General features: G+C 47.6%; 2 protein-coding genes and 1 long non-coding RNA gene across 19 annotated transcripts; all 3 read right to left on the reverse strand.

The window, feature by feature from the left end:
* Positions 1-14,830: 14,830 nt before the first annotated feature.
* On the reverse strand, positions 14,831-16,602 carry LOC137430397 (uncharacterized). The gene is made up of 2 exons (XR_010985049.2): positions 16,550-16,602; positions 14,831-15,530 (listed from the first exon to the last, which is right to left on the reverse strand). It is a non-coding gene; the product is annotated as an uncharacterized LOC137430397 (long non-coding RNA).
* A 2,547-nt stretch (positions 16,603-19,149) lies between these two features.
* Positions 19,150-51,711, reverse strand: LOC137430400 (uncharacterized). Of its 5 annotated transcripts, none has more exons than XR_013623874.1 (5): positions 51,516-51,709; positions 45,187-45,395; positions 41,596-42,028; positions 19,885-22,084; positions 19,150-19,844 (listed from the first exon to the last, which is right to left on the reverse strand). XR_013623874.1 is itself a non-coding variant. In XM_078780640.1 (5 exons), the coding sequence occupies exons 4-5, from the start codon at positions 42,023-42,025 to the stop codon at positions 21,120-21,122; spliced, it is 1,395 nt and encodes a 464-aa protein (XP_078636766.1). In that variant the 5' UTR covers positions 42,026-42,028; positions 42,190-42,335; positions 45,187-45,395; positions 51,516-51,706; the 3' UTR covers positions 19,150-21,119. The 5 variants fall into 5 exon arrangements, 4 of the variants coding, with proteins under 4 accessions (XP_078636766.1, XP_067977348.1, XP_078636765.1 ...); XM_078780640.1 differs by adding an exon at positions 42,190-42,335 and having other exon boundaries at positions 19,150-22,084; positions 51,516-51,706; XM_068121247.2 differs by lacking the exon at positions 45,187-45,395 and adding an exon at positions 42,190-42,335 and having other exon boundaries at positions 19,150-22,084; positions 51,516-51,711.
* A 14,498-nt stretch (positions 51,712-66,209) lies between these two features.
* PIGP (phosphatidylinositol glycan anchor biosynthesis class P) lies at positions 66,210-96,294 on the reverse strand. Of its 13 annotated transcripts, none has more exons than XR_013623881.1 (9): positions 96,217-96,294; positions 84,190-84,257; positions 83,520-83,664; positions 83,278-83,382; positions 78,655-78,745; positions 77,821-77,893; positions 73,091-73,209; positions 72,444-72,995; positions 66,210-66,421 (listed from the first exon to the last, which is right to left on the reverse strand). XR_013623881.1 is itself a non-coding variant. In XM_078780645.1 (8 exons), the coding sequence occupies exons 4-8, from the start codon at positions 83,314-83,316 to the stop codon at positions 72,880-72,882; spliced, it is 438 nt and encodes a 145-aa protein (XP_078636771.1). In that variant the 5' UTR covers positions 83,317-83,382; positions 83,520-83,664; positions 84,190-84,257; positions 96,217-96,294; the 3' UTR covers positions 72,045-72,879. The 13 variants fall into 13 exon arrangements, 5 of the variants coding, with proteins under 5 accessions (XP_078636771.1, XP_067977349.2, XP_078636769.1 ...); XR_013623877.1 differs by lacking the exon at positions 78,655-78,745 and adding an exon at positions 84,434-84,496 and having other exon boundaries at positions 96,217-96,281; XR_013623878.1 differs by lacking the exon at positions 78,655-78,745 and adding an exon at positions 84,434-84,496 and having other exon boundaries at positions 96,210-96,275.
* Between the last annotated feature and the right edge of the window lie 33,740 nt (positions 96,295-130,034).

Consider the following 130,034-nt stretch of genomic DNA (forward strand, 5'->3'; position numbering starts at 1 on the left):
GAAAGGAAATGTCTCGTTGTGTAAATGTTCTGTGGTGCGTCCCTATCTGTCTGTGGTCTGTCGTCCCCACTTGGCTCCAAGCTCCAAAGCACCGCGAAGGCCCGAGCCAACGCCCGCGAGGTGCGTGCACCACTCCAAGCTCCAGAAGCACCGATCACACACGAGGCCCAAAAGCACCACGCGCCCAACGCAGGCTAGCGAAGAACCCAAAAACTCAAGCAAGAGCTGGACGTGCAAGAGGATGTGCTGCGCAAGACGTGCCGGATCTGCCAGAGAGCTGCGCAAGACAGAAGCGCCGGATGTCCAAGAGTGCAAGAGAACTGCTGGATCTGCAAGACCAAGAGGGAAAATGTCCTTCGGCATGCCCCTATATAACCTTGCGGCAGTGACGTCAGCCAATCAGTGCCCTCCACCGAATCACAGGCCTATGGTGTGGTAATAGCTCGTGCTACTCGATGTGGCTAGGCCTGCCGGAGGTGTAGTTGGTGGTGGCCATCATCGGCGGTGTCCTGGCCTGGTTTCCTTGCCTGTTCCTTCTGAAGTCTGTCGGGGAAGGGAATTATTTAATGTTTCACTAAGGGCCTGTCTAAATGTCTGTTGGTGTGCATTGCCAGAAGTGACGAAGGTTTGACTACCAGGTTTGACGCACAGGGGCTATTATCTTAATCCCTACACTATCTAACACTTGAACATCCTGGTATGTTCATAAGCAGACATCTCAACCCGACAAACCGGACTAACTTATTACAAGGAGATTCCTTATCGTGACAGTTGAAGCATGTTACCTATTCAGATCTACCTGGCTCTAGATACTCCTTTACCCGACCAACATAATACTTTATAGTTAGAATTCCCATTCGGTTATACACAGCTATATAATAGACACAAGATGGCGCTATAAGTTTTTGCTAATTGGCATAACTGATGTGCAACTTTTTGCACTGACAAGTTATGAATTCTTTGTGATTTTTCGACTAAATATATGCAAAATTTCAGAGGTGGGTCACGAAAGTAAAAACTACACGTTTTGCTTGTTCGGCCCACGCTATATTGAAGGAAGAAGACCTTCAGCCCTCGCTTGCACATATCTCCCATTGCCCACTACAAAAAAGGGAGGACTATACAAATACCAACGAGAGAGATGAACCCTGGAACCTACATGTAATAGAGCAGAGCCGACCATCGATGCGATTTGACGTTTATTTCCTTAGTTTCCCAAAAGAGAAGGTGCCTCCACTGACCTCACACACAGGTATGTGACCATTGTGGCGCATGCGGTCACGTGCTACAGCTCAGGGTCTGTTGGCCTTGGGAAGTGAACGAAATGTCGCTTCAGACCGGGGCTGCTCTTGCTTGTTTATTACATTAGCAGAGTTGGTTTACTTTTTTTGTTTGATGTGCCTTTTTGTTTAAAAAAAAAAAGGGAATGACCGAACTGTGGTCACAACCTGCAACAAAATCCGGTAATGGGTCGATTGGGAAACATTTAATGCTTTAATATAGACATTTGAAAGACATTTCCATAAATAAATGAACACTTTTTGTTGTGCGCTTTGGGTGAAATTTTATTTTGTAATATTTTACTTGATATTCCTGCAGATCGCACAAGATCTGCCTGCAACTTTCTTGGTTAAACTGCCAAAATCAAGACTTTGCTCACCTTCACTCCTTCATTCCTCTTCTCCTGCCGCTGGAACAAATTCCCTCACTCTTCAATCCCACTCCTCCCTCCAGGTCTTTAAATCAGCTGTTCACCACCATCTCTTATCTTCCCCCATCCAAAACCTTGATCTTTTCTACCCCTGCTAATTTCACCCCAGATCCACTTTTGAAATACCAACCTTTTCCTGGAAGTCCTTGTAGTATCCTTGTTTTTTTGTTTTTTTGTTTTTATATACTTCTCACACCCCCACCCGTTTCCCACGCCTCCCCCTCCCCCCAAGCCCTCTCCCGCCTACAGATCTCCCGATGTCCCTGCTCTCAAATGTTTGTGTGCTTCCCCATCTCTCCCCATCTTGTCTACCGCTCCCCTTATTATATAGCTCCCCTTATTATATACTTTGTGTGTCTGTTTTGATTTTTTGTGATAAATGTTAGCTTTCACGAGCCTTGATCCTGTATACAAAAAAAAAAAAAATTCAGTTAGTGAGATGCAGTGTGCTAATCTTCATCCTGATGGAAGGAAGGAGACGAGAGGAGCCCAAATAGGCCACCTTTCAACAAGACAAATTCCGATTGGATGCTCCTTGCTGACATCGCCTCCCAATGTTCCATGTGGGAGGAGCCTGTTCAGTGTCTAGCGCTCCAAATGGAGCTTGCGGACCATTGCAAGATCCTATTCATTAATGCCTGGAACACACGAGTTAGCGTTCCTCTTTGCACAAATAAGCAAAGGGAACGCACAGACTAATTTTGCTGACACGACATAGGAACTCTCAACCTCTTCTGTGCATGCTTCTCTTGGATTTTTAGAATAGAAGGTTGTGGCTTACTTTAACAACCTTACATACAACAACCTTGCTTGCTTCAGGTTGATTATTGCAAATGCAATAATCAACCTGAAACCTCCGCTAGTTTTCTTGACCGAGGATGGGTTCAGCGCTCAGGTATTCAACAGCGACGCTGACATTGTCATGAAGTATCTGCCATGATCTTTCCTGGGAAAACTACATTTCCAAGCTGGCCTCCAAAGCCAGTCGCCGACTGGGCATCCTCCGTCGTGCGAAGTCCTTCCTTGGCACACCTGAGCTCTTCACCACATACAAGGCTTTCATCCGCAGCTCAATGGAGTACTGCTCTCCCCTCTGGGCTGGTGCTCCTGCCTCACACCTAGCTCGTCTTCACGCTGTTGAAACCAAAGCGTTCAGAATCATTGGAATCTCCCGCGATGACGCTATCTCCGAGGGCCTTTCACTTAATCGCCGCAGGCAAGTTGGTGGTCTTTCCGTCTTCTACCGACTCCTCTCCGGCCTTGCTCCCCCAGCTCTCTGGGCTCTGTCCCCCAAATATTCCTGCAGGTCGCACAAGATCTGCCTGCAACCCTCATGGTTAAACTGCCAAAATCAACTCTGCTCACCTTCACTCCTTCATTCCTCTTTTCTCCTGCCTCTGGAACAAACTCCCTCACTCGCTTCAATCCCACTCCTCCCTCCAGGTCTTTAAAACGGCTGTTCACCACAATCTCTTATCTTCCCCAATCCAAAACCTTGATCTTTTCTACCCCTGCTAATTTCACCCCAAATCCACTTTTTTGAGGCGACTTTTGACTTCTTTCCTGGAAGTCCTTGGTGTCCTTGCGTTTTATACCTATCCTGCCTCCCCCCAGGCCCTCTCCCTCCAAAAACATCTCCCGATGTTCCTGCTCTCAAATGTTGTTTCCTCCCCTTCTCTCCCCATCTTGTTGACCGCTCCCCTTTTTATATACTTTGTTTGCTTCTTTGTTTGATTTGTTTGTTTGATAAATGTTAGCTCTTTCACGAGCCTCGACTCTGTATACAAAAAAAAATAAAAAATAAAAATGAAAACGTCCATTTCGTCTGCATTAAAGTTTTGTTGAAGAAAAGCGACAGTTAAAGATTTTTGAGTTGGGAGGCATCATGGGCCTTTTGTTTCGAGCTATGCTGATAGACAGGCCTCAGCGATCGATGCAGTGGTCTGTTTATAAACCACCTATATGTGCTTTGTTGTGTTGTACTTCCCTCTCTCTCCCCATTTTGTCTCCGGGTTCCTTTGTTACCCTGCGCTCGCGAAGCGAAAAGCGCGGTTAAACATTTATGTGCGTACGTGTGCCGGGTCCATTTTAAAAATTCATTTTCTTGGCAACCGTTGGTCCGATTAACATGACATTTTCACCATAGGAGCGCTGCCTCCTGTAGAATATTTTAATGAATTGTCCTGTTATGCCAATAACTCCTAAACTCCCCCCTTGCCCTTCCCCTCCTAAACTCGCCCCCCCCAACCCCTCCCCTTCAAATCTCCCCCCCAACCATCCCTCCAAAATTCTCCCTCCCACCTCCCCACATCATCTCCCTTCTATCTCATACCTCCACCTCCCCAAACCTTCTACTTTCCTCTGCCCCCCCCCCCCCCTCAAACAACCCCTCACTGTGCCTCATCCCATCACCATCAAACCTTTCGTCCTCATCCTTCCCTTTCTTGTAACTCTTCTGTAATCTCTGACACTATCAACTGCTCTTCCTACCTCCCCCTCATCCTTCATCTGACCCTAACCCTCCCCTGTCCTGCACCCGATACTCCCCCTCTCTCCTCATTAACGGTATGGACCTCAAACATCTGGGGCCTTAGCTCAAACCTGACTGATCTCTCCATTCAGGTTGCATTCTGACAATCCAGACTTGATCTGCTTAACAAACATTCTTCCTTCAAGATGTCTGTTTCCTTAATATCTGTTCCTGGTTACTCCCTCCTCCGGTATGATAGACCTGAGCCTCGTCCTGGTGGTGGGGTGGCCATCTTTATCAAAAAGTCTGTTACGTGGTCCTCCCGGTAACTACCTGGTCTCGGTGACCCCCGGACCGTGGGAGGAACCCCGCCAGAAAGATATATGATTTATACGCTTTCGCAACAATCGATATGAAAGACACAAACAATTTAAGTCCATAGGAAACCCCCACACCAAGGATCTGGATTAATGGATAATATATGCCCAATCAATCAACAATAATCAACCCTCAACAACATTACTAAGATGTCGACTCGTCAACAATAGCTCTAAGATGGCCATCTTATATATTCCTCCCTTAAGCCCCACTCATGACTCCCTCCATGGTCAATGTCTCTCACAGTCTCTGTACTCCTGTAGTTCGATCTCCGCACGCGGGCGGTTGAACGGACCCTTCCTGACGTGCTTCCACCGTGCACGTCCCGTACCTGGAACGGCTGCTGCCGCGGACACCTCCTCGGCAGCCCACCGAGGTCGGTGCTCGTGTTCGGGGCTCGCAAAGCACGTGAGGCCCAAGGCGCCTGCCGTACGCGTCCCTGTAGACGTTGAGGTAAACGGTGCCGGACGCTGGGTTCCGTGCAGGAACCCACGGCAATTTGACGCGTAGCCGGTAACTCCTCTCGCCAGACGGGCTTTTCAAACTCAGCGTTCCCATCGCTGATCAATATCGACACCGCTCGCGTCGGAGCTGGGCGAGGAAGCAGAAGATGGCCGCTTTTCCCGGACGTCGTCTCTTTTTCTTCCGGTTCACGATCCCGTTTCTCGTTTCGTTTTTCCCAGAGGGGTTCCTAACCCTTTTAACCACAACAACCTTTCATAGAATATACATTAATAAGAAATGACCTGAATCGTAATCCCCATAAACCCGGAATTCGTAACACTCCCCCCCCTTCAAGCAAAGTTTGAACCCAGCGAAAACTTTCTGTGCAGGCCAACTTTGATAAACAAACCAGATAACTCACACCCCAAATCATCAGTTCCCCCCGGGCACAATTATCACATCTCAAAAATAAAGCAACAAAATTTCACAAAACCCCCAGAGATTCCAAAGGTAATTCACTCTGGAGCAAGCGTCAACAACTTCTAGTTTCTCTTGAATGACGGTTAAGAGGTGGTGACCAAAGCCCCAAAGTTAAACACTCGATAGCACTTTTTCGGGAGGCCCAGCTGAGTATACACTACATGGACGCCTTAAGGAATGTGGCGTTCACGGTTAGTCCGTGTCGGAGCCCAGGCTCGGCGGCTCCGCCGTCTATAGTGCTTCAACTTCTTCGGACTCCTAACAGTTATGGTGGGACCACTTGCCCCAGTAGTCACCTGACTGGCGGTCTCCGTCTCGGCCAGTGCTCTGACGATCATTCTTTCGGGGGATGCCGTAACTCTGGGAGCCTCCATAGTAATATCGGCTGCTGCTAACACCAAAACTACCGCCGAGTTGTCCTTCTGTAGACCTCTCGACGCCTACGAAATGCCTTCCCTACTGTTATGGTCTGACCCTCCAAATCCTTACCATTCCAATCCTTCTCTGCCTCTCTGGCGTCTTTTGCGCTTGCAAACGTGACAAAGCCTTGTTGACTCTTGACTGTTGCGTTTCCCTGTCTTTTACCAACCGCACTTCCACCAACGGCCCATATCTGTGGAAGACAGAGGTCAGAACTTCTTCCTCTGTTTTGAAGTTCAGTCCCCCTACAAATAACTTGGTACTTTTGTCGCCATCCCGAGCTGGTGTGGTTATTTTCCCTGCTGTGCTCTTTACCAACCCTCGGGTTACCAGAAACTTGCCCCCCGGCCAAATCATTCCCGATAACCACAGATACTCCCTCGACAGAAAGCGTGGCTTGTAAACCGACGGTGACCGGTCCTGACACCAAATCGGATTCCAAATGGATGACATTAAGTGGGGCACTAACACAGCCACCGATCCCTTGTAACCGAACACTATCACCAGTTGCGGTACTCTTTGACAATGGCAAAATGCCTTCAAGCATTAAGGATTGATGGGCTCCTGTGTCCCTCAATACCCTAACAGGTCTTCGGTTAGTCAAGTCTCCCTCTCGTGAGACAAACCCCTCATAAATAAATGGTTGGTAACTCTTCTGTGGGCGATTTCTTACGTTTGCCATCGCATTCGGAGTTGTACTAGGCAGACTCCGCTCTGGGTTTTCCCTTTTCATGAGGTAACAACTGGACATCAAGTGTCCAGGTTTTTTGCAAAAAGCGCAGGTAGGCCCGGAGGAAAAACTCGTGGTCTGCCTCGGGCCCCCCGGAAAATAAGTTTGTCTTGGGCCCATAGCCCCCTGATTTCGAACAGTTGGGGTATCAGAGTTGTCTGCATAATCATCTCGAGGCCGCCGCCATGTATTGTCGTTCTCCGCACCGGGTGTTCCATAACTCCCCTGCTGAAGTCTAGGCGAGGAGTTAGGTTTGTGGACCCCTATCCGGTGTGTTAAGGCATAATCATCTGCCATGGTGGCTGCGTCCCACAACTTTGGTACTTTCTTTTCCTGCAGGTACACTTTGATGTCCTCGTGGACACACTGTTGAAATTCCTCCACCAGGATCAAGTCACGCAATGATTCGAAGTCTTTCCCAACTCCTTTTGACTCACACCACCGATCAAACATGTTTTCTTTCACTCTGGCAAACTCCACATGGGTCTCACTCTCCCTCTTCCTGGCATGCCTGAATTTTTGCTGGTAAGCTTCAGGAACCAACTCATAGGCTTTGAGGATGTGCTTCTTCAATACCTCATAATCTGGACATTGGTCCATTGGTAGCACCGAATAAATCTCTTGAGCTTTACCCACCAGCACACTTTGCACTTGTATGGTCCAGGCCTCCTCTGGCCAGTTTAACTGTCGAGCCACTTTCTCAAAGTGTGGAAAAAATTGAGTGACTTCCTTTTCACTGAAGGGTGGAACCAGCCTCATGTCTGCCCACATCCCAGGTGTTCTGGCTAGGTGTCTACCCCGTCAGCAGGGGTGGTACCTCTCCCCGTTCTCTCATTAAATCCAGCTCCTTGATTTTAATTTCTTGCTGAAGCGCCAGATCACGTTCCTTCAACTCCCTTTCGGCTTTTCTCTCCTCTGCTTCGAGTTCCCTGGCAGCTCTCCTCTCCTCTGCTTTTCTCCCTTCTAACCTTTCCTGGAGTTCTCGTTCCACTCTCCTTTCCTCTGCTTGTTTCTCTTCTCTCCTCTCTTCTGCTTTCCTTTCTTCTTCTGCTCTTTCCTTTTCTGCTTTCCTTTCTTCTGCTCTTTCCTTTTCTGCTTTCCTTTCTTCTTCTGCTCTTTCCTTTTCTGCTTTCCTTTCTTCTTCTGCTCTTTCCTTTTCTGCTTTCCTTTCTTCTTCTTTTAACCTTTCCTGGAGTTCTCGTTCCCCTCTCCTTTCCTCTGCTTGTTTCCCTTCTCTCCTCTCTTCTGCTTTCCTTTCCTCTTCTTTGATCCGTTCCTGGCTCCGTAATTGCAACTCAAGTTTCCGGAGCTCAACGTCTTCTGGTTCTTCGGGTAGCCACTGCCAGGCTAACTCGTCCCATGTTCCTAATCCCACCATAGATTGTATCACCGTGGTCTGCAACTCTGCCTTCCTCAAATTAGTTCGGACCTCCAAGTTAAAATGTTTGGTCAATTTCAAGAGGTCCGCTTTTAGTAACGCTCGGAACTGTGCCTCACTAGGTGTTACCGCAAAGTTCTGTGCAACAAACGCCATGGTGACTATTGTTAACACCTGTTAACCTTCACCCAAGACTTTACCACAATTTCTCAAATTTACCAATTAATAAGTAATTAATTTTAATTAATAAAAATTATTATTTTATTATGTTATACAATTTTAGATCCCGGAATTCAATTGGACGAGCCCCCAATTCTGTTACGTGGTCCTCCCGGTAACTACCTGGTCTCGGTGACCCTCGGACCATGGGAGGAACCCCGCCAGAAAGATAGATGATTTATACGCTTTCGCAACACAATCAATATGAAAGACACAAACAATTCAAGTCCATAGGAAACCCCCACACCAAGGATCCGGATTAATGGATAATATATTCCCAATCAATCAACAATAATCAACCCTCAATCAACAACATTACTAAGATGTCGACTCAACAATAGCTCTAAGATGGCCATCTTACATATTCCTCCCATGAGCCCCACTGACGACTCCCTCCATGGTCAATGTCTCTCACAATGTCTCTGTACTCCTGTAGTTCGATCTCCGCACGCGGGCGGTTGAACGGACCCTTCCTGACGTGCTTCCACCGTGCACGTACCGGGAACGGCTGCTGCCGCGGACACCTCCTCGGCAGCCCACCGAGGTCGGTGCTCGTGATCGTGGCTCGCAAAGCGCGCGAGGCCCAAGGCGTCTGCCGTACGCGTCCTTGTAGACATTGAGGTAAACGGTGCCGGACGCTGGGTTCCGTGTAGGAACCCACGGCAATTTGACGCGTAACCGGTAATTACCCCGCGCCGGTAACTCCTCTTAGTGGGGCGGCTTAGCCCAAATATTCAAAAGAATTGTGCATTTTGTGATACAAGCACCAAATTTGGCACAAATGTACATTAATATGTTGCGAACATTTTCAGATATTGGGCCACTTGAAATTCCGTAATTTTTTTTTTCAAATTTTTTCAAATTTCGTAATTTCAAATTTTTCGGGTGACACCGTCACAATTTCGGTATTCGAGGCCGGCCGATAGGCAAAGTGTGACCGGAAGGGACGAGGTTCTCCTGACCACGTGGCCCTCGATCTGGGAAGCGAGAGGCGTTCCATTAGTGGACGCGCCCCTCACGCCCGACTTTTGGGCGGCCCCGGCAGGCCGTTTGTTTTGACGTTCCGTGACAGGCCCCGCACCCCCACCTCCGGGCCGACCGGAAGCTTGTGCTGAGTACATCATACCTGAACAACTCAGTGAGGCAGAACACAGCAGTGCACACCAGGGTGACCCCTTCAGTGCATAAACCAATTAACCTGTCCACTGCAGGGCATATAGAAATGAAGTTATTTTCTGCATATAATAATAATATAAGTTCAGTTCTATATAACAATTTCTGTTATCACCACTACCACTACAACTACCACTACTACAAGCTTTGTCTGGAATTTTGTGGACTAACAGACAAACAGACATACAGACAAGCTGGGATCAAAACATTACCTCCTTCCACCATTGAGTGTAGAGGTAAACATCATGGAAATTATATCATGCCCTAGATTTAATTCATGCTTACCCGTGTATTTGCTTCACTGGTTCACAAGGTCTTTTGCATACATGTAATTCAGACTCTCGTCTTCATTGCTGACCACACAATGTTCGCAACATATTAATGTACATTTGTGCCAAATTTGGTGCTTGTATCACAAAATGCACAATTCTTTTGAATATTTGGGCTAAGCCGCCCCACTATATCGGCCGGCCTCGAAGACCGAAATTGTGACGGTGTCACCCGAAAAATTTGAAATTACGAAATTTGAAAAAAAAATTACGGAATTTCAAGTGGCCCAATATCTGAAAATGTTCGCAACATATTAATGTACATTTGTGCCAAATTTGGTGCTTGTATCACAAAATGCACAACAGGTTTGCTATGCTGCTACACTATCTTGCCAGACAGGCTTTTCAAACTCAGCGTTCCCAACGCTGATCAATATCGACACCGCTCGCGTCGGAGCTGGGCGACGAAGCAGAAGATGGCCGCTTCTCCCGGACCTCATCTCTTTTTCTTCCGGTTCACGATCCCATTTCTCGTTTCGTTTTTCCCAGAGGGGTTCCTAACCCTTTTAACCACAACAACCTTTCATAGAATATACATTAATAAGAAATGACCTGAATCGTAATCCCCATAAACCCGGAATTCGTAACATCTTCCTCACTCTCCTTGCACTGCCGTCCCTCCACCCCACCCCCAGGAGTACCTCTGGCTACGGCTTCCTCTCCGCTCCCAACTTTTGTTCATATGTGTTCTGTGCCGTCCAAACAGTGATGACTCCATTTACATTTTGCTGTCGGACAACATGGACCAACTTCTATCAACTCATCCAAACTCTCTCTTCCTCATATGTGGTGACTTCAACTGTCATAATGCCAGCTGGCTGGGTGCGGGTTCCTCTCTCACCAGCCACGGCACCTCAGCAAAGGACTTCTGCGACTCATTGGGACTGACACAATCTGTCAATTTCCCGACCCGGATCTCAGTCAATGGAGCATCTTCTCTTCTGGACTTGGTTATGACTAACTTCCCTGCAAATGTCTGCTGCTCTTCTTCTGCTACAATCGGTTCTTCTGATCACGTGCTTGTTAAAGTGGACATCTCTGGCAATTCTCAGAGAACCTCAGCGCCGACGAGTCTGGAATTTCACTCAGGCGGACTGGCACGGTCTGCAAGCAGCCATCAATCATCTGGACTGGTCTCACATCTCTACTGCCTCTGACATAAATTCTTCCAAAGCAAACTGCTCTCATGTACAGATTTATCCCATCTCGTCTTCAGTTGTCTTACCCTTCCTCCCATCCATGGTACACTGAATCCTGTGGTGAGGCAGCTGCCCTGAAACAACTTGCCTTTGCATCTTGGAAGGCAAATCCAACTGAAGGCAATCTCAGTTCCTTCCACCAAGCTCGGAACAAGTGTGTCTACCCTCAGGAGTGCCAGGAAGCACTATCTCTCCACACAAGAATGAACTCTCAAACCTGTCTCCTTCATCCAAATCCTGGTGGCGTCTGGTCAAATCCGTTTCTGGTGTTTGTTCCCCCGCCATCCCCTCCCTTACCTCAAATGGCTACAAAGTTGACACCGCACGTGACAAAGCTGAATGCCTCAACTGTGTTTGCCTCAAAATCTTGTGTCCCAAACCCATCTCTCTCTGTCCCCATAGTCCGGCAGCTAAGCTAAATTTCGCATAACAATTGTGCATTTTGTGAGGAAAGCACCAAATTTGGCACACTAGTAGACTATCATATTATGAAAAGATCTGGATATTGGGCCATCTCAGATTCAGAGATTTGATTTTTGCAAGATTTGCAGATTTGCAAGCTGAGAATGCAACGCCAGGGACGGCCGACTCCTTCCTGCGAGCTGCCCACGTCACCCGCACAAGAAGAGCTCATCAAATCACTGCAGTGGCACTGCACATCCTGCAACACCGTGCGTATGAACGCCACTGTATGACATATGCTGATGATGCAGAAGACCTGCCTGAGTTCGAAGACTGGTGTCACCAGAGGAGAAGACATTCCCAACTTTCAGTACTGGGCAACTGTGCTGGAACTAGAGATGTTGGTACTGGTCGACGTGCGTTCTCTGCGGCAGGCTTCATTCACGATGTACCTTGATGCCCTGACGGAACTGGTCCCATGGTTCCATGCCTTAGACCACACACACACTATGCCAGGTGGGTCCCTGTTCACCTGAGGGACATGGTTGCACTCCCAAAGAAGCACCCAGATGTAGCCAGAGAATTCAGGGCTGGCAACTTCACTGTACAGAAGACGAAGAAGGTGTTCTCTTCGATCCCAATCGGCCAGGCGCATGAACAGAATAACGCCTACATCAAAGGAGATGGTGGAGCAGTCGGCCTCACTGACAACCCAAGTGCCCTGCGGCGTTTGAATGATTGCCAGGCCAGAAGTTGCCAGGGCCATAGAAGAGTTCCAAGATGGCCATCAACACTGGGGGAGGCGAGAGGACACGTCATCACGACCAGACACCAAGTGTGCAGACCTCTTTCGCCAACGATGTCCGCGCCCTTGTCAGCGTCATAGAAGAGCTTGGCAACCCCTTTGAGGAAGAGCACGGATCTGGTTGTCCTTGACACAAAGGAAATTGCAGGTCCTGCTGCAGTTGAGACTCAGGAATGTGAAGAAGATTGGCCAAGAGCAGTTCCAGGCTTTCACCAGAGAATGCCTGGTGGAAAGGACCAAGCCAATTGATGATGCAATTCGTTGGAACAAGCTGAAGGTGTCATTTTGGAAAATGGCTGCCACAGCCATCAGGGGCTGAATTTGAGATGGCCCAATATCCAAATCTGTTCATAATAGGATAGTCTACTAGTGTGCCAAATTTGGTGCTTTCCTCACAAAATGCACAATTGTTATGCTAAGTAGCCCCACTACCACCTTTCCCAGTCGAACCCAACTGCTCCTGGACTCTGTCCTTCTCTCCTGACAAGGTAGATAAGTTTTTGTCAAACCTCGACTCTGATTCTGCAACTGGACCAGACGGCATCAGCCCACGGGTCCTAAAATCCTGTTCTGCAGCTCTGTCTCACCCTCTCTCTGTTCTTTTCACCCTCTTTTGCTCAAGGTCATGTGCCAGCATCTTGGAAATCAGCAAACATTACCGCTTTACACAAAAAATGTGCAAAAACAGATCCTTGCAACTACAGACCAATCAGCCTGCTTCCAATTATCAGCAAAGTCAAGGAATCCATCATTGCTTCAGATATCAAATCCTTCCTCTTCTCCAATGGCTTTATCTCTGATCATCAATTTGGATTCATACCAGGTCGTTCTACTCTGGACATGTTGCTTCTGCTGTCTCAATGGATGGAGGTCCTCAATGCCAAACAGGAAATCAGAGCTGTCTTGACATATCACGTGCCTTCGATACGGTCTGGCACCCAGCTCTGCTCACCAAACTCCTCCTATGGTATCCATGGAAATCTCCACTCATGGCTTGCGGACTTCCTCTCTGGTCGTAGTCAACGTGTGGCCCTGAATGGATTTCTCTCATCTCCCCTTCCTGTTCTGGCTGGAGTTCCCCAAGGTAGTGTTCTGGGCCCTGTGCTATTTGTGGTCTTCATCAATGATCTCTCCGACTCTCTGGAAAATCCTCTCTATCTCTTTGCTGATGACTCCACTCTCTGCTGCTCCATTCCTCATCCCTCAGATCGGCAGTCTGCAGCCTCCTCACTCTCTGCAGACCTGGACAAAATCAGACTGGTGAAACAAGTGGAACATGTCTTTCAATCCTGACAAATCTCACACTCTTACAATGCCTCTCCGAAAGGACCGACTGGAAAACCCTCCCATCTACTTTCTCAACAATCCTCTCCAAGAAGTTCTGTCGCTCAAGCTTTTGGGTCTCGCTATCTGCCATGATCTTTCTTGGGAAAACCACATTTCCAAGCTGGCCTCCAAAGCCAGTCGCCGACTGGGCATCCTCCGTCGTGCCAAGTCCTTCCTTGGCACACCTGAGCTCCTCACCACACAAGGCTTTCATCTGCAGCTCAATGGAATACTGTTCCTCCCTCTGGGCTGGTGCTCATACCTCGCACCTAGCTCGGCTTCACGCTGTTGAAACCAAAGCTTTCAGAATCATTGGAATCTCCTGCGATGAAGTTAACTCCGAGGGCCTTTCACTCACTCACTCACCGCAGGCAGGTTGGTGGTCTATCTTCTACTGACTTCTCCGGCCTTGCTCCCCCAGCTCTCTCTGTGCTCTGCCCCCCCCCACCCCCCCAATATTCCTTCAGGTCGCACAAGATCTGCCTGCAACCCTCTTATGGTTAAACTGCCAAAATCTAGGCTCTCTGCTCACCTTCTCTTTCATTTCCCTTTTCTCCCACCTCTGGAACAAACTCCCCCACTCCCTTCAATCCCACTCCTCCCTCCAGGTTTTTAAAACAGCTGTTAACCACCATCTCTTATCTTCCCCCATCCAAAACCTTGATCTTTTCTACCCCCGCTAAGGTAGATCCACTTTTTTTAAAATTCCATCTTCTTTCCTGGAAGTACTTGCAGTGTTCATATGTTTTATGCCTCTCCCACCTCCCCCCAAGCCCTCCCCCTCCCACATTTCTCCCGATGTCCCTGCTCTCAAATGTTGTTTGTGTCCTTCCCCCTCTCTCCCCATCTTGTCTACCGCTCCCCTTATTTTTTGTTTTATGTGTCGGTTTGACCTTTTGTGTGATTAATGTTAGCTCTTTCATGAGCCTAATCTTGTATGCAAAAAAAAAGAAGAATAAATAGCACCGCAAAGCTCACCCTCAGCCCATGCACGGTGAAAGGAAGCCGTGGCGGCCATATTGAAAATCGCAGTGCGCCCATTTTCGAAAGGAACCTTCCTGTTGTCAACCCCAACACGAAATGCAAACATGGATTTAATCGGATAAGCGGTTCTGCTCGGAATTGATGGAAACCAATTTCAAGATGGCTACCGTGGCGGCCATATTGAAAATCGCAGCGTGCCCATTTTCGAAAGGAACCTTCCTCTACTCAACCCAAACACACACTGCAAAAATGAATATATTTGGACAAGCCGTTCTGCTCGAAATTGACGGAAATCAATTTCAAGATGGCTACCGTGGCGGCCATATTGAAAATCGCAGCGCGCCCATTTTCGAAAGGAACCTTCCTCGACTCAAAACCAACACACTGCAAAAATTGATTTTAATCGGACAAGCCGTTCTCCTTGAAATTGACAGAAACCAAAAGTTGACGGACGCCTGCCCGCCCACCCAGATGACATCCCTGACAATACCCCTTAGCCCATTGGGCTGAGGGGTGAAAAAAGGAGTTTGTCTATCACGAATCCAAACATGTCAGACAACACAAAATTCCATGTTACAAGAAAAAAATTCTTATGGTGGAGCATCAAGGTATTTCTCGACATGCTAGAGTGTATAAAATAATGACGTACCAGACTTGGGTGTTAATCCATCACCCTGAAGTTGGAGGTTGCAGACATCACTGAACCCGATTCCACAGAAACCAGGAACGTTTTCCAGCTGCACATTTTGGAATCCAATAAATTTTTCACAAAAACTGGAAAGTTCCCGAATAACATTCTCCAAGTTTACGAACAGCCCTCCCAACAGAGAAGATCCTGCAAACTGGACAACTTGTGGCTTCAAGAAAGAATTCATAAATTTACAGAAGTCAGCATACATTGCAAATTGAAATTTCTCTTTGGCGAGAGAGAGGAGCTCGGTTCGCAATGTATCTGACTCTGTACAAACTCGAATAACCTTCTGATGCTCAATTCCAAGCTTATCGATCACTGCTTGGGCTGTTTCTGCTCTCAGACCTTGTGATTGGAGCCATTCCAAGAAGCTCTCCATTTCACCCATGACCTGCCAGGGACACAATGCTCATGTTAATCAAGGAAAGGTTATTTCTTTCCACAAAGAAAATACATGTTAGGACACATGTTATTTTACAAAGGACACAAAGAAAATATACAAAGGACACGTTATTTTCTTTACTCTGTTTTCCTTATTATTTTACCCAATCAATGCGGGGTTTTGCATCTAGTTTGTTCTTCATGTGGGGGCTGGCAGTATGGCCTTGAGGTACACACATTCACCTCTGAGCTGTCTAGTTTGGGTTTGTTTGAATCCCAGCGCAGCTATAAACTGTCATCCTGGTGTTTCACAGATAGGGCAAGGTGAGTGTGCTGTCCTTCGGATGGACTTGAAACTGGCCATCCATCTGTCAGCATTAGATGGTACCTGGTGGGCGTTAAAGATTCCATGGCATCTTAATCGAAGAGTAAGTGAGCTATCGCTGGCACGCTGGCCAAATTCCAAATTTCTTCTCATTTAAAGGGGGCACTACATCAGCGGCACAGCCACACTCTAAGCAATGATGCAAACAGCAGCCACTGCAAACATAATGAAAGAACCACTTCTGCCACCCAGACCCACCACGTCATCCGCCCCCTCTACCATCACCACTCCTCCTCCTCCTCATACTGCCCCACCCCTTCACTTACCTGAGGCGAGTGCAACTTTTTTTTAGCGAGTGGACACACTTGTTACACATCGTCATTTGGAGATGGCATTGGTCATTGGATATACAAGTTGATTATAAAATGTATCTGGCATTTTTGCAGTGAAAAGGAAGAATGAGGTTTAACCATCGTTGTGCTTGTGGGAAGTTTAGTGATGACGTCATATTAATGTAATGAATACAACAAAACGAGTGCAAAACACACCATTAAACGAACAACAAAATGCTTCAACATGCATTTAATAAAATCTCGTTTAACTTACCTTCATCCCCGTCATCAACAAACAATTTTTTTATTTTTAAATCAACGTTTTTACAGATCTTTCTCTATTAGTAATAAAATGAGAATCTCCGAACAAACCTTTTCAGATCGGTTCCTTCGTTACATTTACAGTACGACGTTTAAAAGATCACCCGGAAGTTGTACCTCCTTCCTCTTGGCTCACCTTCTTCTTCATCTTAATCGCTTTTATTGTCTGTGGTGTCTCGGCTCATTCTACTACATTACATTGGATAGAAGGGATTAGCTTTTTTTTTTCTTTTTTTTTGGATTTGCTTTGCGGAAACCGCTCATTGGATCGTAGTTTACGGCTCATTAATTGCCCAATTGGTGTCATGAACGACTGAAGCCACAGATCGGCCATTTTACCACTCCCATTCACGGTCCATCAGAACAATGACTTTTCGTCGAGTTGTTTCCCTGCCCTCACGAAGCGAAAAGCAGGGTCCGGTGATCGGGTGTGTACCGGTGTACGAGTCTATTTTTAAAATTTCTTTTCTCGGCAACCGTTGGTCTGATTGTGACGAAACCTTACCAGATGAGTGCCTTCGCCTGTCGAATTCTTTAAATCCATAATTATGACGTCATAGGTGACATGGTACAGACACCATCTTTGAAAACGTTACACCTCTGCAAAACCGCTCAATGGAAAAACTTGAAACATGCCCCATTGTCAAGTCCTCCCCAAGTAAAAATAAGATATGTTAATGATGTCATCGGTGCCTTCGTTATGACGTCATAATTCAACAAGTACAACGCTTGATCTGATCAGTATGAAAAAAAAAAAATTCTCTGGAACTGTTAGTCCGATGGACACGATATTTTGACCAAAGGAGCACCTCCAGTATAATTTTGTAATGGTAATTATGACGTCATAGGTCACATGGTACAGGTGCATCTTGTAACAATCGAAAAACTTCACACCTCTATATCTCTGAAACTGCTCCATGGAAAAAATTGAAGCATTGTGTTGTCAAGTACTCCCCATGGGGAATAAGATATGTTAACGATGATGTCATCACTACTCATCAGTACCTTAATTATGACGTCGTAATTCGACAAACACAACTCTATCTGATCAGTATCAATTTTTTTTCTCTGCAATTGTTGGTCCAATTAACACGAAACTTTCGTCATATGAGTGCCTCCGCCTGTAGACTTTGTGACATCACTGGAGACGTGGTACGGGTGCCATCTCAGAGTAATTTCGCACCTCTATAATCGCTGAAACTGCTCTGTGGAAAAAATTGAAACATGGCTGATTGTCAAGTACTCCCCAAGGGGAATAAGATATGTTAACGATGTCATCGGTGCCCTCGTTATGACGTCATAATTCGACAAGTATAATGTTTCACCCAAACAGTATGAATTTTTTTTTGTCTGCAACTGTTGGTCTGATGGACACATAATTTTCACCAGAGCGCCTCCTCCTGTGGAATATTTTAATGACAATTATGACGTCAAAGGTGACATGGTACAGGCACCATCTTAGAAAAACCCCCAAAAATGCGCTTCTACCTCCAAAACTGCTCACACTCGTTTTTCGATCACCGACTGACACGAAGGTTGGAGTTACACACAACCCCTTCTATTGACCGAGTCATGAACAAGGAACATCAGAACCCTTCACAGCATGCTGGGCCCCTCGGAGTTCCCCGTCGTGCAGAGCACGATATTTCAGAAGTCCACCCTCAATCCCCTCAAAAAAAGTTGCCATGAAGACATCAAATTGTCCATTTCATTAGGATTAAAATAAAGAATCTTTGTCATAGCTCAGGTCAACCTTGTAAGGGAACCTAACTGGGAGAGACATCATCGGGTCAACCCAATAAGGAAACCTAACTGGGAGATTTGTTTTCGTTGGCCAAACCAAAATGGTGGATTAAGACCCCTGAAAGGTGACGCAGGGCTGACCAAAGATGGCCTGATGATGAGCACTCCCGTTAATTATCTTCAAAAGGGGTGTTTAAATTTACCCAAACACAAGTCTTCATCCTTGGTGTTCTCGCATATCGCATCTGCGACTCGCATCGACATGCACGGTTGTCGCCCGCAGACGTCCGCATGGGTCTTTGCCAACAAACTTTAATGCGTGCATTACCTACGAGGCAGTGTCGCATTTACTAAAACTAAAGAATGTACAGAAAACGAAGAAGAACCCAGTAACGGAAACCCATTTCCACCTCCGGTAAAAGTGTAAACATTCCGTTTGAATGTTTTGGTTCTTTGTTTTAGTTCCGTTTTTGGTCTGGACCCAACCCCCAATGCTACCGGATATACCTCCCTGTTAAACCAATCAGCGTTTGTTTGACGCACATGACCACAGCTACGCGCGCAACACGTTGAGATTTTGGAGGTGTGCGCGTCGACCCCTCTGCGAGCCTCTGTGGGCTACGGTTACCCATAAACCCCTTCTCTGCGTAGCTACGCAGAGACGTTTATGTGCATCTTCGCAGAAGCATAACTCCGGCTTTAGTATACATGCAAAGTGTCAGGGCCGCAAGGCTTCATGGTTTTGAAGTTATGGAGAGGACACACAGACAGACACACACACACACACACACACACACGCAAAGGTGGATACGTTGAGACCTGGGAGGGATACGTCGAGACCTGGGAGGGCTCCGTTCCACCTTCTGAAACCTAAATGCAGATAACATCCAAAGAGAGACATGGAGTACTTGTGCTTTGAGGACTTTTTTTTATTCAGAAACCCTTGATAAATTAAAGTTTCACAATAAACATTGTCATTCATAATAAAAAAGAAAAACGGAAAGTTAAAAAGAAAAACAACTCATTGACATACTGATCACAATATAAAAAACTCAACATAGACCTTGGCTGGACATGGAGCAAGGACAGAGACAAGAATTACAAACTGGCAACCCAGGTAAGGTGTGAAATAAGTCAGGCGAGAACAAATAAAAGATTGAGAGATTAATTGGAAACATTTGCTGCAATGCAATGGCCTCAAATTCCATTGAAAGAACAGAATGTACGATGTTGGAAGCTTTTGATGGGAGGTGAACTAAATGAGGTGAACAAAAAGGTCTCTGTCAAATCGACAATATCCATGCTCATGTAAGTTTGAGGTGACAGAGGGCAAAATAAATTAATGAACAGTTGAGTCTCAGGTGGGTGCAATGAATTAACCAATTATTTTTTACAAATTACTCCAGTTGTTGATGCAACTGCTAAAGACTAACAGTCACTGGTTTATTGCTCATAAATGCTCATTTTTAGATATTATTGCATTTTGACATCACTGCTCATTTTTTGATATTGCATTTTGATATCATAACTGCTCATTTTTTGATATTATTGCATTTTGATATCATAACTGTTCATTTTTTGATATTATTGCATTTTGATATCACTGCTCATTTTTTGATATTATTGCATTTTGATATCATCACTGCTCATTTTTTGATATTATTGCATTTTGATATCATCACTGCTCATTTTTTGATATTATTGCATTTTGATATCATAACTGTTCATTTTTTGATATTATTGCATTTTGATATCACTGCTCATTTTTTGATATTATTGCATTTTGATATCATCACTGCTCATTTTTTGATGTTATTGCATTTTGATATCATAACTGCCCATGACATACTCAAAACGCTAACAAAAAAACTCCACTGGCTTTCCATTGAAAATAGAATAGTTTTTAAGATCTTTCCACTCAATTATAAAGCACAAAACAATATGAACCAGGCCTACATCATGGACATGGTCACCACTTATTTACGAGCACACACCTCGAGATCTATAGCCCAATCCCTCCTCATTGTCCCAAAAGTCTTGACTCATTGTTAAGGTGACTGAGCATTTGAAGTAGATGCTCCAACTCTCGGGAATTCACTCCCTCTAAACATCCGTTAAGCAATCAGTTAACACATTTTGGAAACATTTCTCAAAACACAAACACTAGATTAAAATTTCATGCTACTATTCTTGTTTGCCGATTTGAAATAAATGTCTACGTGTGAATATTGTTCATTTAAATTAATTTTATTTGTAAAGCTTGTCAAGGATATAAAGTTATTATAATTGCGCCATAAAACATGGCATCATTATTGACAGAGACAGAAAGAGAAAACAAATATGTACAAGGATTGGGTTGGCTCCGGTTAATGAGTGAATATCGAAAGACTGCGCAGGAATGTCTCATCTCATGGGATTACAAGGGTTAGGGATAACTTGAGATGGTGAAATGCCTGCTCAAAACTCGGGAGGAAAGATTAGGATTGGAGTTCCACTCATCCATTGCCTTTTCCCCTTGGATAAGCTCATCCAATGCTCGAGCGTAATTAATGTGGGGAGCATCTCGTTTACACAGACATTTGGGAAGTCATCCACGTCAGGGCATTTGAATTTCGGCATTTCTCGAAGGTGTTTTCTGTTTGGCCATTATCATTCGAGGGGGAAATATCTTCATGATGTTGTTTTTTTTTTTCTGTTTTTTTTCGAAGTTCTGGATCCATTCCTCATTATTGTTTTTTTTCGTTTTCTCTTTCCAGAATAAGTATCTTTCAAATTTTTTTTCTAGTTCATCGTTTTCTGGGGAGGTTTTGTGACATTCTGTTTCCTTGGTTTTCAAGAGAAGGTTGCCAGTAAATTTTTAAACAGTTGGTCTTTTCTATCATTTCGTTTGAACTTTTTTATGCTCTCCTGTATGGATCCTCATATGTATTTTCAAACCTCCTTTTTGAGAGAAACCTTTATCACATAGCGAGCATTTGTAAGGACGCTCTCCTGTATGGATCCTCATATGTGTATTCAAATTGACTTTTTGAGAGAAATCCTTATCACAGACAGAGCACTTGTGTGGGCGCTCTCCAGTGTGGGTCATCATGTGTGTTTTCAAACAGACCTTTTGAGAGAAACTCTTATTACATCTGGAGCATTTGTAAGGACGCTCTCCTGTATGGATCCTCATATGATTGTTCAAATGGTGTTTTTTTGGGAAACTCTTATTACATCTGGAACATTTGTAAGGACGTTCTCCTGTATGGATCATCATATGCATGTTCAAATTGCTTTTACTAGAGAAGCTCTTATTACATATAGAGCATTTGTAAGGACGTTCTCCTGAATGGATCCTCATATGCTTGTTCAAATTGCTTTTACTAGAGAAGCTCTTATTACATATAGAGCATTTGTAAGGACGTTCTCCTGAATGGATCCTCATATGCTTGTTCAAATTACCTTTCATGGAGAAACCCTTGTTACCTCTGGAGCATTTGTAAGGACGCTCTCCTTTATGGATCCTCATATGTGTGTTCAAATGGCCTTTTTGAGAGAAATTCTTATCACAGACAGAGCAGTTGTGCAGGCACTCTCCAGTGTGGGTCTTCATGTGTATTTTGAAGTTCCTCGAATAAGTAAAATCTACACTGCAAATATTACACTTATAACGCATTTGGGTTTCGAGAACTGTTTTGGGTTTGTTCGATCTCGTATTAATTTTTGCGTTGCAAGGACCAGACCTGCACTTGGATGTTGAAGGTCGTGAGACTCGTTCTCGGGATTGCTTCTTCAAACAAGACATCTTCGCTGCTGCGCTGCACCTGGACCTTATTTGTCCAATTGGACTTCTTGATTGTTCTACAAAACAATGAAAATAAGTCATTTTACATTTTTTAATCAAACGCAAAATGCAAATTTTTTGCAAAGAAATGCAAAAATGCAAACTCAAAAAAAGATTTCGAAAATTTTATATTGTTGTGGTTTTTGGAATAAAGGCAACCCCCCATTAGTTAGTTGCACCACAACATGTAGCCTCGCTTAGTCAGTTATTTCTTATTAAATGTGAAGTATAGTCTCCTTCCCAAGTGTTAGTATGCATTGAGGCAGGTAGAGTAAGGGTAGGCCTCATTGGAGCCTGGAATGCCATGACAAAACTAGGCACCAAAACCACCTAGTTTTGTCATAATTCATCCAAAACTTGCATGAAATATTATGCTGTAAATCGTTTTTGACCCGATCACTCAATGGTGATGAATCGCTTCAAATTTAAACATTCTTGGATTCGGATTCCGATCATCACCAAAATGGAATTAATTAGTCCTCGTCACACAAACAACCTGCCCACCAAGTTTCTTCCGAATCTGTCCGTAACTTTTTGATGAGCGAGATGAGATGAGATGAGATGACTTGGTTTGGTGACGAGAACAAGCCGATTCGATTTTGGTTCAGGTCTAAATCCAGATTTGGCCTATCAGTGTGATACAAAACAAACTGTTCAGCCTGGCACAGGTATGCTCTCCACCGAGTGCTGTTGTAGTTCCAAATTTGGCCAACATTGTCCTGTCCTGATAGGTGGTTCCTGCTTTTTTAACCATAGTATCAAGATTATTTGTTGATGCAACGTGGAATCCATCTTTTCCCCTAGTTCTGCACAAAACACATTTATTTGGTGCACATTTACATTTCCAATGCTGGTTCTTGTCTTAACTGGACTACAACCATCATCAGGACACACTTGAACTGGACTACATGATGATTATGGCTTAATAATTACATTTAAATTATATCTTCGAGAATATGCATTTCATATTACATCACTGCTTTATTTTATAGTGCTGCAATTAAGATAGGTATATCATTTAATAAGGGAGAAATTAAACATACTAAATGATAAAAGTTGCTAATACAGCATCAATATATGGGTTCAAGGTGCAATCTACCAGCTGTGCATGCGCAAACTTCTTGAAGAGGATAATTCAGAAAGTGGATGGAAGGGTTTTCCAGTCGGTCTTTTCAGAGAGACATAGTAAGAGTGTGAGATTTGTCAGGATTGAAAGACATGTTCCACTTGTTTGACCAGTCTGATTTTGTCCAGGTCTGCAGAGAGTGAGGAGGCTGCAGACTGCCGATCTGAGGGATGAGGAATGGAGCGGCAGAGAGTGGAGTCATCAGCAAAGAGATAGAGAGGATTTTCAAGAGAGTCAGAGAGATCATTGATGAAGACCAGAAAAAGCACAGGGCCCAGAACACTGCCTTGGTGCAATGAATGTTGGTTTTGATGAATGTTGGGTCTTGAATATTTGATGAGTTGTGGAAAGGTTGTGGTTGAGATGCTGATTGGTGCTTTGTGGGATTGTTGAAGCATGGCATTGTTGCACTGGTTGAAAATGGCAGGCAAGTGGGTGCCTGTGCCAGAAGCATAACATTTACTTTGTAATCTATGGACAAGTAATGGCATTGATAATGGAAAGGTTTTATGAATCCCAGAGTGTCTTGTGGAGAGAGAGAGAGAGAGATAGAGATAGAGATATAGATAGATAGATAGATAGTTCACAGGAGCCTTTGTAGATATAATATGTCCTCAGATCTCCAAGATCGGGTTCTGGCCACCTTGATTTGTGCAATTTTTGGAGGGGGGGGGGGGGGGGGGGTTGAATATAAAATGAGGCGTGGTGGACGGATCGAAAATGCAGCAAGGGTGAATTGATTCGATTTTGGTCTGGGGCTCTGGATTTGAGAGTGGTTTGGTTTTGATTCTTCATCAATGAAATAGTCCATGAACCAGGCCCCTAAATTTTGGCCACCGTTATCATCTGAGGGGAATAATGCTCATAGTGATTTTTGACAAGGTATACACCCCTATAGCTGGAAAATATGTGATAGCATTGCAGCAGTGGTAGCTTTTTGTGTGATATCACCCTTTTTGTAATGCTACCCTAAAATAAACTTTTCTGAAATGTGCCCATCACAAAATAAGACATCCAACTTCAAACTAATGGTTCTCCCTTATAATAGACCATATATCCTTGAAAATTGTGAGGAATGTAGCTCAGCCCATTTGCACACATTAGGGCTAGGGCAATGTCTATTTGACATTTCAACTAAAAGATGGTGTGGTGGTGCAATATGGAAAATTTCAACATGGCAGGCCCCAGTCCATTTGCTGCAGGTTAAGGTCTTACAACTTCATCTATATTATAAGCGTGAAAGGTTGTCTGTTTGTTTGTTTGTTCTGAAACAGTGTCACCATTTCTCAACGGATCTTCCCCAAATTTGGCACGGGGGTCCCTATGCACCACAGAATCACTGATGGACCAAAAAATTCCACAGGACCCCCCCCCCCCCCCCGGGGACCAAATTTGCCACTTCTCAACGGATCTTCACCAAATTTGGCACGAGGGTCCCCATGCACCACAGAATCACTTATGAACAAAAAAAAGCCCGAGCACCCCCACCCACACCCCCCGGGGACCAAATTTGACATTTCTGCACTGCCTCCAAATCAAAGCTATTTCATCCTAGGATACTCTCTCATGGGATGTTTCAGTAGGCGATTGTTCACAGCCATTTGCAATAATGTTTACAAATACTGGTATTTTCAGTACAAAAGGTAAGATATAGTTATATTGATTTTGGTCCTCGCTACATGCATGAGTACACAAAGGATGCCATGACTTATGTTCACTACTATGGTAGACCTGATCTGTTTATCTCTTTTACCTGCAATCCTACATGGCCCGAGATCATAGCAGAACTTATGTTTGGTCAGACAGCCCAAGACAGGCATGATCTTCTTGCCAGAGTGTTTCGCCAGAAGGTTATTTCACTTATGAATCTCATCATAAAAGGTGCTGTTTTTGGAGATTGCAGATGTAACATGTACTCCATTGAATGGCAAAAGCGTGGATTGCCACACATCCACATTTTGGTCTGGCTTAAGGATAAGATTCGTCCAGCTCAGGTAGATGATATCATCAGTGCAGAGATTCCAAATACTACCGAGGACAAAGTATTGCACGAAGTAGTGGTGAAGCACATGCTCCATGGTCCCTGTGGTCACATCAACACTCATTCTCCTTGCATGAAAGCAGGAAAATGCACAAAACGATACCCCAGACCTCTTCTTACAGAAACTCAGACAAGTCAGGATGGATATCCTTTGTACAGAAGAAGAAAGCTAAGTGATGGGGGCTTCACCACTACTCTCAGAGTGAAACAACAAGAAATTGTCATTGACAACCAGTGGGTGGTGCCCTTCAACCCTCTCCTTTCACACATCTTCAAATCACACATCAATGTTGAAGCATGCTACTCAGTCAAGTCTATCAAGTATGTCTTGAAGTACGTCAACAAAGGTACTGATCATGCAGTCTTTGGTCTGCAGAGAGAGGAAACCAAAAATGATGAGGTATCAGCATATCAGATGGGTCGTTACATCAGCAGTAATGAGGCTGTGTGGCGTATTCTCAACTTTCCCATTCATGAACGCCACCCCAGTGTTATGCATCTTGAGATCCATTTGGAAAATGGGGAGTTTACTTCACAGAAGAAACCGCGCTGCAGCGAGCCCAGCAGCCACCTAGGACCAAACTAACTGCATTCTTTGATTTGTGCAAACAGGATTCCTTTGCTAGAAGTCTTCTCTACTGTAAAGTGCCCAGATATTACACCTGGCAAGAAGGGAAAAAGGCATTTCAGCCAAGAAAGCAAGGTGCAACAATCCCTGGACACCCTCACATCAGATCCAGTCAAGTGTTAGGTCGTGTCTACACTGTTCATCCCAGCAACTTTGAGTGCTTTTATCTCAGACTCCTCCTGCACAACATTCATGGTCCAACCTCATTCCAGGATCTCAAGACAGTTGCTGGATATGTCTGTGCAACATACCGTGAAGCTTGCCTGAGAAGAGGTCTCTTGGAAGATGATGCACACTGGAACAGTACCTTGGAAGAGGCTGCAGTCTCACATTCTCCAAGCAAGATGAGGAGCCTCTTTGCTATCATTATCTGTGCCTGTTCACCATCCAATCCTGAGTAACTTTGGCATAATCACCAGGACAGCATGACAGAAGACATACTGTATCAAGCACAAGTCAAAAAACCCAAACCTGCAGTTCACCTCTGCCATGTACAACCAAGCACTGGTACTCATTGAAAATACTGTGCAGTCCATGGCTGGCAAGGATCTTCAACAGTGTGGACTGCCTGCTCCTGTACGAACTGAACCTGCAACTCTCAGTCGAGAGATGCTTCAGGCAACCACCTATGACATTCAACAGCTGCAACAGTATGTCCACCAATATGAACCACTCTTGGTTCCAGATCAAAAAGAAGCTTGTACAAGGTGGCCTCAAATGGCCACACAGTTGACATCGCACGTGACAAAGCCAAATGCCCCAACTCTGTGTTTGCCTCAAAATCTTTAGTCCCAAACCCATCTCTCTCTGTTCCCACCTTTCCCAGTCGAACCCAACTGCTCCTGGACTCTGTGTCTTTCTCTCCTGACGAGGTGGAGGAGTTTTTGTCTAACCTCGACTCTGATTCTGCAACTGGACCAAACGGCATCAGCCCACGGGTCCTAAAATCCTGCTTTGCCGCTCTATCTCACCCTCTCTCTGTTCTTTTCACCCTCTCTTTTGCTCAAGGTCATCTGCCAGCATCCTGGAAATCAGCAAACATCACTGCTTTACACAAAAAAGGTGCAAAAACAGATCCTTGCAACCACAGACCAATCAGCCTACTCCCAATTATCAGCAAAGTCATGGAATCCATCATTGCTTCAGATATGAAATCTTTCCTCTTCTCCAATGGCTTGATCTCTGATCATCAATTTGGTTTCAGACCAGGTCACTCTACTCTGGACATGCTGCTTCTGCTGTCTCAACAATGGATGGAGGTCCTCAATGCCAAACAGGAAATCAGAGCTGTCTCCCTTGACATATCATGTGCCTTCGATACGGTCTGGCACCCAGCTCTGCTCACCAAACTCTCCTCCTATGGTATCCATGAAAATCTCCATGCATGGCTTGCGGACTTCCTCTCTGGTCGTAGTCAAAGTGTGGCCCTGAATGGATTTCTCTCATCTCCCCTTCCTGTTCAGGCTGGAGTTCCCCAAGGCAGTGTGCTGGGCCCTGTGCTTTTTCTGGTCTTTATCAATCCCTGGTGTTGGGCTAGCGGCTAGGGTGCCGGCTTAGGATCCTAGGATCCTGGATTCGAATCCCGGTCAATCGCTGAATTAACGCCAGGGGGGTTGACTCAGCCTGTCATCCTTCCGAGGTCGGCTAATTGAGTACCAGTTCACTGGTAATTCCCTGCTTGTCGTTAAAGGCGGCAAAAAGGGTTGGCGTCAGGAAGGGCATCCGGCCGTAAAACATTGCTTCAAAAAGGGGACCGAAAAACAACAACAACCACAGTTCCCGAAAAAGGCCAACCCCCGCTTGCGGGGAAAAATGGCCTCTAAAGGTGGTTGTTAAAAAATTTTTTATCAATGATCTCTCCGACTCTCTGGAAAATCCTCTCTATCTCTTTGCTGATGACTCCACTCTCTGCCGCTCCATTCCTCTTCCTTCAGACCGGCAGTCTGCAGCCTCCTCACTCTCTGAAGACCTGGACAAAATCAGACTGGTCAAACAAGTGGAACATGTCTTTCAATCCTGACAAATCTCACACTCTTACTATGTCTCTCCGAAAAGATCGACTGGACAACCCTCCCATCTACTTTCTCAACAAACCTCTCCAAGAAGTTCTGTCGCTCAAGCTTTTGGGTCTCACTATCTGCCATGATCTTTCTTGGGAAAACCACATTTCCAAGCTGGCCTCCAAAGCCAGTCGCCGACTGGGCATCCTCCGTCGTGCGAAGTCCTTCCTAGGCACACCTGAGCTCCTCACCACATACAAGGCTTTCATCCGCAGCTCAATGGAATACTGTTCTCCCCTATGGGCTGGTGCTCCTTCCTCACACCTAGCTCTGCTTCACGCTGTTGAAACCAAAGCTTTCAGAATCATTGGAATCTCCCGCGATGAAGCTATCTCTGAGGGCCTTTCACTCACTCACCACAGGCAGGTAGGTGGTCTTTCTGTCTTCTACCGACTCCTCTCCGGCCTTGCTCCCCCAGCTCTCTGTGCTCTATCCCCCAAATATTCCTACAGGTCACACAAGATCTGCCAGCAACCCTCTGATGGTTAAACTGCCGAAATCTCGGCTCTCTGCTCACCTTCACTCTTTCATTCCTCTTTTCTCCCGCCTCTGGAACAAACTCCCACACTCCCTTCAATCCCACTCCTCCCTCCAGGTCTTTAAAACGGCTGTTCACCACCATCTCTTATCTTCCCCCATCCAAAACCTTGATCTTTTCTACCCCCACTAATTCACCCCAGATCCACCTTGTTTGAAATTCCAACTTCTTTCCTGGAAGTCCTGGCAGTGTCCATATATTTTATACCTCTCCCACCCCCCCTTCTCATGCCTCCCCCCCTTCTCATGCCTCCCCCCCCCCCACAGATCTCTTGATGTCTCCATGTCTCTCGGTCCCTGCTCTCAAATGGTGTGTTTGTGTCCTTCCCCCTCTCTCCCCATCTTGTCTACCGCTCCCCATGTTTTGTTTTATGTGTGTTTGTCTTTGTGTGATTAATGTTCGCTCTTTCACGAGCCTCGATCTTGTATCCCCCCCCCCAAAAAAAGAAAAAAAAAAAGGACCAAACAATTGTTGACATCTGACTCGGGTGGAATTGTTTTCCTTGGTGCCCCTGGTGGAACAGGCAAAACGTTTTTGATCAACTTAATTTTGGCACAGGTTCGTTCACTACAGCAGATTGCTATGGCAGTGGCCTCATCTGGAATTGCTGCAACTTGCTCACAGGTGGCAGGACTGCTCATTCTGCCTTTAAGCTGCCACTCAACCTGGCCCACAATGAGAGTCCTGTGTGCAATATTGGCAAAGGATCTGGACAGGCACAGGTTCTAAAGCAAGCCAAGCTGATAGAATGGGATGAGTGCACAATGTGTCTCAGACCTGCATTTGTGGCTCTCGATTGCACCTTACAGGATCTCAGAGGTAACACTAAAATCATGGGTGGAGTCACACTCTTGCTCTCTGGAGATTTCAGGCAAACTCTACCAGTCATTCCAAAGGGTACACCTGCTGATGAGTTGAGAGCATGCCTCAAAGAATCCTATATTTGGAGACGAGTGGAAAAACTCCATCTTTCTACCAACATGAGAGTTGCACTTAATAGAGATGTCTCAGCAGGCCAGTTTCCAAAGGTTTTGCTTCAACTGGGCAATGGTCAGCTACCAGTAGACACTGAGACTGGAGATGTCACAATACCCCCAAATTGTGGAACAATCATCAACACATCTGAAGAAATGCTATTAAAGGTTTATCCTAGCCTCTCACAGAATTATAAAAACCATGAGTGGCTTTGTGAACGTGCCATCCTGGCTCCCAAAAATGACATTGTGCAGGATATTAATGCCACCATCATTCAACAGCTACCAGACCAATCCACATGGTACAAGTCAGTTGACACTGTAGTTGATCTTGTCGATGCTGTCAACTATCCAACAGAGTTTCTAAACTCTCTTCAGCTCACTGGTGTTCCACCTCACAATCTGCAACTGAAAGTGGGAGCCCCCATTATGTTGCGACGAAATTTGGATGCACCAAAACTCTGTAACGGTACAAGACTCGCTGTCAAAACTCTTATGCCCCATGTGATCGAAGCCACCATTATGACTGGTTGTGCCAAGGGAGAGGATGTTTTTATTCCATGGATTCCCATCATCCCAACAGATATGCCATTTCAGTTCAAGCGCCTTCAGTTTCCAGTGAGACTATCATTTGCTATGACCATCAACAAGTCTCAGGGACAGTCTCTCAAGGTTGCTGGAGTTGAACTGACAAGTCCATGTTTCTCTCATGGTCAACTCTACGTTGCATGCTCACGTGTTGGGGGCAAGCACACATCTTTTCATCAGAGCACCAAACAGCAGAACAAGAAATGTTGTCCAACCCCAGAGCTCTTGCTGACTAAAACACATGTCTGTTAATATTTTACCTAGGCAGCGCTGGTGGCCCAGTGGATCATGTGCTTGCTTGCCACGCAGACGATCCGCGTTGCAATCCCAGCAGCGGCAAAACTTTGTGAAGCCACCAAATGTGGCCCGTTCTGAGATATAGTCCCTAAATGGATTGAACTTGGACCTAAATCACCAACTCACTCACTCTTTTTTAACTTAAATGACAACTTATAGCAAGTTCTTATGTTATGTACATATAATTACATACAACATGAACTACATAACAACTTGCTATAAGTCAAGTCATTTACTTTCTACATATTTGGAACCCGGGCAACGCCGGGTACCTTGGCTAGTCATAAATATACAGCAATGTTTGAGATTTTGATCGGTTGTTCTGAGACCATAAGAGAATGCAACAAGACTAAGAACATGTAAGAGAATATAAATAATCAGATAAGTTAAGTGTATGATGGGTATTTGAGCTGTTTCTGGTGAACTAACATTTTTATACGTTGTTGTGGAAAATTGTGAAAATTTATTACTATTTAGCATGTATAATAAATAATTTCCTAAATTGTCTGCAAATTTTGTTTCTGTGATTGGAAAATAATTGCAAATAATGTCAGAAACATAAATTGATGTTCATTTCTTCTGATAATGGATAAATATATTTAATATAATTAATATGATTAATTTTCTTTTTCAGGTATTGTGATGGTGGGTCAACAGTTCTGCACAATGGACTAGAAGTTAGAAGTAGATTAGCAAAATCCTTTTCCTTCAAAATGGAAAAGCTCACGCACAAGGAATCTCCTAAAGACCAGTGTATCATACACCAGACTATCTAATGAAGATGACGACCATTTAGTTAGTCCTCAAAACTATGACTCCTGGCTAACTTTACTTGAAGTAGCCAAAGTGAGAAACCAATAAACCATACCCCTATTATAGACATTGCCAAACAGCTTGAAGACAAAGAAGTCCCCAAAATCTTCTATCACCGAAAATGCAGAAGCCCCTTCACCATGAAGAGAGATTTGGAGACTCTGAAAAGGAAAGCAGATGTAAGCATTAATGATGAGGCTGGTAGCAGTGGTTGTACATCAGAAAGGCCATATAGGAGATTGTATATAGATTGTATATATGGCCATATAGGCCATATCAGAAGCAAGGGTGTATGATCCAATTTGCATTTTCTGTTCCAAGGTCAAGTTCTAAAAGCACTCCAAGTCACATGAAAAGCTTATACAGTCTGTACAACCGAGAGCAGATCAAACACAAAGACAGTGTGCAATCCAAAAGGTGGATGAAAAGATGTTAGCAGTAATGAGTAGAGACATTGTTGCTGCAGAGGCCCACTATCGTGTTTCATGCTACAATAATTATACACGAGTCAATACTAAGGAACAAAAGTATAAAGATAAGAATGAGAAAGAGAATGAAACAGATGGAGATGAAATGTATCAAAGGATTGAAAGAGAGGCTTATGCAGACCTTTATGAGTATAGTACATCAGAACTGATATCATTCCCAACAAGAAGATTGTACCAATAACTTCTTTGACCACAAAACTGGAATCCTTCATGTTTTCTGGTGGGGTTAAACTCCTGAAGGATTCTACAAGGAAGCACATTCGCACAAGACTGGAATGCGAGATGGGGGATGCAGTTGATATATTTCCAGATGACGAGGGAAAACTGTTGATGGTCCCTGACAGTATCATTAAAGGATGTTGTCTTGGAAAATCAAACTCTACATAAGGAGCTCCACGTTTGGAAGGCCAACTCCACCAATTTCAACAAAATCATAGATCAGACCATCACAGATCAGATCAGCCATCAGACAGGACATGACACCCACTCGCTGGCCATACCATCCATCTGATGTGAATGATAGTGCTCACATCTCCATACCAAATCCACTAGAGTGGTTTCCTGTCGGGCTTCTGACTGGAAATCCAGACACCAAGATTCTAGCACACAAGGTCACGACTCTGGTCCAGTCATTTAGCCAGGACATGATCTATGCTGTGACATGTGGACAAATAAAACCACCAAAACATCTGCTTCCATATGCAGTAAAAACACTGACTGGAAACATCGAGATAATCCAGACACAACAAGTTTGGGCATGGGGTGTCTTACTCGCAGCTGGAAGAGAATGATACTGCTCTGTGTCTCCAAATGTTAGCGACAGGCCTCAACCAGAGTTGTACTTCCATCTTCCATCAAGCATCATGTCTTCACCACTCTTGCATGGGACAATATAGATAGATTGGAGGAGCCTCTCACTGGAAAGGGTACGTCACATCGAGTCAATAGCAGAACAGTACAGACCAAGGTCTATGGAGCACATCTCCCTACAGCTGAACTTCCACGCATTGAGAAACTGAAGCAGAGATCAGTCAACATTGAACACCAAGAGCTGGAAGTCTATGTAGCCTGTGCACGTGTTGGCCCTCAGCCTCTTCCAACCAGAGAGGACCATGTCCAGGAAGCCAAGGAAGCTGCTCAAGTTGCCTGCAAAAATAACCTGGTGTGGATCCTTGCAAGGCAAACAGATTCAGACAGTCAGACTCCCAGGTTTCCCAGCTGGACTGGGTTTAATATCAGAACAAGGGACCAAGTGCCAATATCAGAAGATGTTGTTGGGTATCTGCCCACCATCAATGCACCAGCCACAGAGTTGAACACAGTGTTTGAAATCATCAACCAGTCAGAACTGATCAGGAAGGAACTGCTTCTGGACACAATTGTGGTAGTCATGGATCAAGCGCTCCATGCAAAAGCTGTTGAAATTGCCTGGAAGCACAAAGAGCGCTTCTCCAATATTATCCTAAGGAAGGGAACATTCCACACCATCTGTAATACCTTAGCCATTCTAGGAAAGCGCTTTCGGGACGTTGGTCTGAAGGATATATGCATAGAAGCTGAGATAGTTGCTGAGGGATCCATCAATGGGGTCCTTGATGGCAAGCACTACAATCGTGCTGTCAGGGTCCACAAGTACGTCTATGAAGCCCTGATGAGATTGGCATGTGTAGAGTTCACGTGGTGGGTGGAAGACAACATCCAAGAGAGGAGAGCTGTGATCAAGTCGTTCTTAGACCAGATGTACAACATGGTTGATGATTTGAACCAACAGGAATTTAACAATCTGCTGCAAAGTCCACTGTTAGCTGAGCTGATGACCCTGTGGAGCGACTTCCTGGAACACCTACGTCACAACAATGGAGAGCTATCAGCATACTGGATGTCCTACATAGACATGGTAGAGGATGCAGTATTTGGCTTTCTGCGTGCTTCTCGTGAGGGGAACTGGGACTTGCACCTCAATGTCATAAGAACTATGATCCCATGGTGTTTTGCTTACGATAATATGAACTATGCCAGGTACCTGTCCGCATACTTTGCTCAGATGACAAATCTGCAAGAGAATAATCCTGATGTGTATGGAGCCTTCAAAACTGGCCAATTCTCTGTGCAGATGTCCAGCAACAACCCCTTTGGGCAGATCCCAGTGGACCAGACTATTGAGGTCACAGTAAACAAAGACACTCAGACCCCTGGAGGTACAGCTTGGTTCAGCCTGAAAGCTGGAGCTATCAAACGGTACTACATAACAGCTGAGCACCGCAGTGCATTCCTGGGACAGTTAAGAGACATGGTGAAAGCTAACAAATCAGAACTCCACCATGCAGAGCTACAGGGGCCAAGACTCCAAAAAGATGAGGAAGCAGTATCAGCAGTCGTTAGTCTCATCCAAGGCTGGGTCAACCCATCTGCAGAGAATCAGGACATCATTAGCATCTCTACTGTAAAGGCAGCCCCCAAGGCCATTGCCTCTGACCTGATGAAGGCGTACGAGATTGGTGAGCAATGCTATGCTACCTTCAAGGATGAGAGACTAGAGAAAGACCCACCAGCAAAGAAATTCCATGACCCAATGAAAACTAACAAATTGAAGACATTTAGCAATATGTGTAAGGAGAAGGAAGTGAAATCCAGTGAGAAGGGTGATCATCTTGAAAGCAGACAGGACTCTGTTTGGTCGCATCATAGTTATGGCTCAAGGGCGCACTAGTCTCCAGATGGAGGATATCCTCTCTCATCCCCTTGAACCATTACCCTGGGCCCTGTCCACACCAGATGGATTGCTGAGAAAAACAGACAAAGCTACTTTAGCCACAACATTGCAGAAGAATGTGACACGAGTAGAGCAACTCCCAGGAAATTCTGAATCTGTGGTTGATGGAATGAACTTAGTCCAAAGAGTAAAAGGTGATCAGGCTACTTTTGGAAATGTTGCCCCTACAGTTTTGTCTATGGCACTGCGGGAAGGAAGTCAGAGCAACAGAATAGATGTTGTGTTCGACACATACCGGGAGAACTCTATCAAGAACAGTGAGAGATCAGCACGAGGTGGAGAGACTGGGCACCAGTTGCAGGGTATCACAGGCACACAGATTGTGAGGCAGTGGAGGAGTTTCCTGACAAGAGTCAATAACAAAATCAGTCTCATTACCTTCATAGTCAGTGAATGGAGGAAGGCAGAGTGCAAAGAAAAGCTACAGGAGAAGGTTCTATATGTGACTGAATGACAAGTGCTACAGAATCACATCTCAGAACAGTGAAGAGGTGCCAGCTCTCCAGTGCCAGCAGGAAGAAGCAGATGGGCACCTACTACTACATGCTGCCCATGCTGCTAGAGAGGGCTATCAGGCCATAGTGTTCTGCTCAGAGGACACGGATGTCTTAATCATGTGTATAGCATTCAATGACAAGATACGAGTCCCATTGTTCCAGAAATGTGGTACCAGATCCAGGACAAGGGTAGTTGATATCAGGAAAATCGCTGCCACTGTTGGCATAGATGTCTCTAGGGCTCTCATTGGATTGTATGCATACACTGGATGTGACACTGTCAGTGCTTTTGCAGGCAAAGGGAAGGCAAAGGCCCTGAAACTCTTGACTAGCAACAGAGAAATCAAGGACACATTCTTAGAGTTGGGTCAGGAATGGGACCTCTCTGAAGAACTGATGGACAAACTAGAGGCATTCACATGCCTCCTCTACGCCCCCAAAGCATCATCCACTAAGGTCAATGATCTCAGGTACCACCTGTTCTGAGCTAAAAAAAAAAAAGGTGAGATAGAGAGACATCAGCTTCCACCATGCAGGGACTGCTTGGTGAAACATGCACAGAGCCAACTACCAGGCTGGAGTATGGAGAAGATGTCTGGAACAGGACCCGCAGGTGCCAAGCCCTGTTGGCAGAGGGTGGAAGATTGAGAAGGAAGAAGGAGCTGAACAGTTGGTAGTGCACTGGATGGATGGTCAGCCAACACCTAAGGCCGTCCTGGATCTACTGGCCTGCAACTGTCCAAGAAAGTGTGAACTGCCAAAATGTGTGTGTATGGTAAATGGACTCAAGTGTACCGATATGTGCAGACTGCCAGACTGCGAGAACCAGGCATCCACCTCAGACAATGAGGAAAGTGCAGATGAGGATGAGGATGAGGATGAGGATGAGGATGAGCTTGAAAATGATTCTGATTATTCGTTTCAGCTTGAACAATTTACATTGCTTATTACTCTCAGTACATATTATATGAAATGTCTAAAGAAATTATACCATTATACCAATACATACCATTTAGTTATTTTGATTCCTCAATAAATTTTCTATAAACCCATGTAATCATATGTATCCCAGAATTGTTATTAACTTTTTCAAAATAAATGATACACAAATACTTTTCCATTTTTTAATTTTTACTTTTTTTTTTAGGATAGGGTTACAAAAAGGGTGATAACACACAAAAAGCTACCACAGCTGCAATGCAGTCATATATTTTCCAGCTCTGGGGTGTATACCTTGTGTTACGGATTCGGCCCTAATTATTGTTGGTTCTCAGTAAGGGTTATTGTGGTTAAAAGGTTTAAAAGCACTCCGGGTAAAATGTGGCCGGAAATCGGCTCGTGACCTGGAAGAAAAGGGAACGAAGAAGAAGAGGCGTGAGGAGATCGTGAAAAGACGTTTTTGTGGAAGCTCCGGACCGAGCGGTCGAGCGTACAGTGCGAGTGAACTTTGCGTCCTTGAAAGGAAGTTCGTGCGATCGGTGATATCGCCGGAGTGCTGTGGAGCCCGGGTAGTCGGGTATCTGCATTGACGTTCCGGAGTCTCCTTGCCTCAAAGCCCCGGCTCGAGTGAAAGCCGTCGGCCATTTCGCCACGTGCGCTACCTTCAGTGAAAAGGTTTTTGTCACGTCGGCCGGGCATTATTCCCCGGTGAGTTGCCGGGGACGGCTGTGCCAGAAAGTGGCTTTTGGAGGATTATAAGGAGACTCGCTGATTGAACCGCAAACGTGTAGGTCGGAGCGTGTCTTTGGGAGGCTTTCCATCCCACCGCTATTTTGCGGGGTGTTGGACCACGTGACCTCTGGGTTGCTTCGATCGTCCACGCCTCAATTGATTTTGATCGGACATTGATCCAACGATCGCTGGAGCGAATCGACTTTGCCTTGGAGGGGTACAGAGACATTGGGGGAGTGCCGTGAGTTTGGGTAAAGGACTAGATAAGGTGGTACCATCTTCAGATAGGGATTGTAGGGTGAATTGTTATTATTATTTGTGTCGTGATTCCGGTGTGATTTATAATATATTATTGTTTGTTCATAACCCTTGGTGTAGTTTCATTATTGATTTGATCGTTTTATTTGATGGTTTCATTGAGGGTTTCATTATTGATTAATTTCAACCAAGGATAACATATCTTTCTGCCGGGGACCGTCTCGGGGTTCGGAGGTTTACCGAGACCAGGGGATAGGGGAGGACCCCGTAACACTTGCCAAAAATCACTGAGCATTATTCCGCTCAGATAGTACCAACCAATCCTCGTAGCCCACGGACTAAAAGATCGTTGAGGGAAAGAATGGCATGATATTTCATAACGTTGTGAGACAAACTCATGGGTTGGTGGATGTAGAATTGAAATATAAATGTAAAAGTTTACCCAGCTTGGTAGAAATGTTGCCCTGAGGGAACTGTGTTTCATTTGCTTGACGCGGGGCGCAGATAGATCCGTGCCGGGTAAAATAATTGCTGGAGACACTGCAGCAATCGCTCGGAGGGAGCTGAGTGCGGGGTCGAGTGGAGACTCAGAAATACGTTATTTCAGTTGGGGTGGTTGGAATTAAAATGTTAATTGTTGGCATATGAAGAGATAGAGGTATGTATATAATATAGATCGAGCGTTCGCACAAGGTATGGCATCGGAATGGGGAGCCGGGTGAGGTGCGCTCTGGCGAGAGAGTATTTGACATTTTCTTTAAGTAACCAGATTAAAAACGATGATTCCTTTATGAACCATGATTGTGGTAATGAAATGTGAAGCCCAATGGCTCCGAGACCAGGGGTTGGGTCATAGAGAGCCCGTCGAGGCTCCAGGAAATGGTAGCCTGGTGGTTATGTGGGGCGCGTTTCCTTATTCTCGTTTCCATGGCAATGCGAGTTTGAAATATGTACTGGATTGGGAAAATATTTAAAGAACCAGATAGATGGTTGTAGTATTCTGGGAAACGGTATAGTGAAGCTAATCAGCGAGCTTGGAGCTGGTTTTAAGGAGGACAACTTGATGTTAGAGAACATAAATGCCATGACAGTCGTCCCTGACCGGGAGCAAGGTTGGGCTTCCGTGAGGAATGGGCGAGCGGGAGATCGGGCGGCATGTTGGGGCATTAGTGTTGAGTTGTGATCAAACGCTTTCTGTTATGATTGAGATCTCGGGTGTGGAATGTAGTGTGACGTCAGTGTGATTGATCCCTTTGTTTTCGAACTGGGTCTCAGATGAGTGTTGTACGCATGATAAATACAGCAAGTAATCACGTGATTGTGTCGTGACGTTATGGTGTGCAGGGAAGCGTTGAATATACTTGCAGGTTCTTAATCCACAGAGTGGAGAGAAACTGGAATTCTAGGTGGACTTAAATTGCTTTGTGCTGGCCTGTTAGAAGCAGCCTGGATGTAATGAATGAGGTCTCGAGTGCCTTGTTTGAAGTGGAATGACGTCATCATACTCAAAGTACAAGTACACGGCTCCAGACCATCTGTACGTGACGTCATTGTGTTGGATTGCTGTGCGCGGAAATCTGTCCTGTGGTCTGCCTGTGGTTGTCTTGTGTGTGCTGAATGCTCGCTTGCCTGTGTTGGCATTCAATGTGAGAGTTCACGGAAGGCAATACAGAAAGTCCCCCAAATAGCTCGTGGTGTAACGGCACCGGTGGACATAGCCAAAAATGGACATACACTCAATGGATGGAACAGTGTTGGATTTTGTAAAGTTAACAAAAATTGCACTAGTTTTCCACATGTAGGTCAAGGAAGCAATGCCCGACCCAGCTACAGAACAATGCCATCCTGACCAACCAGGTAACTGGGTGTTGGTGAAGAATTGGTGGCGGAACACAGTGCTGCAGCCAGGTGAACGGGACTCCATCAGGTACTTTTTGTATTGCATCAATAAAGTTATTCCTCATCCTCCTGGGGGTGATAGCACTGTTCCATCAAAGAATAGTGTTACGAATTTGGGTAGTGATATATGTAGAGCAGAGTAGATCTGAGTAGGTACCATGTTTCGTGTGTCGCGGTAAGGAACACTTCCTGTAATAAGTCCATGTGTAGGCGTTTTGTCGGTTAAGATGTATGATTGTGAATCTACCAGGAGATTCGAGTGATAGTTAGTGTAGGGAATAATGAGTGGAGCCCTTGTATGTCTCACCTGGTAATCAAACCTTTGTCCCTTATGGCACTACAGACCACATAGACACTTGGTTAGGACCCCTTTAGCACACCAAGAATGACGCCCTTCCCCCTGACATGACTTAGAAAGAAAGCAGACCAGAACACCGCCACAAATGGCCGCCACCATTTACACCTCCGAGAGGCCTATATCCGCCTCGCATAGCACGTGCTGTGCCCAAGGAATAGGGGATGGGAGTGAGTGGCGCAGTGGGCGTACCCCTGGACGAGCCGGCGGAGGCTCTGATTGGCAGGACAGTGCACCAATGCTGACGTCACCGGCCAGAGATATTAACAGCACCGGACCCCTTTTCAAGCAGTTCAGATCTGATCCCGAGTTCGTGTGCACAGGAGTTCGAGTCACGAGTTGGTGTTGAGTTGAGCAGGACAGAGAGTCGAGTTCCATTCCTGAGTCGAGTTAGTTGCCGAACGCCATTGCGCAGTTGAGACTCGGCGTGAGCAGTTAGTGGAGAGTTCAGATCTGATCCCAAGTTTGTGTGCACAGACAGTCGTCACGAGTTAGTGTTGAGTTGAGACGAGTTCACTCCTGGCCCCTGGCAGTTCAGTAGAGAGTGACATTCTTGAGTCGAGAGCAGTTGGATTCGTGGTCGAGAGTTAGTTTTGCAGTGCGCAGTTGGCAGTGAGCAGTTGAGAAGCGAGTTGGAAGGACGAGACGTGCAGTCACACCTGCGTTCTCTCAGTTCCTGTCTTTTCGTGGTCCGTGTGGGGATCGACCTCGTGTGAAGCCGCTGGCCTGCGTTGGGTGCCTTGGAGCTTGGTGCACGGACCTCGTGGGCGGCGAGAGGATCGGAGCTTAGAGCGAGGCCTCGTGGGTACATCGGGGCCGAACGGAGCCGCATGTTGGACGGCGGCCAAAGCCAACGATGAGACCAGATAAGACCGAGCTCTGCGTACACTGTACACGACGAGACATTTTATTTTGGTATTCATATCTCCCCTGTTTGTATTTGATATCTGTGGGTGTGGGATCCCAATTTAGTACCTTATTTTATTACCGGCGCGTGCTTTCACTGTCTTTGCTTTTCCTGAATAAACCCTTATTATTTTTGTACATATATCTGAACGCAGTTTACCGGGTGGTTGATTTCAATAGATAAGGCTGCGGGGACTCTCCCCGCTTCCCTCCATTCCGCGCGCTTAGGGGTTTTAGGTTTTGGAATCCACCATTGAGTTTCCGCCTCGGAGTTAAAGCCTTCGTAATCGGCAATCCGCAACTCTGGTGTTAATCGGAGTTGCACGATAATAGTTACGGATTGGAAGACTTAGCGTTAATTCTCGGACAGGTAGCAAATGATTCTGCTGCCGCGGATCAAGAGATACTCGATGCTGTCGTGAAAATGCGCGCAATGATAATGCAAAATCGGAGCCTGGTTGGAAAGCATCTTCAGAGGTTGCATGCAGTGGAGCTCATCTCTGATCATCATTGTTATTGGATGCTTGAAAAATTTTAATTCACGTGTGTGTATCAGTAAGTTTTGCAAGGCAGGTACAGGTGAACAATAAATGGTGGTCCAGGAACGAAAGGAAGATGAATAAGACATCCCTGTACGAGAACAGTCACCTGCTCACTCCCATGCTGCCTTGCCCTCGACCCTTGACCCCGATTTAACTAAACCATGCACAGCCGGCCCGATAGAATATTCGAGAGTTGACCAGTCTGACCATGCCGAGCGAGAGGTAGTTCTGGAGGAAACTGACAATTCCGTCACATGGGAGTCAGAAGAGACTGAAAACCGGAAGAGGACTGGACTGACCGGAAGAGGTCGATTCGCGCGAATCCTAAAACAGGAAATTTAAAGGAAACTTATTGTCTGAATAAAGGCGTCGATGGTCACCACTGTCTTTTAAGACCAAAAACATTACTTACCTTTTTCTTTCCATTGCCTAACAAATCAATTGTGAGACTCTGTTAGTGGGTTTCTCGCTGCTTTGTCTCTTCTTTAGTGGACTTTGGTCTACCTAAATGCTTTGCAAATATCTTTACCTTTGAGATTCTGTCTTTTGAAACATTTCATTGCCTAAAAAATATATTATGGCTGCTGATTATTACACAAAAAATCATTTTATGAAGAAAAACGTTAATCATCTCCTATACTCAGTATAACCAGTTGCATTTAAATATTATCCTGTAAAGGGAATACTTTCCTTTGGATTTTGAATAAGAAACAAGTGAAGGAAAAAACACTGTTTTAGGACTTTAAACGTTTTTTTTTTTTTTTAAATTACATTTTGATAGCTGAAAATGTACCAGAAAAGAGGACCGTGGGCCAAATTTGAGCTCTCCAGGATGTATGGAACCTGTAAAATGAACGGCTCAAAGATTTGAAACGGGAAAAACAAACAAAGTTCAGATGAAGTTAAATAAAAGTGTGTAAAAAGAAAAAAAAGTTTGGATATCATAAATCCAAACATGACAGACAACACAAAATTTCTCAAAAAGACATTCCATATGTTACAAGAAAAAAAGTATTTATGGTGGAGCATCAAGGTATTTCTCAACATGCTAGAGTGTATAAAATAATGACATACCAGACTTGGGTGTTAATCCATCACCCTGAAGTTGGAGGTTGCAGACATCACTGAACCCGATTCCACAGAAACCAGGAACGTTTTCCAGCTGCACATTTTGGAATCCAATAAATTTTTCACAAAAACTGGAAAGTTCCCGAATGACATTCTCCAAGTTTACGAACAGACCTCCCAACAGAGAAGATCCTGCAAACTGGACAACTTGTGGCTTCAAGAAAGAATTCATAAATTTACAGAGGTCAGCATACATTGCAAATTGAAATTTCTCTTTGGCGAGAGAGAGGAGCTCGGTTCGCAATGTATCTGACTCTGTACAAACTCGAATAACCTTCTGATGCTCAATTCCAAGCTTATCGATCACTGCTTGGGCTGTTTCTGCTCTCAGGCCTTGTGATTGGAGCCATTCCAAGAAGCTCTCCATTTCACCCATGACCTGCCAGGGACACAATGCTCATGTTAATCAAGGAAAGGTTATACATGTTATTTTCTTTACTCTATTTTCCTTATTATTTTACCCAATCAATGTGGGGTTTTGCATCTAGTTTGTTCTTCATGTGGCGGCTGGCAGTATGGCCTTGAGGTACACACATTCACCTCTGAGCTGTCTAGTTTGGATTTGTTTGAATCCCGGTGCAGCTGTAAACTGTCATCCTGGTGTTTCACAGATAGGGCAAGGTGAGTGTGCTGTCCTTCGGATGAACTTGAAACTGGGCATCCCCTCTGTCAGCATTAGATGGTACCTGGTGGGCATTAAAGATTCCATGGCATCTTAATCCAAGACCAAGTGAGTTATCGCTGGCACGCTGGTTAAATTCCAAATTTATTCTCTAACCTAAAGGGGGCATCAGCGGCACAGCCACACTCAGAGCAATGATGCAAACAGCAGCCACTGCATACAAAACAAAAGAACCCCTTCTGCCACCCACCCCATGTCACCCGCCCCCTCCACCGCTCCTCTTCCTCTTCCTCCTCTTCCTCTTCCTCCTGCCCTACCCCCTTCACACATCTCCCTTTCTCCCTCCTTATTGTACGTTTCATGACTAAGCAGATAATATCAATGTCCAGAGCCAAAAATGGACAGAGGATAAAATTTCAATGCATAGTAAGCAACATCGAAGTTACATCTAAAATCGACATACATCGGAAAGACTAAGGTGATGGCAAGTGGTAAACCATGTGGTGAGGTGGAAAGAACTGGGAAGTGGCCATGTGCTGTGTGCAGGAAGGGTGTCGGAGTGAACTCCATTCAATGTACAATGTGCGCTGAGTGGGTTCATCAAAAATGTAGTGGTCTGAGAGGGTCATTAACCAGTGTGGCTGCTACAGCTACATTCAAGTGTAAGGTGTGCACAGAGGGAGCTGAAGATGGAGGGGATGTTGAGTTGGATCTTGGAGACGGCGTGAAGCTGGAAGGTGTGAAAACATTTTGCTACCTCGGAGACATGCTGAATGGAGAAGGTGGATCAGACTCGGCATCAGTTGCTTGAGTGATATGTGCATGGAAGAAGTTTCGGGAACTGAGTGGCGTGCTGACGAGGAGGCGAGTGTCGTTAAAGCTGAAGGGAAAGGTGTATGCTGCATGTGTGAGAAGTGTTATGATTTATGGGAGCGAGACATGGGTCATGAACGTAGAGCAGCAACGAAGGCTGGAAAGGGTGGAAATGTGAATGGTTCGACGGATGTGCGGAGTATCGTTGAGAGAGAGGAAGACAAATGATGAATTATGGAAGATGATGGGAATAGAGCTTGTGATGGATGCTGTGAAGAGAAACAGGTTGAGATGGTTTGGTCATGTGTTGAGGAAGGATTAAAGTGACGGGGTGAGAAGCGCGATGGAAATGAATTTAGAAGGAAGTCGAGGATGGGGAAGACCAAGAAAGACTTGGCTAAAGGTGGTGGAAGAAAAAAATGCAGGCAAGGGGGTTATAACAAGGGGAATGTAAAAAATAGGGCAACGTGGTGAAGATTGTCATGGGGCCCGCAAGGCTAACACCCCGCTCTAGCAGGGAAAATGGCCTTAAAATGCCTGTTGTTTTTTGTTTGCATCGCCAGCAACACCATGGTTGGAGAAAACGGGGATAAAACAAGGAGCAAAGCCATGGCTAGACAAAACAAGGAGCAAAGCCATGGCTAGACAAAACAAGGCCAAAACTAGCAGCAAAGTCATGGTTGGGATGACAATTTTCTTTTTCCACATTCCCTTTATGTACTGTCAGGACTAATGCCACCAATTCTGCTGCTGCACCACCCAGGGCCAGCCATAAATGAAATGATGCCTCAGGCGAGACTAGTCTTCAGCTCCCCCTCGACATTTGGTCAACTTTTGAACACCTTATGAGGGGGCAGCGGGGTGCGGGGAGTGGTGAGGTGGGGGGAAGGGGTAGTGAAGACATTCAGTGATGTTGGGGTTAGCGAGTGCAAGCATTGGTGAGAGTAGTGAGTCCAGGCAGTGGTGAATGGGTAGCGAATGCATTAAATGCTGTTGGGGGTAGTGAAGGTAGGCAGTGCTGAAGGGTAGCGAGGTTAGGCAGTGCTGAAGGGTAGCGAGGGTCGGTAGTGCTGAAGGGTAGCGAGGGTCGGTAGTGCTGAAGGGTAGCGAGGGTCGGTAGTGCTGAAGGGTAGCGAGGGTCGGTAGTGCTGAAGGGTAGCGAGGGTCGGTAGTGCTGAAGGGTAGCGAGGGTCGGTAGTGCTGAAGGGTAGCGAGGGTCGGTAGTGCTGAAGGGTAGCGAGGGTCGGTAGTGCTGAAGGGTAGCGAGGGTCGGTAGTGCTGAAGGGTAGCGAGGGTCGGCAGTGCTGAAGGGTAGCGAGGGTAGGCAGTGCTGAAGGGTAGCGAGGGTCGGTAGTGCTGAAGGGTAGCGAGGGTCAGTAGTGCTGAAGGGTAGCGAGGGTAGGTAGTGCTGAAGGGTAGCGATGGTCGGTAGTGCTGAAGGGTAGCGAGGGTAGGCAGTGCTGAAGGGTAGCGAGGGTCGGTAGTGCTGAAGGGTAGCGAGGGTCGGTAGTGCTGAAGGGTAGCGAGGGTCGGTAGTGCTGAAGGGTAGAGAGGGTCGGTAGTGCTGAAGGGTAGGCAGTGCTGAAGGGTAGCTAGGGTCGGTAGTGCTGAAGGGTAGCAAGGGTAGGCAGTGCTGAAGGGTAGCGAGGGTAGGCAGTGCTGAAGGGTAGCGGGGTCCTATCAAGGGATAGTGTGTGGTTAATGTTGTGTATTCTTCACACCAAACCGTCTTCCTCCCCCCCCCCCCCCCAACCCCAAACCTCCAGCCCCCAAAAACGTTTTCATTATTAATTTAACATTTTGGTGATATCCTTGTACATTCCCCACTTTTCTCATCCCACTCTAACCACCCTCAATTTTGAGTTTTGTGAGATTGAGGACCATGCCGGATGGAATAACTTCGGTGTGAATGAGAATCGAGCCGTGGGTGGCCGTTTTGATGGGCCACGAACATGGTGCCCGGAGTTGAGCGACCTCTATGCATATGGGACTTGGTCTGGCGTATAGGTGAGGGCGAGACTACCGGAAGTAAGCTGTAACACGTGCCCTTTTGTGGTTTGTTTTCAACGTATCCAATCACGTGCCGCGAAGGGTGCACTAACCGGAAGTTGCGTATTCCGCGGGCGCCTATAGACTTGGTTTGTGAGTCATGGTCCCTTGCTATGGTGAAGCACGACAGGTAGAGCACGACAGGTAGAGCACGACAGGTAGAGCACGCCAGGTAGAGCACGACAGGTAGAGCACGCCAGGTAGAGCACGCCAGGTAGAGCAGCTTATCTTACGAGTTCTGGAAATCCAGAATCATATATCCCTGTGGAATCCAATATAACCAAGGATGGAATGTTGGTGGAATGTCAATCAGGAATGTCACATTTTAGACCCACAGGTAAAGTAGGTAATTTTTAGACCCAATTTTTGGATTATGAATCAGGTTTTCCACCTCCATTTAGGTTGTGAACGTAAAATATCCACCAGAACAGGTAAAGTAGGTAATTGTACATCGTATACTTATTATAGTGGGGCAGATATGTGAAAAAGATGTTCATTTCCGGCAGAAAGTGTGAAATTTCGCATACAGGGGTATTTTGGGGCGCCGATTTCAAAAATTGGCGGATCCAAGAGATCTAACCAATGGACCGGCCGCCATCTTGAATTCCAATATGGCCGCCAAGACGAAATGTTGAAATTCCCTATCTTAGGTTCTAAATGACCTGTGGCGCTGAAATTTGGTACACAAGGGTATGTTGACATGCTGAGTTCAATAATGCAATAATTTGAAATGTCTGACAAACGGTATGGCCGCCATTTTAAATTCCAATATGGCCGCCAAGACAAACATCGATGTTTTCATTGCTTTAATAGCACAGTGTACGGTAATGTCATAATGTTAAATCATTTGAGCATTATTATGATAACTGGAAAAATGTTGCATCTCAAATCTACTGATGGGTTTGTAATTTTGTCGAAGGCAGTAGAAATTTGGGAAATTCAGCGCCCCAAAATACCCCTGTATGTGAAATTTAACACTTTCTGCCGGAACTGAACATTCACATGACATTCCAATAATTAATTTTTTTAATGTTTTTTCTCTTTCAGATCCAATGTCGAAATCAAAGAAAACATCGTCAACAATTCCAATGCCAACAGACTGGAACATTTGCGCTCTTTGCCAGAAACGTTCTGAAAATGAACCACTAAGAGATGCACGTGAGGGCAGCAATCAGTCGTGTCTAGACGTCTACGAGAATCTTGCTCAAAATCTCAAGGCATTGAATGATTTAGGTGCCTTGCCTTGCGGGATAAACATTTCCCGACTAGATGATGGTTGCGGTATTGCAGAAACCCTAGCTGCGCATGCTGCCAAATGGCACAAAAACTGTTATGTGCAGTGCAGCAACTCTCGTGTGGCCAGGGCTGAATCAAGGGAAAGAAAGCAAAGTTCAGACCTTAAACTTGGTGAAGAAACTTACTCGCCTGTTAAGAAAAGACTCAGAACAAGTTTCAAATCTCCATCCGTTGAACAGAGTACTGCTAGCACATGTTTCTTTTGTGATAGCATTATCAGTAATGAAGAAATAGTCCACAGAGCGGCAACAAAAAATGTAGATTCCAATGTTCGATTGATGGCAACAGAATTGAGGGATACAAAACTCCTGGCTAGATTGTCTGTAGGTGATATGATGGCATCAGATGCTGTTTATCACAAGAAGTGCATGACTGTTCTCCACACTCGATACAGATCATTTGTAAGAAAGAATGAGGAAGCCAGTTCAAGTGAAAATATGCCACCAGAATCAGTAGCTTTGGCCGAATTGATAGCCTATTTGGAAGAAATGAAGTGTACAGATGACAGTTACACTTTCAAGTTAGCCGATCTCACAAAGCTTTATACAGAACGTCTGGCACAACTGGGAGGTGATATCTCAAAGAGGATTAATTCAACTCACCTTAAGGACAAGCTTCTCAGACACCTTCCACAACTTGAGGCACATAAGAGCAACCATGAAGTGGCACTGTCATTCAAAGAGGACATTGGTGAAGCTTTATTGCATGCTTGTAGACAAAGCTCTGACAACGATGCGGTCATTCTCATGAGAGCTGCCCAGATTGTGCACAAAGATATTTTGCAAAAGCAATACCAATTCAATGGATCCCTAGTTAACGAATCATATAACAACTCACCACCATCATTGGCAGCGTTGATGGAAATGATTCTTGCTGGTACAAACATACAAAAACAAAACGCAAACAACAAGGGAGGCGTCTCTGTGCAATCCTTAACTCAACTTGTAACATTCAACACTATGAAACGAGGAAGGTTGGAAACTACAGCAGTACGTCACAATTTGAAACGTGAAACATCACTGCCACTTTACCTGGGTCTTCTCATTCATAGCAAAACAAGGAAACGGGATCTCGTTGACGTTCTTTTTCAACATGGTTTGTGTGTTTCCTATGATCGCATACTGGAGGTATCCACAGATGAGGCCAACAGAGTCATAGAAATATACAAACATGACGGCGTTGTGTGTCCAACAAAATTGCGAAGTGGAATATTCACAACAGGCAACCTAGACAACATAGATCACAACCCATCATCAGCATCAGCACAAAGTTCATTTCATGGAACCGCGTTATCACTGACACAACATGTTTCACATGACAAAAGTGGCAGCATTCGAAATCATGAGAATGTCACTGAGAATGAGAACAAACAGCGCTCCAAAACCATAGCCGCCCTTCCTGCATCTTACAGTGATGTGCCTCCTGAAACATTTCCAACTAATAATCCCATTCCAAGAAAACCAAAAGGTCCATCCACTCCAAGTGTGTCCTCCGGAATACAGGACAAAGAAAGTCAGTGGCTTTCGTTTGTACAAAGTCTGCAGGAGAAGGAAGGTCTTGAGAGTGAAGATAATATCTCCTGGTCAGCATACATGGCAAATCTGCAGGTTGAAGTTCCTCGGCCTCCTGCAATTACAGGACTGCTACCTCTGTTCCGCGAGAGTGCTCACACATTGGCAATGGTGAAGCATGGAATGAATTTAATCAAGCAGGCGACAGAACTAGTAAACCCCAGACAAGTTCCAGTTCTGACCGTTGATCAACCACTCTATGCAATTGCAAAGAAGATTCAATGGACTTGGCCAGGTATATATGGTGAAGACAAGTTTGTTGTGATGATGGGAGGACTTCATGTAGAGATGGCCTTGTTGAAAGCGATCGGCAGCTTCCTGGAGGGGAGTGGCTGGGCAAGTGTAATGACCAGTGCTGGTGTAACAACAGAGGGAAGAGCAGATAGTCTTCACAAAGGTTCGCAAATATCGAGGTCACAATGGGCACACCAAGTCACAGTAGCGGCGTTGTACGCTCTGCAGCGAAAGGCATACGATGACTACCGGAAAACATGTGAAACTGAAGATTTACAATCATTTGATCTTTGGAGCAAGAAGATGGCTACAAAGTACCCCCAGTTTTGCTACTGGAATAAAGTCCTGCAGTTGGAGTGTCTTCTCTTGGCATTCATAAGATCACAACGGGAAGCCAACTACACGCTCTATGTGGAGACTCTCACGGCGATCATTCCGTGGATGTTTGCCATGGACCATTACCATTACGCCAGATGGTTGACAGTGCATGTAACAGACCTTCAGGAACTTTCAAACGATTCCATGGATATCCATCGTGAATTTGTCAAGGGGAACTTTGTCACTCAGAAGTCATCACACAAGTTCTCTGCTATGGCACACGATCAGATACATGAACAGCAGAACGCTTATGTGAAAGGTGATGGTGGAGTCATTGGAATTACTGAGAATGAAGGGGCTCTTCGCCGGTGGATGGTAGCTGGTGCAGAAATAGCCAGAATCCTGAATGAGTTTGAGGACCAGTTTCAAAGACAGAGGCAAACTGATGTCCGCCACCACGAACAATTGCCTAGTGTCCAGAAATCCTTTGCATCAGATCTCAATAATGCAATCAGTTCCTTTGAAAAACTTGGAAACCCGTTTGCGGAAGACAGTAATGACTTGTATGTGCTTGACACAAAGGTCATCATGCCTGATGAAGTGATAGCCGCAGTGCGATCCATGGAGGACACTGGCAAAACACAATTTGACGGATTTGTGGGGCAGCGAATCAAGGATCCTTCTGACAATTTCTATGATAGCATTTCAAAGAACAATCTGCCACTGTTGAAATCGAAGCCCAAGAAAACACCTGGAAAGTCTGAGGCGAAGATTACACGTATGAAAAGTAATGTGGAGCTCTTCTCACGAATGTACATTTCTTGCCAAACTAGAGATGGTGATCTTAACACATTTTATGAATATGAGTGTCATGGGTGGCCACCTGCATTGGCTGAAGGTATCAATACAATGCGGCCACCAACCGGCAAGGCTGATCTTTTGCCCTGTTTGGAAGCTTTAGCACAACGTCCTCGTGATGCGCCCAAAGGAGAAGTTCGTATTTTCGATGGGGCTGCCTTAGTCCATCATTTGGAGCCTAAGAAGTGCAACAGTGTGATCAGGACATTTGGTGACTATGCACAGAAACAGGTCCTTCCGTACATTGCCCGAAAGTTAAATGAGGGGACTGTGATGCGTGTTGATGTGGTGTGGGACACCTACAGAACGGACAGTCTCAAAGAAGGCACCAGGCTTGGTCGTGGCACTGGCATACCACTCCATGTGACTGAACAGACATCCGTGCCACGAAACTGGAGCAGCTTCCTTCGTGTAGATTCCAACAAAAAGACATTATTCAGTTTCCTTGCTGATTCCCTGCAAACGATGCCTATTCCAGAGGGAAAAACACTTCTTACAACCTTAGAAGAGGTTAAATCAAAGCCCCCTTCTGATGTTTCTCAAATTCAACCATGTACGCATGAAGAGGCTGATTCACGAATGATGCTACATGCTTGGCATGCATATCAGCAGGGGTACAGAAGTATCGTCATTCATGCAACAGACACGGATGTGGTTGTGTTGGCTATCGCAATGGCAAGCATTATGGACGGTTGTGCAATGTGGTTGGCATTTGGACATGGAAACTATTTCAGGCACATTGCTGCTCACACTATTGCGACTCACATTGGCCCTGAACGCTCATGGGGGCTTCTATTCCTGCATACTGTTTCCGGATGCGATACTGTTTCTGCCATATGTGGGATTGGCGAAAAGACTGTGTGGAGCATATGGAATTCCATGCCAAACTTGGGGGAGGTCTTCAATCATCTCTCACATGCACCAGCGGAAGTAACAGATGATGACATGGACAACATAGAGAGGTTCTTCGTTGTTCTGTACAGTAGAACTTCCCCTCTGAAGAAAGTGAATGAAGCATGCAAGCAGCTGTTTGCTCAGGGAAATCGGCAATCGGAAAATATTCCACCGACAAAAGAGGCACTGCGTCAACATGTGAAGAGGGCAGTCTTTCAGGCCGGTCACATCTGGGGACAGTCCCAAATTGCTAACCCAGAGCTGCCTTCACCTGCAGATTGGGGATGGGCTAAAAATGCAGATGATGTCTGGCATCCATTTTGGACAGTAATGCCAGAGGCGTCAAAAGGGTGCCGAGAGCTGATCAAGTGCAAGTGTAAAAAACGGTGTGCTGGAAATTGCAAATGTTCTGCTGCTAATCTACCATGCACAGAACTATGTTTCTGCTCTGGACAATGCTTCCGAGATGAGCAGTAGGAGAAGTAAAACGGATGGAAAAAAGCTTGCAGCATGTTACGGCTGCCAACTGGTACGAAATATACTTTGAAATGAGCTCTTTGACTTGTTATATGATTTGTCAACTAGGGATCCATTGAATTGGTATTGCTTTTGCAAAGAACCCGGGATTTTCAACATTTCGTCTTGGCGGCCATATTGGAATTCAAAATGGCGGCCATACCATTTGTCAGACATTTCAAATTATTGGCTTATTGCACTCAGCATGTCAACATACCCTTGTGTACAAAATTTGAGCACCACAGGTCATTTAGAACCCAAGATAGGGATTATCAACATTTCGTCTTGGCAGCCATATTGGAATTCAAGATGGCGGCCTGTCCATTGGTCAGACCTCTTGGATCCGCCAATTTTTGAACTCAGCATGTCAAAATACCCCTGTATGCAAAATTTCAAACTTTCTGCCGGATGTGAACATCTCGTACAATTTTTGTTACATATCTGCCCCACTATTACACCTCCTCATTTAGAGGTGACAATGGTCATTGGACACACAAGTTGATTTAAAAAAAGTATCTGGATGTTTCGTAGTTAAAAGGAAGAATGAGGTTTAACCATCGTTATGGGAATTTTAGTGATGACGTGATATTAAATAATGTAATGAATACAACAAAAGGAGCGAAAAACACCTCATTAAATGAACAATCAAATACCGGTACCTCAACATACATTTAATAAAAACTCGTTTAACTTACCTTCATTGCCGTCATCAACGAACAGAAAATGTCTTTATCTTTAAATAAACGTTTACAGATCTTTCTCAGTGTCAATAATAAAATGATATTCTCCGACGAAACCTCTTCAGATCCGATGAAATAAACTTTCGTTGCAGCACGAGGTTGAGGTTCGTAAGATCACCCGGAAGTTCTTCTCCGTCCTTCCCCTTATCGCAAATTTTTCTTCTTCTTCCTCGCCTTAATCATTTTTTATTTTATTATCTGTGGCGTCTCGGCTCATTCTACTTCTGGTTAATTGCATTAGATATAAGGGTTTTGCTTTTTTTTGATTTGCTTTGCGGAGACGTCACGATCGTAGTTTACGGCTCATTGGCCAATGGGTGTCATATGAACGACTGAAGCCACAGATCGGCCATATTACCACTCCCATTCATGGTCCATAAGAGCAATGCAATGACCATCCGTTGCGTTGTTTCCCTGCGTTCGCGAAAAACTGTTTGACTATTTTTCATGATTAGTACTTATAAAGAATACAGTATTTCTGTAAAATGTTATTGGAGATGTATGACGTGCTGAAGTATAGACAGTAAAGAACGTTAATTGTGGTTGCCAAGTGCCGGTCCGCAGTCATTTATCATGACCTTTGTCGGTCCGTGGTCAGAAAATGGTGAAGAACCACTGCAATAGGGGACTGTTTGTGAGGAGAAAGACTGATTGGAATCTGTCACCAGGGGTCTTTGGACCCCTTCCTTCTCCCTGGTCGGAGCAACCTTTCCCGGGAGTCTGGGGGTCATCAATTAATTTACCCGGGCTGACCAGACGTGTGCACCTCCATTCTAGGCGAAAGTGCCCAGCTCAGCTTGACCAGGCCAAGACTTGAACCAAGCTCTCCCTTTTATCCTACCCGTATCTCCTAACCCTCTTTTTCCTGAATATCTGCGTCCTTGGAGCTGCTCTGCTGTAAGCGAGATTTTTATTGCGATTGTGCTATCCTTTTTTATTTTATTTAATTTTTTTTCCCCACCCGCCCCCCAAATATTTTTTTCTCCCCACCCGCCCCCCAAATATTTTTTTCTCCTCACACACCCCAAAATGTTTTCTTTTTATTTCTCTCCACCCACTCCCCAAATGTTTTATTTTATTTTATTCTCCCCACCCACCCCCCAAATGTTTTTTTTCTCCCCACCCACCCCCAATTGTTTTTTTTTCCTCCCCACCCACCCCCAATTGTTTTTCCTCCCTACCCACCCCCCAATTGTTTTTTCCTCCCCACCCACCCCCCAAATGTTTTTTTCTCCCCACCCCAAATGTTTTTTTCTCCCCACCCACCCCCAATTGTTTTTTTCCTCCCCACCCACCCCCCAACTGTTTTTTTCCTCCCCACCCAACCCCCAAATGTTGAATTTATTTATTAATTTTCTCCTCACTCCTCGCTCAAATGGTTTTATTTCTGGCTTGTTTTTCTCTTTCCCTTGTTTGCTTTACCCATTTAATCAAGCTTATTGATTATTCCTGATGGTTCCTGGGTTCATTCATCGTCAGCAGGCACAAGTGAGTTTGGTTCTCGGCGTGTGTAACCAATTTGAAGATGTTGTGGCGGATACAAAAGCCCACTGGCGTGGTGACATCATTCCACGCACCAAGTGGGCGGTGGCCACGCCCGAGGGGTAGGCGTGGCCTCATGATATACACCGGGCGACCAGCCCGGAGGAGTTCAGTGTTACAGTGTAGTCTTACAATAAAGACGTTTATATGTTACCGCTTGTCCGCTTCCTCCTTGCTCACAAGCAGCGCGCGTAACGCCGCGCTTTACTGGTGACCCTCGACGTTGGATCTGCCGGAGCGATCCTTCCACACGCGACGCCATCGCCATGGCTGCCTTCGTCAAACTTCCGGAATTTTGGGAGGCTCAGGCCGAAGTCTGGTTCGTCCAGGCCGAAGCCCAATTTCAGCTTCGGCACCTCACCGGCGATGACACGCGCTACTGCCACGTCGTCGCCTCCCTCGGGCCCGGCACGGCCGCTCGAGTTGTGTCCGTCCTTCGCCACCCACCGGACGGCCACAAGTACGAGGCACTCAAGCGGCTACTCCTAGCCACGTTCAGCCTCACGGACGACGCACGGGCCGACCGCCTCCTGGATCTCCCCGAGCTCGGTGAGACGCGCCCGTCGGTCCGAATGGACCATATGCTGTCACTGTTGGGCGACGAAGCCCCCGGTTCGCTATTCCGGGCGCTTTTCCGTCGCCAACTTCCAGCGCAGGTTCGCCTCGCGTTGGCCGGGACCGGGCTAACGGAACCCCGAGCATTGGCGGCCGAGGCGGACAAGTACTTCGCCGCTTCGGACACGCGGGCGAGCGTTGGCGTGGCCGTCACGGCCTTCGACGCTGATGTTCCACAGCATCATCTTCTACAGCACGCTGAAGTTCAGCAGCATGCTGATACGCACCTCGTGAACGCCGCCACGCCCGCCCACCGCCGCGGCGAAAACCGCCACCGCGGGGAAACCCGTCGACTCCACCGGCCTGGCGGAGCCAGCCGCGCTCCTCCAGCTCCACCACCTGGTGCTGGTTCCACGCCAAGTTCGGCCATGAAGCTCGGCGGTGTCATCCGCCGTGCTCCTTCAACGGGTCGGGAAATGCCCGGGCCGGTGCTCAATTGTGGCGATGAGCGCCGACCGTTCGAGCAGTCTGCTGTTCATAACGGACACCTTCTCCGGGCGCCGTTACCTGTGCGACACGGGAGCGCAGGTGAGTGTCATTCCCGCCGGCACGTCAGACAAGCACGCCGCGGGTGGGGGCCCCGCGCTGCTTGCCGCGAACGGGACGCCCATCCGTACGTACGGAAAACGCTGCCTCTCTCTGCGGTTTGGAGGGCAGGTTTTCCGATGGACGTTCGTCACCGCCGACGTGCCCATGGCACTGCTTGGCGCGGACTTCCTGTGCGCTAATGGGCTCCTGGTCGACGTCAAGCGCAGACGGCTTGTCCAGGCCGAGACGTTCAGCTCGCTCGCGTGTGCGTTGCCCAGCTCAACGAGCGGCTTGCCAAGCGGCTTGCCGAACGATTCGGTTCCGGCCACGTTGGTCTGTACGCTTCCGGCAGCGGACGCATTCACCCGCCTCCTCGCCGGCTTCCCGGCCCTCACGCGGCCCACCTTCTCGGCGGGGGCCGTCAAGCACGGGGTGGCCCATCACATCCCCACCGTCGGGCCACCGGTCTACGCCCGGGCACGCCGCCTCGAGCCGACGAAGCTGGCGGTGGCAAAAGCGGAGTTTGCTACCCTGGAGCGACTCGGCATCGTTCGGCGCTCAGAGAGCGCTTGGGCGTCGCCGCTGCACATCGTGCCGAAGCCCGGCGGGGGATGGCGACCGTGCGGGGACTATCGCCGTCTCAATGACGCCACGACTTCCGACCGCTACCCCGTCCCCCACATTCAGGACTTTTCCGCCCGTTTGGCGGGCAGGTCCTTCTTCTCGAAGGTGGACCTCATACGCGGCTACCATCAGGTCCCCGTCAGGCCGGAGGACGTCCCGAAGACGGCGGTCATCACGCCATTCGGACTCTTCGAGTTCCTGCGCATGCCCTTCGGTCTGAAGAATGCGGCTCAGGCGTTCCAGCGACTGATGGACAGCGTCCTGCGCGACTTGGATTTTGTCTACGTCTACCTGGACGATATCCTCGTCGCCAGCGCGTCCCGCGAAGAGCACCTACGCCACCTCCGCACGCTCTTCGAACGCCTGGGCCAGCATGGCCTGATTGTGAACCCCGCAAAGTGCCGGTTCGGCGCCGCCACAATCGATTTTCTGGGGCACCGTGTCACCAGGCACGGCGCCGTCCCCCTGCCGGCCAAGGTGGAGGCGGTGAAGGGGTTTCCGCGCCCCCGCACGATCAGAGGGCTGCAGGAGTTCCTGGGCATGGTGAACTTTTACCATCGGTTCCTGCCCCGTATCGCCCAGCTCCTGCGCCCCCTGCACGAAGCTCTCCGAGGTAAGCCGGGCAAAGGCGACGTTACCTGGACCGAGCAGATGGACACGGCGTTCACGGGCGCGAAGCTCGCCTTGGCTAACGCGACCATGCTCGCGCACCCGGCGCCCGATGCACCGATCGCCCTCACCACCGATGCCTCGGACTACGCGGTGGGCGCGGTGCACGAGCAATGGGTGCGTGGAGCTTGGCAACCGCTGGCGTTCTTTAGCCGGCAGCTTCGCCCGCCCGAACGCCGTTACAGTACCTTCGACCGCGAGTTGCTCGGACTTCACTTGGCGGTCAGGCACTTCCGCCATCTGCTCGAGGGCCGGGCGTTCACTGCCTTCGTCGACCACAAGCCGCTGATCTTCGCGATGGGCAAGGTCACCGAGCCGTGGTCGGCCCGGCAGCAGCGTCACCTCTCGGCCGTGTCTGAGTACACGACGGACATCCAGCACGTCGCGGGGAAGGACAACCCGGTGGCGGATTGCCTTTCCCGGGCCGTCGCCCACGCAGTCCACCTCGGCATCGACTATGCCCGGATGGCAGCGGACCAGGCCGCTGACCCCGACGTCCAGGCCTTGCGGACCGCCGTCACGGGCCTCCGCGTCACCGAGGTGCCGTTCGACGGCGCGGGCGCGGCCCTCTTGTGCGACGTCTCCCTCGGGCGTCCTCGCCCCATTGTGCCCGCGGGCTGGCAGCGCCAGGTGTTTGACGCCATCCACGGCCTGTCCCACCCGGGCGCGAGAGCCTCCCAAAGGCTGATCGCCGACAAGTTCGTCTGGCATGGCCTCCGGAAGGCCGTCCGCGGCTGGGCCAGGACGTGCCTCGCGTGCCAGCGCGCCAAGGTGCACCGGCACACCCAGGCCCCGTTGGCCCCGTTCACGGTGCCGGAACGCCGGTTTGACCACGTCCACGTGGACCTGGTGGGACCTCTGCCCCCCTCGCGGGGTTTCACCTACGTCCTCACCATGGTGGACCGCATCACCCGGTGGCCGGAGGCCGTGCCCTTGGCGTCGACAACGGCGGCCGATGTCGCGCAGGCTTTCATCGCCACCTGGGTCGCCCGGTTCGGCGCCCCCTCAGACATCTCATCCGACCGCGGCCCCCAGTTCACCTCGGAGCTCTGGGGGGCGGTTGCGCAGGGGCTCGGGGTCCGGCTGCACCGAACCACGGCCTACCACCCCCAGGCTAACGGCCTGTGTGAGCGATTTCACCGCTCATTGAAGGCCGCGCTCCGGGCCACCCTCCGCGACGGCGGCTGGGTCGACAGGCTCCCCTGGGTCCTGCTGGGCCTCCGGACGGCGCCCAAGGAGGACCTGCGCGCATCCGCGGCGGAGTTGGTCTTCGGGCAACCGCTGCGGGTGCCGGGCGAGTTCCTCCCCGACTCCACGGCACCATGGTCCGCGGCACAGCAGCGCTCCGCTCTGCAAGAGACCGCCCAGAGGTTCGCCCCGGTGCCAACGGCATGCCACGGGCACCCACCGACGCACGTCGCCCCGGAGCTTCGCACGGCGGAGTACGTCTTCGTCCGCCACGATGCCCATCGGACACCACTGCGGCCCCCGTACGACGGGCCTTTCCGCGTGCTGGAGACCGGGGCGAAGCACTTCACCCTGGACATCGGCGGTACTCCTGACCGCGTTTCGGTAGACCGCCTCAAGCCGGCCCACCTCGATGTGGACCATCCACCGCCAGTGGCCCGACCCCCACGTCGGGGCCGCCCTCCTGCGGGCGGACGCCCAGCCCCGCCGCCACGGCGCCCCCCGGTCCTGCACCCATCCCAGGGGCAGCCAGGGGCATCCCACCTGGTATCCCTGCACCCCGGACGCCGCCGATCGCCAGGGGGCGCTTCGGCCGGGTCATTCGTCTGCCCCGCAAACTGGCCCTCCAGGTGCGCGGGAATTCTGGGGGGGCGCGTGTGGCGGACACAAAAGCCCACTGGCGTGGTGACATCATTCCACGCACCAAGTGGGTGGTGGCCACGCCCGAGGGGTAGGCGTGGCCTCATGATATACACCGGGCGACCAGCCCGGAGGAGTTCAGTGTTACAGTGTAGTCTTACAATAAAGACGTTTATATGTTACCGCTTGTCCGCTTCCTCCTTGCTCACAAGCAGCGCGCGTAACGCCGCGCTTTAATGTTATCGTTTTTCCGAGCTACCATTTGGCGCTTTAATTTAAATTAACACCACGGTTCGGGTTCTTGGAGTTCATCTCCGGTGATTTTGCATGGGGCCTATTTTGTTAAAATAAAGATCATTCTGTCTTGATCTCCACAATTAGAATTATATTTCTACACCCACTCTCCTCCTTCTTTGAAGTTACTTTTCGGAGGTTTTGTTTTTATGTACAAACTTATTAAATATCCCAGACTCCGCATTTAGCATTCGATTTGCTTATCCTGGCCTTATTCCTTGCTTGTGATCGGTTTTGTTGTTGTTATGAAAGTATTTATTTATTTTATTTTTCTTGGTTTTCCCATGACAGCTGGCGGAATGCAGCCGGTCACCAACATCACCCGCACAAGCTTTTTCAGCATTGGGGTCATGTAAAACTAGGGTCGTTTTATTTGAAGAGCATGGGTGTACCGCTGATGCAGTGCCCCCTGTAGGTTAAGGCAATAATTTGTGATTATTAAGAGTGCCAGTGATGACTTGCCTCTTCTTCGCAAAGGACACCATGCAATCTTTAATGTCCACCAACTAAAGCTGCCAGATGGGACATCCTGTTGACGTCCATCCGAGGGACGGCACAAACTGATGCCTCACTCTGTCTGCGAGACACCAGAATGACAGTCTATCAATGAAATTTGAACCCAGGCAAGACAGCTCAGAATGGGTACAACAAGGTCAACCTGATGGGTCGCACCTTTGTGGACACTCGTGGGCCATGTTGGCGTTTCGGTTGTTCAACTTACCCGATAGCCGTTGCACGGTAGCAGGGCGGAGCTATTGTAGCCAAATGTAGTAGTGTCGGAGAGATTACTGGACCAGGCGGATCCACACGCTTGCCAGTACGGCCGGATAAAAGGAAAAACTGGAGAAATTGATTGGCCCCATGAGATAAATTGGGAATTTGGCATGGTGCATGACACTCTTGGACCCGACCAGCCTGCGACTACTGCACTCAAAGGGAAGGTGCCTTGAGGTGTATTGTCCCGAGCGTTTGGTACTTGCTCACAAATTGGGACACGAGTAATTTGGAGTAGGGGCGGGCGAGAGTGATTACATGGTCGGTGGGTGGATCGGTTTGAATGCCACAAAGTGTCTTGTGGGTGGCGTTTTTTATGTTTGAAAGGTATTGTGTTTTTGTGTTGTCGTAAGGATGAAAATTGAGTTGTTTGTAAATGTGAATGTGTGGAATTCACATGTAAGCAGGCCATGACAGTGTCGGAACACAATGACATGGTTTTTTTGCACTGCAGTGTTTGAGAATTGAATGGCAGAGGGGGAGGGAATGTCATTTTGGATTTTGTGGGTGGGGAAGGTGTGTGTCCCTGCAGGAATGGATCAAACTCCGGAGGAGCGGTGACTGCAGAGCGGTGACTGATCTAGCCTGAGGTAATTTGTCCCTGGCAGCCGGTGGTCTGGAATTGGAAATCCGTCGGAGGGGGGGTCTGTTGGGCGACCAGTGGGTATGGAGACTCCTGGCGACCCGGAAGAGGCTACAAGAGCCTGGATGTGCGGAGACACTCCTCGGCGGGACGTACAGCTAAGGAGCTCTTTTGGCTGTCAGGGGACGAGAGTTGAAGGAGGGGTTGGGGTGGGGGTGAAGAAGTCGTAAATCGGGTGACTTGCCAGTCAAAAAAAACAAAATGTGATGAGGGTGGGTATGAATTTACATTAGGGTAGTGGAATATGTTTTTAACATGAGCAAGGGAATTGATTAACAACAGGGAGGGATGGAAACACCAGGCTACAAACTGTCATCCCGGTGTTTCACAGGCAGTATAATTCATCAATGTGTGCGCCATCCCTCAGATGGACGTTAAACAGGCTTCCTGTCTGTCTGCATTCGTTGGTGGATGTTATAGATCCTATGGTTTCCTTTGCAAAGAGTAGGCGAGCTACCGCAGGCACCCTGGGCAAATTACAAATTCCCGCTCTAACCTACATAGGCCATTATTATTGTCGTGTCCCAGGGTTAAGACCCCAAGAGGACGAATGGCCAAAACGAGTTCAAACTCCGAGGTGCACTCCGATCCTTGGGGGGATTGTCCTTGGCGCATGCGCGAAGGCCGGAGTCTTAACTAATCAGAAACACATGCAGGGGTTAATCTGAACCCACAAACTCAAAGACAGGACAGCAAAATCCACAATACAAGAAAAGTAAGATTCGACAAATAATGATTTCATGAAAATAAATGCAAATAACAATGAAAAGTGAGGTAAAAACTAAAATTCCTAATTGGGACGTCTCCACTCAGACTCGTATACAAACAAGGGGAAAAGATAAATGAAAGAATATAAATAATGTTTTGGTAATCGGCCGGCACTCAGCTTTGCGTCCCCAAATGGCTCGTAAGGCTTGCTGGTCATCGCCTCAAACCACCGTACGGGAAACGCACAAAATGGCACGGAGTCGCGCCTGCAGCCAGCCTCCGTGAGGCAAGCAGGCAATATCCCTCTTTGCTTCGCTCGTGACCCCTTCCTTTTCTGCAGGGCACCACCGTCAACCAACACCTCCTCATTCCACGTTGCAAAAGTCCCAAAGCCCCTGACACGTCTCTTCACCAGTGCACTCGAAATCACAGCGTCCCCTCGAGACGAGAGCCAGAACGAGAGAGAGAGAGAGACCAAGCTGGTGAGATGCATCTTTTTTCTTTCAGCTCTCCAATATTCCACGATGACGTCACACTCTATCCAATCATCGAGCGCTACTCAATCATCCCATCGCGCCTCCACCAATCACGAAGGCCAGGGCATGGCCTCCTCATTACGAGTCGTCAGGGGGCGGAGTCCAGTCGTTGTCGGGAATGTTCGGATGACGTCGGCGGTCGTGAGGCCGGATTTACGTGCCGATCGGAAAATGTGCTGGGTGTTGGTTAGCTCTGGCGGCGTTGTGAACAAATGAGTCCATTTGTTATAGATGTTGTTTGGTGGGCTTTTTAATTGTAATAAAGATGGAGGGAAGATTACAGGAGGCAAACACGAAACGGGGAAATTTAACCTTAGATCCTACCAAGATAGTACAACCTCACTTGCTGGGGCGGCCTGGCCTGAACAAGTTGGCAGTTGTTTGGAATTGTCCAGCAGAATTCCGGACAGTCGAATGATTGATTTCAAATTGTTTGGAGATCTTTTAAAATCCCTTCCCAGACTCATAGGCATCTATAACCTTCTTTCTGAAGGCCTCAGAGAGCTCTTTTGATCTAGGCATGGTGACACTGCACACTTCAACAACAAAGAGCAAACCAAACTAAATGTCTGAGGTTTAAATAAGACAGGTTCCTCCAAGATCCTCTCCAACGATGCTCTAATCATTTGCACCTGAGGTGGTGCACCTGATTCTAATTTTAGGTATTTGAAGTCGTGATAAATGTAGGGGTGTACTTACTTTTTCCACATGCAAAATTTGCATTTATGTTTATTTAAATTATACAATGGACTACAAAATGTAAATGTTTCATGATATTTGTTATATTATATCACCTTTATCTATCAATATTGTTGAAATGAAGATCAAATAGCTGTATGTTGAAATATGTTGAAAAAGCCAAAACTTTACATGGGGTGTACTTACTTTTTCACGTGACTGTAGCCTATGAAATACGAGGGCCAGTCAATAAGTAACCTTAAAATGGCGATTTAAATTTGAGAATGTAATGTGTGTAGTTGTAGACGACATATGTTATATCTATGGGTAACTAACATTTTACCTGTTTTAGATCTGGCAACATTGAGCGTATAACGTCAGTAGAGCAGTTTCAAGATGGCTGCTCCCTTAGAAGCATGCACCAGGGAGGAGCAACGTTCTGTCATCCGTTTCTTGGGAAGTGAGGATGTGAATCCCAGTGAAATCCATTGCAGAATGAAGATGCAATATGTGGACGCATGTTTATCACTGCAGCAGGTGAATGATTGGGACAGGAAGTTTAAAAGTGGAGTGTCCAGTGTGGCAGACGCTGCTCGCTTGGGCTGGCCTCACACAGTCGACACAACAGAAATGGTTGCAGGAGTTGAGCGCGTGCCAAGGGAAAACCGTCACATTACACTGGATAAAGTGGTCTCCGAATTGAACATTAGCCATGGTTCAGCACACCATATCATTCACAACATGCTAGGGTTCTGCAAAGTGGGTGCCGAGACAACTCGCACCCGAACTGAAAGAACAGCGAGTGGATGCATGTGAAAAACTTCTGTGACGTTATGAAACAGAAGGCGACGCTTTCTTACAGCACGTAGTGACTGGGATGAAAGCTGGGTCCACTACTTTCAGCCAGAAACAGAGGGTAAGCAAAGAGTGGGGCCATTCAACTTCACCGAAGCCCAGAAAATTCCACACAACCGTCCGCTGGAAAAGTGACGCTGATGCTCTTCTGCGATAGCTGAGGCCCACTTGTAGAGCATTACATGCCCCGAGGGACCACAGTGAGCAGTGCATCAAACTGCAACCTCCTTAAAAATCATCTGAAACCAGCAATCAGATCAAAACGTCTTGGACTACTCACTATCGGTTTTTGCTGCAGCTTGACAATGCTCGGCCCCATACTGCCCACGCTACAGCTGCAACAATCGAGGACCTGCATTTTGAGTGTCTTCCTCATCCATCCTACTCGCCAGACCTCGCCCCCTACAGATTACCACATATTTGGGCCACTTAGAGGTGCTTAGTGGAACCACTTTCAGATTCGACAAAGAGGTCCAAGAGGTGGTGCACGAATGGCTACACAAGCAGCCCAAAATTTTTTTCTAGAGAAATCCAGGCCTTAGTAAAGAGCTGAAAAAAATGCATTGAGCACAAAGGAGATTATGTTGAAAAATAACAGTTACACACGTACATGCAATAAAGAAGTTGTGAAAAATATTTTAAGGTTACTTATTGACTGCCCCTCGTCCATTAGGAGGGGCTGTGGGAAGGGAGCCATAGATAACTTACATTTGTGGCCACAAATATTGGCACCCTTGCACTTTTTTCAAATAACACAAATTTCTCGAAAAATACGTTGAAATCGACAAAAGTATTTGGTCTCCACAATTCTATATTTCACTGTTAATATTACGGAACCTTTGTTTTTGATTCAGAACTTAATATATCCTTTTAAATCAGAAAAAAAAAAAAATGCAATTAACAAAATTATTGACACCATCGACTTAATATTTGGTAGCACGGTCTTTGGACAAAATAACTGCAGTCAGGCACTTCCTATAGCCATGAATGAGCTTCCTACACCTCTCTACTGGCAGTTTGGCCCACTCTTCTTGTGCAAACTGCTCCAGTTCTCCCAGATTTGAAGAGTGCCTTCTCCCTACTGCTGTTTTCAGATCTCCCCACAGGTGTTCAATGGGATTTAGATCTGGACTCATTGCTGGCCACTTCAGAACAGTCCAGCATTTTGTCTTGAACCATTCCTGGGTGCTTTTTGAAGTGTGTTTGGGGTCATTGTCCTGCTGCAAGACCCATGACCATTGACAGAGACCCAGCTTTCTTACACTGGGTTGAACATTGCACTCCAAAATGCCTGGGTAATCTCCTGATTTCATGACACCATGCACACATTCAATGCACCCAGTGCCAGAGGCAGCACATCAACCCCAAAACATCACTGAACCATCACCTCCTCCATATTTGACTGTAGGGAAGGTGTTCTTTTCTTTGAAGGCCTCATTTTGATTTCTGTAAACATAGAGATGATGTGTTTTACCTATAAGCTCTAATTTGGTCTCATTTGTCCACAGGGCATTCTCCCAGAAGGATTTTCGCTTGTTCAGATGTGTTTTCCAAACTCCAGTCAGGTTTTCTTATGTCTCTTTATCAGCAGTGGGGTCCTCCTGGGTCTTGTACTATAGAACAACCTTTCATCGAGTTGGCGACGGATGGTGCGAGATGAAACTGTCATACCTTGTGTCTGAAGGACAGCTTGAATCTGTTTGGCAGTTTATCAAGGTGCTTTCTACACCATTCAAACAATCCTTCGCTGCAATCTTCGATCAACTTTTCTCTTGTGGACACACCCAGGGAGGTTGGCTACAGTGCCATGGGCCTTAAACTTCCTGACAGCATTGCGTACAGTGGACACAGGAACATCAAGGTCTCTGGAGATGGACTTGTAGCCTTGAGATTGTCCATGCTTGGCTACAATCTTGTGTCTGACCTCCTCAGCCAATTCTCTGGTTTTCTTTCTTTTCTCCATGCTCATTGCGGTACACACAGTGACACAAAACAGCAGAATGACTCCTTTTTTTCTCAATTCAAACTGGTTGAATGAGTGCTTTTTATATTGCAGGCACCTGCAACTCACCACATGTGAGTTCAATTCCAAAGTAAAGGAGAATCACCTGCTTGAACTCACCTATTTCTAACAACTTCTAAAAGGTGCCAATAATATTGTCCAGGCCATTTTAGGATTTCTGTGTGTAATAAGCTAAGATTTAGTAATTCTTTCAGCTTTTTTTGTTTTGTTCCACTGCAAACCAAAGAAATACATATGTGGATACCAAAAGATTTTTTAATTTCAACAATTTTCTGGAAGAAATGGTGCATGATTGGGAAAAAAATGCAAGGGTGCCAATATTTGTGGCCACAACTGTACTTGTTCTCCTTACTGCTCTACACCCCTTAAGCAATAATTCACATATTTACAGCTCGTCGATTCCTCGTTCCGAGCTCTTGGGGTGGGTAGAAAAACGTCAACACACAAAACCTACCTTAACCACAAACCTTAACCAAAAACCAAGAATATTTGTACAACCCCCCAGCTAAAGACCACGTTCCGCGGTGGATTCCACAATGCCTGTTACCTGCAGAGCCATCCCAATTTCCCCAAATTTCCATGGGCCCTGTCCTTCTGGTACAGGTTAGTGACATTGCTCGATTGATCTTCCCCCATTCACTCACACAAATAAACCCCAATCATCAAGCATTCATGCAACCCCCCTGCAAGACTATGGCTTAAATGTCATTACATACAGGTGTGTTCCTCAATTAGGCAGCAGGGAGGTACTGCACAACCAGATGGTGGGGGAGCTTCAGGCTGTGGTGCCCCTAAATCAAAAAACAAGTCACCCGATTTACGACTTCTTCACCCCCCCCCACCCCCCCACCCCACCCCACCCCCCCTTCAACTCTCGTGCCCTGACAGCCAAACAGCTCCTTAGCTGTACGTCCCACCGAGGAGTGTCTCCACACATCCAGGCTCTTGTAGCCTCTTTCGGGTCGTCAGGAGTCTCCATACCCACTGGTCGCCCAACAGACCCCCCCCCTCCGACGGATTTCCAATTCCAGACAGCACTGGCTGCCAGGAACAAATTACCTCAGGCTTGATTAGTCACCGCTCCTCCAGAGTTTGATCCATTCCTGCAGGGACACACACCTTCCCCACCCACAAAATCCAAAATGACATTCCCTCCCCCTCTGCCATTCAATTCTCAAACACTGCAGTGCAAAAAGACCATGTCATTGTGTTCCGACACCGTCATGGCCTGCTTACATGTGAATTCCACACATTCACATTTACAAACAACTCAATTTTCATCCTCACGACAACACAAAACCTTTCAAACATAAAAAACGCCACCCACAAGACACTTTGTGGCATTCAAACCGATCCACCCACCGACCATGTAATCACTCTCGCCCGCCCCTACTCCAAATTACTCGTGTCCCAATTTGTGAGCAAGTACCAAACGCTCGGGACAATACACCTCGAGGCACCTTCCCCTTGAGTGCAGTAGTCGCAGGCTTGTCGGGTCCAAGAGTGTCATCCACCATGCCAAATTCCCAATTTATCTCATGGGGCCAATCAATTTCTCCAGTTTTTCCTTTTATCCGGCCGTACTGGCAAGCATGTGGATCCGCCTGCTCAAGTAATCTCTCCGACACTACTACATTTGGCTACAATAGCTCCGCCCCTCTACCGTGCAACGGCTATCGGGTAAGTTGAACAACCGAAACGCGAACATGGTCCACGAGTGTCCACAAAGGTGCGACCCATCATCCATCCTTCAGCCCCCTGTGTGGACCATGGCTCCACTAGCCCAAGCTGGCCAATGTGGTGGGAACCTGCTACCAACTCCGCCATTCCCAAGGCCTCGGACCTGGGGGGCATGGTCGCAGTGCGGCGTCTCAATGGACCAGGGACGCCACACTCCACCAGACTCCCCATGGGGCCCGGGTCGTACCACGACACCCATGGTCAGACCCCACGTCCAAAGCTCGCCAGTGCAGCCCCCCAGCTGCCAACCAACTTTGAAAGGGGCAAAGTTTCCATGTGGCCGACCCCAATGACCTCTACTGGTCCGAATTTCACAGCCTGGGGACAAACTCCCACCATGGCTGCTCCAAATCAATTTCCCATTTATGTTTGAGTTTCAATTTAATTTAAAAAAATTTGGCCTCGTGTGCCCAACCCAGGAAATTGGTTTTCATTTCATCCTGAAAAGCCAAAATTAAATAAATTGGAATCTCATGGGGGAATTAAAAAATAGATTTTACAATCATTCGAAACCCGCTTCCTGTTGGAGGGGGAGGAAGGGAGTGGGGTGGGAAGAAAGCTTTATTTTACGTATAACTTGTGATCCACAAGTCTTGTTATGATAACTATTGTTTTTATTATATTACAACATAGAGTTGTTGCATTTTAGAAATTGTACAATTTCTGGGAGTTTGATTCATTTTTCATGATACCATTCAGTTTTCAAGTTATTCTGTCTAGCGGTGCAGGAGTACAACGTACTACAACAGTGGCTCGTACTATAACAAAACAAATCGGTGTATTTTAGAATGAGCTGGGTCTTGTACTATTAGTGCAGGCCCATATGTCATAACAATATTGTTTGTGTTTTTTGTTTGTTAAAATTGATTTAGCAATGGATTCTGCTTCAGAATATTATAGAGATGTAAAAAAAATAGGGTTCCATTTTTTCTTTTACGTCTAATAGGTAGTAATTCGAAGAAATCCAAGATGGCCGCCATAAAATTTGGAAAATACACTTTTGTGCATATCTTTGTATCTAGATATCATATAAACATGAATAATATGTCCTTCTATATGTTTTCAGACCCAAGGAAGCCATTTCTGCCATTGTTTTTACAGAAAAATGCAAGGAAAATAAAATAGTGGACATATACCAGCCAAAGTGGGGTCGGCCGGCATGAAATCGGTTAATTAAGTTTCCACCATCTAGTTAAGGTCTGGTTTTGACTGTGTTGACGAAATGTGAATCTGAATAGTAGTATCTATCTTTGCAGGACCGACGACAGTTCAAGAGTGTCTAGAAAATTACACCTACCTTCAAGATGAGTGACTCACCACCCAGGAAGATTGAGAAGTCAGTAGATTTCGGACTTTGTTTTGTATGCCAAATGGCCATAGGGCAAACAGACTATACAACCTTTGTAACGAAACCAAAACTCTCCTCTGTCGAGAAACTGATGGCAGGTGCTGAGGAACAGTACACGTATGGTGAAACAAAGTTTGCATCATTGAATAGACGTTTGCAATATTCCTCTGCTGAAGAATTGCTCGCAAAAGGTCTCCGCTACCATAAAGCTTGTTACAAAGATGTTACCAATAAGATGCACATTGATCGAGCAAAGGCTAGGTTTGAGAAAGGAACAACATCAGGCAGTGCCGCAGAAATCCGACTGAAAAAGAGAGGACGACCAAGTTCTAGTGATCTAGGGGAAAGCACGTCAACATCCAGAAGGTGTTCCCGAGAACAGACATTTGACGCGCTCAGATGTGTCATATGCCAGGAAGACAGAGGAAGTGAACTACACAATGTGTCAACAAAGAACATGGGACTCCAGATCAGAAACATTGGCCAAGAAACAAGTAATGACAATCTGAAAGTGAGACTGAACAGTGTCATAAGTTCGCCTGACCCATTGCAAGCAATGGCTGAGGACATGAAATATCATTTACCATGTGTAGTTAAGGCCAAACGTGCTATAGTTAAGACGGAAAAACAAACAGAAACAACCAATGTTAACTTTGGTCAGGTGTTATCAGACCTTGAACTCATTGAAATTGTTGAAACTGCGTTGAATGATACTACTGAAAATGCTGTGCTGAATATGAATGAAATTCATGTAACCTATGTCAATTTACTTAAGGAGCACGACTTTCCGGTCTCAGACAACCATAGTTATAAGCCATACCTGAAACAATTGATCCTAGACAACATTGCCGATGTTCATTTCAGCCGGCCCTCAAACAAAACAAAGCCAGAGCAGATTCTTTCCACAAAGCTCAAAGACCACATGATATCAAGCACAATTACAGCAGACAGCATCAAAGACGATTTTAAAGTACTTTTGCGAGCTGCGAAAATATTGAGGAAAGACATCGCATCTTCCCCAGCATGGAAATTTAATGGAACCTTTGCTGATTACAAGCCACCCCCGATGCTCAACATCTTCTGCAAGCATGCAGTCATGGGAACAAGGAAAGTAGGAAATAGCAACAGGGAGGACTCCATTGGTGTGAGTGCATCATTGTTGGCGCAGCACTTTGTCGGTGCTTATAAATCTGACCGACAGGTATCGTACGAACCAAGAAGCGAGGATGGATCATTCAAACAACGATTTGAAACTCCATTGAGTGTGGGCTTAGCTCTCGACATACACAAAAACACACGATCCAAGGCGCTTGTAGAGAAACTTGCACATCTGGACCTCGCCATCTCCTACAAAAAGGTCATGGAGATTGAGACCAGCATTGCCAACTCCGTACTGAAGCAAATGGAGTCCACCGGAGGCATCTGTCTACCACCATGGTTGGTTCAGGACACGTTCGTCTGGTTTGCCATGGACAACATCGATTTTCTAGAGTCAACTCCTTGCGGGATGAATACCCTTCATGGTACAGCAATTGCGATCTACCAGCCTGTATCACCGGAGAAATCACCCATGATACCACCAATTGAACTTGACCGGTCATCAAAAGCTCAAACGATACATGATGCAGTTGGCTGTAAAACGTTGACCTGCAAGAAGCCAGCACCCGAGAAGAGAAAGAGCGACTGCAAGCTGCTCACATCAAAACCCGAGACAGACAAGAACAAGAAAACCGATATGACCTGGATGATTGGATGCCTGAACTTCGAGGAAGAAGGAGAAGTTGACGTCAAACTCACAGCTCCGGGGACGTGGGGAGCCTTCAATTCCTTGCTATCTTCGTCCAGTGAGAAGACCAATGTTGCTCTCGTTCCTCCGTTGATAAGGTCGCCTCCTACAGACTATGATACACTGTACACGGGTCTGATGAGAGCTCACAACATCACAACTCGTGTTATGGGGAGTGAGGCAATCACAGTCATGACTCTCGATTTGCAGCTATACGACCTGGCGATGAAGCTGTGGGTGGAACGCGAGGACATCAGGAAGCAATTCCTCTTCCGACCTGGTGAGCTACATGTTGTGTTTTGGGCCTTAGCTGCATTAGGAAAATACGTGGAAGGGAGTGGAATTGATCAGGCATGGGTCGAGGCTGGACTTTTCTCGCCAACCACAGTGAGCCAAATACTAAATGGGAGGCACTTGTATCGAGCTCTGGAGGCACACATGGTAACACTGATCGCTTTGTACAACCTGTACTTCCAGAGATTCCTGGCAATGGAACCTGAAGAAAGGGCCTATCTGAACGAGTCATCTGTTCGTCTGGGAGAGGCATATCAGAGAGACATCAGCGGGAGCATGGAGCCAGAGAAGAATCTATGCGACATTCTCAAAAAAACATTGGCCATGATGGAGTCCAGAGATATGACCAAAAAACTGGAACAATTTGAGGTCAGCACAAACAAGATACAGCGCTTCATCCTGAACTACATGAAACAGTTTGAGACTATCCTTCTGTTCATTAGAAGTACAAGACAACGTGATCTGCTGCTGCATATGGAGAGCATCGAGTCTCTCACGAAGTACTTCTTCGCTCACGATCATCTAAACTATGCTCGGTTGCTCCCTCTCTACATTTCAACAATGCAGGAGACTGAAAAGCAGCACCCAGAACTGTGGAGGGAATTCATGAAAGGGAACTTCTGTGTGACAAAAGGATTGGCAGGCTTCACATCAATAGCCCCAGACCATGGCATTGAGCAAGAAAACCGTACACTGAAGGTGATTGGAGGAATCGTAGGGATAACTCAAAATGAGAAGGCGCTTGACAAGTTCTTCCTCATTGCACCTGAGCTGTCAAAGTCACTGCACGAGTTTGCGGAGGGATATGGTCTTGGTGAAAACCAGAGCAGAAAACAACACCACGAAATCACGGGGGGAAAGCTTTCCCGGGTGATGAGCCATGCCTCCAAGCTTTCTAGGGTGTTCCGTGAACATGGCGATCCATTTATGGAAGAGGAAGTAGACGAGGTCTACAACCTGCTCACCAAAGAAGTCATGAATGAAAAAGTGTCCAGCGACATCTTAGAGCGCGACGAGATCGGACAACAGATGTTCCAGCAATTTGCCACAGATCGTTTAGCTGAGGGAAAACTTTCTGTGTGGGACAAAATGACGAAAAGAAAACTTCGAACATTCAAGAGTTCGAATGCCACAACAGAAGTGAGATCGGGCGACAAGCTGAACAAAGTCAAAGAAGAGCGAGGATTGTTGCAGAGGTTCATCGTTATCTCACGGAGCCGACCAGAGCTCGACCTGAAAGAATGTATTGGCACCTATGAATTTGGCATCGTTCCACGTTCTTTATTTGCATCTGATGGATCCCTCTTGTTGGCATACGACAAGGCAAAAATCCTTCGTCAACTTGAGCATCTGGCTGAGCCTGAAGAGCAGGATGTACATGATCCACCAGGAGAACCTATTTCGACAGAAATCAATGAGCATCAAGACGCGGGAATTGCCGCTTTGAATGATGCAGCAGCACACGCTGGGGAAGAAACTAATGACCCATCAACTGACTATGAAATCTCAAGCCAAAATTTGCAGGAACCCTCTCAGATCAGCCAAAACCCAGACACAACCACAAGATCAGGAGTGATCAATGAAAACGAGACTACTTCTCGCCATAGAGTGATAAATCATTGATGGCATGGCTCTTGTTAACGGGATCTCCAAAACAGAACAAATGATTACATGCAGTGACTTTGCTCAATCGTTCATTGAACGCCTCGAAAATATTGCCGTGCATTATGATGACGTGAGGTTGGTATTCGACCGATACATCGATAACTCACTGAAAGACAAAATGCGCCTAAAGAGGACAAAGGGGAAATCAACATACTATCACGTCAGGGATAGTACATTGATCCAGAAGATTTCACTCAAAGATTTCCTTTCCAATGTGAAGACCAAGGCAGAGCTTACAGAGTACTTGGCTGTGAAGTGTCTATCTTACAGCAAGGCTCATCCAAACAAGTTGAAGAAGTTCATGGTGACATCAGGAACTAAGACCACGGGCAACACTGAAGTTCCAGACAGTCTACTCACGCACAGCCAAGAAGAGGCCGATACACTCTTAATTCTGCATGCTCTCGCAGTCGACAAAGATGCAGAAGTTATCATTGATTCGCCAGATACCGATATCTTCCTCCTACTGATTCAGAGATTTCACGATCTACCACCTGCTACGAGGTTTCTCACTGGGAAGGGAAAGTTGAGGAGGAGCATTGCAGTCCAACCTATTCATGGCATGCTAGGAGAGAAACGTGCGTCTGCAATACTTGGATTCCACGCATTCACGGGAAGTGACATGTCTGGAAGGTTCGCTGGCAGGAGCAAGGACTGGTGCTTTAAGGTCTTCATGACATGTGACAACAAGATATGGGAGGCTCTGGAGTCTTTGGGACAAACTGATCCGTCACCAGAAGTGTGTTCCCAGCTGGAACGCTTCGTCTGTCTGCTGTACAAGTCTAAAGTTCACACGAAAGTAAACGAGCTTCGCTGGTTCTTATTCTCCAACCGTGCTGCTGAGGGAGAGAGTCTTCCACCTACCACTGGTTCGCTAAAGTTACACGTTCAGCGAGCACATTATATCGCAATGATATGGAGAAAGGCAGCAGAAAGCCATCCGTCCCTTCCATCACCTGTCGAGTATGGTTGGCAGTTACTTTCGGATGATGGGGTTTATGCCCCAAGTCGATGCCTGAATCCTCCAGCCCCAGAAGCAATAATGAATCTCGTGAACTGTGGGTGCAAGAAAGGGTGTATGGGAAGATGTAGCTGTCGCAATAACAATATTCCTTGTACTGAAGTTTGTGGGTGTGTGGGTTACAGTTGTAACAACAAAGCAAACATCAATGAACCGCGTGTGATAGATATGGATGAGGATGAATGAGGCATTCGTTTATGTGATCGTTTATGTTCATTCATCGTTTATGTTTAGGTGTGTGTGTATGTGTGTGCGTGTGTGTGTGTGTGTGTGTGTGTGTGCGTGTGCGTGTGTGTGTATTCAAAATAAATGTTATCAGTGAAGATTGTTTATTGAATCGATTCTAATTGGGAAATTATACGATCCGATTTCACGACGGCCGTCTCCATTTTGGCTGGTATATTGCCCACTATTTTAATTTCCTTGCATTTTTCTGTAAAAACAATGGCAGATATGGCTTCCTTGGGTCTGAAAACATATAAAAGGACATATTGTTCATGTTTATATGATATCTAGATACAAAGATATGCACAAAAGTGTATTTTCCAAATTTTATGGCGGCCATCTTGGATTTCTTCGAATTACTACCTATTAGACGTAAAAGAAAAAATGGAACCCTATTTTTTTTACATCTCTATAATATTCTGAAGCAGAATCCATTGCTAAATCAATTTTAACAAACAAAAAACACGAAATTACTAATCGCCCTAGACTATATACTCTTCCAGCAGGAGTGGCGTTAAGCAACACACATTTAAATAGAGAATTTGCATCCCTCACCCTCCTGAACCATTGTGACTATGAATTGTTATCAATGTCGAAAACCTTCCTTAGCACACCCCAAGGGCAACCAACAAATTTCAACTAATTCCGTCCACCTGTTGTTTTGAGTATGATAATGGCCTTTTTCAGTCGTAAGATCCGAAGCTTTTAAAATAAAATTTCTCTCAAGCATCAGGTTAAAAAATTCACATCAATGTCAAAGAGCCTGTGAAATCTCGTCCCAGAGATCCCGACATTCCAGCTTCGGATAATAAATGCTGCGTATCAAATGATCATATTATTTGCTGCATTGCACCAAATCCCTCCTGCCATCTCTATTATTTTGGAGCACTAGGATAGAGTGCAAGTCCATTGAGGTAAATAGATTTACTCAGTCGACAAACCATATAAATAGGCATTAACTGTAGAGAGGGGGAGATCTCTGAGCAAAGGTATTCCTCCAGGAAGGGTCTCCTCAATATCTTGCATCTCAGCAAAAGGATCTGAAGAAAAGTAAAAGATGAAGGTGAGACATAAAAAAAAAAAAAAGTTTTTTTTTAAACGAGCAAAAGGAGAATGAAACTGGCCATGATCATACCTGTAATAGAGTTTAGTGAATCTAGGCTAGGCGTGGTCATAATGTTGAGGCTCAAAAGTACAGTGTAACCAAAAGCAACGGTGGTGATGAGGTATGCTGGTAATGCCACAGCCCAGTACCTGCACACATCAAACAGCATAGCTTGTTCCTCGAATGATTGTCCAAAGGCTTCCGTATTAAGATTGAGAATATAAAACTGATGTGCTGTTTGTTGTAAAACATACCATGCAGAACACATCAGGGTAGTTCGAGGTCAAACATGAATATGCGCTCGTCAATGGTCCACAAAAAGGCTGCCTGAGTACAAGCCAGGTATCCGAGTGTAAAGTTACAACAACAACAACAACAACAACAACAACAACATGCATTTTAAGGCCATTTTCCCTGCTAGAGCGGGGGTTTGCCTTGCGGTCCTCATGACAATCTTCTCCATTTTGCCCTATTTTCTGCATCTCTCCTTGTTAACCCCCTTGCCCGCATTTCTTCTTCCACCATCTTTAGCCAAGTCTTTCTCGGTCTTCCCCATCCTCTACTTCCTTCTACATTCATTTCCATCACTCTTCTCAACCAGTCACTTTCATCCTTCCTCAACACATGACCAATCCATCTCAACCTGTTCCTCTTCACAGCATCAATCACAGGCTCTATTCCCATCATTTTTCGCAATTCATCATTTGTCTTCCTCTCTCTCTCAACGATACTCCGCACATCCACTGAACCATTCGCATTTCCACCCTTTCTTGCTGCTCCACGTTCATTACCCATGTCTCGCTCCCATAAATCATAACACTTCTCACACATGCAGCATACACCTTTCCCTTCAGCTTCAACGACACTCCCCTCCTCATCAGCACGCCACTCAGTTCCCGAAACTTCTTCCATGCACATCTCACTCTAGCAACCGTTGCCGAGTCTGATCCACCTTCTCCATTCAGCATGTCTCCGAGGTAGCAAAATGTTTTCACACCTTCCAGCTTCACGCCGTCTCCAAGATCCAACTCAACATTTCCTCCATGTACAGCTCCCTCTGTGCACACCTTACATTTGAATGTAGCTGCCACACTGGTTAATGACCCTCTCAGACCACTACATTTTTGATGAACCCATTCAGCGCACATTGTACATTGAATGGAGTTCACTCCGACACCCTTCCTGCACACAGCACATGGCCACTTCTCAGTTCTTTCCACCTCACCACATGCTTTACCACTTGCCATCACCTTCGTCTTTCCGATATTCACCTTCAGACCTTTTGTCTCCATACATTCCTTCCACTTGTTCATCTTTTCAGAGTCGGGTGTAAAGTTACGAAACTCGGAATAAGGGAATACATTTCAAAACTCTGTTACAATCCTGTAACCACAACGCAGATGTCACACAAGCTAAGAGATTGTGTATAATATTTGATATGTCAGGATTTTTTTTTTCGTTTTCAGGTTGTCCCCAATTGCGCTTTTAAAAATCCAAGATGACTGCCATACCACGTGACCTATGACGTCACCATATTCTTCAGTCTGCACTCTAAATCTTATTACACTAAAATCCGCAATTTGGCGTCTGTCTGACCACGATACATTAATTCCTTACTTATCCAATCTCATCTAAACGTCACAGGAGGATTAAGCTTCACATGGAGGTTGTAGCAATTCGCCCACCCCCTTCCCTCCCCCAAGGGGGATTTCCACCTTGGGCGAAGTCTACGTTAAGGTGTAATATTATTATTACAAAACAACATCGCCCCCTCCCCAAGGGGATTTTGTGACATGTAATATTGCCCTCAACAACCTTATGGAAGTAAATTTTATTATAGGGAATTAAAAATACATAAACCACAAACAAGTATTATTACCTTGTTAAACAGTTGCTACTGCTGCTTAACACCCAAAAGTGTCAATAAAACCTATTATACACTCGAAATGCAAATGTCCTAGATAAACTACTATGAGAGGAAGAAAAGATACTCCAACCTTTGTTTTGTGTCAGTGGGTGGGGCCGACATTTTTTATCCGCGTCATCCCGACGTTAGTAGTAGAGTCGACAGTGCCAACGCACTCTCTGATAATAGTTTTGTAAAATTAACTTCAATGAAGAACTTTATCAAGACAAGATATAAGTACGTATCTGTGGTATCCAAATCCTGGTTGTGGGAAATCAGAAGACCTCGGTAATACTTGAGTAGATTCTCGCCAGACAAATACAGTCACTATAAATCATCAGAAAGACGTTAGTCAAACACACTGTACACGTGACACGCTTTCTTGTCTGCGCATGCGCATAGCAAGGTTCAGGGTTGATCGACTAAGCGTGGGGTTGGGCGTGGCCTTGCCAAACTACGATGGCGTCGGTTGAGTACGAGAACACGCTCTCAGAGTACCTGTAAATATTTAACTGTATAAATTAACTGGAGAAACAAATTATAACAAAGGATTCTGCACCAAGTGAAACTCCAGTCATTGCCATTGACAGAGGCCCAGCTCAGAAATACACACAGTCTGAATAACTATTATAATATTTGAGTAGATGATGTTCTAATACTGATTTACAAATGTTGTAGCACAAACTTTATAGACGTGCTCACCAGTGGCGTACAGATGGCATATTTTTAATATGCTGGCATATTTTTTGGGTGTCTGGCATATTTTTAATTTTTTTAAAGTAACATAATTGTTCTCCCTCCACCCCTGCTTCCCCCTCCCTCTCTCAAATCCCCAACCTCAGTAGCCATAGGTAATACTAATAGGGCAAAGACATAAGGAAACTAGGATCTTTATATTTAAATATCAATTAATTGACCATTGACCACTCCAGGCGATGCAGTATGCCAAAACAAAGATGAAAGGAACACTAAATGTCAGTTCAAATATTTATTAAACTAGAGGGCCCGTTGGTCCATTGGACCAAATTTTAATTGGTGACTTTTGGATGTTCGGGGAATTTTGGGTCTTTGGTGACTTTTGAGTCATCAGGGTCATTTTGGTCCTCAGGGACTTTTAGATCATCCTGGTTTTTTGGGTACTTTTGGTTCATCGGGACTTTTTGGTCATCTGGGTCTTTTGGGGGCTTTTGGATCTTCGGGAACTTTTGGCTCTTCATGGTCTTTTGGGTCATCAATGACTTTTGGGTCCTCGTGGACTTTTGGGTGATCTGGATATTTTGGGTCATCAAGGACTTTTGGATCATCAATAACTTTTGGATGATTTGGGTCCTTGGGGACTTTTGGGTCATCAAGGACTTTTTGGTAATCTGAGTGTTTTGGGTCCTCGGCGACTTTTTGGGCATCTGGGTCTTATGGGTCATCAAGGACTTTTGGGTGATTTGGGGACTTTTGGGTCATCTGGGTTAAAGGGTCTTCCAAGGTCTCAGCAGTTAAAAGGTACATTTGAATAGTACTTAATTGACGACAAAAAGTGTCACACACACACACACACACACACACACACACACACACACACACACACACACACACACACACACACACACACACACACACACACACACACACACACACACACACTTTATAGCAGATGTTCTTTTCGACGCATCAGTGATACTCCGCCGTAGCGAATCTGCCGCCGAGAAACCGTGCCTAGAGATGGTTATTGATCACGTGGTTTGCTTTTGCCTTGATCCATGACTGGAGGGATCGTGATCACGTGTCCCGTGTGTGGTGTATTGCACTGGTACCTCGCTATTATTTTATTTTCATAAATGTAACAATGAAAAATAAGGCATTTCCCGAGACATGATATCTCTGCTGAGATTATTTGATCCCACATAACATTATCACGCATAACGCCGACACCGAGGCAAATGTTTCTAGCGGCTCCGCCCTCATCAAGCTGATTGACAGTCATAGCCACGCCTACCCCAGTCCCATTCTTTTACATAGGAATGTCGTTTTCCGTACATTTCGAGGAATCCTTTCAAGCTACGAGAATTATAATACCAAAGGGTGTTGCAGGAAGTAAAACTCTATCGAATGGTAGCAGAATCATTGCCATTGATAGAGGCAGCTCGGAAATATGCCGTCTGAAGAAGATTATTATTATTATTATTATGAACAAGAAGATGAATTCCCGGGTTTGAGCGATCTCGTTATTTTGCTTTAGCCTTGGTCTGGAGAACTGAAAAGTGATCCCTACCTCGACAATCAGCTGAACAGACCAGGTAGGCTCTCATATGCAGCCAAAGCAAGTTTTTAAAGAAGATAATCCAACTTTAGTTTTGCATGTAGCAGATGGGACTGACGTTTTTTTCTGCACCATCCCTACATAGAGATGTACTACCGTACTCTGATATACTTTGTAGATGTACTCAGTTGAAAAAAAAAAAAAACGAGTAATGCTGGATACGACCAGGTTGCGTTTTTGACCTACGTTAGTACGTTGTGTGCAGACAGACAAACAAACGGACCCAAATGAAATACTCTGTCCTCTGGCAAGGGTAATAATCACTGGAAGAAAGATTACAATTAATCAGTTTTAAATCATCATTCTGCATCTGGAGTTTATAACACGATTTTCGCTCGAGAAGCACATAAACTATTTGTCCAACTTACTCTTGCCTTCAAACCACCTGTGTGCTTACACACACACACACACACACACACACACACACACACACACACACACACACACACACACACACACACACACACACACACACACACACACACACACACACACACACACACACAAAAAATATGTAAAAGTGAAAAAAACAAAACCTACTTTTGTGGCCAGTAGGTGAGGCCCGTGCTGTGCAGCCAGCTTTCGGGCACAAAAGCCCAGACCAGGAAAAGAACTAGGGAAAGAGAGGATAAAAAATTGCTCAAATTCCACTGACCACAAAGACACTGCACAGACAATACGGGACTTTCAGAACGACATATTTCTGACCGAGATTGCTTGGCAAGAATGTGCAGAAATCCCGAGTAATGAAGTAAATTGGGTGGCTTGGGCAACTTTCATACCTCCTAGATAAGGATTGTGGAATGAAGCGACTAAGAAAAAACAAACAACAATTTAAGTAGCCGTAAGTACTTGTAAGCATATCTGAGAAAGGTGTGCGCCTCTGCACAACAAAACAGTTGGAAAACTTCCTGATCAACCCGTACAATGAGTTCATAGGTTACAGTCTGTATTTTGTAATTTTTTTTTGTATACATGGTCGAGGCTTGTCGAAAAACTACTACGAGTACACTGACTGAATCAGGATGCAACAGGAAAAAAGGAAGAGTAGAGAGAGTGGAGGGTGGAAGGGGGGAAGAACACCAATAGCAGAGGTGAAGGCCAAGACAGGTGGAGCCAGACAAATAATGGGATTTATGGAGGAATTGGGGGGGGGGGGGGCAGGAGAGGATGCATGGGGTGGACAAGATGGATACGGAAGGGAACTCTCAGGAGGGAAAACTGGAAATTTGGAAGGAGGAGGGATTGGGGTGGGGTTAATAAAGGTAGAAAAGATCATAATACATAATAATATTTATTGGAGTCTCCCGATTCATTGGAATCATTGGAATCTCCCGTGATGAAGCTACCTCCGAAGGCCTTTCACTTGCTCACCGCAGGCAGGCTGGTGGTCTTTCTGTCTTCTACCGACTCCTCTCCGGCCTTGCTCCTCCTGCTCTCTCTGGGCTCTGTCCCCCAAATATTCCTGCAGGTCGCACAAGATCTGCCTGTAACCCTCTTATGGTTAAACTGCCAAAATCAAGACTCTGCTCACCTTCACTCTTTCATTCCCCTTTTCTCCCGCCTCTGGAACAAACTCCCTCACTCTCTTCAATCCCACTCCTCCCTCCAGGTCTTTAAAACAGCTGTTCACCACCATCTCTTATCTTCCCCCATCCAAAACCTTGATCTTTTCTACCCCCGCTAATTTCACCCCAAATCCACTTTTTTGAAATACCAACTTATTTCCTGGAAGTCCTTGGTGTCCTTGTGTTTATACTTCTCCCACCCCCCACCCCCCTTCCCATGCCGCCTCCCCCTAAGCCCTCCCCCTCCCACCCATTCCCGATGTTTCTGCTCTCAAATGTTGTGTTTATGTGCTTCCCCTTCTCTCCCCATCTTGTCGACCGCTCCCCTTTTTATATATTTTGTTTGTTTGTCTGTTTGATTTGTTTGCGTGATTAATGTTAGCTCTTTCACGAGCCTCGATTATGTATCCAAAAAAAAATAAAAATAATAATAATAATAATAATAACTAGCCGAAACCCGTGGAACATCCACGGAAGGGAGGATGCGGTGTATGGATAGAGTGTACCATTATGGATGGCATAGGGGATTTGCTTGTCCGAGTAAGAGTTAGGAAGAAAGATGAGAATGAAGAGTGCGTATATGAACAACGATCGCCGACACCGGCACAAATGCATGCTCTGGATTGTCCACTCGGTGGACGCCTTGCTGTCGCCTTCGCCTGTCCAATCAGCGGACGGCTTGCTTCGCCTTTGCCCAGCAGACGCCAATACTATGGCGTCGTAAGATGGCGTCGTATCGGCAGTTAATCAGATGCTTTTGGGCCCCAACGTCGGCTAATTCAGATTTTTCGAGTATGGCTGTACGTGATAAACAAAGAGTGCGGTTCGTAGATCGAAAATCCATTAGTGCCGTGGGCATCGGGTCACTGGGTGCGGCGTAAAAGGGATAACAAAGTCGAGTCCTTACGCTATTATTATATAGATAATCATGGTTTTGGATTGGGGACAATCTGAGATGGTGGAGAACAGCTGTGTTGAAGACCTGGAGGGAAGAATGAGATTGAAAAGGATGTGGAAGGTATTCCACAAGTGTGAGAAAAGAGGAACGAATGAATGGAGGCGAGCAGGGATCATGGACTTAGGTAGTTTTACCAGAAGAGGGTTGATGGGATACCACGTGTCCCATGCAAAAAACTATGGGGTGAGGGGGAAATAATGGAAAAAGCAGAGGCTGCAAGACCAGAAAGGAAGCGATAGAAGACAGAGACCACCGACGTGTATGCAATGGCAAAGTGATAGGCCCATAGACTCAGCTTAATCGTGAGATGTTCCAATGATCTTGAATGCCTTGGTTTCCACCGTGTGAAGCCGAGCAAGATCTGAGGCAGGGGGAGCCAGCACAGATGGAAAAGCAGCACTCCAAGGTGCAGATGAAGGCCTTGCTGGCGGATAGTTCAGTGTGCCAAGGAAGGACTTGTACAACGGAGGATGCCAAGTTGGTGAAATGGCTTTACAGCCCAACTTTGAAATGTGGCTTGCTCAATATGAATAAAGATCATGGCTGATAGTGAGACCCGGGAGTTTGAATGGCTGAACTTCGTCAAGAGGATTATTAAGAAAGAACACAGGAGGGTTTCTCAGACGGTCCTTTCGGAGAGAAATAGTGAGGGTGTGAGATTTGTTAGGATTGAAAGACATTCCAAGTATTTGACCAGCTTGTGATTTTTTTTCAAGGTCTGAAGAGAGGGAAAAGGCTACAGCCTGCCTGTCTGATGGATGAGGGATGTCACGGCAGAGAGTGGAGTCATCAGCAAATATATAAAGGAGATTTCCCTGAGAGCTAGAGAGATCATTTATAAAGATCAGGAATAGGAATGGGCCCAGAACACTGCATTGGGGCACTCCAACATTGGGCACTCCAGTATTGGGGCACTCCAGCCTTGACAGAGAGAGAGGAGATGAAAGGATTCCATTGAAAGCCACACATTGGTTGTGCGAGTAAAGGAAGTCAGAAAGCCATGTGTGGAGTTGGCCTTGGATTCCACAAGCAGAAAGTTTGGAGAGCAAGGCGGGATGCCAGACTGTATCAAAAGCACAATACATGTCCAGAGATTTGCCCTGGTCTCATGTCTGACATTAAGGGCCTCCATCCATTGTTGAGTGAGTAGAAGCAGCATGTCCAAGGTGGACTTACCTGGTCTGAAACCAAATCTGGTGATCTGAGATGTGGTTGTTGAAGAAAAGGAAAGATTTGGTATGAACTGCAAAATATAAACTAGGGTAGTGGAGGTGGGGAGGTAAACATACCGTCACAGAGTGACATGAAATCTGGATCAATATATAAACTGCCATCCTGGCAATTCACAGGATGGGTGATTCATCAATATAGTCAGGTTCACTATGTCAATAAATTATATTTCGTTCAAAATCATGGTAGATTAGCAAACCTATACATTTTTGGAAACGTTATAGCATGGAAAAATCTGAAAATCAATGTTTACATTTGCCAATTCCAACCAATTCGATTCGACCAATTCGACCAATCGACCAATTCCATTTGACCAATTCGAACATTCGACCAATCGTTTCGATCGACCATTCGACCAGTCGATCGATTCGATTCATCGAATTCGATTCGATCGACCATTCGATCAATTCGATTTGCCAATCAATTTGACCGACCTTTGCTTGTGTGGAACGGACTGTGAAAACGATGCGGACTATATTGTCGGATACGACACACAGGACAGTGATGACGAACTCTAAATGGCATATTCTGTAATCGTGTATGTTTGATGCCATTGACTGCCTGTGTATATTTAGTCATTGACTGCCTGTGTAGATGTGAAGTTATACTGACTGCATGTGTATATATGATTTTGCTGACTGCCTGTGTATGTTTGGTGATATGAATTATTGTGACACATTTTGATGTTATTAACTGCCTGTACAAAATGATAACATGTATTTGATTATGCAACTTATCGCGAATATAAAGACAGTATTTTGCAATTCAAAACCTTTGATTCGTGTCTTACCATTCCCCATAGCACTAATTTGATACTTTCATTGGATTCCTTGTCCCTGAAAATATAGGTTTAGTATATTTTAAAAAGTTTTTAGGGTAATTAGAGGCAGAAATAGAACAAAATATGTATTTTACAGTGGCCATTTTGAAAATCCAAAATGGCCGCCATACAATAAATCTCTCCAAATGTAAACATTGATTTTTAGTTTCCTTATGCTATAACCTTTCCAAAAATGTATAGGTTTGCTAATCTACCATGATTTTGAACGAAATATAATTTATTGACATAGTGGATGTGTCTACCGGTAATAGTTGGTGAACGTTAAAGATCCCACGGTGCCCTTCACGAAGAGTAGGTGAGCCATTTCCGGCATGCTGAACAAATTCAAAATTCCTGCCCTAATTACTGGTGAGAAGGCAATGGCAAACACTCAGTGAAACCCTTCCCAATAAACTGCTCTGGAACACTGTATCGGCATCATAACATCAGCATGAGGATCACTGTCCAAAATGTTATTTTCTCAATCAATCTGAAACCGGCAGGTGGGTGAGTCCGCAGCATTCTGGCGTGGCACGGTACACAACCAAAAACTCTCGACTGGAACCTTGTTCTTCTTCGCCAACCCTCCACCACCACCCTCGTTATTCTCGTCTACGGAAAGCTCTCAAACTCTGGCGATCCTTCTGCACTTGGGTTAAAGTCTAAATCCAGCATAATTGGTCACCTTTTTACTTTAGTCCACATTGAATATTAACTTCTCACCTTAAACAAACAAACGCAGTCATAATAACAATGCAAGAAAATAAGGTAGAAGCAGGATTTGCAAAATAAGTCGACGATTACCTGTAAGCAGAGATAAAAATAAACTTTTTATTTTATTAACCGAAAAATTCGACAGAAGCATTATGTTTTCAGATTGTCCGTCCTTCCGTCCGCGATAGGTTTTCGTTACCGCGATAACTTGAGAACGGCTGATGGGATTTTAGTTAAACTTGGTGCAGGTATGTATAATGAGGTAAAGATGAACCGATTCGATTTTGGAGTCACGAGGGTGCAAGGTCAAAGGCCAAAGGTCAGAGGTCATGCTAGGTAAAAATGTTGTTGCCGTGATAACTTATGAACCAGTGATGGGATTCTGACCAAATTTGGTACACTTATGCAGAATGATGTAAAGATGATCCGATTAGATTTTGGGGTCAAGAGGTCAAAGTCTGTAATCGGTATATAACTTGAAAATTGCTGAAGTGATTGAATTCAAACTTAGTACATGTATGTATGATGATGTAAAGATTAACTGAATATAATTTGGGGTCAAGAGGTCAAAGGTGAAAGTGTGTAATAGTTCTACATCTTGAGAATGGCTGCAGTGCTCCAATTCAAACTTGGCGCAGGTATGTGTAATGATGTATAGATTAACTGATTAGACTTTGGTGTCAAGGCTCGGGTTTAAGAATACATACGGCACATGAGCTGTGACATGAAGAAGAGCACAAATCCATAGATTGCTCTCTCAGGGAGAGGAGATGGAGAGTTTTCAGCCATGACCTCGTCGGTGCAATTGTGAACTGCGACAAAAGACAACAGGAACAAAATGAGTGGAAATGTAGAGATGACGAGTCGAAAGGACAGGTGGGGCTGCACAAGGTGGAAAGTATGGAACATAAGATGTTGCTGAAACAGTTTGGTGAGCCGGAAATATCACCTCCTGGGAAAGTTGTGAATCTCAAAGTGGGGGCTTTCAGTAGCACAAACAAAAAAAGTGAACAGATCGAGGCTGCGGCTGCAACTACCATCAAAGTACAAGTTCTTGGTTGATGGGCGAAATCACTCATTCATGTTTTGGCCATCTGGAAGAAAGGCAGACGATGCAAGATTGAAACACATATATTGAAACGTCATCACTTGAGTATGTGTCAATGCATTGAAACAACTGCACTTTACATTCTAAAAATAAAATAATCGACGTCTTAATCTCCAAGCAGGGTTTCACGTTAGCTTGTTTGGCATTCCAAATTGAACGTGTGATGCATGATGCTGGATTCCCACGTTCAAGATTCCATATACTGTACCACCTACTGAAACATAAACAAAGTGACACCGAGCTGCAGACTAGGCTGCAGCTGGGAGGAGTTAAAGGAGTCAACAAAGACTTTAAAATAAGTATGTGCTGCTTTCTTGTTTGATGATAATAGCATGGACAATCCCGATAGGTTTGCATTCAGGTGGAGGAAGAAATTATACCATAGGAATTGATCCGCTTAGTGCGGTGAGAAAGGCGATGGCATCGTTGCGACGTCACTGGTACAAAGAATGCCGGGAAGTGACGGCACTTCCGACAAGCTCAGTGGCTGTGTTTGTCTCACTTAACACACCTGTGTTGTCTCGTGTGTTCATCTGTATATCCATGTGTGAGTGGCAGCTCCACTGCAAGCCTTAGATCCTGTTAAAAATACAACATGAGAAGTTCTAAATGTACACACGAATATACACAGCATCTAGATGGCCTTACTCCATATATTGCCTCCTCCCCCAAAACATAACTATCTTTTCGAGCAGCTTAAATTCCATCACGAATGTCGAATGGGATAGAGTGGATAGACGATCTAGTCATTATACCTGAAAAATAAGGATCAGGGATGAAAGCGGCAGCCAGAATTCTGGAGGAGATAAAACTCATGTCTGTAGGTTGAGGTAAGGGGACAAAGACAAAACTATATACTACTACTTAATCCAAAGGCTTTTCCACAAATATATTTACTCTTTTTGAGCAATTTGTTTACTTTTTCAGTCAAAACCTGCTGAAGATGGGTGAATAACGTAACGATCACGACGACATGATTCCTTCAAAACTAGGCAAGAGCTCTTGGTTCCCAAATGGCAAGAACAGAAGGTCAGGTTTAGGGCTGAACTTGAAAAGTCATGTTTCGTGAAAGTCTGCAAACCATCACTTGGAATGATGAGTGAATAGTCATTGGCAAGATCCACCAAACCAAGATCTCTACTGTGAGATCTATCTACAGTCTACACCATAGATGCTGATGTGCCTTGAAGTCCCCACAAGTTACCAGGTTCCAACCAGTAAAGAATTCCTGATAAAAAGCGTGATTTATAGGAATGTTATCCGTTATACCGTGCACTGTTTACACTCCCGAGGGAGAAGGAAATTCAGAAAAAAAAAAAAATAGATATCTGCGATCACAAAGTGACAATAAAACCACCTTTAGAGGCCATTTTTCCCCACAAGCGGGGGTTGGCCTTTTTCGGGGACCGTGGTTGTTGTTTTTCGGGCCCTTTTTTGAAGCAATGTTTTACGGCCGGATGCCCTTCCTGACGCCAACCCTTTTTGCCACCTTTAACCACAAACAGGGAATTACCAGTGAACTGGTACTCAAAATTAGCCGACCTCGGAAGGATGACAGGCTGAGTCAACCCCCCTGGCGTTAATTCAGCGATCGACCGAGATTCGAACCGAGGATCCGAGGATCCTAAGCCGGCACCCTAGCCACGAGCCCAACACCAGGGATTCAAAGTGACAATGATGGCCATATATTAGTTTTTGGACCGGCATACGATCTTGACCTTCAACATTTAAGGTTAGAGTGTAAATTACGAAAATGCGTCGGTTGACTCAGCCCGTCATCCTACCGAGGTTGGAAAAATTAGTACCGAGAGTCGTCCAACATACTTTCAAGAAAAGTTTGAATTGTAACGAAATGGATAGCAGGGAATTTTTCTCCATAAGAATTAGTGTAATTACAGGGGGACACGTTCCAACACTTAGTTTACGTCCTATGCAACACCACTCAACAAGACTAGCAGTCAAAATATATGTGTGAAACACACAAAACACAAGAATAATTTAAACAAATTTAAAAAAAAACAAACACCTTTTTATTTTACTTACCAACTCTTTGAAGTATTTTATAATGATAATTTAGGAGACTTACTCCTTGAAAAGTTGGCTGATTGGGTGTGCTGGGGGTGGCTGGTGGGAGAGATTAGGAGTAAGCTAGTTGTAGGAGGATGGAGATTCAGGGGCAGGGTCATCAGCTGCCATCTCAACATCTGAAGACCCTGCTTGGCTGTTGCAGCAGTGGCAATCTTCGTTTGGGGGCCAAAAGGTCCTGGTTTTTCCGTGAGTGGTTCAGCTTCCTTCCCCTTTCTAAAGAATACGTTCAACGTTGTCTGCTTACCCAAGCGCATGTTGGCATCATAAGTTTCCTTGTAGCATACCAAGCTGTCATTGATGCTTTGTGCTACCTTTGCAGATCGATCTTGAAGGTTGTTGTTGTTGTTGTTGTTTTGTGTTGCCCCAGTCAGTTCTGGTTGAACAGACCAGCGGCACAGAGATAGCTGATCGATCTCACAGGAGTGACCCAGAGATCCCTCACATCTAAGATGTTGTGTGTGCTCTTGCCTATGTGAAGCCAGGACCTCACCGTCTTCCATGATGTTTTATTGTGTGTGGATAGGCCTGGCAGTGGTTGCAGATGTTGTCAGTGGTGTCGTCAAGTTTGTGTTTGTAGTGTGTAAACGTTGTGGGTGATGTGCACAGCGAAGGCGTGAAAGGTGAACACTAACAGACCTGGGGAGTAGTTTCTCTGTGTCATCGATGGGTGGGGGGGTTTATGCCCAAGATACTGTTTGGGTCCAGGTTCTTTTTTGCGTTTATGGTGATGTGGGTGTGGATGTGGATGTGTTTTTTGTAGTTTCCATTGTTTGGGGGGAGGGGGGAAGGGGTTTTTTTTTTTTTAAATAAACGAAGGATGTCACTGTAGTGTCTTTGTGGTGGAGTTTTAATGTGCCTCGCGGCCTGTGGGTGGTTAGGGTTGGCATTTGCCGTTGCAAAGAACTGTGCACCTCTCCCGTCTAAGTGGTCTTTTATTTTTAGCATTTTTATTTCTGTGTGTAGGCGCTTGATGGGTGTTGTTAATGTGCAACCTGTGATAATGTGAAGGGCTTTGTTTTGTATGGTCTGCAGGGTGTTGAGATGTGTGTTTGATAGGCTGGAGGCCAAAAGTGAGCTGGCATAGTTGCTAACTGATCTAATGAAATGTTGTATATTAGTGATGTTGTTTCTTTGTGGTGTCCGAAGTCTGTGCCCAGGAGTTCCTTAAGTGTGTTCAGCCTGGGTGTGCATGTTTTTTTTAAATGTTTGTGATGTGATCTGAGAAGGACGTGGATATGTTAAAAGTGACGCTGAGTATGTTTGTTTGGTGTACAATACCGGTCAAAAGTTTTAGAACACCTCAATTTTTCCAGTTTTTATCGAAATTTACGCAGTTTAATGTCCAGTGAATAACCTGAAATGGTACAATGGTGCGCAGTAAACTGCTTGAGGTTAAAAAAAGTTTAGGTTAGCAAAAATAGGAAAATAATGTTAATTGCACAGTTATATTGTAAAAAAGGCCTTCTTCAGGGAACAAGTAATGGGTTAAGAACTTACAGCTGTTCTGCAGCAATGTAAGTAAACTATGCCTTGAAAGTTGATGCAAACAATTCCTCCAGGTGTCCCAACCTCTGCTGATTACTTGATGACAAACCCCTGTTTGTATAAAAGCAGTATTGGAACAGACTGTTATTACACCCTCTGAAGCATTATTTGGACAATATTGCACTGCAGGAAGTAGTATATTGGAAACTGGAGGAAACTCTGACAGGAAGAGGTCTGGCAGACCCAAAGCCACAACAGAATCAGAAGACAAGTTTCTGTGAGTCCACAGCTTGCGTGATAGGCGGCTCACAGGACAACAGCTTCAAGCACAGCGTAACACTGGTCAAAGTAAGCAAGTCTCAGTTTGAACTGCGAAGAGAAGACTTCGAGCTGCATGTTTGACAGGTCGAGTGGCAGTAAGAAAACCATTGCTAAGATGGCAAAATAAGAAAAAGAGGCTTGCCTGGGCCATCAAGCACCACCAGTGGACTACTGAAGACTGGAAGAAGGTCTTATGGACCGATGAAGCAAAATTTGAAATCTTTGGTTCATCACGCAGGGTTTTTGTACGCCGTCGAGTACGCGAAAGGATGGTTCCTCAGTGTGTGACACCAACTGTCAAACATGGAGGAGGAAGCATGATGGTCTGGGGCTCTTTTGCTGGATCCAGAGTCGGCGACATGCACAGAGTGACTGGCACCCTGAACCAAAAGGGCTACCACAGCATTTTGCAGCGCCATGCAATACGCTCTGGTATACGCCTAGTTGGTCAGGGGTTCATCCTACAGCAAGATAATGACCCTAAACACACCTCCAGGCTATGTCAAAACTACCTTCGAGGAAAAGAACAGGACGGTAGGCTTCAAATCATGGAATGGCCAGCACAGTCTCCAGACTTAAACCCCATCAAGGTGGTTTGGGGTGAACTGGACAGAAGGGTGAAAGCAAAGCAACCTACAAGTGCAACACATTTGTGGGAACTTCTGCAACAGTGTTGGGGAGAACTTCCCAAACAATATTTGATTTCCATTGTAGAAAGAATGCCACGAGTGTGTTCGGCGGTTATATCTGCAAAAGGTGGCTACTTTGCCGAGTCAAAATTTTAAATTAAATTTTGTTAAACAAAATGATTCTATGATTTCTTTTTTTATCTCCAATTGTTTATTTGTTCTATGCTTAATTTCAGAGTACATCGAGACATTAAACTGCGTAAATTTCAATAAAAATTGGAAAAATTGAGGTGTTCTAAAAGTTTTGACTGGTAGTGTATGTGTGGAATAGGGATGTCGTTCAGTGTGATGTGTGGTGCAGTGCTATGTTCCTTGGTGCAATTTGTTAGTAGAGTGACTTGATTTTGAGGGGGCTAATCTTTTACTTTTTGTACATTTACGGGGCTACTTTTAATCTGTTTGATGGTGAGTCAGGTTTGTAGGGTGCTGAGGAAGGGTTGACGTTGCTATGACTTGAGGTGATGGTTACATCATCCGCATATGAGGGCAATTGTATGTTCTCGGGTGGTTGTGGAATGTCGTGCATGAACAGATCAAAGAGTGTGGGGAAGAGGATTGAGCCTAGAGGGACTCCATTCGGAAAAGTATCGTGTGTGTGATGACATGCCGTTAAAAGTTTCGAATGACTGTCTGCACAATAGGTCGTTGTCCAGCGTTTGGTGGTGTTGTGCATGTTTGTGTTGAGTATTTTGTTTGGAAGAGCTTTGGGAGTGTGTCAAATGCTTTGCTGATATCTACTGTGGTGAGAATGGTGCATTTTGCTGGTTTTCTTTTGTTGAAGCCTTCAAAGGTGTTTTATTTGAGGTTTGTGAGGAGAACGGTGGTGGGGTGGTTTGGTCTGAATCCGTGTTGCGTGTGTGAGAGAGGGATGTGAGGGTTTGTGAGTGCAAATATAAAGCGTTCTGTAACCTTGGAAGAGGTACAAAGTAATGCAATCTTGAAGGTTGTCATGAGCGCTGAACATCTCGATCATCTGCTCAGAGAGGTCTAAATTTTACCTCTGACGGTTTGCGAACTCTCTACCCCCTCCTTCTGAAGGTCTTTGAATAAGCCAACAGCCTTCTCCTGCATGAGACCAAGGCTGATTGGGGTCTTCTTTTTGTTGAGATCATCCAGTCAGGTAGAAAGTCTCCTCTCCACGTTTCCATCACTTTGCTTTGTTGATGAGTTATCTGGAAATTATAGTGCCGAGACATTTCCTGGCTTTTCTTCAAGATCTTGTTGGCATTCTTTAAAATAGTTCGAACAGTCCTTAGCGGCAAACCCCAAGAAAGCGAGCGATAATCGGCTGGTTGTTCACCATTTGTATTTTGTTTCACTTTGTCCAATTTGACATCCAGAGTGGAACTAGGGCATTGCCACTTGCGTGTAGGTTCACCCTTTTCGTTACCACTTCGTTTCCCACTCATTGTTCAACTATTACTGCGGTACATAAAGATAAAAGTACAGTACTGTACAGTACATGGCGACGTTAAGTCTAACAATGCACAGCGTGAGGCAGTCCGAGAGGGAGAGATTGCAAGTGCATCGTGGGGTGGAGCGCTAGTACACAAAACCTTGTGGGGTTGGACACATAGTAACTTGACTTCCGTCGAAAGAACATTAATGCCGGGAATTATCGGTCAATTTTGGATGTATAATGAAAATGTCCATAGTAACTTATGGACTTGTAGGCGAAACGACATACAATGGGGAGACGTATAGTGGGGACCCCCTGTACCAGCTTACTGGAAACGGGGTACTGCATCAGAGGCACAGATGCGCCCCGAGCAATGATGCAACCAGTAGCCACAGACTGTACAAACAAAATAATAATTACTCAAAATCATGAAAATCGGAGGGAAATGATTCAAGTTGTGATCAAAAAGATTACTTATGTTAATTAGGTCACAATCTGAAAAAGTAGGTGAAGGACACATCAAATATCAGGTGCACAACTTCAGTGCAGGTACACCACTATGATGCAAGAACATCTTGGAAGGCCAAACGGTCTTTGCGAATCCATTTTGGCAAAATTGAGCGATGACAAAAATTTGCATTTATTTTCAGAGCACCATTTGACGTTGACCTTTAACCCGGAGGGGTATGATGTAAATAAAGTGTAAAAGGGCCTTACTCTAGTTATCTAGGATATCTAGGAAGAGCAATTTTGTTTTGGCCAAATCGCCTTAGTCGAGTTTTGGTGAAAAATGCTAAAATGTCTATAATTGGGTCTTGACCTTAAAATTATTTAATGGTAAAATAAATTATATCAATCCCACATGCTTTGCATTCACATTATTGATGCAAAATTTCATTCAGAAAGTCTCAACCGGCTCCATGATACAACTCGGGTATTGGCGGTGTCAGAAGAAAGAGAAAACCTAAATGGTGGTTTAGTACACCTTGGGATCAAAGAAACTGAGGCACCAATAAAAATTGAGGGCACCAATTGAAGAAACGGACCCCACAACAGGTATCCTATACAGTACTTTTTATGGAATCTTTAACATGGAAATCCAGCATCACAAACCATGTGTTCAAATAGGAATGCCAAACATGCTAACCCTGAAACCATGCTTAATGAAGAAAACTACTCCTCCAGCCTCTGCCAAACTTTTAATCCTAACACAGGAAAACAATTTTAACTAGAAGGGCACTCGGTAGAGCGCATACTGTTACAGATTCGTCACTTCCGTTGTTGTGGTTTTCATCCACTTGAAATTTGAAACACTTCAAATTTGAACACAGAACTTGAGTCTTGACTAACCAGAGACCGGTTAGGGTATTGAGGGACACAGGAGCACAACAATCTTTGATGCTTGAAGGCATTTTGCCATTGTCAGAGAAGACGACAACTGGTGTTAGTGTTCTTTTACAGGGGGTTGGTGGCTATGTTAAAGCTCCACTTCATGTCATCCATTTAAAGTCTGATTTGGTGTCAGGACCGGTCACCGTAGGTTTACAAGCCACTCTTCCTGTAGAGGGAATCTCTTTTGTTATCGGGAATGATTTGGCCGGTGGTCAAGTTTCTGGTAACCCGATGTTTGTTGAAAAGCCTAGTATGGAAAATAACACCGCACAGTTAGAGCAGGAGATTCGGGGTATCTTTCCATCCTGTGCCGCGACTCGTGCTATGGGTAGGAAGTGCTCTGAAGAGAAGGAGAAGGTACTGACGTCACGCTTTGCACAGGCACGTCTTGTCAAGTACCCAGAAACTAAGTGTCAGCACACACAAGTCATGGATGGAGGCAATGGTGGCAAGCTCTTTGTAGGTGGACTGAACTTCAAAACAAGGGAAGATGTTCTGGACTCTGTCTTCGGCAAATATGGACCACTCTTGGAAGTGTTGCTGATAAAAGACAGGGAGACGCAAAAGTCGAGAGGGTTTGGCTCTGTCACATTTGAAAACACAAAGAACGCCAAAGATGCAGAAAAGGATTTGAATGGCAAGGATTTGGATGGTCGGACCATAACAGTAGAGAAGGCAGGCCATGGGCGTCGAGGGGGCTACAGAGGAGGAAAACGTGGAGGTAGTTTCAGGGGTGGCTATGGCTCCCGGGGGGTGGGAGTAGTAGTTTTGGTGGTGGCCGCAGTCGAGATTACTATGGAGGCTCCCAGAGTTACGGCAGCTTCCGAAGGTATGATTATCAAGGTAGTGGCCGAGAAGGAGACCGCTATTCACGTGACTACAGCGACAAGCGCTCCAACCATGATTATTATGAAAGTTAGGAAGAGTTTGAAGCACTGAATGCTGTGGAGCAGCCGAGCCAAGATTCCTACACTGATTAACCGTGAACTCCACGTTCCTAAAGGCGTCCATGTAGTGAATACGTCCAGGCCTCACCACCCAACCACCATGAAACCTGGCTCTCAGCTTGGCCTCATTCAAAAAGTGCTATAGATTTGCTTTGTTTTGGATTTTTGATCACAACCCTTAACCTTCATTCAAAAAATGAAAAAATAAAAACCAGAGGTTGATGACATGGAGTTTGGCTTTGCAGGAGTTCAACTTGGAAATTGAGCATGTAAAGGGCAGGGACAATGTCGTTGCTGATGCTTTATCCAGAGTGAACTAACTTTGGAAATTTCTATAGGTTGTTTGGAAGTTTTGTTGCTTTATTTTTGGGAAATATTAATTAATTATTGTTGCTCACGTGAATTGATGATTTGGGTGCGAGTTTTACTTTTGTTTGTTAAAAGAGTTGTTGCCTGCAAAGAAAGTTTTCAATATGTTCAAACTTTCTTGAGGGGGGGGAAGTGTTACGGATTCGTCACTTCCGTTGTGGTTTTCATCCACTTGAAACATTTCTGGTTCCATGTACTATGATTGTTTTCAAAAGGTTTATTGTTTATGAACTGTTTTCAAAATTAGAGTTATAAGAAACCGGAAACCGGATCGGGAACCAGACGACGAAGAGGAAGAAGAGAAAAAAAGAAGGCGGAGCGAGTGAAGTCGGACAAGAAGCATAGTTGCTTTGCGGTCTGGAGCGAACGTTGGCGAGCAAGAGTCACGAATGAACTTTGGGTTTCCCAGGAAAGGGATTCCTGCGACAGAGTGGTTATCGCTGTGACAGATTAACCTGCGTGTCAGGTTTTGCGATCGATTCCGGAGAGAATCATCGTCGGGCCGTTACGTCTCGAGAACGGGCCGTCGGTCATTTTGACTCACGCGCTTTGTGCGTCGAGCAAGGTTTCTTTGCTTCGCTTCAGCCTTTGCGCGTCGCGCAAGGTTTTTCTTTGCTTCACATCAGCCGTTTTCACCACATTCAGACGTATCTGGTGTGTGCGTGTGTGCAACGCGGATTTTGAAGGTAAATCTGGGGTCGCCGACTGAGCCGCAGAACGTCCATACCCGAGGGTGTGATTTCCCCGTCGCCTGGAGGGCGCCTTTGGATTTCCCAGTCGCCTGGAGGGCGCCTTTGCACAGCTTTGGCAGCAGGACTGTAACTGCCAACCCAACGGGATTCTGGTCTCGATTAGACATTGATCTGACGATCGCTGGAGCGAATCCACTTTGGCTTGCAGCCGGGAATTAGAGACATTGGGAATCTTCTTCTTTCCGCTCACTTGGAGCACAGTGAGTTATATATTACGAAACTGATGGTACCATCATAGGACATATATTGATTGTACTTTTGATTACTATTATTTTTGTACTGTTATTCTTGTGTGATGTTAATACAATACTTGTTTGTTTGTAACAATTGGTGTGGCTTCACCATTGATCTTTGACATACAGAATAACACATTTCTCTGCCGTGACTCCTCTCGGGGCTTGGAGGTACACCGTGACCAGGGGGTTGGGGAGGAGCACGTAACAGAACCAGTGTTACAAGTCTCACACTTGAACACTTGTGTTCAAGTGTTCGTTTTAACTAGAAGGGCACTCGGTAGAGCGCATACCTCCACCAGGCTGAACAGGTTATATTTTGTATCCCACTGATTGGCTGGATCTGGATTCTGACCGGAACTAAAATCGAACCTGATTGTACTTGTCACACATATAACTCAGACAAATTTTGTTCGAATCCGTCCACAACTTTTTGAGATACAAGCAACGGTACCCGCCTTAAGGGCGGGGCTTCAATTGGGAGGCCCAAATGAAAAGACAAAATATCAGAAATTGAAGGCTTTTTATTTTATTTTAAACGATTTATATAAACATCCGTGAAATCATATCACATGCAAATCATCAGCCTAGCCTTCTTTCTTGCAACAGCTTCCTTGGACGTTTTCATTAATGAAGATTTCCGTTTGGGAGGCATTTTACCGGTTTATCTGAAACGGTACCCCGCCCAGAAACACGTACCAGAGAAAACAAATCGTTTGGGCAATGGGCTCTCCAATATTCGATGTGTTCACGGTTTGAATTACGTAACGTAACGTTTCTGACGATGTTTTCATTGTGACGATGTTTGTGTACACGGTAGTGTTTGATGCGACGGTGTGAACGTAATTTCGTAATGTTTTTCGTTTTTATTTTCGTAATCGTTTAATGAACGTTTAATGAGCGTAAGAATGAGCGTTATGATCATTAAATGAATGAATGAATGCAATGAATACTTCGATGCGAAGCGAAAGACGCCTCAGAGCTGTCACATTCACAATCGCTATGTAGTTTGTACTCCCGATACGTGTTTCCTTCATTGTAAAAACTACCAAGTCAACAGTTAAAAGGATTGTGAGCCGAAAGGTGTTACGGCCTTGGCAAGATAGATTGAGACAGCGATCTGTTAGTTTATACACCGCCCAAATAGCTGTGTGGAATTCTCTCATGTAGAGATTAAACCCACGTCGTTTGAAATTTGGCCGAGGTCATTATTTACTTTTAGTGATGTTTATATACGAATCAAAAAGAAGATAATTGGGTTTGGGTCATTCTTTCCGCATATCTCGTGGGATTGTGAGTTGGAGAGACGACCGTGATGGCGGGGAGGGGGTTGGCATTCTCTCAAGCAGGGATTCAACCCATGTCCTTATAAAAGGTCTTTGTGCGAGGTCATTATTTTTAACTGCGTGTTTTCATTCGTCAGGTTGCAATCGGTGCAGCCGTTTGTGCGGTACCCGGGAAAATAACGTTATACGGGAGTCCAAACCTGAAAATGCTGGAGACCAAAGCTGAAATTGGAAAAACAATATAGCCTATTTTACTCCAGGGGGTCCCAGGATTACCCACCCAAAATATCGTTGCGATCGGTTCAGCCGTTTTTGCGGTACCTTCGAACGGACAGACAGACAGAGAGAGACGGACGGACATTTGGTGAATTATAGCAAGATTGTGCTTTTTATCGTTTTTGGCCCTATCTCTCAATAGTGAAGAATCACAAATTCTAGCATCCGAATCTTCACCAAAATCGAATTCATTCGTCCTGGTAAGACACGAAACCTGTCCATCAAGTTTTGTCCAAATTCATCCATAACTTTTTGAGATATCCTGCTCACAGACAGACAAACAGGGGTAAAACCACAACCTCTGACCATCTTCGGTGGCAGAGGTAATGACCAAAACCAAAACATTGTCAGAAATATCTTAATTAGGCAAATTGAAAACGTTATCTATCTGTTATAGACAATGTATTTCTGCGAATTTGTATTGACACTTGTACGTCCTAAATTCAATACTAAAAAGTTTATGGCACTTTTTAGCAATAAAAAAGAAAAACAAAGCATAGGCCGCCAGGCCAATCGACTAGATTTAAGAAGTATCTAAATAAGAGCACAACTTCCAGATTTCATGCTTGTATCACAATGTGAACGATTGCCCCCAATATTAATAATGGGTGTTAGCCGCCTCCCTTGGTGGATTGTTGGGGATGGGATTGTTGGGGGTGGGATTGTTGGGGGTGGGATTGTTGGAGGTGGGAGGGAGGGGCTCAGGCTGGCAGGATCACCTGGAGGTACTCACAATCGCCTCTAAAATATCTGAACTGTCTGCGATGTCGGCGATAACTCGCTTACTTTTTGCCGACACCGTAGGATCTTTAACGTCCACTATAACTAGCTAATGCCAGCAGCCGGGACGCCCGGCTTAACATTCATCCGATGGGTTTGCGCGCGCACGCACACACACCTCGTTTTTTCATTTCTGTTTCTCACAATTGTCTCTTACACACACACACACACACACACACACACACACACACACACACACACACACACACACACACACACACACACACACACACACACACACACACACACACACACACACACACACCTCGATGAATCGCCCTACCTGTGAAACACCTGGATGATATGGAAAATAAAGGATCAAAATAAAAAAATCCGAGTCAGTATGTCGGTAAAATAATTGTCCATCAAATGTGTAAGGATTTGTCAAACGTAACTTGCTTATTCAGATGCTTTGTGACTTTGTCATCATTGGGAATAATAATCATGAAAGGTGAACTTCAAACTAAAAATAAAGTGAACACGAAAAACAAACTGCAACACTAAGTCTTCTCACCACACACCTCACTCCCGTGTTGCGAAGCTTTCATACGTCGGCTTCATCTTCGTCGTCGTCGTCTTCTTCTTCTTCTTCTTCTTCAGGTTTTTGGGTTTTATTTAGATTTCAGAGCCGCTTGGCTCTATATACGCCACTCAGCAAAACGTGGCCGTCCTAATCAAGAGAGAAGCATTAGTTTCCATTAAAATGTTATAGGGCTTTCCCACTCTCATTTAAAAATCTTAGCACGGCTTTACAGAGTCGAGGGTGCTTCCACGGAGGTATACCTCCGTGGGTGCTTCTGGTTCAACATGCTTAACATTTTTTATGCGACGATATTCGAGAAATTAAAGAAATACTTTTTCACCACAATTTAACTTAAATTAAATATAATGGCGTTGTTTTTGTTATATTTTTGCGATATTTTCGAACTTAGTTCGAATTCCATCGCCCTTGTAATAGTAACTAAATTATTACAAACGGATAGAGTGTTCAGGGGGAGAAATGATCAGTCAAGCTAATAAATATCAGTACACACCCTTAATCGATACCCAGATAGACACAGCGTCTTCCGACGCAAAATCAAATGATACTATGCCATTTGAGAACGAAAAGAGCTAGAATAATAAATCAATGCACAATTGCAATGTATATTTGCTATTTTCAGGACGCAGACAAACTCGTGAGTGCACACGCTGGTATGAAGTCAGTAAGTGCACAGCTGATTATTAAATAAGACCAGTTCTCTTTGTTAATCCAGTTGGCGGTTTATTGCAACTTCAACAATGAACACGGTCTGAAAAACATAACAATGAACATAATGATCAGTAATGATTAAGAATCCTCTGAAGGAACTGCGCTCCAACGCGAGTCGAAAGAATTGACGCGACCAAAGACGGAATTCGCCCGAGTTGCTTTATTGAAACAAAACAGCTCAGGTATTCTGACAAGGCGACAAGCCCGTTTATCGGGCAGCAATATATATACACATTTATGTCGGGAAGTTTGCCCGGCAAAAGCTATACCGGGCATGCCCGGGTGTCAAGGGCGAGCCTTGGAAAGGCGAGTCTGGACCTGCCCGGGCGTGTTTGGCTGCGGCCTGGCAAGTCGAGGCTGGGCGTGCCCGGGCGCTCTGGACGAGCCCTGGAAAGGCGATAGCGGGCATGCCCGGACGCTCTGGGCGAGCCCTGGAAAGGCGATAGCGGGCATGCCCGGACGCTCTGGGCGAGCCCTGAAAAGGCGATAGCGGGCATGCCCGGACGCTCTGGGCGAGCCCTGGAAAGGCGAGAGCGGGCATGCCCGGGAAAGACGAGACCGGGCGTGCCCGGGATGTTCGGGCGTGCCCGGGAACAGTGAGTCCGGGCATGCCCGGGAGAGGCGCGTCTGGCCGTGTTCTGGCCGGTGCAAGGCGATTGTGTGCATCAGCGGTAACCGCTACACACGCCCCTCCAGAATCGACCTGCACCGGCAGGGTCAATTTAAGGGGGGTCCGGATGACCCGGCCGAAGCGACCCCTGGAGGGTCGTGGGGAGGGGTCCGACGTGGTGGTGGGTGGTCGAGCGGGGGGAACTGTGGACGGGGGGCGGCCTCGCCGCGGAGGAAGGGCCAACCGTGGTGGTCGGTCGACGTCCATGTGCGCCGGTTTGAGGCGGTCCACAGAAATCCGGTCCGGCCGGCCGCCGAAGTCGACGATGAAAGACTTGTCGCCCCGTCGCAGGACCCGGAAGGGCCCGTCGTACGGCGGCCGGAGTGGCCCCCGGTGCGCGTCATGACGCACAAAGACGTACTCCGCTGTGCGAAGCGCCGGGGGGACGTAGGACTGGGGGCCACCGTGGCGGGACGTCGGCACGGGGGCAAATCGTCGGGCGGCCTCCTGGAGGTCCGAGCGCTGGCGAGCGGCGGACCAGGGACTGGTAGCGTCGGGCACGAATTCGCCCGGGACGCGGAGCGGCTGGCCGTAGACGAGCTCGGCGGCGGACGCCTGGAGGTCTTCCTTGGGGGCCGTGCGAAGGCCCAAAAGGACCCACGGCAGCCGGTCGGCCCAACCGTCGTCCTGAAGGTCGGCCATGAGTGCGGCCTTCATGGAGCGGTGAAACCGCTCGCACAACCCATTGGCTTGGGGGTGGTAGGCCGTGGTGCGGTGCAGCGTGACCCCCAACGAACGGGCGACCGCGCCCCAAAGCTCAGACGTGAACTGTGGGCCGCGGTCGGACGAGATGTCCGCTGGTGCGCCGAAGCGCGCGACCCAGGTGGCGATGAACGCCTGCGCCACGTCGGCGGTGGTGGTGGAGGCGAGGGGCACGGCCTCCGGCCACCTGGTGGTCCTGTCCACCATGGTGAGCAGGTGGGTGAACCCCCGCGAGGGGGGCAGGGGACCCACCAGGTCCACGTGGACGTGGTCGAAACGCCGTTCAGGCACGGCGAAAGGTGCCAGCGGGGCCTGGGTGTGGCGGTGGACCTTGACCCGCTGGCAGGCCGTGCAGGCGTTGGCCCAGTCGCGGATGTTTCGTCGAAGGCCGTGCCAGACGAAACGCGCCGACACCAGCTTCTGAGAAGCTTTCCGGCCCGGGTGAGAAAGGCCGTGGATGGAGGCGAAGATGCGGCGCTGCCAGGAAACGGGCACGATGGGGCGAGGCTGGCCCTGGGAGACGTCGCAGAGCAGGACGGTGCCCGCGAAGGGAATGTCGGCCAGGCGGAGGCCCGTGTCCGCCGCACGGAGTGCCTGCACCGAGGCGTCGGTGGTCTGGTCGGCCGCCATGAGCGCGAAGTCCACGCCGAGGTGGACCGCGTTCGCGCTGGTCCGAGAAAGACAGTCGGCCACGGCGTTGTCTTTGCCGGCGACGTGCCGGATGTCCGTGGTGAACTCCGACACGGCGGAGAGGTGGCGCTGCTGACGGGCCGACCACGGCTCCGTGACCTTAGCCATTGCGTAGACCAACGGCTTGTGGTCGACGAAAGCCGTGAACGGGCGGCCCTCCAGGAGGTGTCGGAAATGGCGAACAGCCAGGAATAGCCCGAGCAGCTCGCGGTCGAACGTGCTGTAGTTTAACTCGTTCGGCCGGAGTTGCCGGCTGAAAAAAGCGAGTGGCTGCCAAACCCCGTCCACCCATTGCTCATGGACGGCGCCCACCGCGTAGTTGGAGGCGTCCGTAGTGAGGGCGATGGGCGCGTTGAGCACCGGGTGAGCCAGCAGCGTTGCGTCGGCGAGGGCCCGTTTGGCGCTGGTGAAGGCCGCGTCCATGGCCGCGGACCAAACAATGTCATGCTTGGCCGGCTTGCCCCGGAGGGCCTCGTAAAGGGGCCGCATGAGCTGAGCAGCGCGGGGCACGAATCGGTGATAAAAATTCACCATGCCGAGGAACTCTTGGAGGGCCTTGATGGAACGGGGACGCGGGAACGTGGTGATGGCCTCGACCTTGGTCGGCAGCGGCACGGCCCCGGTCTTGGTGATGCGGTGGCCCAAAAAGTCAACGGTCGTCGCGCCGAAGTGGCATTTGACCGGGTTGACAATTAAGCCGTGCTCGCTGAGGCGACCGAACAGTGTTCGGAGGTGGAGGAGGTGCTCGGCGCGGGACGTGCTGGCGACGAGGATATCGTCCAGATAGACGAAAAGAAACGGCAGGTCGCACAGCACGCCGTCCATCAAGCGCTGGAACGCCTGGGCCGCGTTCTTGAGGCCAAACGGCATCCGCAAAAATTCGAACAGGCCGAACGGCGTGATGACGGCCGTCTTCGGGACGTCGGCCGCCCGGACAGGTACCTGGTGGTAGCCCCGTATCAGGTCAATTTTCGAAAAGATGACCCGTCCCGCCAAACGGGCGGAAAAGTCCTGAATATGCGGGATCGGGTACCTGTCGGGGGTGGTAGCGTCGTTGAGACGGCGGTAGTCACCACACGGGCGCCATCCACCCCCCGGCTTTGGCACGATGTGCAGTGGCGAGGCCCACGCGCTATCGGAGCACCGCACGATGCCGAGGTGCTCCAACGCGTCGAACTCGGCCTTCGCCACGGCGAGCTTGGCCGGGTCGAGGCGGCGGGCCCTGGCGTAGACCGGCGGGCCCGTAGTGGGTATGTGGTGCTCGATCCCGTGCCGCACCGCGACGGCCGAAAACGTCGGCCGCATGAGGGCCGGGAATTCCGCGAGCAGGCGAGCGAACTCGTTCGCTGCCGGGAGGGCGCACGCCAGTTCGGTCGGCGCGGAGCTGCTAATCGTGCACGCCAGGGAGCTGAAGGTCTCGGCGTTGACAAGGCGACGACGTTTGACGTCGACCAGCAGCCCGTGCGCGCAGAGGAAGTCGGCGCCCAGCAAAGCCATGGGGACGCAGGCGGTCACAAAAGTCCATTGAAAACGCTGGCTGCCGAAGCAGAGGGTGACGACGCGTGGGCCGAAAGTGCGTATGGCCGAGCCATTAGCAGCGACCAAACAGGGGCCGCAAACGGCGTCCCGCCTGTCCTGCTCGGAGGCGGGTATGACGCTCAGTTGGGCGCCGGTGTCACACAGGAAACGCCGCCCAGATGCTTTGTCCCGAATAAACAGCAAGTTGCCCGAGTGGCCGGCTCTCATGGCTGGGAATGAACGCCGGCCCGGGCGTTTCCCGACCTGCCGAAAGTGCACGGGGGTCGGCACGTCCAAGCCTTGTGTCCGAACCTGGCGTGGTAATAACACCACGCCCGGTCAGGTGGAGGCCCCGGCCGTCGTGTCGGAAGCGGGCGGTGCAGCGTGGCGGCCGCCAGATGCACCGGCAGTTCGGCCTCCAACCGCGCAGGGCGCTCGGGTGTCGTGGGCGTCGCCTCGGACGGCGGCGGGCTCCAGGTAACCGCGCCGATGTGCTGGCCCGCCGAGGAGATCTTATCGGCTTCCCTGGCGAGGGCGCAGGAATCCGTGATCAACGTGCCAGCCAGGGCGAGGCGTACCGGGTGAGGCAGCTGGCGAAGGAACAGCTCGCGGAACAGAAAATCCGGAGAGTGCTCACCGAGCAACGAGAGCATATAGTCCATGCGCTCGGACGGGCGCGTGTCGCCGAGCTCGGGCAGAGCGAGCAGGCGCCGTGCGCGTGCTGCCGGTGAGAGGGCGAAAGCGTCGAGGAGTGTCTTCAGCGCGTCGTATTTGTCAGCAGCCGGCGGGTGCTCGAGGAGGCTCAGGGCGCGGGCCGCGGTGGCGGAACCGAGCGCCGCCACAACATGGTGGAAGCGGGTGTCGTCCGCGGTGATGCCTCGCAGGGCGAACTGAGAGTCCGCCTGAGCGAACCAAACAGCCGCGTGAGCCTCCCAGAAGGTAGGCAGTTTAAGCGTCACTGCCGTATCCATGTCGGTAGGTCACCAATGAAGGAACTGCGCTCCAACGCGAGTCGAAAGAATTGACGCGACCAAAGACGGAATTCGTCCGAGTTGCTTTATTGAAACAAAACAGCTCAGGTATTCTGACAAGCCCTTTTATCGGGCAGCAATATATATACACATTTATGTCGGGAAGTTTGCCCGGCAAAAGCTATACCGGGCATGCCCGGGTGTCAAGGGCGAGCCTTGGAAAGGCGAGTCTGGACCTGCCCGGGCGTGTTTGGCTGCGGCCTGGCAAGTCGAGGCTGGGCGTGCCCGGGCGCTCTGGACGAGCCCTGGAAAGGCGATAGCGGGCATGCCCGGACGCTCTGGGCGAGCCCTGGAAAGGCGATAGCGGGCATGCCCGGACGCTCTGGGCGAGCCCTGAAAAGGCGATAGCGGGCATGCCCGGACGCTCTGGGCGAGCCCTGGAAAGGCGAGAGCGGGCATGCCCGGGAAAGACGAGACCGGGCGTGCCCGGGAGGTTCGGGCGTGCCCGGGAACAGTGAGTCCGGGCATGCCCGGGAGAGGCGCGTCTGGCCGTGTTCTGGCCGGTGCAAGGCGATTGTGTGCATCCAGCGGTAACCGCTACACCTCTATCTCCCCCCAAGTCTTTGGCATGGGAAATATAAGCGTGTAACAAGTATGTGTGTCTTTTGGCATGACAAAGACTGAGAATATGAAGAATATATGTGACTAACTTTGAAGCCAATTGAAAAACTGGTGAACCAGAAACCAAACACAATGTCTAGTAATGGTCAATGCCAGAATCACATGTCATAGTCAGAGTGCCAGGCAGGCTTGCTCGTGCTTCGGCCGGACTGTCTGGGCGCAGCAGTTGGTTTGTCAAGCGCGGGGCGTGTGGTAACCGTATTGGGTTTGGGACCACTGACTTGAGGAGGTGACATTGGAGGCGCTGCACTGATATGCCGAGTTACCTGCGATGACTTAGCCATAGATGGGGATGTAGCATCATCAAAGAGCTGATGGCGGCCAGGAGGGCTCCGGTTGACCCTGGGTGATTCAACAGGAAACGTAGCAGGTGGCTGCGGTGGAGTGGTGTCAGAGTTGATGGTGGGATGTTGCGGTGGCATTGGATCCAAAGTTGACCGTGTTCATAAATAAGACCAGTTCTCTTTGTTAATCCAGTTGGCGGTTTATTGCAACTTCAACAATTAACACGGTCTGAAAGACATAAGAATGAACATAATGATCAGTAATGATTAAGAATCCTCTAATTATAAATCAGCAATGTTCAACATGATCATGAGGTGGCACTATTACAGATACACCTGCCGTGCTGTCCCTGCCATGATGCCTCTGTCATGCTGTCCATGCCACACTGTTTTTGCCACGCTGTGCCTGTGGTTCTGCACCTGCCATGATGCCCCTGCCATGCTGTGCCTGCCAAACTGCCCCTGCCATGCTGTGCCTGCCATGATGCCTCTGTCATGCTGTCCCTGCCATGATGCCTCTGTCATGCTGTCCATGCCACACTGTTTTTGCCACGCTGTGCCTGTGGTTCTGCACCTGCCATGATGCCCCTGCCATGCTGTGCCTGCCAAACTGCCCCTGCCATGCTGTGCCTGCCACACTGCCCCTGCCAGGCTGTGCCTGCCACACTGCCCCTGCCATGTTGTGCCTGCCACACTACCCCTGCCATGCTGTGCCTGTCGCGGAGATTTATAAATGCGGGATTTGATACAAGTTGAGGTCATGCTTCGGTGACTCGAGACTTGACGTGACACTTTCCTTCAAAGATTTGAGACTGTCGTGTTGGGCGTTTTAAACTTTAATTGAACAGCAAAGGCTTAACTGTCTAACACCCGATTTATGTTTGTGGGTGTTACTTATGAATAGATGAACCACAGGACAAGGAGGAGGGTTTCTTCAAGGGCAGTGTATTCAATCCTGCTTATGAGGCGCCTTTTTTATAATAAAAAAGGTAAAAAATCAAACATTTAAACAGCCTTGGACGTGCACCTTGACCCCATGGCCAAGCCACACCGTCTATCAAGGCTGTGTCATTAGCATACACATGCACTTCAACCCAAAGCTGAAGCACATGGTCATTCAAAACACATGCATCCTGACCCCGAAGGGCCAGAGCGCATGGTCATACAATGGGACCCTTCCTCCATAGGAGTGAGTCCACCACTCCACTTGACCCAGGATCACAGTGTTTCTCCTGTCAGGTAAGTGTTTTCAATCCTGAACCGTACAACATAAATTACTCCAAAACGAGCGCAAACCACCCCGAACATTCAATCACCCCCAGGCGTCACTTCTGTCCCGTCCTCACGCTCAAGAACCAACCACCGGAAGTCCCTTCAAGAAGATCCGGGCATTCTAATACAGACTTGGCATTTAATATGGAATATTTTTTTTGTGGGGGTGAACTTACTTTTCAAGATGACTTAGAACCAAAAGTTCATTGGAATTATGTTGAAATTATTCTAGATTTTGTTAATGTGACCTTTAAAAGAAACAAAAACCACATTTGACATTTCGAAACAAATAAATTGATACTTGAAAGTGATGGAAACTGATATCGCACTCAATTCATGGACAGTACTGTGTTAAACTTCTGTACGTTTTCCAGAAGTATCTCTTTATTTTGCACATTAGCCAATTTTTTTTTTAACAAAAACAAAAGTTAAATTACGACTGGGATTACGGACAGTAAAATTACAGTTCAGTACTTCGTGTAACCCCCACGAGCATTCAGGAGAGCACGTACACGTCGAGGCATGCTGTTCACGAGATTTGCCAAGGTTTGGACAGGAATCGCTTGCCATGCAGTGACAATAGCCTGCTGCAATTCACGCACAGAGGTCGGCTACTGGTCCAAGTTGTCGATTTGATGCGTTAATTCTGCCCACAAGTTCTCTATCGGATTCATATCCGGGGACATGGCAGGCCACTCCATATGCTCTTCACCATGGTCAGCAAGAAAGTGTTGGATCATGCGAGCACGATGAGGCCGTGCATTGTCATCTTGGAAGACAAAGTTTCCTCGAAAGGCTGCACGAGCAAATGGAAGCAATGTTTCTTCCAGAATGGCCCTGTACTTGAACTGGTTCAGGTTTCCATTCAGAACAACCAGGTCAGTTTTGCCCCCTGCATGAAAAGCAGCCCAAACGCTCACCCCACCACCTCCCGCTTGGACTCTTGACACTATACAATCTTTGTTGTAGGCTTCATGCACTTGTCTGCGCACTCGGACGCGGCCATCTTGACGATAGACCAGAAATCTAGACTCGTCACTGAAGATCACGTGATTCCAGTGTCCTGGCTGCCATTGACGGTGCTCTCTGGCCCACTGCAATCGGCGCTGGCGGTGTTGTCTGGTCAGGCGTGGCTTTCTCAGTGGACGCCTGGCACGATAGCCTGCTTGAACCAGTCGTTGGTTGACTAGCCTTCTGGATACAGGCACATTTGTCAGTTGCTGCCACTCAGCCCTAAGCCGATTAGCTGACTTGGTACGGCCATTGCGGACTAACCGGTGCAGCTGGCGATCATCCCTCCTTGTGGTTCTGTGGGGACGTCCTGGCCTCAGTATTGGAGTAGGGACACCCCTCTGAGCATTTCGTTTCAGGATCTTTGACACCTGACCTTGAGTGATGCCAAACTGCTGAGCAATAGCACGCTGTTTCATGCCGTAATTTTGTAAAGCCACCACTCCATGACAAACAGCATTGTCGAGTTGATGGACCATCTCCAGAGGAAGCGGCAATAACTTTTGGAGACGTGCAGCAGTTGTTTTCCACTAATACAGAATGCAACAACCCTTGTATACCCGACTGTGAAGCCAATTATCAAATGCACCTGTCCGTACATTTTGCCACGCCACCTGTGATATAATCCTGTTGTTGACTTCTTGCTGCGACAGACAATCAGTGACATGATTCTTTTAACAAATAAATCACCAAAGTGTAAAAGAAACTCACCAGATTGATATACTGAGTTAAGAAAGTAAACCCAAGTCAAGAAAAAAAAAATTCCATATTAAATGCCAAGTCAGTAATTAACGAATTAACAATTATTGTGTTTACATATTATAACTAACTAACTATTGTGTTACAACTGTTTATTCCAGTGTAAAGCATACAAGTTAAAACTTGGGTAGTCAGGCTGTGACAGAGAGTGAACGCCCCCATATACTCTGACAGCCCCCCCAGACTCCTCCCCCATGACACGTCACATAATGAGATGTATATATGTGCATTATACTACAGAGACTTGCCCTCACTTAAGACTTGAGATATTCACAGCTTTCCGGCAGTTTGAAGTCAGTTGTAGGAGCTATGCTCCAACGTAAATCGGAAGAATGGACGCGACAAAAAGCTGGAATTCGTCCGAGTTTCTTTATTAACTCAAATCAACTCGGGTACTCTGAAAAGCCCGTTTATCGGGCAGCAATATACAGACTTGGCATTTAATATGGAATATATATTTTTTCTTGACTTGGGTTTACTTTCTGAACTCAGTATGTCAATCTGGTGAGTTTCTTTTACCCTTCGGTGATGTCTTTGTTGAAAGAACCATGTCACTGATTGTCTTTCACAGCAAGAAGTCAATAACAGGATTATATCACAGGTGGCGTGACAAAATGTAAGGACAGGTACATTTGACGATTGGCTTCACAATCGGGTATATAAAGGTTGTTGCGTTCTGTATTAGTGGAAAACAACTGCTGCACGTCTGCAAAAGTTATTTCCGCTTCCTCTGGAGATGGTCCGTCAACTTGACAATGCTGTTTGTCATGGAGTGGTGGCTTTACGAAATTCTGGCATGAAACAGCGTGCTATTGCTCGGCAGTATGGCATCACTCAAGGTCAGGTCTCAAATATCCTGAAACGAAATGCTCAGAGGGGTGTCCCTCCTCCAATACCGAGGCCAGGACGTCCACGCAGAACCACAAGGAGAGATGATCGCCAGCTGCACCGGTTAGTCTGCAATGGCCGTACCAAGTCAGCTAATCAGCTTAGGGCTGAGTGGCAGCAACTGACAAATGTGCCTGTATCCAGAAGGCTAGTCAACCAACGACTGGTTCAATCAGGCTATCGTGCCAGGCGTCCCCTGAGAAAGCCACGCCTGACCAGACAACACAACCAGCGCCGATTGCAGTGGGCCAGAGAGCACCGTCAATGGCAGCCAGGACACTGGAATCACGTGACCTTCAGTGACGAGTCTAGATTTCTGGTCTATCGTCAAGATGGCCATGTCCGAGTGCGCAGACAAGTGCATGAAGCCCACGACGAAGATTGTATCGTGCCAAGAGTCCAAGCTGGAGGTGGTGGGGTGACCGGTTGGGCTGCTTTTCATGCAGGGGGCAAAACTGACCTGGTTGTTCTGAATGGAAACCTGAACCAGTTCAAGCACAGGGCCATTCTGGAAACAACATTGCTTCCATTTGCTCGTGCAGCCTTTCGAGGAAACTTTGTCTTCCAAGATGACAATGCACGGCCTCATCGTGCTCGCATGATCCAACACTTTCTTGCTGACCGTGGTGTCGAGCATATGGAGTGGCCTGCCATGTCCCTGGATATGAATCCGATAGAGAACTTGTGGGCAGAATTAACGCATCAAATCGACAACTTGGACCAGCAGCCTACATCTGTGCGTGAATTGCAGCAGGCTATTGTAACTGCATGGCAAGCGATTCCTGTCCAAACCTTGACAAATCTCGTGAACAGCATGCCTCGACGTGTACGTGCTCTCCTGAATGCTCGTGGGGGTTACACGAAGTACTGAACTGTAATTTTACTGTCCGTAATCCCCGTCATAATTTAGCTTTTGTTTTTGTTGAAATTTTTTTGGGCTAATGTGCAAAATAAAGAGATACTTCTGGAAAACGTACAAAAGTTTAACACAGTACTGTCCATGAATTGAGTTCGATATCAGTTTACATCACTTTCAAGGATCAATTTATTTGCTTTGAAATGTCAAATGTGGTTTTGGTTTCTTTTAAAGGTCACATTAACAAAATCTAGAGTAATTTCAACATAAATCCAATGAACTTTTGGTTCTAAGTCATCTTGAAAAGTAAGTTCACCCCCACAAAAAAAATATTCCATATTAAATGCCAAGTCTGTATATACACATTATCCAGGAGCGTTTGCCCGGGAAAGGTGAGAGGGGGCGGGCCCGGGCGTCCTGGACGAGGCCTGGCAAGTCGAGAGCGGGCATGCCCGGGCGGGCCCGGGCATCCCGGACGAGGCCTGGCAAGTCGAAAGCGGGCATGCCCGGGCGTCCTGGACGAGCCCGGCATGGTGATCGCTCCGCGTCATCGGTAGGTGCAAGGCGATTTTGTATACCCAGCGGTAGCCGCTACACACGTCCCCCCAGAATCGACTTGCACCGGCAGGGTCAATTTAAGGGGGGTCCTGATGACCCGGCCGAAGCGACCCCTGGCGGGTCGTGGGGGGGAGGGGGAGATCCGGTGTGGTGGTGGGCGGTCGAGTGGGGGGCACCATGGACGGGGGGCGGCCTCGCCATGGCGGAAGGGCCAACCGTGGCGGTTGGTCGATGTCCACGTGCGCCGGCTTGAGGCGGTCCACCGCAATGCCGATGTCGATGACGAACGACTTGTCGTCCCGTCGCAGGACCCGGAAGGGCCCGTCGTACGGCGGCCGGAGTGGCCCCCGATGTGCGTCATGACGCACAAAAACGTACTCCGCTGTGCAAAGCGCTGGGGGGACGTAGGACTGGGGGTCACCATGGTGGGACGTTGGCACGGGGGTAAACCGTCGGGCGGTCTCCTGGAGGTCCGAGTGCTGGTGAGCTGCGGACCAGGGACTGGTAGCGTCGGGCACGAATTCGCCCGGGACGCGTAGCGCTTGGCCGTAGACAAGCTCGGCGGTGGACGCCCGGAGGTCCTCCTTGGGGGCCGTGCGGAGGCCCAAAAGGACCCACGGCAGCCGGTCGGCCCAACCGCCGTCCTGAAGGCCGGCCATGAGCGCGGCCTTCATGGAGCGGTGGAATCGCTCGCACAACCCGTTGGCTTGGGGGTGGTAGGCCGTAGTACGGTGGAGCTTGACCCCCAGGTTGCGGGCGACCGCACCCCACAGCTCAGAGGTGAACTGCGGTCCGCGGTCCGATGAGATGTCCGCCGGTGCGCTGAAGCGGGCGACCCAGGTGGCGATGAAAGCCTGCGCCACGTCGGCGGTGGTGGTGGAGACGAGGGGAACGGCCTCCGGCCACCTGGTGGTCCTGTCACCATGGTGAGCAGGTGTGTGAAACCCCGTGATGGGGGGAGGGGGCCCACCAGGTCCACGTTGACGTGGTCGAAACGTCGTTCGGGCACGGTGAAAGGTGCCAGCGGGGCCTGGGTGTGTCGGTGGACCTTGGCCTGTTGGCATACTGTGCAGGTGCTGGTCCAATCGCGGACGTCCCGTCGAAGGCCGTGCCAGACGAATCGCGCCGACACCAGCTTCTGGGAAGCTTTCCGGCCCGGGTGGGAAAGGCCGTGGAGGGAGGCGAAGATGCGGCGTTGCCAGGTAACGGGCACGATGGGGCGAGGTTGGCCTTGGGAGACGTCGCAGAGCAGGACAGTGTCCGCGAAGGGGATGTCGGCCAGGCGGAGGCCCGTGTCCGCCGCCCGGAGGGCTTGCACCGTGGTGTCGGTGGTTTGGTCCGCCGCCATAAGCGCGAAGTCCACGCCGAGGTGGACCGCGTTCGCGCTGGCCCGAGAAAGACAGTCGGCCACGGCGTTGTCTTTGCCGGCGACGTGCCGGATGTCTGTGGTAAACTCCGACACGGCGGAGAGGTAGCGCTGTTGGCGGGCCGACCACTGCTCCGTGACCTTGGCCATTGCGTAAACCAACGGCTTGTGGTCGACGAACGCCGTGAAGGGTCGGCCCTCCAGGAGGAGGCGGAAATGGCGAACGGCCAGGTGTAGACCGAGGAGCTCACGGTCAAACGTGCTATATTTGAGCTCGTTCGGCCGGAGTTGCCGGCTGAAAAAGGCGAGTGGCTGCCAAACCCCGTTCACCCATTGCTCATGTACGGCGCCCACCGCGTAGTCGGAGGCATCCGTGGTGAGGGCGATAGGAGCGTTGAGCACCGGGAAAGCGAGCAGTGTTGCGTCGGCGAGGGCCCGCTTTGAGCTTTTAAAGGCCGTGTCCATTGCTGCGGACCAGACGACGTCGTGCTTGGCCGGCTTGCCCCGGAGGGCTTCGTGGAGGGGCCGCATGAGTTGAGCAGCGCGGGGCACGAAGCGGTGATAGAAATTCACCATTCCCAGGAATTCCTGCAGGGCCTTTATGGAGCTGGGATGCGGAAACGTGGTGATGGCCTCGACCTTGGTTGGCAGCGGCACGGCCCCGTTCTTGGTGATGTGGTGGCCCAAAAAATCAACGGCCGTCGTGCCGAAGTGGCATTTGGCCGGGTTGACGATGAGGCCGTGCTCGCTGAGGCGCCCGAACAGTGTTCGGAGGTGGAGGAGGTGCTCGGCCCGGGACGTGCTGGCGACGAGGATGTCGTCCAGGTAAACGAAGAGGAACGGCAGGTCGCGCAGCACGCCGTCCATCAAGCACTGGAACGCCTGAGCCGCGTTCTTGAGGCCAAACGGCATTCGCAGGAATTCGAATAAGCCGAACGGCGTGATGACGGCCGTTTTTGGGACGTCGGCCGCCCTGACAGGTACCTGGTGGTATCCCCGTATTAAATCGATCTTTGAAAAAATGACCCGTCCTGCCAAACGGGCGGAGAAGTCTTGGATGTGCGGGATCGGATACCTGTCGGGGGTGGTAGCGTCGTTAAGGCGGCGGTAGTCGCCACATGGGCGCCAGCCGCCCCCTGGATTTGGGACGATGTGTAGTGGCGAAGCCCACGCGCTATCGGAGCGCCGCACGATGCCGAGGTGTTCCAAAGCATCGAACTCGGCTTTGGCCACGGCGAGCTTGGCTGGGTCGAGGCGGCGGGCTCTGGCGTAGACCGGCGGGCCTGTGGTTGGTATGTGGTGCTCGATCCCATGTCGTACTGCGACGGCCGAAAACGTCGGCCGCGTGAGGGCCGGGAACTCCGTGAGCAGGCGAGCAAACTCGTTCGCCGCCGGGAGGGCGCATGCCAGCTCGGTCGGAGCGGAGCTGCTCAATGTGCATGCCAGGGAGCTGAAGGTCTCTGCGTTGATGAGGCGACGCCGTTGGATGTCCACCAGCAGTCCGTGTGCGCAGAGGAAGTCGGCACCTAGCAGAGCCATGGGCACGCTTGCGGTTACAAAAGTCCAATTAAAGCGTTGGCCGCCGAAGCAGAGGGTGACGTTGCGCGGGCCGAAGGTGCGGATGGCCGATCCGTTGGCCGCAACCAAGGAGGGGCCGCAAACCGCGGACTGCCTGTCCTGATCGGAGGCGGGTATGACGCTCAGTTGGGCGCCGGTGTCACACAGGAAGCGCTGTCCGGACGCTTTGTCCCTGATGAAAAGTAAGTTGCCCGTGTGGCCGGCGCTCATGGCTGGTAATGAATGCCAGCCCGGCCGTTTCCCGGCTTGCCGAAGGTGCATGGGGGTTGGCATGTCCGGGCCTTCTGTCCGAACCTGGCATGATAATAACACCACGCCCGGTCAGGTGGAGGCCCCGGTTGTCGTGCTGGAGGTGGTCGGTGCGGCGTAGCGGCCGCCAATTGCGTCGGCAGTTCGGTCGTCGACCGTGCCGGGTGCTCGGGCGCCATGGGCGTTGCTTCGGACGGCGGTGGGCTCCAGGTCGCTGCTCCAATGCGTTGGCCTGCCGCGGAGATCTTGTCGGCTTCCCTGGCGAGGGCGCGGGGATCTGTGATCGTCGTGCTTGCCAGGGCGAGGCGTACCGGGCTAGGCAGCTGACATAGGAACAGCTCCCGGAACAGGAATGCCGGAGAGTGCTCGCCGAGCAGCGAAAGCATGTAGTCCATTCGCTCAGACGGGCGCATGTCGCCGAGCTCGGGCAGGTCGAGCAGGCGCCGTGCGCGTTCCGCTGATGAGAGGGCGAAAGCGTCGAGGAGGAGGTTTTTAATCGCGTCGTATTTGTCAGCGGCTGGCGGGCTCTCGAGGAGGCTCAGGGCATGGGCCGCGGTGGCGGAGCCGAGCGCTGCTACCACATGGTGGAAGCGGGTGTCGTCGGCTGTGATGCCTCGCAGGGCGAACTGGGAGTCCGCCTGGGCGCACCAAACCGCCGCGTGAGCCTCCCAGAAGGTAGGCAGTTTGAGGGTAACTGCCGTGTCCATGTCGGGTCACCAATGTAGGAGCTATGCTCCAACGTAAATCGGAAGAATGGACGCGACAAAAAGCTGGAATTCGTCCGAGTTTCTTTATTAACTCAAATCAACTCGGGTACTCTGAAAAGCCCGTTTATCGGGCAGCAATATATATACACATTATCCCGGAGCGTTTGCCCGGGAAAGGCGAGAGGGGGCGTGCCCGGGCATCCTGGACGAGGCCTGGCATGGCGGGCTGGCAAGTCGAGAGCAGGCATGCCCGGGCGTCCTGGACGAGCCCGGCATGGTGATCGTTCCGCGTCCTCAGTAGGTGCAAGGCGATTGTGTATACCCAGCGGTAGCCGCTACACAGTGATCATTCAGCTCTGGGAGTGCTTCGACATCCGGGCACTTGGGGGATGTTGGGACTTCCGGATGTGACGTAGGGGCGTGACTCGTTGGTTGGGCGCGGAGTATTGGAATTGTGCAGGCCGAGCACCGTGTGATGTATTGGGCTGGATCGTTACCAAGATTGTGATTCAAGCCAAGGCTGACGGATGCAGCTGCGTCCTGTTTGAATACCTCGTTTCTCTGTCTTCACATGCAAATCCTTACAATGGCGTAATCGGCAGGATACATTCAGCTGTTCACAGTTCGTTGTTGGAGAAGACACACCCAAGGTCTTGTGCTGTGTGGGTGATCGAGTCGATTTTTATACGATGTGACTGGTGTGAGTTCGGCTTGATTCTTCTGGTGAGACTGTTGCCGATTCATCCGATATGGCAGACCGTGCTGCATATTGAATAGATATACAGCAGATTACATTGGTTGACTGTGTGAGATTAATCACATTGATATTAATGAGGTGAAAAACAAGCAGGAAAGGATTACATGCTTCTGCTTGTGTGAGTTGCCTAATTTGGTTGAGGAAAATCCTACCAGGCCCAGACTTGATTGGTGCTGACGATTTTATACGCGTTATGCAACAAATGGAAAGCTCTCGTAGGTACGAGACAGATCAGTTATGTCAGTCATTACCCTGCGCTCGCAAAGCGAAAGCGGGGTTAAGCATTCATGTGCGTACGTGTGCCGTGTACCATATGTGTCTGCATTTTAAAAATGCATTTTCTCAGCAACTGTTGCTCCGATTGACACTAAAGTTTACCATAGAAGCGCCTAATCCTGTATAATTTTTTTTTATTCATAATGATGACGTCATAGGGCACGTGTTACGGACGCCATCTTGGAAAAACTTTACACCTCTATATCCCAAACCGCTCAATGGAAAAAAATTGAAACATGGCTCATTGTCAAGTACTCGCCATGGGGAATAAGATATGTTGATGGTGATGTCATCGGGGCCTTAATTATTACGTCATAATTCGACAAGTACAACGCTTGATCTGATCAGTATGAATAAAACGAGATCTTGCGGCGAGATCTTGCGGGGGAAGTCACGTTTTTACGAAGCTGTCCCGACCTTCACGCACGCTCGAAGTTAAGTAATTATTGTTCATAATTGTATTTTTGTCGAAACTGTATTTATCTTACGTGTGTGTACCTATAATGGGTCCCTTGGAAGATTATCGGTATTAATCTTTCATACCTGTAAAAGAGTGGTCGAGTATTTCGTGCCGCGATATATTGCGGCCTTGCTGTTGTTCTTTAAGCTTCCTACCTGGAGGCTTTGTTTTTTCTCAGCGGTCGATTGTGGTCCTGCTACTCTCGTTCTCTCAGTTTTTTCCCAGTCTTTTCACCCCATACTTCCTTGTTTAATATCTTAACTAAAAAAAAAACAAAAAACATTTCCTTCTTTGATCTTTTCGTTCGTTCGTTCTTCGACCACGTGTTTCACCCCCATTCCACACCATTCCCCAGATCTGTTTTGCCCTGTTCCTTTTGCTGACACCTTTTGCCCTGTTCACGTGACTCGTGGTTGTCCCTCCAGGCTCCCTCTCCCTGTTGTTTTTTTTTTTTGTGAATATTCGATTGTTCTTCATGGTTCTGTTTAAATGTTTAAACTTTCCCCTGCAGTGTTTTATTCAGTGGTATATTACAACACGCTGTTTTTCTTCCTATTTAAAAGGCTCTTTTCAATTTCCTCTCCAACTCATTCTACATCAAAAAAATATTCAATCTCTTATAATTCTTCTTCATGACATGCTCTAAATTCAAATTCATTCCACCCCTCCTCCATCGTTCTTAAACGGATCGCTAACTTGAAAATCACAATAAACCCAATCTATCTATATATATAAAACACAGTTTGTGTGTGTGTGTGTGTGTGTGTGTGTGTGTGTGTGTGTGTGTAATGTTACCGATAGACTCCGAAACGGAGAGGCTCACGTGCTTGATATTTGGCATAGACATGGCCATTGAGCCTGGGACGAACATGGCTGAGACCATATTTGACGAGATCCATATTTTTTATTCATATTTACCTCAGCGCATTTCAGCGAAGTACCCGCTAATCTCAGCCAGTGCGAGCAGCTCGCTGATTCGCTCAGAGCGGTCACGTGATGTTCCATCCCATCACACGTCACACATTTGCACGTAATTCAGGGCGAAAAGCGATTGCGGGTTTTCACCTTTATGCGACCGTGTTTTGTGTCGATTTTGTGCGATATGAATTAAATTTTAATTCATATTTCGTGTTTACGAATTCGAATACGAAGGATTTCCCCTTTCCCCTTTCGATTTCGAATACGAATCGAATACGAGCTTGAGTCGAGAGGGCGAATATACCGGTTGGGAATGTACGGGTCTCCCCTCCCCCACCCGGCAATGCCGGGTACTTCTGCTCGGATCACGTGATGTTCCAACTTTGCCGCCATAATCTCACAGTTATGCGTTCGCACGTAATTCAGTTTTTTCACATTTCAGTGAGGAACATTGCCATTCACACCACATAGGTTTCTTTTCACTTTCATCTGATATTTGTGATTTATTTCAAACAAACTGTATTCCCATCTACACGGCCATGTATTCCTATTAACGTTATGTAAAGTACATAAATTGTGTGGATTACATCATTTCTGGATGTGATCAATTGCCAGTAAACCATCTATATCCCTCCCCTCCTCCCTCCCCCTACCCTTCCCCCTCCACCCTACCCTCTCCCCTTTCCCCCTCCCCTCCCCCTCCCCTCCCCCTCCCCCCATGCCCCTCCCTTTCCCCCATACCCCTTCCTGTCTGCCCTACCCCTTCCCCATCCCCCTCCCTTTCCCGCATGCTCCTCCTTTCCCCCCCGACCCCTTCCTTTCTGTCCTACCCCTTCCCACCCCCCTCCCCTCCCCCTCTCCCTCCCCCACCCCACTCGCCCTCCCCCTCCCCCACCCCCTCGCCCTCCCCTCCACCTCCCCCTCCTCCCTCCCTCCACCCTCCCACTCCTCTCCCCCTCCCATCCCTCTCCCCCCCTCCCCCTCCCCCCACCCTCCCACTCCTCTCCCCCTCCCATCCCTCCCCCCTCCCCCTCTCCTCCCCTCCCCCTCCCCTCCCCTCCTCCCATCCCTCCACTCCCCCCTCTCCTCCCCTCCCCCCTCTCCTCCCCTCCCCCTCCCCTCCCCTCTCCCCTACCCTCCCCCTCGCCTCCCCTCCCCCCCTGTTCCCCTCCCCCTCCCCCATCCCCTCCCCTCCCCCTCCCCTCTCCCATTCCCCCCTCCCCTCCCCTCCCCTCTCCCATTCCCCCCTCCCCTTTCCCCTCCCCTCCCTTTCCCCCATACCCCTTCCTTTCTGCCCTACCCCTTCCCCATCCCCTCCCTTTCCCCCATGCTCCTCCCTTTCCCCCTACCCCTTCCTTTCTGTCCTACCCCTTCCCCACCCCCCACCCCCTCGCCCTCCACCTCCCCCTCCCCCACCCCCTCACCCTCCACCTCCTCCCTCCCCCCACCCTCCACTCCTCTCCCCCTCCCATCCCTCCCCCCTCTCCTCCCCTCCCCCCTCCCTCCTCCCCTCCCCCTCCCCCCTCTCCTCCCCCCATTCCCCTCCCCTCTCCTCCCCTCCCCTCCCCCCTCCCCCTCCCCTCCCCTCCCCCCGCCCCCTCCCCATCCCTTCCCTCCTCCCCCTCCCTCCCGCTCCCCTCCCTTTCCCCCCTCCCCCTCCCCCTACCTTCCCACTCCCTTCTCCCTCCACCCTACCCTCTCCCTTCCCCACTCCCCTTTCCCCTCCCTTTCCCCATGCCCTCCCTTTCCCCCTACCCCTTCCTTTCCGCCCTACCCCTTCCCCCTCCACCCTCCCCTTTCCCCCCTACCCCTTCCTTTCTGCCCTTCCCTCCCCCCTCCCCTCCTCCCTCTCCCCTCCCCCCTCTCCTCCCCTCCCCCCTGTTCCCCTCCCCTCCCCTTCCCGCTCCCCTCCCCTTCCCCCTTCCCTCCTCTCCCCCGCCCGGCAATGCCGGGTACTTCTGCTAGTTTGTTATAAATGTTCGTCTTTCATTAATCATCCACTTTCGAAACTCCCCCCTTGACCTCCCCTCCTAAACTCCCCCCTTGCCCCTCCCCTCCTAAACTCCCCCCTTGCCCCTCCCCTCCTAAACTTCCCCCTAACCCCTCCCCTTCAAAACTCCCCCCCCCCAAACCCTCCCCTTCAAATCTCCCCCCCTGCCATCCCTCTCCAATTCTCCCCCCTCCCACCCCTTCTCAAAGCTGCCTCCTCCCGACTTCATCTCCCTTCTATCTCATACCTCCACCTCCCCAACCTTCTACTTTCCTCTGCCACCCCTCAAATAACCCCTCACTGTGCCTCATCCCATCACCATCAAACCTTTCATCCTCATCCTTCCCCTTCTTGTAACTCTTCTGTAATCTCTGACACACCATTAACTGCTCTTCATACCTCCCCCACCCATCCTTCATCTGCCCCTACCCCACCCCTCCCCTCTCCTGCACCCGATGCTCCCCCTCTCTCCTCATTAACGACATGGACCTCAAACATCCGAGGCCTTCGCTCAAACCTGATTGATGTCTCCATTCAGGTTGCTTCTGACAATCCAGACTGGATCTGCTTAGCAGAAAATTTCCTCCATCAAGAGGTCTCTGATTCCTTAATATCTCTTCCTGGTTACTCCCTCCTCCGGTATGATAGAGCTGAGCCTCGGCCTGGTGGTGGGGTGGCTATCTTTATGAAAAACTCTCTTCCTCACTCTCCTTGCACTACCCTCTCTCCACCCCACCCCCAGGAGTACCTCTGGCTACGGCTTCCTCTCTGCTCCCACCTTTTGTTCATATGTGTTCTGTACCGTCCTCCAAACAGTGATGACTCCATTTACATGTCGCTGTCTGACAACATGGACCAACTTCTATCAACTCGTCCCAACTCTCTCTTCCTCATATGTGGCGATTTCAGCTGTCATCATGCCAGCTGGCTGGGTGTGGGTTCCTCTCTCACCAGCCATGGCACCTCAGCAAAGGACTTCTGTGACTCATTGGGACTGACACAATCTGTCAATTTCCCGACCGGAATCTCAGTCAATGGAGTATCTTCTCTTCTGGACTTGGTTATGACAAACTTCCCTGCAAATGTTTGCTGCTCTTCTTCTGCTTCAATCGGTGCTTCTGATCATGTGCTTGTTAAAGTGGACATCTCTCTGGCCATTCTCAGAGAGCCTCCTCAGCGTCGACGAGTCTGGCATTTCACTCAGGCCGACTGGCACGGGCTGCAAGCAGCCATCAATCATCTGGACTGGTCTCCCATCTCTACTGCCTCTGACATCAATTCTTCCTGGGAATTCTTCCAAAGCAAACTGCTCTCTCTCATGCACAGATTTATCCCATCTCGTCTTCATTTGTCTTACCCTTCCTCCCGTCCATGGTACACTGAATCTTGTGGTGTGGCAGTTGCCCTGAAACAACTTGCCTTTGCCTCTTGGAAGGCAAATCCAACTGAAGGTAATCTCAGTTCCTTCCACCAAGTTCGGAACAAGTGTGTGTCTACCCTCAGGAGTGCCAGAAAGCACTATCTCTCCACACTCAAGAATGAACTCTCAAACTTTTCTCCTTCCTCCAAATCCTGGTGGCGTCTGGTCAAATCAGTTTCTGGTGTTTGTTCCCCCTCCATCCCCTCCCTCACCTCAAATGGCTACACACTTGACACCGCATGTGACAAAGCCGAATGCCTCAACTCTGTGTTTGCCTCAAAATCTTGTGTCCCAAACCCATCTCTCTCTGTTCCCACCTTACCCAGTCGTACCCAGCTGCTCCTGGACTCTGTGTCACGAAAACTCGTGACAACGAGTTTACGAGTTACAACAAGTAAGTTGAGTTAACTTGAGTTTCGTCCAGCCACGAAACCGCACTGATCACCGCAGCCAATGTCACTGTTGAACGTTGCACTACACTCAATCCAGCCTCACTGATGCCCACACCAGAGGAGGGTGAATCCCATGTGTGCGTCGAGGTAGTGCAGCAAGTCTCTACGGTGCGTCCGGATTTGAAGGACGTTCCTCTTGACAACCCAGATTGTGTATATTATGTCGACGGATCGGCTAGACGTGCATGGGTTGGCTTTCTGCTATCCGGGTATGCGGTGTGCACGGATAACGAGACGGTGGAAAGCGGACGCCTTCCACCTACCTTTTCTGCCCAGCAGGCGGAGCTATGCGCCCTAACTAGAGCATGCAACTTGGCGGCGGGCCTCGCCGTCACCATTTACACGGATTCAGCTTATACACACGGGGTAGTCCACGACAAAGGAGCAATCTCGAAGATGCGAGGCTTTATCACATCTGCAGGTTCGGTTATAAAGAACGGTGATTTGGTCGAAGGGCTACTCCAAAGCATTTTACTTCCCCGTGCTATTGCGGTGGTTAAATGTCGCGGCCACCAAAAAGCGGACACTGACGTTGCTCGGGGCAATGCCAGGGTGGATGCAGCGGCAGGAAAGGCAGCCAAACAACACGTAGGATGGAACATGCCGGCGGTAACACGGGCAAAAGGGGCCTCGCACAGACTGCCAATGTACCGACCTCAGGGCCAACCGCCACACCAACTAACGACAACGTTTTAAAGCTGCAAAACGCAGCAACAGCAGCCGAACACGACGACTGGATAAAACGAGGGGCTATGCGCCCCAGGTCAAATGAGATGTGGACCCTTTATGGAAAACCAATAGCACCTAAGGAACTACTGCCTTGGCTGGCACGCATGGCACACCAAAATGGCCATGTGTGCCAGAGGGGGGGTGATGGAACAGATAAACTAGCCTTGGGTGGCACCGGGACTGTCACGTATCGCATCTGACGTGTGTCGGTCATGCGTGATTTGCCAACAACACAATAGGGGGGCACCACCAAGGCACCCGCACAACGCGGGCCATCCCCAACCTTCCGGGCCGTTCAACCATATCCAGTTCGATTTCATAAAAATGCAATCAATTATGTCATTTAGCTACATTTTGGTAATCGTGGATATGTTCACAAAATGGGTCGCGGCCTACCCATGCGTCAAGTCGGACGCCCCGACAGTAGTTAAGCGCCTCGTGCGGGATTTCATGTGCAGATCTGGAATTCCCCAGAAAATTTCTTCAGACCAAGGGGTCCACTTCACGGGAGAGGTAATTAAAGGTATCCTGAAGGCGTTGGGTGTAAAACAATCCTTCCATTGCGTTTACCATCCGCAATCGTCGGGACTTGTGGAACACACGAACGGGACCCTGAAACTCAAGTTAGCAAAGATCTGTGCAGATACAGGTTTGAAGTGGCCGGAAGCTCTCCCGCTTGCATTGATGAGCACTCGTTCCACCCCTGGTCGCACCACAGGTCTTTCCCCCCACGAGATATTGATTGGGCGGCCTATGAGTTTGCCTGTTTCGGCCCCGATGGACATGTCCAAACTTGATTTGCCTGTGATGGATGACATGCTTTTAAAGTTTTGCATAGGATTGTCCAACGTGGCGCGCAGCATTCACGCACGAGTACGAGAGGCGTTGCCTGAACCAACAGGACACGCCATCCACAACTTCCACGCCGGTGACCGCGTGCTTGTGAAGCACTTCACCCGCAAGAACGCCCTGGAACCAAGGTGGACGGGACCATTCCAGGTATTGCTGACTACACCAACCGCTGTCTTTTGCGAGGGTAAGCCCTCCTGGATCCATGCCACGCACTGTAAGTTGGCTATCCTAGCACCAGACACTACACCATAGTAATGATCTTTTCAGTCACAGGTGTAATACTACTGATAGCGGCACCATCTATTGGTAGCGCGGTAAGGTGGGGCACAGATCATGAGTGGGACACACAAAACCTCACCGTGACATTGGGACAGGAGATATCATTACCATGTTTTGAGGAAAAACTGCACAAAAATTGGATAGGCGTGAGTTGGATGGAAACATATGGGACTAGGTACTGTGGAAGCAACTCGTGTCCCTTGGGTGGGGCCAAGTCCGCACCAGAGAAGAGGTCCAACCAGGGTACACATGGGGGACACCTGATTTTAAACTGCAGACGCGCACACACCTAGAGAAAGGCACGACTATGAAGATTCGATGTCAAGCATGGACTACATGGCTTTTTAAGTATGGCGATATCGCGACCATCGAATACGTACTCACACCGCACCCCCAGGACAAGGCCCTGGTAACGGATGCAAACACATATTGGAGGGTAGCAAGAGAGGTGGCGGCCATCCAGAATAGGACTCAGTGCTGGTCATGCATGCACTTCCCCCATACCAGCACCACTGGGATACAAATGATAGTGCTACCCTTGTCCCTTAATGATCTTTGCTCACAGCCTATCGATTCCCCATGTTTAGTCACCACTCTGGAAAGAGAGGGGGTTGGCAACGATAAAAGTTGTAATCGGCAGTTTAATTATCGCCCTTCAATGATTGCCCATGTGGCCGAGAGGCCCGCCCCCATCTGGGGCAAACCAGAGAAAGGGATGGTCTGCCTCCAGGGCTCCAGCCACTTGCTTATGGGGGAATCAAAATGTGCCTACACTCTCCTCGGGAAGTTGGAAAAGGGGAACACCGGGATTACACTACGAATAGTACTGCAAGATAAACACAACCACAATATAACGGCTATATCATTTTCTAGGGGGGTTAGTAGGGACAATGCGGTGACAATGGGAATCCAGTGTTTATCCACCCATCTGGTCCCACCCCATGGGACAATGTTTATATGCGACGATAAGGCATACCCATATTTACCAAACTAGGGCATTGCCCGTTCCGTGGCCAAAAAAAAAAAAAAACGCTACCCGTACGCTCTACCCCGCCCGTACGCCCGTAAACAAAAAAAGCAACGCTCTTCGCTTCCGCCCTTCGCTCTGACTGAATTGGGAGAAATAATGCGCATAAGAAATCGAATTACGTACCGTAATGGCGGTCAGCTCGTAACGCGCTCAGCTCCGCTCGTCTCACATCGGCCACGCCTACGCAACAGAGCGTTCTGTGATTGGCTGCCGGAAGATAAGTCGTCACTGTCCGGAAGTTCGCAAATCGCAGTTAGGATGAATCGTTTTAATTTAATCGCAGTTTGAATTCGTTTTAAAACATAGTTTAACGGCAACATAGTTGAAAAGCCTTGCCTTGCTGCAAACAGCTGCTGCAAACAACAACAACATGGAAGGCTGCACTGTCCGGAAGTTGGCATATCGCAGTTACGATTATTTTAGTGTTAATGGCCAATTATTCAATTAGCGCCAACGTATTTTGGCTGTTTGCAATTTAATCGCAAGGAAAAGTAGAAAGAGAAGAGGGAAAAAAAGAAAAGCCTTGCATTAACGCATTAACGCTTGCATTGCATTAACGGTTCGGCACACGTGATAGCTCGCTGCTCTCTGATTGGTTGAAGCGTTTTTTGGACATAGCTCGGTAGGTACTTGTCCGATTAATTACAAACCTTGAAAAGGCACATCCTCGGGTCCCCAGCAATATACCTGGCAAGTTTCAAGTATATCGGACCCGTGGTTGTCGAGAAACAGCGGTCACAGACACACAGACAGACACACAGAGATTGCTGGAATTATAGATAGATAATTGGGGTGGCACATGTTATCTTGGCTCGGTTCTTCCCGATGTCGAGATACTGGACGATTTAGATTCAAAGTCCCTGAATAGGCGACATAGGAGGGCAGTATGGAACGACGACGGAACCACAAAACTACACGGAGCAGGATGGGAAAAGGTGATGGGTTTCTTCTTCCCAGGAGCAGGCACAGTTATGAATAGTTTCCGGATAGATAAGTTGGCTTTGGCTCTAGAAAAGGTGGCTAACGACACCGCCACAGCCCATGATGAATTATTGGACACAGTAGTTCATAAGCGCACAATGGTTATGCAGAACCGGGTGGCTTTGGACATGCTTTTGGCAGAGAAAGGAGGGGTATTCGGGGTAGTAGAAGGAAAATGTTGCACATACATACCAGATCCATCCGAATGGGTGTCAGCCACGATAGTAAGATTGAAAAAGACTAGCCACACATTGACTGTTGATCGAGTAGCGCGCGAAAACTCTTTGAACGTTGATTGGCTTACCAATTGGTTTTCAGGATGGACAGGCATGATAGTAAAGTGGTTGTTGACCGCACTGGCGGTGATAATCGGGGTGGTGATCTGGGGGGCACTAATGAAGGCTTTAGTCCTCTTGTGCGTGAGAAAGTATTTTTCAGGATGGACGACGAAGAAACCGCCGGTGAAGACCATGGTTTTGACCGCCGATTAAAACGGGTCCTGGGCCGTCGACCTGAACGAGCCCCTGGGCGATGCTGATGTGTTCGTCGCTTCTGAAGATTGTGATGATTTTGTTGCTAAAGATTGTGATGATTTTGTTGTAAATCCCCTGCGGGAATTGGCTAATGCTTCTTATGTATTACAAGCTCACAGCTGCACAACCCTGATCGATCCGACTCTGGATCTGATTGCGGCGCTGGGTCTGGCTGTCGAAGGACCTGATACTGATACTCTGGATCCCGACGCTAAGTACGCATCCATGGACGACTTTGACACAAAGGAAGTTTCTCTCTTTTCTTTGAATTGTAATGCTCTGTACTCTGACCAGGAGCAGATGACACAAGATATTGATGATGTTATGTATTCCCCAGAACAACAGCATGTACGGGCTCTCATGAACATGGACCTCGATTAACTTCGAAGATCTGCAAGGACTGCGTTGTGCGAGGTGGGGGGAGCCAGTTCCGCAGGGGAGGTGACAGGCCCTCTGTGGAGCACATCCTCATTCGGACCAGGCGTCTTCGTTGCGGATCTGAAACGTTAATGGACTTCCATGTTGTAAACACACACGTGGTCGCATGACATACCTTTCAAGTGTGCATGCATGGCGCTATGGGCGCGTGGCATGCCCTTGGAAGGACACACATACAACACTATTCTTGCTTGTTTATGAATAAAGCCCGCTGTGGCCTTGTCTCTGTGATACGTTGTCTCGTTAGAGACAAAATTGGGGTGATGTCGGAAACATGCTTTTAATTAGGACTTTTGACTTATCTAATTAATGATTGCATTTAATTAGTGTATGCTTTGTAAAAGAAAATATAGAATTAAGCTTCCTATGTTCCCCTTTCGCTTCAATTGTGCTTTACAGCCAAACTCACTTGCTTCATGTTCGAAAAATGCTGTTGATTACACTTTCCAATTGCTCGCTGAGAAAGCCTCCCCAAAGAGATATATCTTTTGCAACTCTTGAACTCAAGGTCTGGTTAACATCTGTTAAAAATGACAAGGGCGTGGGAATGTCTCAATGCCTTGCTCCCACATTTTCCCTCAAGCTCAGCATTCCCCAGGATAGGAAGAGGGTGGGGGCTGTTAAGTCCACCCTCTCTCTCTTTGTTTCACAATGCTGAGTTTGAAAAGCAAGCGGAGATCCTTGTCAAACTCTGCACATATATAAGGAACGTCCTTTACCAAGGAACTTCGGAGTGTCTTGGGTTTATGCTGTTCACTGAATTGTATATTCCTTACATTCCCCGCAGCTGTGTAATGGTTTTTAAAATAAATGCTTGTTATTCCTTGAACTCTAGTTGTGAATCCTGGTTCGATTCCCGACACTGCCGACTTCATCTCCCTTCTATCTCATACCTCCACCTCCCCCAACCGTCAACTTGCCTCTGCCACCCCTCAAATAACCCCTCACTGTGCCTCATCCCATCACCATCAAACTTTTCGCCCTCATCCTTCCCTTTCTTGTAACTCTTCTGTAATCTCTGACACACCATTAACTGCTCTTCATACCTCCCCCGCCCATCCTTCATCTGCCCCGACCCCACTCCTCCCCTCTCCTGCACCCAATGCTCCCCCTCTCTCCTCATTAATGACATGGACCTCAAACATCCAAGGCCTTCGCTCAAACCTGATTGATCTCTCCATGCAGGTTGCTTCTGACAATCCAGACTTGATCTGCTTAACAGAAACTTTACTCCATCAAGATGTCTCTGATTCCTTAATATCTCTTCATGGTTACTCCCTCCTCCGGTGTGATAGACCTGAGCCTCGTCCTGGTGGTGGGGTGGCTATCTTTATCAAAAACTCTCTTCCTCACTCTCCTTGCACTGCCCTCTCTCCACCCCACCCCCAGGAGTACCTCTGGCTACGGCTTCCTCTCTGCTCCCACCTTTTGTTCATATGTGTTCTGTACCGTCCTCCAAACAGTGATGATTCCATTTACATGTCGCTGTCTGACAGCATGGACCAATTTCTATCAACTCGTCCCAACTCTCTCTTCCTCATATGTGGCAACTTCAACTGTCATCATGCCAGCTGGCTGGCTGTGGGTTCCTCTCTCACCAGCCATGGCACCTCAGCAAAGGACTTCTGTGACTCATTGGGACTGACACAATCTGTCAATTTCCCGACCCGAATCTCAGTTGATGGAGTATCTTCTCTTCTGGACTTGGTTATGACAAACTTCCCTGCAAATGTATGCTGCTCTTCTTCTGCTTCAATCGGATCTTCTGATCATGTGCTTGTTAAAGTGGACATCTCTCTGGCCATTCTCAGAGAGCCTCCTCAGCGTCGACGAGTCTGGCATTTCACTCAGGCTGACTGGCACGGGCTGCAAGCAGCCATCAATCATCTGGACTGGTCTCCCATCTCTACTGCCTCTGACATCAATTCTTCCTGGGAATTCTTCCAAAGCAAACTGCTCTCTCTCATGCACAGATTTATCCCATCTCGTCTTCATTTGTCTTACCCTTCCTCCTGTCCATGGTACACTGAATCTTGTGGTGTGGCAGTTGCCCTGAAACAACTTGCCTTTGCCTCTTGGAAGGCAAATCCAACTGAAGGTAATCTCAGTTCCTTCCACCAAGTTCGGAACAAGTGTGTGTCTACCCTCAGGAGTGCCAGAAAGCACTATCTCTCCACACTCAAGAATGAACTCTCAAACTTGTCTCCTTCCTCCAAATCCTGGTGGCGTCTGGTCAAATCCGTTTCTGGTGTTTGTACCCCCTCCATCCCCTCCCTCACCTCAAATGGCTACACACTTGACACCGCATGTGACAAAGCCGAATGCCTCAACTCTGTGTTTGCCTCAAAATCTTGTGTCCCAAACCCATCTCTCTCTGTTCCCACCTTACCCAGTCGAACCCAACTGTTCCTGGACTCAGTGTCCTTCTCTCCTGACAAGGTGGAGAAGTTTTTGTCAAACGACGACTCTGATTCTGCAACTGGACCAGACGGCATCAGCCCACGGGTCCTAAAATCCTGTTCTGCGGCTCTGTCTCACCCTCTCTCTGTTCTTTTCACCCTCTCTTTTGCTCAAGGTCATCTGCCAGCATCTTGGAAATCAGCAAACATTACCGCTTTACACAAAAAAGGTGCAAAAACAGATCCTTGCAACTACAGACCAATCAGCGTGCTCCCAATTATCAGCAAAGTCATGGAATCCATCATTGCTTTGGATATCAAATCCTTCCTCTTCTCCAATGGCTTGATCTCTGATCATCAATTTGGATTCAGACCAGGTCATTCTACTCTGGACATGTTGCTTCTGCTGTCTCAACAATGGATGGAGGTCCTCGATGCCAAACAGGAAATCAGAGCTGTCTCCCTCGACATATCACGTGCCTTCGATACGGTCTGGCACCCAGCTCTGCTCACCAAACTCTTCTCCTATGGTATCCATGGAAATATTCACGCTTGGCTTGTGGACTTCCTCTCTGGTCGTAGTCAACGTGTGGCCCTGAATGGATTTCTCTCATTGCCCCTTCCTGTTCTGGCTGGAGTTCCCCAAGGTAGTGTTCTAGGTCCTGTGCTTTTCCTGGTCTTCATCAATGATCTCTCCAGTTCTGGGTCCTGACCAGAAAAAGCACAGGACCCAGAACACTACCTTGGGGAACTCCAGCCAGAACAGGAAGGGGCAATGAGAGAAATCCATTCAGGGCCACACGTTGACTCCGACCAGAGAGGAAGTCCACAAGCCAAGCGTGGATATTTCCATTTTTTTATTATTTATTTATCAATGATCTCTCCGATTCTCTGGAAAATCCTCTCTATCTCTTTGCTGATGTCTCCACTCTCTGCCGCTCCATTCCTCATCCCTCAGATCGGCAGCATGCAGCCTCCTCACTCTGCAGACCTGGACAAAATCATAGACTGGTCAAACAAGTGGAACATGTCTCCTCTCCGGCCTTGCTCCCCCAGCTCTCTGTTCTGTCCCCCAAATATTCCTACAGGTCGCACAAGATCTGCCAGCAACCCTCTTGTGGTTAAACTCCTAAAATCTAGGCTCTCTGCTCACCCCTTTTTTCCCGCCTCTGGAACAAACTCCCCCACTCCCTTCAATCCCACTCCTCCCTCCAGGTGTTTAAAACAGCTGTTCGCCACCATCTCTTATCTTCCCCCATCCAAAACCTTGATCTTTTCTACCCCCGCTAATTCACCCCAGATACACTTTTTCGAAATTCCAACTTCTTTCCTGGAAGTCCTTGCAGTGTCCATATGTTTTATACCTCTCCCACCTCCCCCCAAGCCCTCTCCCTCCCACAGTTCTCCCGATGTCCCTACTCTCAAATGTTGTGTTTGTGTCCTTCCCCCTCTCCCCATCTTGTCTACCGCTCCCCTTATTTTGTGTTTTATGTGTCGGTTTGACTTTTTGTGTGATTAATGTTAGCTCTCACGAGCCTCGATCTTGTATACAAAAAAAAAAAAAAAATATGCCTCTGCAACTGTTAGACCGATGGACACAATTTTCAGAATATGTGTGGCTCCTCCTGTATAATTTTTTCATGATAATTATAACGTCATAGGTCACGTGGTACAGACGCCATCTTGCAAAAAAGAAAGAAAAAAAGTTGCACCTCTATATCTCCGAAACCACTCCATGGAAAAAATTTGAAACATGGCTCATTGTAAATAACTCCATATGGGGAATAGGTGTTGTTAATGATGACGTCATTGGTGCCATAATTATGACGTCATAATTCGACAGGGACAACACTTTGTCTGATCAGTTTGAAATGTATTGAGTGTGATCTATGCAACAATTATATTAAAGAATATATATTTATGATGTCATCGCTCACGTGGTTTTGCAGCCATATTGGATCAAAGAAAAAAAAAGTTTAAAAACAGAAAATTTGGCTCGCAACATGTTGACTGCGCAGGGTAAGTATTCAATGAATACCATCTAGTTATTGCAGGCCATGAGAAAGAGAAATCCTCATGCAGGTCTCCAACTGTCAGGCCTTCATAAACTCAGTCGTGATGGTGATATATCATGCTACCTTTTTTGAACGCATTGCAACTGCTGCTGGGAAGTCGAGAGAGGAATGGCCTCAACCTTTGGAGCCATATATGACGGGAAAGGCCCAACAAGGTTTTCATGCATTGAACAATGACAAAAAGAACAACTATGACCAGGTTGTGGAAGCTATTAGACGCAGATACCATGTCACTCGGGAGGCCTACAAGTTGAAGGTTAAGACTGACTCCAAGTGTGGTGCTGAAACGCTTGAAGAGTTTGGCAATAGGTGACAGAACCATTTCTTCAGATGGTTACAAATCACGGTTTTGAGGGAGTTCACGGGGGTTACGGATATGGTGTGAGAAATGGAGAAGGTGAAAGGATTTTGGAGTTTGCTAATGGAGCTGATTTGTTGATTTGTAATACTCAGTTCCAGAAAGAGGATAATAAGCTTGTTACATACACGTCAGGTGGGTCGACGACAACCGTTGACTACCTGATGGTGCGTAGGTGAGATAGGGGGCACCTCCGGGACAAAAAGGTGATCCCGGGGGAGGAGGCTGTTTCACAGCACCACTTGGTTGTCTGCGACATAAGGGTGAAAGGTGTGAGCGGGTGAGAGATCGGCGGGTGAAGTACCAACGGAGAATGAAGGTGTGGAGGTTGAAAGAGGTGACATTAAGGGAGGCATTAAAAGAGAGGCTGAGTAGGGTAGAGGATGATGTGGTTGAGCTTGAAAGTGGTTGGATGTCAATGAAAGATAGTCTGTTGGGAGCCATTGGTGAGGTATGTGGATGGACAAAAGGACCACCGAGGCACTCGGAAACATGGTGGTGGGATGATGAAGTTGGAAAGAGGATTGACGAGAAGAGGAAGAAGTTCAAGGAGTGGCAGAAGGCGAAGGGCACGGGAGCAGAAAAAGCAGAGCATGAAAGTTATAAGGCAGACAAGAAGGCTGCAAAGAAAGAGGTAGCAAAGGCGCAGGAGGCATGTAGGAAAATGTTCGGAGAACGCTTGGATTCGGAAGAGGGTCAGAGAGAGGTATTCAGGATTGCAAAGCAGATAGCGAAAGAGAGGTGTGATGTGATGGGGGTGAGTTGCTTGAAGGATGAAGTGGGACAAATCGTTGTGGACCCAGATGGAATTAAAGGAAGATGGAAAAGATATATGGAAATGCTGTTGAATACAGAGAATGAATGGGATGGCAACATAGAGAGTAACCCAGTTTTAGGACCGGCAGAGAAGATAACTGAGAAGGAAGTTGAGGAAGCGATAAAAGCAATGAAGAGTAGAAAAGCGGGAGGGCCAACTGGAGTTGTGGGAGATATGTTGAAGGCAGCAGGAAGTTGGGGTGTGAAGAGAATGACAGAGATCTGTAATCTGGTGGTGAAAGAAGGCAGCATTCCAATGGATTGGGAACTGAGTACCCTCGTCCCTCTATACAAGGGGAAAGGTGACCCTCCGGAGTGTGGCTCATACCGAGCGATAAAGTTATTGGAGCATGGAATGAAGGTATTGGAAAGGGTGTTGGAGAGGAGGATAAGGAAGAAGGTGAAGATCGACGAAATGCAGTTTCGATTTATGCTAGGAAGAGGAACGACAGACGCGCTCTTTATTGTGAGGCAGTTGCAGGAGAAGTACATGGAGAATAGGAAGAAGTTGTTTCTTGGGTTTGTTGATCTGGCGAAAGCATTCGTTAGGGTTCCACGCGAAGTATTGATATGGGCATTGAGGAAGTTAGGAGTGGAGGAATGGTTCATCAGAGTAGTGATGGCAATGTTCAAAAGAGCGCGCACAGCTGTAAGGACGAAGGACGGGAACAGTGGTGAGTTTGAGGTGAAGGTGGGAGTGCATCAGGGGTTGGTACTAAGTCCACTACTATTTGTAGCTGTGATGGAGGTGCTGGCTCAGAACGTAAAGGAGGGTTTACCGTGGGAGTTGTTGTATGCAGATGATCTGGTGTTGATTGCGGAAAGTATGGATGGACTGAAGGAAAAGATGAACAAGTGCAAGGAATGTATGGAGACAAAAGGTCTGAAGGTGAATATCAGAAAGACGAAGGTGATGGCAAGTCGTAAAGCATGTGGTGAGGTGGAAAGAACTGGGAAGTGGCCATGTGCTGTGTGCAGGAAGGGTGTTGGAGTGAACTCCATTCAATGTACAATGTGCGCTGAGAGGGTCATTAACCAGTGTGGCAGCTGCATTCAAATGTAAGGTGTGCACAGAGGGAGCTGCAGATGGCGGAAATTTTGAGTTGGATCTTGGAGACAGCCTGAAGCTGGAAGGTGTGAAAACATTTTGCTACCTCGGAGACATGCTGAATGGAGAAGGTGGATCAGACTCTGCAACGGTTGCTGGAGTGAGATGTGCATGGAAGAAGTTTCGGGAACTGAGTGGCGCGCTGATGAGGAGGGGAGTGTCGTTGAAGCTGAAAGGAATGGTGTATGCTGTATGTGTGAGAAGTGTTATGATTTATGGGAGCGAGACATGGGTAATGAACGTAGAGCAGCAACGAAGGCTGGAAAGGGTTGAAATGCAAATGGTTCGGTGGATGTGCGGAGTATCGTTGAGAGAGAGGAAGACAAATGATGAATTGCGAAAGATGATAGGAATAGAGCCTGTGATTGATGCTGTGAAGAGGAACAGGTTGAGATGGTTTGGTCATGTGTTGAGGAAGGATGAAAGTGACTGGTTGAGAAGAGTGATGGAAATGAA

This window comes from Myxine glutinosa, chromosome 6, assembly GCF_964187855.1.
Source record: "Myxine glutinosa chromosome 6, kmMyxGlut1.1, whole genome shotgun sequence".
Lineage (NCBI taxonomy): Eukaryota > Metazoa > Chordata > Myxini > Myxiniformes > Myxinidae > Myxine > Myxine glutinosa.

Bases quoted from the DNA above. Each gene is read 5' to 3' on its own strand.
- LOC137430400 (XM_068121245.2), bottom strand. The intron at 22,085-41,595 runs GTATGTCATTAT...ATTGTTTTGTAG, and splicing joins TGGATTAACACCCAAGTCTG to AACAATCAAGAAGTCCAATT.
- PIGP (XM_068121248.2), bottom strand. From the start codon at position 83,649: ATGAGTGATTTCGCCCATCAACCAAGAACTTGTACTTTGATGGTAGTT. The intron at 73,210-77,820 runs GTAGGTTTTGTT...TGATGTGTGCAG, and splicing joins CTCACCTACTGGCCACAAAA to GTACTGGGCTGTGGCATTAC. The intron at 72,996-73,090 runs GTATGATCATGG...ACTTTTCTTCAG, and splicing joins TTCACTAAACTCTATTACAG to ATCCTTTTGCTGAGATGCAA.